This window comes from Alnus glutinosa, chromosome 2 (genome assembly GCF_958979055.1).
Source record: "Alnus glutinosa chromosome 2, dhAlnGlut1.1, whole genome shotgun sequence".
Taxonomy (NCBI): domain Eukaryota; kingdom Viridiplantae; phylum Streptophyta; class Magnoliopsida; order Fagales; family Betulaceae; genus Alnus; species Alnus glutinosa.
In genome coordinates this window covers 35,725,246-35,837,342 of record NC_084887.1, presented here as the reverse complement: position 1 = coordinate 35,837,342, position 112,097 = coordinate 35,725,246, and the positions used below count along the sequence as shown (strand labels likewise).

Genomic DNA, 112,097 nt, shown 5'->3' with positions numbered 1-112,097 from the left:
CGTTTGGGGGTGATATGCCGAACTGAAATTAAAACTCGTGCCCTGCAGATTAAAGAGTTCCTTCCAGAATTGACTTGTAAAAGTTGGGTCTCGATTGCACACAATAGACTTAGGCATGCCATGAAGTTTAAAAATATTGTCAAAAAACACTTGAGCTACACTGATTGCCGTGTATGGATGACTTATGGCCAAGAAGTGAGCATATTTTGACCATCTATCCACAATTACAAAAATGGTGGATTTACCTCGTGAGCTTGGCAATCCATCAATAAAGTCCATCGAGAGGTCTTCCCAAATCTGGACTGGTATGGGCAATGGATGTAGCAGTCCCTTAGGCGTGGTAACCTTAACTTTGTGACGTTGGCATACTTCACATTCTCTGATAAAAGTTTTGATTCGGCTCCTCATGCCTTTCCAGTAAAAATTTGCCTGTATACGCTAAAAAGTCTTATGGTACCCTTCATGAAAACCACCGTGGATTTGCTCCAAGATAGCAGAAATAAGGGATGAATTTTCTGAGAGATAAATTCGGTCCTTGTAGAACAGAACTCCCTCTTTGTGCTGCCATGGTTCCAATGCTTCTCCATCTTTGACCCTCTGAATCAGCTCCTTGAGGTCTTTATCATTATCAACCTCTTCTTTAATAACTTCCACCCAATTTGGAGTGGGGCTGGATAATGCCAACAATTCTGCAGATTTTTGTTCTTCTTTGCTCACCGTCTCATCTCTCCTTGATAAAGCATTAGCCACTATGTTCTCTCTTCCCATCTTGCATTCAATAGAAAAATCAAACCCCATGAGTTTGTACAACCATTTCTGCTGAGCCGTGGTTGATATTTTCTAAGACCATAAGTACTTCAAACTATGCTGGTCTGACCTTACCACAAAATGTCGCCCAAGAAAATAAGGACACCACTTCTGGACAGCAAGTACTAATGCCAAAATTTCTTTCTCATACGTTGATAGCAGCAATTGATTGCCTTGTAGTTCTTGGCTAAGAAATGCTATTGGCCTTCCTTGATGCAATACTGCCCCTATGCCTACCCCTGAGGCATCACACTCCACAACAAACTCCTTGAAAAAATCCGGTAGTGCTAGGACTGGTGCCTGTATCATTACTTGTTGGAGGTCTGTAAAGGCCTTCTCTCCAGCAATAGTCCACGTGAAGTTGTTCTTCTTTAACATCCGAGTAAGTGGTGCCGCAATCTTCCCATAGTCCTGAATAAAACGTCTGTAATATCCTGTGAGTCCCAAGAACCCTCTCATAGCTTTGAGAGTTCTCGGTTTAGGCCATTGTTTCATTGCTTCCACCTTTTCGGGGTCAACCCCCACTTCTTCTGCCGAGATGATATGCCCCAGGTATTGGACCTTTTGCTGTCCAAACTCACATTTGCTTTGCTTGATATAGAGCTGCTATGTATCCAATATATCCAACACTGTTTTGACGTGCTTACAATGTTGTGCCCATATTGTGCTATATATCAATATGTCATCAAAGAAAACTAGCACATATTTACGGAGAAAAGCACGAAATACCTCATTCATAAGAGCTTGGAATGTGGATGGGGCATTTGTCAATCCGAACGGCATGACAAGAAATTCGTAATGCCCATGATGTGTACAGATTGCAGTCTTTTCAATGTCACTTTCGGCTACTCGTACTTGGTGATATCCGGACCGTAAGTCGAGTTTGGTGAAGAATTTAGCTCCGTTCAATTCATCGAGGAGCTCGTCGATGACCGGTATTGGAAATTTATCCTTGACCGTGATTTTGTTTAATTCACGGTAGTCGACACACATTCGCCAAGTGTCATCTTTTTTCTTAACCTAAAGAACCGGGGAAGAATATGGGATGTTGGCGGTTTGAATGATGCCCCTTTCTAACATCTCTTCCACTTGCTTTTCGATCTCAGTTTTTTGATGAAAAGGATAGTGATAGGGGCGTACACTTACCGGTCCTGCTCCTGGTTGAAAAATGATCTTGTGATCTTGGCTTCTTTTGGGTGGCAGCTCGGTGGGTTTCACAAAGATGGCCTTATGTTGTTTTAGCAAGGTTGTCATGTCAACATCTTGATGTTCTTCTTGCTCTTCTATTTCTTCAATATGGACTCCCCTGTTTGTTGGTTGCAATGAACATACCTGTTTTGTTGATAGCCTTTTGTGTTGTACTCCATATAACAGGATTTTATTTGCTTACCACGTAAATTGCATCCTCAGCTTTTCAAAGTCCCACAGAATGGGGCCTAATCCTCAAAGTCACTGGGCTCCTAGCACCATTCCATACCCCTCCAAAGGAAGAATGTAGATATCCACATAAAAAATCCACCCTTGTAGCTCCACTGGTACTTGTAGGCATTTACCCGGGCTGCGGATACGATCTCCTGATGCTACTATCACCTCCATTCCTCCTTTATCTTTTGGTTGCAGCTTCAAGAGCTTGGCTAAAGCAAGACTCACAAAGTTGTGAGTGCTTCCCGAGTCGATCAAGACCAAGGATATCATGTTTCCAATCTGACCATACACCTTCATTGTCTTCGGTGCCTCCTTTCCCGTGATTGCATGCATCGATATTTCTAGCTGCTCTCCTTCTGGCCCCTCCTTACCCGTGATGGCATGCAACGATATTTTTGGTGGCTCTGTTGGGCCCGACTCTTCTTCGCCCATCACCTGTTCTCCATCTTCCTCTTCCTCTAGGTAAGCTTCAATCATGAACAACCGTTTGCATCGGTGTTCAGGGCCATATTTATCGTTGCATTTAAAACATAATCCCTTTGCTTGCCTTTCTTTCAACTATTCTGGCGTCAACCTTTTGATGGGCATGAAGGGCTAGGTTGCTAATTGCCTACTTCCCATAGCTGCTTTTCTTCCTTCTGATTGGTTGCTTCTTGTGATAGCACTATGTCGTGCTTCATAAAGTCTCGCCAATCCAATTGCAGACGTCAAAGTGGTGGGTTTTCCTGCAATAACATTAGCTCGGAGTACCTCTTTCAAGCCACTTATAAAACAACTCACCTGTCGAGTTTGGGACAACACCCCAATCTTTGAAACTAAAGATTCGAATTTTGCTTGGTAGTCTCGTACTATTCCTTCGTGTTGTAGCTTCGTCAATTCTCCAAAAGGGTCATAAAACTGATTGGGTCCAAAGCGGGTAAGTAAACCTGCTGTGAATTCTAGCCACCCGATTTCTCGTTCTTCCCTGATTAAAATTTGGAACCACATCTGGGCCTCTCCTTCTAGGTGGAATGAAGCCAGGGCTGTCTTCTTGCCCTCCAATGTTCCCTGAAACCGAAAGAATTGTTCAGCTCGGCAGATCCACATCGTGGGGTCTTTGTCTCGGTTAAATCGTGGGAAATCTAATTTCACATGTCGTGTGGTGATTGTTGGGTGACGTCCTCCCTGAAAGGAATTTTCTCCTTCGAATTCGTGATCTCTTCCACATGAATTCCCACCATGTGATTGTTTGGCAAGCATCTCGTAGATTTCTGTCATACAATCTTGCATGGTCTGTTGACTCTTACGGAATTCCTCATGCTTATCCGATAAGCTCTTCATTGATTGCTCCATGTTTCCCAGTCGTTGATCCATCTCTTCTTGTTGTCTCTCTTTTGTTATAGAACGTGTTGCTGGACGGGTTTGCAAGGAAAAATCCCGACTTGCCCAACTCTTGTTCTTTGATTTTTCTATGTTGTCTAATATCTGATTTCTTTTAAGGGAATCCGGTCCTCTTGGGTAAATAATTCTTGCTATTCAAGAGGAAAAACCTGCCTCTGATACCAATTGATGTGAACCAATTAATACAAAACACAGGAATTGATAGGTTGGCTGTTTCGAGTGAGCTATGAACTTCCAAAAACACAGTGAGACTGTATTTTACTTAACAAAATTCAACATACTTTTCATTCCATAATCCTTCCTTTAAATAACAAAACAAATAGCAGACTCTCCATAGGAGTATAACTCTATTCTAGATAGAGTTATCCCATAAATTAAGCTAGATAACATATCGCTATTTAAATAGAAACCTATAGCAATTAATACAAGATAACAATAAATAAAGACTACTACTCATCTTCTCCCACTATAGAGATAAGACTCTTATTTAACTCTACCACTTATAAATAGACCTACTTAGATAAAATAGATAGATATAATCCCGATAAGTTAGGATTATATCACGTTCAGACAGTAATGTATAGAAAGCTAGCTTCATGATTGGTATCCACCATTAACGAGTTAATTATTATCTCCGTGGCTTGGACCTCCCCCGGGGTTTGAAACTGAAAGTTCCCTTCTAGATGAGAATGGATGAGAATTGTTAGTGCTCCAAAGGCCAAGAACTTCAGTAATACAATAACCCGTCACTCCATGGCTTCCAGTGGGCTTCATAATGGCATGGTGGTCATGAGTTTGAGTATGTAAAGTGCGAGCTTGTATGATAGAAGATGGTAGAAAGAAGCCTACCAAAATAACAAGGACAAGGAAACGGCAAGCTTGGAGTTCTATAGCCATGAAGTAATGTATATAGCCGGAAGCTCTCTCTTTAGTTTGTAGAGAAATTGGGATGTGAAACTGGGTAGAAAAGTTGGGTATTTATAGTGATGAGAGATGGTGGTAAGCTTGTGGAAATGGTGGAAAATGCATGCCCTGTTCAAACACGCATGGAAATGGTGAGTATGTTACGAAACATGCAAGGAAACTCAAAGAGAGAGAGGTTGAACTGTTGGGGTGGAATCTTGGGCGACAAACTTCGAAGACTGAGATTTTTTAAGCTTATCTCAGAATGAGAAACCAAGGCCAGCTTAGTTGAAATTAGGATTCCGGTCGAAAATGTTTGACCAAATTATTCTCTATTGCTTTGGTTTATGGTTAGAATTTTTTAGTCCTCAAAGTGCTTCCCTACTGTGTTGGCTAATGTCAAGTCCAAGTATTTCAAGCTGCTCCTGCATAATGGTGATTGGTGGCCATCAAAGAATGGCTTTTGAAAGTAGTGTTTATTGGTGTTTGGTGCTTGAGATGAATCGATTGGGATTTCTTGGAATTCCCTGCCCGAAATCCCGATCCCCATACGATATGAATAGGTTTTGAAACTATTTGCAGACTTACATGTGTATTGAATAATTTGGCCACCCCCATGGAGGATGCTTGAAATGAAACTGCTCCCTTAGAGTGTGATTTTTGCCTTCATAGCAATAGATTAGAATTTGTCTTCCCATGACATAAGAAAGGATTGGAAAAGGGAGCTAAGCAAAGACTATATGCCAATTGACCATTCATTTTGGACAAGAAGTTTGTTTTAGGTAACCATATTTTCCCTTCAACTTAAGACTAGCAAACAAGTAAGATTTTTTGTAAAAGAATAATATTACTCTTCGCACTCATTTCATACCGGTTAATGCTGTTAGATAATATATTTCTCATATAATTGTGATTGGATATGGTAGGAGAATATATGAGATTGTATGATTTGATTGTAATCGATTATAATCAAATTAGAATTGAATACATTCAATTCTGATTTGATTTGATATTCTTTCATACTTTTTTGTATCCTCCTTACATCCTTATAAATATAGATCATTTGTATTGTAAATTCATCAAGAGAAATAAGAGTAAAATTTAGCTCTTTGGGCTTTATTCTATAGACGTAGGTCATAGACCAAACCACGTAAAATTCCTTGTTCTTATTTCCTTTATTCCGCTTTTCATTTTAGATTTCTGTAGCATTGTCTTTTCTTTCAAATGTGGTATGTTTTACGTGGCTTTCTATTTCAACATCTTAATAAAATCAAAAGTATCAGCCACTTAAAGCACGTCAAATCAATTAGTGTGAAATAAGTATGAAGAGTAACATTACTATTTAATAAAACATACGTTAGATTTTCCACAATTTCTTTGGTCAAGTGTAGATTTTGAACTTAGGAAATTGAAGTTTATGCAACCTAGGACCGAAGCTGGTCTTTTATGACCCGGCCGCTAACAGAGTCTAATTGAGTGGCAGACGTTCCTTTAGCATTGCTTACATTTGCTGTTTTGCAAATAATAACACTTAATTCCTCTTTTCTTATAATTTTCAAAACAAAAAAGAAGGAAAAATTGAAGAGAGAGAGAGAGAGAGAGAGACTTAAAATAGTCTTACTAGGAAGTTCTTTTAACGAAGAGAAACAAAAGCTAAAAAGTGTTCTAGCAATGAAGTTTTGCCATGGTGGAAAGAGGAGCTAAGAGCATTTTTAATGGTTTATGTATATCTTAATCTAGAATAGTTAATTAAAATTTATTTTATCTAGTTTAGTTAACGAGTTTTAAAATACACCATACATCTGATTATCTATTCTTAACTCTATATTATTTTTTTCATTATTTTTCATTAATTTTTTTCATTGTAGTATTTTTTTTCCACGTGGGTCCCACTTGATAACTCCACTACTTTACACACTTTCCCTTAGATCTCCATTATAAAGGAAGAAAAAAAAAAATGAAGAACATGGAGTCATGGAGGGAAAGGAAAAAAAAGAAGGAAAAATACACATAACTCCCTCAAACTACTACCTTATTGTCAATGTACCCCTCAAACTACCAATTGTGTCAATGTTCTCTCTTAAACTACCAAAAAATGTCAATGTCCCCCTAATGACAAAAATGCCCTTCATAAAATTATTAAAATAAAATAAAAACTAAAAAAAATTATTAAAAAAATAGAAAATAACAAAATTTTATTCCAAAAAAATAATAAAAAATTAAAACTGTTTTTTATTTATTTTAAAAAATAATAATAATTTTCAGTTTTTTTTTTTCGTTTTTTTCTTTTTAAAAAAATTGTTCTTTTTCGTTTTTTTAATTTAATAAAAACTGGTTTTTTTTTTCATTTGTTTTTTTTTTAAAAAAAAAAAAAAATTCAGTTATTTTTTGTTTTTTCGTTTTTTTTTTCTTTTAAAAAAAAATTGTTCTTTTTTATTTTTTAATTTAATAAAAAATGGTTTTTTTTTTTCATTTGTTTTATTTTATTATTTTTAAAAAATTCAGTTATTTTTTGTTTTTTCGTTTTTTTTTCTTTAAAAAAAAATTGTTCTTTTTTTTTTTTAATTTAATAAAAAATGGTTTTTCTTTTTTTCATTTGTTTTGTTTTTTAAAAAATAAAAAATAAATAAATTTCTGTTATTTTTTGTTTGCTTTTTTTTAAAGAATAAAAAATTTGTTCTTTTTTTTTTAAAATTTTTTTTTCGTTTTTTATTATTTTTTTTGGAAAGTTTTTTAGTTTTAGTTTTAATTTTTTGAATTTATGAGGACATTTTTGTCTTATTCAAAAAAAATTAGGGTCATTTTTGTTTTTTTGTTGGTCTTAGGGGGGATATTGATATTTTTTGGTAGTTTAGAGGGGTCCCATTAACACAATTGGTAGTTTAGGGGGTACATTGACAATTGAGTGGTAGTTTGAGGGAGTTATGTGTGCTTTTCTTAAAAAAAAAAAAAAAAATAGCAGAAAAGGTGGAGATAAAGAATAAAAAAAAAATAGATAAGTGAATAGTATAACTCTACTTGTAGAGTTGTACAATTTATAGAATTAAGAAAAATTTATTCTAGAGTTGTAATACATAAGCTGATGGAGTCTATTATAACTTAAAGTTGCAAATAGATAATCTATTGGGAGTACTCTAACAAAAATTTGGGAAACTATGATTATTTTCTCCAACTTATATCTAAATTGTAATTTTTTTCTTTTTTCTTTTTTACTAAATTTTAATAAGTTGCATTTGACCCCAAACCACCTTACCTTTTCATTTAGCCTCCCACGTATCATTAATTTTATGTTAACTTGGACGGCAAATGCATGCACTACATGACTCACACGTACGTAATGTAAAATATTCATTATATCCTTATTAAGTGTGAAAATACAATTATGTCCTTAGATTAAAAAAAAAAAAAAAAATCCCTCATGGTGGTTTTTTTTTTTTTTTTTTTTTTTTTTTTTTTTTTTTTTCAAAGATATGATTATTATTTTATCTAACATAGAAGTATTATTGTCATTTTGGGTCACTTGTATTTCACATGACCTATTTTTTGTCGGATTTAACATAAATCCTAACAAATGGGGTTAAGTAAAAGGACTAAATAGTTTGTGTAAATTTAGAGAATTAGTATATTTTTTCTTGTTTTGAAAATAAGAAAAAAGTGTTAACTCACAAAGAAATCTTTGCATCTATTGTAAGATTAAGTCATTAGGAATAAAATTGTTAATGATAATTAGGTTTTGTTTTTCGGCAAAAATATAAGAGTTTTGTTAGAATAGAAAAATCTAAGGATGTTTTGGTTTGGTTTTATTTATTTATAATGTGGTCAAACGGCAAAATAACACTATGTTGCTATAATAGAAAAATTTATAGGCGTTTAATTGGTTTTACAGTATTAAGTCTACCATTAGATGTGGGTCCCACAAATTCAGTGGGTGGATTTGAAAATAGAATGAGTAGGAGATGAATTTGTATCATTTTCCTTCTTCTTTTTTGTTGCATTTAACGATATATGTAATGCTATGTAGTGAATACGTTGTCACGTCATTTAAAAATTTGAAATAATATAATATTATATACAGAATTAGATATAATAAAATAAAGAAAAATGTTACATTTCTATCTTGTCCCATATATTCAATGATAGATTTATCCATTTCTTATATCGAGATAGACAAGATATAATATCCATTTTTTCCATGTTCTTTTATAGGTATTTTTAGTTTTTTATTTGAAAAAAATATTATGATGCAAGACAAATGTAAAAGTTTTGAGTGTTATTGTTTAATTTAGGTTATTTATTAATATTTTTGTTTCGAAAAGAAAAGACGAAAAGAAAAAGAGAAAGTGTTATCAAATAACCTTGAGTATATGAAGATGTCACTAGGAAATGATAAATTTTTAATTATTTAATTTATATTTTAAAGGGTTCGAATTCTTCTCCGACAAGTGGAATAGTTTATTGAAATATGAGTAAATTGATAGAATATTTAATTGAAATGGAGGGACTTCTTTTATAATACTTTGTTAGACTATCTCATATCTCCGAACCTTAAGCTAATATAAAATAGTAAATTAAATAATTTAATAACATCAACGATTCTCATGGAACGAACACATTAGTCAATTCAACAACAATATCCATTTAGCAAATGTAATTAAAAAGACTTTATTCAAGAGTCTAGGATTACATCACAAGGATACATAACATAATTTATTTCACCCGTATTAATTCATATTCTACAAGTAATTGAAATTTATAAGGCGTCTTGAGACACATTTTTTATGCTCTGTTTTTGGGTCCGGACAGTAATGTATGGAAAGCTAACTTCATGACTGGAATGCAACATTAACAAGTTAACAAATTAATGCTTATCCCCGGGGCTTGGACCTGCAAGATCCCTTCTGGGTAAGATTGGATCAGAATATTTATTAGTTTCCCAAATGCCAAGAACCTCAGTAATATAATAACCCGTCACTCCACGGTTTCCAGTGGGCTTCGTTATGGCATGGTGGGGATGAGTTTGAGCATGCAAAGTGCGAGCCTGTATGGTAGAAGATAGCAAAAAGAAACTTACCAAAATAAAAAGGACAAGGAAACGGTGAGCTTGGAGTTCTCTAGCCATGTAGCTAGTAATGTATATAGCAGGAAGCTCTCTCTTTAGTTTGTAGAGAAATTGGGATGTGAAACTGGGTAGTAAAGCTGGGTATTTATAGTGATGAGAGATGGTGGTAAGCTTGTGGAAATGGTGGAAAATGCATTCCCGGTTCAAACACGCATGGGAATGTTGAGTATGTTACGAAGCATGCAAGGAAACTCAGAGAGAGAGGCTGAACAATAGGGGTGGAATCTTGGGTGACAAACTTCGAAGACTGAGATTTTTGAGGCTAGCTTATCTCAGAATGAGAAACCAAGGCCAGCTTAGTTGAAATTAAGATTCCGGTTTGTTTGACCAAATTATTCTCTATTGCTATGGTTTAATATTGTTAGAATTTAAGTTTTTAAAGTGCTTCCCCCTACTGTGTTGGCTAATACCAAGTCCAAGCATTTCAAGCTGCTCCTGCATAACGGTGATCGGTGGCCATCAAAGAATGGCTTTTGAAAGTAGTGTTTATTTGTGTTTGGTGCTTGAGATGAATCGATCGGGATTTCTTGGAATTCCCTGACTGGAGCACCCAGACTCCGACCCCCTCTCTCATTCCGTGCTTTAATTTAGAATTCTAGGAGATTCCCATTTGAGATGAATATATTTTGAAACTATTTGCAGAACTACATGTATAGAGAATGTAACACCTCGGTCTCATATTGGAAAGAAAGAAATAGCTCACATAAATTGAGTGGTTTGTAAATATATTTATAGGTGCTAAGTCCCACATTACCTAGTTACTAAGTGAAACTGAGCGTTACAAGAGATTCTAGAAAAACTCTAAAATTAACTAGTTAACGCTTTTTTCTTGATTCGTTACGGAGGATGCTTGAGTGTGATATTTGCCTTCATGGCAACAGCCAACATATTAGAATTTGTCTTCCCACTATATAAGAAAGCATTGGCAAAGGGAGTTACGCAAAAACTACATATGCCAATTTGACTACTCATTTTGGACTACAAGTATGTTATTCCATTTAAAACTTAAGACCGGCATACAAGTAAGATTTTTGGTAAAGAGTAATGCTATTCTTCACACTCAATATTTTACACCGGTTAATATAACGTGTTTTAAGTAGCTAAACCCTAAAAAAAAAAAAAACATGTAACATCAACCGATGTGAAATGAATGTGATAAATAAGTATGAAAAATAACATTACTCTTTTGATAAAAACATCTTTAGATTTTCTACAACTTCTTTGGTCTAAGTGTAGATTTTGAACTTAAGAAATTAAAGTTTATGCAAATTAGGACCGAAGCTGGTCTTCTATGACCAGCCAACAGAGTCTAATTGAGTGGCAGGCGTTCTTTTAGCACTATTTACTTCTGCTTTTTGCAAATAAAAACACTTAATGCCTCTTTTCTTGTAATTTTCCAAAAATAAAAAATAAAAAATTGGAGAGATAGAGACTTAAAATATAGTCTTACAAGGAAGAGGAACAAAAGCAGAAGTGTTCTAACAATAAAGTTTTGCCGTGTGGAAACTTGAAAGAGGAGCTAAGAAGGCAAAAATGTGGAAAAACTATTTATTTTCTCAAACTTAATTGTAATGTTTTTCGAAATTTTATTAAGTTGTGATTGACTCTCAAACTATCTTACCTTTTTTTCATTTGGACTCTCGCCATTAAGATTTTATGTTAAATTGGACAGGAAAACATATTACATCACCTACACCGCTACACGTGATGTAAAATATCCATTATATATATCCTTATCATGTGTGAAAATACAATTATGCTCTTGAATATTATAAAAAAGAAAATAAAACAAAATTCTGACCATGGAGACCCACGGCCATGTCCCCTCTTGTGGTGTTTTTTTATTTTTATATAACATAGAGATATTAGTGTTGCTTTGGGTCATGTGTATCCTAACGAGGGGGGTTAGCGAAGGGCTAAGTAGTTTGAGGAGCTATTATGAGTTTTTAAAGTATGGAAAAATATTGCAAATTGAATGTACATTTGAAGGAATAAGAAATAAGCCTAGTTTCCCCCAAATTTTTGAAAGAGCACCTATTCCATAAAATATTTTCATTTTAAATGGACAATTAGGTCTCGTCTTCAACCATAGTTTGTATTTTTTTTAGTTCTCCAAAAATAAAAAAGAAGAAAGCCTTAAACCTTTAGAGGAGGACATGACCTATTTAGTATTGCTGCAAAAATGGAAGACCCTATTGGTATTCAAATTGTTCGTTCATATGGTAGATCATAAAAAATATTGGACAAAAATGTCTAGCTAGTAATGGCTTAGTTTGTTAATCTTTTACAATGTGCCTTTTGTTTTTTAGTTTGAAAAAGTGTTTTAATGTGACAATAATTTTGAATGTTTTTTGTTTTACTTTATTTGTTATGATTTTTGTATTAAAAAGAGAAAAGAAAAGTATTATTAAACAAAACCGCCTTTTAACATCAATAACTTGTACTTTCATTGTAGTTAAGAGAAATATTACATTAAATAATTCTTGGTAGGAATTTGCCTTTGTTCTATGGCACTAAGCCACTAACTTGGCTTATTTTATTTTATTTTTTTAATTTTTGGGATAGGCGATTGATAACATAGACACTAATTTGAATTGCCTCAACCCAAAAAGGTTTAGATAAAAAGGCCTAATCTAGAAGGTCTAAGCCCATTTAAACGACACGAGGGTGTTTACCCCTGGCCTCCATTACACCATTTTGTTTAAACCATGTTTATTGAGAAGGTGAGCAAAAACTTATCTCCTTGGAGTGTTTTACAAGTAAGACATTAGGACATATCAAATTGCTCATGATAAACACTATTGTAGAATGAGAAATGCTTGGTTGTACACTCTCATCCCACTCCTATCCCACCATTGTCTACGTAGACCAATAATGTTTTTAAAAAATTCAGGGTCCTACTACATTCTCTCTACTATCTCTCACATTATTGGTCTACGTAGACAATGGTGGGATAGGAGTAGGATGAGAGTGTACAACCAAACATTTTTCATTGTAGTAGAGAAATGCTTGGTTGTACACTCTCATCCCACTCCTATCCCACCATTGTCTACGTAGACCAATAATGTTTTTAAAAAATTCAGGGTCCTACTACATTCTCTCTACTATCTCTCACATTATTGGTCTACGTAGACAATGGTGGGATAGGAGTAGGATGAGAGTGTACAACCAAACATTTTTCATTGTAGTAGAGAAATACTTGATTGTACACTCTCATCCCACTCCTATCCCACCATTGTCTACGTAGACCAATAATGTTTTTAAAAAATTCACAACATCACATAATTAGGATGGCTTTTGAGATTGCGATTTCGTAAACAAAAAAATATAATTTTAAACCAAATCGCAGGCAATTGGGTTTTTTTTTTTTTTTAAAACGCAGAATTTTAAAGGCTAATATGTGATTTTAAAGGCCAAACTGCAATTTTACCAAACACTTAACTGCAGTTTTAAAAATTATTTTTTCAAATCGCAATCCCAAATACCATCCTAGTTATGTGATGGTATGAGTTGTTTGGCTGCTGTTGGACATCCTTATCTTGAACAATAGTGTTTATCTTGAGCAATTTGATAAGTCCTAATTGTCTTACTTATAAAAATGAGGAATATAATTATTTATTTATCTTCTAGTTTAAGTTAAACGAAGAAGTTGTAGAGAATTTTCAATAATACACGTGCAGACCTCCCAGTCAATACAGGGGAATAAACATCAGTTTAAGAACGTTAATAAGAAATAGTAAGTTTAATAATTTAATAACATCAACAATTCTCATGCCTCGAGCACATTACTCCATTCAATAACAATTTTTATGTAACAAATGTAATTACATAGACTTTATTCAAGAGATCTTGGATTAAATTACAAAAAACCAGAACATAATAATTTATTTCACATGCATTAATTCACACTCTACAATTAAGTAATTCAAATTTCTTCATGATTGGTATGCAACATCAACGAGTTAATTATTATCCCCGGGGCTTGGACCTGAAAGATCCCTTCTGGGTAAGATTGGATCAGAATTGTTAGTTCCCCAAAGGCCAAGAACTTCAGTAATATAATAACCCGTCACTCCACGGCTTCCGGTGGGCTTCATTATGGCATGGTGATGATGAGTTTGACAATGCAAAGTGCGAGCTTGTATGGCAGAAAATAGCAAAAAGAAGCTTACCAAAATAACAAGGACAAGGAAACGGCGTGCTTGGAGTTCTATAGCCATGAAGTAATGTATATAGCAGGAAGCTCTTTCTTTAGTTTGTAGAGAGATTGGGATGTGAAATTGGGTAGTAAAGTTGGGTATTTATAGTGATGAGAGATGGTGATAAGCTTGTGGATTGTGGAAATGGTGGAAAATGCATGCCCGGTTCAAACACGCATGGGAATGGTGAGTATGTTACGAAGCATGCGAGGAAACTCAAAGAGAGAGAGGTTGAACCGTTGGGGTGGAATCTTGGGTGACAAACTTTGAAGAGAGAAAATTTTGAGGCTTATCTCAGAGTGAGAAACCAAGACCAGCTTAGTTGAAATAGATTCCGGTTCAGAATGCTTCTTTGACCAAATTCTTCTCTATTGCTATGGTTTAATGTTAGACTTTTTGAGTTTTCTACTTAAGTGCTTCCCTATTGTGTAGGCTAATATTCTACACCAAGTATTTGAAGCTGCTCCTGCATAATGGTGGCCATCAAAGAAGGTTATGAAAATATGTTTATTGGCGTTTGGTTCTTGTCTTGAGATGAATGGATTGGGATTTTCTGGAATTAACTGCCCGGAGCACTAGGGCTCCGACCCCCTTCTCTCATTTCTCGCCCAAATTTAGAATTTTAAGATCCCATTTGAGATGAATACGTTTTGAAACTGTTTACTGAACTACATGTGTTGTTGAATAATTTTGACCACCCTTTTATGGAGAATGCTTGAAATGAAACTGATCCCCAATTTAGGGAGTGATTTTTGCCTTAATTCCCATGACATAAGAACAGTAACGCTACTCTTCACATTCATTTGTGATATGTTTTAAGTAAATTTTTTTAACGTGGCTTACATAAAAAGCTATTTAAAACACGATACATTAATCGGTGTAAAATTGATATGATAAATAAATGCGAAAAGTAGCATTACTCCCGTAAGAATATATGCACCGAAAATGGGAGTAAAGCAAAAACTACATATGCCAATTGACCACTCATTTTGGACTAAAAGTTTGTTTTAGATAACCTTATTTTCTCTTCAAAACTGAAGACTAGTATACAAGTAAGATTTTTGGTAAAACATCTTGAGATTTTCCACCACGTTTTTTGTCGATCAAGTGCAGATTTTGAACTTAAAATTTGAAGTTTGCGCAAATTCGGACCGAATTAGCTGGTCTTTTATGACCAGCCAAACAAAATTGGAGAGAGAGACTTCAAATAGTCTTACAAGGACGTTCCTAATTCTAACAATGAAGTTTTGTCGTGGTGGAAAGAGGAGCTAAAGAAGACAAAAATTGGGAAAAGTACATTTATTTTCTCAAAAAACTTAGATTCAAATTGTAATGTTTTTTTCTAAATTTTTTAAAGTTATAATTGACTTCTAAAATTACCTAGCTTGCCCTTTTACTTACCGGTTAAGATTTTATGTTAATTACTCGACGACAAACGCATAATGTGACTCATACTTGATGTAAAATATCTATTATATATGTGCTTTATCATGTGTGAAAATATAATTATGCACTTGATTCAAAAAGTGTATGGGAAGTCTTCGTGGTAAACAATAATTATGAATCACTCTCTTGACCAATTTTTCATTCACTAGATTAACAGATTCTGTTAGTCAGTCACGTCACACTCAATAAAAAGCCGATACGTGTCCATTAAAATAAAATAAAAAAATCTAATAATAAATTTAAAAATAAAATATAAATATTTGTTATAAAAAAATAAAAATAAAAAATACAAAGGGGTGGCTGCCCATCGGGTGGCCTGGCCACCCTCGGCCACTAAGGGTGGCCGCGTGTCACCCCCACAGGTGGCCAGGCGTGGCTGACGAAGGGCAGCCACCCCTTCGTATTTTTTTTTTTTTAATTTTTTTAAAACTGATTTTTTTATTTTTTATTTTATTAGATTTTATTTTATTTTTATTGTAATTGACACGTGTCGGCTTTCTATTGAATGTGATGTGGCTGACTAATGGAATGTATTAATTTTTGGATGAAAAATGTGTTCAGGGACTGATTTGTAATTATTATTTACCACGAGGACCTCCCATGAATTTTTTGATCCACATGGAGTGAAAAATAATTATGGCCAAACCCGAAAACCAACAGTGCAATTATATATCTTTGTCTAATTAAACATGTAGACCCATAATAGGTGTGCTCCCATGTTTTTTTTTTAAATATCGTTTATTTAGTGCAAGGGTATTACTGCCATTTTAGATAACGTGTATAACACATGACCTATTTTTCATCGAATTTAACCAAAAATTCCTAATTGAGGGGGTTAATTAAGTCAAAGAGCTAAGTAATTTGAGGAAATCTTGTAAGTTTTTAAAATTTAGAGAAACATTGTTAATTGAGTATAAATTTCAGGGAATAAATGTTGTTTTCCAAAATTTGAAAGATCATCTTTTTCATAAAAAGATTGTCGTTTTAAATGTACAATTAGAGCATTTCTAATGGATTAGCTTTTTTTTTTTTTTTTTAATTTACCTTTAGGTTAGAATAGCTAAGTAAAAGGTTAAAAACACCACTCCATTGGTTTATCTTCTTAAAATGCAAAGTAGAGTTTCCTTATATCGGTGAGCAATGCAACACCACATATATCATTTTTTTAATGTTTGTCTCGGACAATACGACCTTTGAATAATTTTTTTTAGAAAAATGCTAGGCATACACACAACTCCCCACACCCAAATGCTTAAACCTTGACGTGGCATTCCCACGTCAGATTTTTTCTTTTTGTTTTCTTCCTCGTCTACAGCCCCATGAAACATCTACAGCCTCTCTCTCTCTCTCTCTCTCTCTCTCTCTCTCTCTCTCTCTCTCTCGCCGGAAGTCCTTGCGTCGTCGTCGCTACCGGTGAACATTCCGAGATGGTCGAGACTTTGGTATCTCTTTTCAACTTGAAGAAGTCCTCGGATCTTGGGATCTGGACGGTTGGCCAACTGGAGCTCGGGATCTGGGCTCGTCCCAACTTGTGCATTCCCTCGGGTTCAATGGGTTGGAAAAACAAATCTGAGATCACTAGAGGTTGGGCGACGTGGTCACTGGTGCTCGGAGGTTGGGTTTTAAAGGTCGCCGGTGGGTGGCTTTTAGCCGAATGTGGGAGGGAGAGGGAAGATGGAGGAGCGCGGGAGAGACACGGGAAACTGGGTTGGAAAAATAAAAAGAAACGGTAGTGGAATTATGATGTGGCTCTTCCCACGTCAGGGTTTAGAAAGTTGAGAGTGAAAAATGGGTGTAAGTGTAGCAGTCCTCTTTTTTTTTTTTTTATTGTTTGTCTCGGGCAATACGACCTCTGAACGCAAATGTATTTACAGTATTTTATTTGTTTCTCTCTCCTCTCGTTTTCTAATTTTTTCACACAGTTTGTCTCTCTCCCTCTCTTGTTCCAGAACCACCGCAAGACCCAAGAACATAAACAAAAGGAAGGAAATCTTTGAAGGCCAGCAGGCATCCTAAGAATCTGGCTGGCCTCACCGCCTCAGCGCTGGCAATCACCTAGAAGACAAAGATTTATTCATTTTGTTGAAACATGCAAGTCTATGGCCCCGTTTAGTAATCCCCTCCCCTTCCCTTTGTGAGAATTTTTTTGTTGTGTGAAAATAGAAAGTGATTGATGTGATATAAAGTAGAAAGAATTTATATGGAAAAGTGGAAAAAATTTGTATTGTAGTGAATTTTTTTAATTAAATAATAATAAAAAATTATTGATGTGATATAAAAAGTAAAAAAGAAAAGAATGTTTTGAATTTGATGTTTTTTGAGAAAGGTAAAAGTAAGGGGAGGGAAAGGAAGGATAAGGGGAGGGAGTTAGTAAACGGGGCCTATATCTTTTATTCACATCTGATATTTCCGTGAAATGAAACGAAGAATGAGATCTTAAACTCATCCATGATACATCCATGGACCATGTCTAATATCCCATAAAAATAGAATAAAGAGATATATATATATATATATATATATTTTGCTGCAGTCCTGGTTTTGATGTGTTTTGACTTGTTTTAAAGGGTTCGAATTCTTCTCCAACAAGTCGAATAGTTTATTGAAATATGGGTAAACTAGCTAGTGGAATATTTACCTGAAATTGAGGGACTTCTTCTCTAATACTATGTTAAATTATCTCTTATCTCTGAACTTTAAACTAATAGAAAATAGTAAATTTAATAATCAAATAACATCAACAATTCTCATGGAACGAAGCATATCATTCAATTCAACAACAATTTCTATTTAGTAAATGCAATTAAAAAGACTTTATATATTCAAAGAGTCTTGGATTACATTACAATGATACAGAACATAATAATTTATTTCAACAGTATCAATTCATATTCTACAAGTAATTGAAATTTCCAAGGCATCTTGAGACACATTTTTTATGCTCTGTTTTTGGGTCCGGACGGTAATGTATGGAAATTAAGCTAGCTCGATGATTGGAATGCGCCATTAACAAGTTAATGACGATGGTTGTCCCCGGGGCTTGGACCTGAAAGATCCCTTCTAGGCAAGATAGGATCAGAATTGTTAGTTTCCCAAAGGTCAAAAACTCTAGTAATATAATAACCCGTCACTCCATGGCTTCTGGTGGGCTTCATTATGGCATGGCGGTGATGAGTTTTAACATGTAAAGTGCGAGCTCGTATGGTAGAAAATAACAAAAAGAAGCTTACCAAAATAACAAGGACAAGGAAACGGCGAGCTTGGAGTTCTCTAGCCATGAAGTATTAATGTAGCAGGAATCTCTCTTTAGTTTGCATAGAAATTGGGATGTGAAATTGGGTAGTAAAGTTGGGTATTTATAGTGATGAGAGATGGTGGTAAACTTGTGGCAATGGTGGAAAATGCATGCCCGTTTCAAACACGGGTGGGAATATTGGTGATCGAGTATGTTACGAAGCATGCAAGGAAACTTAAAAGAGAGAGAGAGGTTGAACTGTTGGGGTGGAATCTTGGGCGACAAACTTCGAAGACTAAGATTTTTTAGGCTCATCTCAGAATGAGAAACCAAGGGCAGATTTGTTGCTATTAAGATTCCAGTCCAAAATGTTTGTTTGACCAAATTATTTAATTATTCTCTATTGCGTTGGTTTATTTTTAGAATTTTTAAGATTTCAAAGTGCTTCCCTACTGTGTCGGCTAATTTCAAGTCCAAGTATTTCAAGCTGCTCCTGCATAATGGTGATCGGTGGCCATCAAAGAATAGGCTATGAAAGTACTGTTTATTGGTGTTTGGTGCTTGAGATGAATGGATCGGGATTTTCTGGAATTAACTGCCCGGAGCACTCGGGCTCCGACCCCCTTCTCTCATTTTCAGTTCAAATTTAAAATTTTAAGATTTCATTTGAGATGAATATGTTTTGAAACTGTTTGCTGAACTACATATGTTGTTGAATAATTTTGACTACCCTTTTATGAAGGATGCGGGAAATGAAACTAATCCTCAATTTAGAGAGTGATTTTTGCCTTAATTCCCATGACATAAGAACAGTAACGCTACTCTTTACATATATTTGTGATGTATTTTAAGTAATTTTTTTTTTGTATTTTTGTTAACGTAACTTACATAAAAAGTTATTTAAAACACGATACATCAGTCGGTGTAAAATTGATATGATAAATAAGTGCGAATAGTAGCATTACGCCATAAGAATGCACTGAAAAAGGGAATTAAGCAAAAACTACAAATGCCAATTGACCACTCATTTTGGACTACAAGTTTGTTTTGGATAACCTTATTTTCTCTTCAAAACTAAGACTTTGAACTTAAAACATCTTGAGGAAAACCTTATTTTCTCTTCAAAACTGAAGACTTTGAACTTAAAACATCTTGAGATTTTCCACAACGTTTTTGGTCAAAGTTCAGATTTTGGACTTAAATTTTGAAGTTTGCGCTAATTCTGACCTAAATGACCAGCCAAAAGAAAAATGGAAAATTGCATCGTTGGTCCCTGTGGTATGCCATAATTATTTTTCACTCCCTATGGTTTAAAAAGTTCGTGAGAGATCCCTGTGGTGTGCAATAATTACAAATCGATCCCTGGCGTCAAATTCTGTTAAAATTTTTAACAAATTCAGTCAAATGCCACGTTAGCGCCAAGTGTCGTCATCTTATTGGTGACACATGGCGCTGACATGTCCAATCTTAATAAATAAATAAAAATACTTATTTTTTAAAAAAAATTAAAATTCAAAAAAAAAAAAAATGGGAAAGGGGGTGGTGCGCGGCCACCCCCAATGCCCTGGGGGTGGCCGCGCGCCACCCCCTTTGCCATTTTTGTTTTTTCTTTTTGTTTTTTTGAATTTTAATTTTTTAAAAAAAATAAGTAATTTTATTTTTTTTATTAAGATGAACACGTGTTGCCAATAAGATGGCGACACGTGTCGCTGACGTGTAGGGCTAACCGATTCTGTCAAAATTGTAGACGGAAAATCGACCCAGGGATTAAAACGTAATTATTGCATACCACAGGGATCTCTCATGAACTTTTTAAACCATAGGGAGTGAAAAATAATTATGGCATATCACAGGGACTAACGGTGCAATTTTTCCAAAGAAAAAATTGGAGAGAAAGACTTCAAATAGTATTCTTTCAAGGAAGCTCCTTCTGTCAATGAAGTTTTGTCATGGTGGAAAGAGGAGCTAAGAAGACAAAAATTGGAAAAATTACATTTATTTTTCTCAAAAAACTTAGATTCAAATTGTAATGTTTTTTTTCTAAATTTTTAAAAAGTTATAATTGACTTCTAAAAATTACCTTGCCCTTTTACTTAGGAAATATGATCTTTTTGCCACCCCAAGACACAATTCTTGACCACCTTGCCCGTGTGGCAAGGTAGTCCCTTAGCTAGTTTTATAGTTTTTTTTTTTTTCTAAAAAAATAAAAGTAAAAGTTACCACGTGGACAAAGATGGCTAGGAGTTGTGTCTTAGGGTGACAATATATCATATCTCTTTACTTAGTCGGTTAGAATTTTATGTTAATTTCGACGACAAGCTCATAATGTGACTCATGCTGCTTGTAAAATATCTATTATGCTCTTATCATGTATGAAAATATAGTTATGCACTTCAGTTAAAAAAAAAAAAATAAATCTCCTTGTCTAAACATGGAGACCCACGGGCCGTAGCTCGGTGTCCTCAGTCCTCCCATGTTTTTTTTAAATAAATAAATAAATAATCTTTTATCTAGTGCAAGGGTATTATTGCCATTTTAGATAATGTATGTCGCACATGACCTATTTTTCATCGGATTTAACAAAAAAATCCCAATGAAGGAGGTTAAGTGAAAGAATTAAATAGTTTGAGGAAACCTTATAAGTTTTTAAAATTTAGAAAAACACTATGAATTGAGTATAAATTTAAAAGAATAAGTGTAGTTTAATTTCCTAAAAATTTGAAAGAGAGTCTTTTTCATAAAAAAGATTGTCGTTTTAAATGGACAATTAGGACCCTTCAACCCAATGCATCAAACGGAGCCATTCTCCCATGTAATTAACCTTAAATTAAAATATAGGGAAAAAAAAAAAAAAAAAAACACACTTATATTAAAAAATGTGATTAGCCAACAAGTACCGACTATTAGATTCGCTGGATCTTCCAAAGCATGGATCCCACCACAATGGTCCGAATCTGATCAAATGCAACTACTTTACTACCATTGGCTCCGTTCCAACGGCATTCCCCACGCAATGTGATAAGAGGTAGTTTTGTCATCTAAAGCTTTGAAGGTGATATCAGGTTCACCTGCGTGAGAGTCACGAGAGTGTAAAGAGTTCATGACCACACCGGATCTTTACTTCCAGTTTCGACCGTTAAACAGTTGTGATGACAATAACGAAGGGAAACGTGCTACCAATTATGACAGATGGATTAACAACTACTCGATCTTAAGTCTTAATAGTTATTTCTGTGAAAACGAAGAGAATTTTCCTTCAATTATTTCAATGAAAATTATTAATACCATTATAATTAATATTAAATAACTTAATCCTAATCTTTCATTGCATTTGAAATTTGATTATTTAGCTTAGCCATGTCCCTGTCTCCCTCTCACTCACACCATTTAAATTTTAGATTAAAAGTTACAAAAGGTCAAATGTGATAATCTTGATTATGAATATTAAGTTAAATGTTTGGAGTATGGACTAAGGCTTTTATTACAAAATATTGATGTGACTGTTTATAATTGATGAAATGCTTAAGAATATATGATTGATAACTCAATTACCAATTGATTAACATGACCAACTCTTCCACTAAGTGACTTAGGCGGTCGCTTAAGGCCCAGTGAAAGAAAGCTCCCAAAAATAGTATTGATGCTCTATAAATATAAAAAAATAAAAAAATAAATAAAAAGGCCCAATCATAGAGTGCAAAACGATTTTGCTAAAGAAATGGAAAAAAAAAAAAATACAATAGTTCTCCTTTGAGAGACTTTTTTTTTTTGTAAGTTCTTTGAGAGACTTTAAATCCCCTGAAAATGTCAACATTAAGGCCCAAAAACACGGACAACCATCCTCTCCAGTTCCAGTTCAAATGAACTGGAGAGCATCCATTCAGTTTTATTTAGAGGGTAATAAAAACACTTGATACCTCTTTTCTTGTAATTTTTCAAAAATAAAAAATAAATAAATAAGGAGCTAAGAAGGCAAAAATGTGGGAAAACTATTTATTTTCTCAAACTTAATTGTAATGTTTTTCTAAATTTTAATATGTTATGATTGACTCTCAAACTACCTTAGAGCATCTCCAGCAATTCTAGTTAAAATAGCTACAGAAAAAGTATCAATATCTACTTTAACTACTCACTTTCTTAAAAACACTCCAACAATACTCTTTATCCTACTCTTCATTTTATTTAAATATTATTTTTCAATCTTTTTTTATTGTTTTATTTTCTTTGTCTCTCTCTTTCGTTCCCTTCCGCATCCACCAGCAACGTCGTTATTCCCTGGAAGGAGTACACCTACACTGTTGGAGGTTGGGAGAGCAACTCCGACCCACCACCACCAAGGCCCAGGATGCCCTACCCGAGGATCGATGGCCTCCATGTCTGCACCTACCGGGTCTTTCTTAAATCCCTCAACTTCTACCTCCACTTGCCCACCCACACCCAAGACCCAAAACTGGTGCGATCGATGGTGGCTTCTTGAGCAGCAAGTGCTACTTCTTTTAGGTGATGAGAATGGCCCAGCGTATGTGGAGGCTAGTGGGCAGGGGCATGTAGACAGCATCGACATCTAGGTCATCAAGGACGGTCTTGTTCGGTGCCGAAGCTTTGGGTCCTTGGTCGGACCTCGGTGTCGGCGCAGAGAGAGGAGACCGGTGCCTATTCAGAGGAGCAGCGTCAGCGCAGAGAGAGAGGCGTCGACGTCGGACCTCGTCTTCTCCAGTGGGCGAGAGAGAGGAGTGAGAGAAAGAGGGAAGGAAAAAAAAAAAAAGTAAAAAAAAAAAATAGTAGATATGTGAACAGTAAATGGCCAATAGCGCCTATTCACTATTCATGAAGTTACGAAAAAAGTTAGAATAGCTACTCTGCTGGAAAAAGAACAAGAGACAAAAATAGCTAAATTTAACTTTCTAGTTAAAATAGCACTCCTGCTGGAGATGCTCTTACCTTTTTTCATTTGGACCCTCCCCATTAAGATTTTATGTTAAACTGGACAGGAAAACACATTACATGACCTACACCACTACACGTGACGTAAAATATCCATTATATATATTCTTATCATGTGTGAAAGTACAACTATGCTCTTGAATATTAAAAAAAAAAAAAAAAAAAAAAAAAATCTGACCATGGAGACCTACGGTCATGTCCCCTCTCGTGGTGTTTTCTATTTTATTTTTATATAACATAGAGGTATTATTGTCATTTTCAGTCATGTATACCCTAACGAAGGGGGTTAGTGAAGGGCTAAGTAGTTTGAGGAGATGTTATAAGCTTTTAAAGCTTTGGAGAAATATTTCAAATTGAATGTAAATTTGAAAGAATAAGGAATAAGCGTAGTTTTCCCCCAAAATTTTGGAAGAGCACCTACTCCGTAAAATATTATCGTTTTAAATGGGCAATCAGGTCTCGTCAGCCCAATGCATCAAATAGAGCCAATCAGGAAGAAGATAGCTTCAACCATAGTTTTTATTTTTTTTAGTTCTCCAAAAATAAAAAAGAAGAAAGCCTTAAACCTTTAGAGGAGGACATGACCTATTTAGTATTGCTGCAAAAATGGAAGACCCTATTGGTATTCAAATTGTTCGTTCATATGGTAGATCATAAAAAATATTGGACAAACATGTCTAGCTAGTAATGGCTTAGTTTGTTAATCTTTTACAATGTGCCTTTTGTTTTTTAGTTTGAAAAATTGTTTTAATGAGACAATAATTTTGAATGTTTTTTTGTTTTACCCTGTTTGTTATGATTTTTGTATTAAAAAGAGAAAACAAAAGAAAAAAAGAAAAGTATTATTAAACAAAACCGCCTTTTAACATCAATAACTTGTACTTTCATTGTAGTTAGAGAAATATTACATTAAATAATTCTTGGTAGGAATTTGCCTTTGTTCTATGGCACTAAGCCACTAACTTGGCTTATTTTATTTTATTTTTTTAATTTTTGGGATAGGCGATTGATAACATAGACACTAATTTGAATTGCCTCAACCCAAAAAGGTTTAGATAAAAAGGCCTAATCTAGAAGGTCTAAGCCCATTTAAACGACACGAGGGTGTTTACCCCTGGCCTCCATTACACCATTTTCTTTAAACCATGTTTATTGAGAAGGTGAGCAAAAACTTATCTCCTTGGAGTGTTTTACAAGTTAGACATTAGGACATATCAAATTGCTCAAGATAAACACTATTGTTCAAGATAAGGATTTCCAACAGCAGCCAAACAACTAACAACATCACATAATTAGGATGGCATTTGAGATTGCGATTTTGTAGACAAAAAATATAATTTTAAACCAAATCGCAGGCAATATGGTGTTTTTTGAAAACACTTAATTTTAAAGGCTAATATGTGATTTTAGAGGTCAAACTACAATTTTGCCAAACGTTTAATTGCATTTTTAAAAATCACTTTTTCAAATCGCAATTCCAAACGCTATTCTAATTATATGATGTTGTGAGTTGTTCGGTTGTTGTTGTGAGTTGTTCGGTTGTTGTTGCTCGTTGGACATGCTTATCTTGAACAATAGTGCTTATCTTGAGCAAATTGATATGTCATAATTGTCTTATTTGTAAAAATGATGAATTTAATTATTTAATTATCATTTTCTCTTTTATGCGGGAGAGAAGTAGAAATCGTGTAAACAGTAGAAGATAGAGTTTTATGTGAGTTAAATATCTTCTAGTTTTTAAGTTAATTAAACCTAGAAGTTGCAGTAGAGAATTTTCAATAAATACACGTGCAGACCTCCCAGTCAATACAATTAAGGGAATAAACATCAATTTAAGAAAGTTAATAAGAAATAGTAAGTTTAATAATTTAATAACGTCAACAATTCTCAAGGCACGAGCTGACACTACTCCATTCAATAACAATTTTTATGTAACAAATGTAATGACAAAGACCTTAATATTCAAGAGATCTTGGATTAAATTACAAAGAACCAAAACATAATAATTTATTTCACCTGCAACAATTCATACTCTACAATTAAGTAATTCAAATTTCTTCATGATTGGTATGCACTAATAACGAGTTAATTATTATCCCCGGGGCTTGGACCTGAAAGATCCCTTCTGGGTAAGATTGGATCAGAATTGTTAGTTTCCCAAAGGCCAAAAACTTCAGTAATATAGTATCCCGTCACTCCACGGCTTCCGGTGGGCTTCATTATGGCATGATGATGATGAGTTTGAGCTTGCAAAGTGCGAGCTTGTATGGTAGAAGATAGCAAAAAGAAGCTTACTAAAATAACAAGGACAAGGAAAGGGCGAGCTTGGAGTTCTCTAGCCATGAAGTAATGTAGCAGGAAGCTCGAACTCTCTTTAGTTTGTTGAGAAATTGGGATGTGAAACTGGGTAGTGAAGTTGGATATTTATAGTGATGAGAGATGGTCATGATAAGCTGGTGGAAATGGTGGAAAATGCATGCCCGGTTCAAACACGCGTGGGAATGGTGAGTATTACGAAGCATGCAAGGAAACTCAGAGAGAGAGGTTGAACAGTTGGGGTGGAATCTTTGGTGACAAACTTTGAAGAGTTAAAATTTTGAGGCTTATCTCAGAGTGAGAGACCAAGACCAGCTTAGTTGAAAAAGATTCCGGTTCAGAATGCTTCTTTGACCAATCTCTTCTCTATTGCTATGGTTTAATGTTAGACTTTTTGAGTTTTCTAATTAAGTGCTTCCCTAATGTGTTGGCTAATATTCTAGTCCAGGCTAGTATTTGAAGCTGCTCCTGCATAATGGTGGGCATCAAAGAATAGGTTATGAAAGTACTGTTTATTGGTGTTTGGTGCTTGAGATGAATGGATCGGGATTTTTTGGAATTAACTGTCCGGAGCACCCGGGATCTGGCCCCCTTCTCTCATTTTCTGTCCGAATTCAAAATTCTAGGATCCGACTCGAGATGAATATGTTTTGAAACTGTTTGCTGAACTAGATATGTAGTTGAATAATTTTGACCACCCTTTTATGGAGGATACTTGAAATGAAATTGATCCCCAATTTAGAGAGTGATTTTTATCTTAATTCCCATCACATAAGAACAGTAACGTTACTCTTCAATCCATTTATGATGTTTTGAAGTTTTTTTTTTTTTGTATTTTTTTTTTAACATAACTTACATAAAAAGCTATTTAAAACACAATACATCAATCGGTGTAAAATTGATATGATAAATAAATGCGAAGAGTAGCATTACTCCGTAAGAATGCACTAAAAATGGGAGTTAACCAAAAACTACATATGCCAATTGACCACTCATTTTGGACTAAAAGTTTGTTTTAGATAACCTTATTTTCTCTTCAAAACTGAAGACTAGTATACAAGTAAGATTTTTGGTCAAACATCTTGAGATTTTCCACCACGTTTTTGGTCAAATGCAGATTTTGAACTTAAAATTTGAAGTTTGCGCAAATTCGGACCGCATTAGCTGTTATTTTATGACCAGCCAAAACAAATTGGAGAGAGAGACTTCAAATAGTCTTACAAGGAAGTTCCTTCTAACAATGAAGGTTTGTCGCGGTGGAAAGGGGAGCTAAGAATACAAAAATTGGAAAAAGTACATTTACTTTATTCTCCAAAAAACTTAGATTCAATTTGTAATTCTTTTTCTAAATTTTTAAAAAGTTATAATTGACTTCTAAAATTACCTTGCCCTTTTACTTAGTCGGTTAGGATTTTATATTAATTTCAACGACAAACACATAATGTGACTCACACTTCATGTAAAATATCTATTATATATGCTCTTATTATCTGTGAAAATATAAGGGATAACTTCAAGAAATTGTATTGAATTGTACACCGTTTTGAGATAAGGATATTGAACTAGCAAACGTCTCAAATTAGAATATCCATGTTTCTTAACGTCTCACTTAAAGGTATTACATTAAGATTTGTTATTAAATCCTAATGAAGTACCCAAAATACCCATCTATTTTTTAGGAAAAAAAAAAATACTACAATTTAGGTATTGGTCAGAATTTACAGAATTTGTAAAAAATACCCATGCCTGAATCTTTGAAATTTATTCAAATTTTGTTTCAAAAAAAAAAAACACATGGGTATTTTTGAAAATTTTGGCAGGATTTAACAGTAAATCCTAACGAAGTATCCTTAAGTGAAACATTTAAAAACGTAGATACTTCAGTTTGAGATGTTCGCTAGTTCAGTATCCTTATCTCAAAACAACATATAATTCGATACTATTTTCTAAAATTATTCCAAAATATAATCATGCACTTAAATTAAAATAAATAAATAAATAAAAATCTCCTTGTCTAAACATGGAGACCCACGGGCCACAGCTCGGTGTCCTTAGTCCTTCCATGGTTTTTTTTTTTTTTTTATATAAAAAAAAATATATATTTTTTATCTAGTGCAAGGGTATTACTGCCATTTTAGATAATGTATATCGCACATGACTTATTTTTCATCGGATTTAACAGAAAAATCCTAATGAAGGGGATTAAGTGAAAGAATTAAGTAGTTTGAGGAAATTGAAACCTTATATGTTTTTAAAATTTAAAGAAACATTGTAAATTGAGTATAAATTTGAAGGAATAAGTGTAGTTTTCGTAAAAATTTGAAAGAGTGTCTTTTTCATAAAAAGATTGTCGTTTTAAATGGACAATTAGGACCCTTCAACCCAATGCATCAAACGGAGCCATTCTTCCATGTAATTAACCTTAAATTAAAATTAGGAAGAAAAAAAAACACTTATATTAAAAAATGTGATTAGCCAACACGTACCGACTATTAGATTCGCTGGATCTTCCAAAGCATGATCCCACCACAATGGTCCGAACCTGATCAAATGCAACTACTTTACTACCATTGGCTCCGTTCCAACGGCATTCCCCACGCAATGTGATAAGAGGTAGTTTTGTCATCTAAAGCTTTGAAGGTGATATCAGGTTCACCTGCGTGAGAGTCACGAGAGTGTAAAGAGTTCATGACCACACCGGATCTTTACTTCCAGTTTCGACCGTTAAACAGTTGTGATGACAATAACGAAGAGAGAAACGTGCTACCAATTTTGACAGATGGATTAACAACTACTCGATCTTAAGTCTTAATAGTTATTTCTGTGAAAAAGAAGAGAATTTTCCTTCAATTATTTCAATGAAAATTATTAATACCATTATAATTAATATTAAATAACTTAATCTTAATCTTTCATTGCATTTGAAATTTGATTATTTAGTTTAGCCATGTCCCTGTCTCCCTCTCACTCACACCATTTAAATTTTAGATTAAAAGTTAAAAAAGGTCAAATGTGATAATCTTGATTATGAATATTAAGTTAAATGTTTGGAGTATGGACTAAGGCTTTTATTACAAAATATTGATGTGACTGTTTATAATTGATGAAATGCTTAAGAATATATGATTGATAACTCAACTACCAATTGATTAACAAGCCGACTCTTCTACTAAGACCACTCCCAGCAGATCATCTAAATTTCAATCTATTCTACATAACCAAAACCCACTTTTGGCTAGTATAGCTAACCACCTTTAAAACTACTCTCCAACAGATTATCTAAATTTATATATATTTTATTAAAATAATCATTTTTAATATTTTTTTTATTATTTTTGTTAAAACCTCATTCCCACTCTTCAACACAAACCCACCGGAAATGGCTTTTTAAGCACTGTTCCACGATCCTGAAGTCCGTCACCTCAACCATAATTCACCGCACCATAATCAACCCACCGGATCAAAATCAAAATCAAAATCAAACCCACCGGAAATCAAAATCAACCCACGGTGAATCTTCTCTGTCGGCGGCCCATGGTTTCACCGAAATACCAGAAACTTCCCATGGTTTCCACAAACCCCTACCCTCCATGAGTTCGTACTCAAACGTCCATTTGGGAATTGAAGGCCATGCCCTTACTGGGTCGTACGGTCGCCACCATCGGACGGTGGATACGAGCTCCTACAGGTACTATTCGGACCCGATGTCACCGAATTGGGGCGTCAAGGAAAATTTCCGGCCATACGGGATGCCGGCGGAACTGGTTGGCTATGGAGCTAAGTAAATTCTTTTATAAATCCCAATTTTCATGCTACCCTCCGTTTGATGGATCCGGCAAAAGTTGCTTCAACGAAGATGATGGAGAGGTAGAGGCCGGCGTCGGTAGGGAAAGGAAAAGGAAAAAAAGAAAAAGGAGAAAGAAGAGAATCAGAGAATGAGAGAGAGACGGGTAGAATTTTAAGCATAAAATATTCATACATTTGTGAACAGTGCAACGCCACAAGTGGAGTTGCACTGTTCACAGATGCAACCTAAATCTATTTTGGAGTTGCTTTAGAGAATCTGATGGAGCAACATTTTAAGGGTTTTGTTATCTATTCTAGCTAAGAGTGAGTTTTACATCACCTGCTGGGAATGCTCTAAGAGCAGTCCCAGCAGTTTATCTAAACTTTTATCTATAATAGCTAACGAAAACTCACTTCTACTATATTAGCTAACCACTTTTTAACACCTTCCTTCATCAGCTTATCTAAACTTCTCTTTATTTTATTAAAATAAACATTTTTATTCTTTATTCTTTATTTCTTATTTTTGTTTTGTTTAAAACCTATCTCTAAGCTGCCACGCAGCCACGCGCCTACACCTCCACGCGTCTACACTCATCTCCACATGACCCATGGCCATGAAATTTTAACCAGAAAAATCCCATTCTCTGGTACGGAATTGGCCATCAAGGTGCCGGTGGAAGCCATAGCCAAGGACCTCTGGAGCCCTGATGAGCGATACAAACGAAGTCCTTGCCCGGGACGCGAGACAAGCAGGCACCGCAGCTGGAAATCGAACGAACGGTGAGCGACACAGCCCTGGCTCGGTGGTTAGCGACGGCGAGAGGCTCCGGAAGAAGAATCGAGTCCATGTCCTTGTGATTGACGAACCCTGGACTTGGAGCTCCGAGCGCAGGATCCACCTCCGAGCAGTTCTCGCTCGGCCTCGTTGCTGAGGACTTGTAGAATGACGACACAGAGAGAGAGAGAGATGCAGGGACAAACGAGAGAGAAGAAGAAAGGGGAGAGAAAGAAAGATAAAATACTGATAGATCCGTGAACAGTGCAACTCCACCTGTGACGTTGCAATGTTCATGAATGCAGCAAAACGCTATTGTAGCGTTGGTGTGCATAATTTGTTGGAGGAGTAGTTTTAAGGTTTCTATTAGCTATTTTGGCCAAAAGTGGGTTATACATGATCTGTTGGGACTGCTCTAAGTGATTTAGGTGGTCGCTTAAAGTCCCGCTGAAAAAAAGCTCTCAAAAATAGTATTGATGCTCTATAGATAAAAATAAAAATAAAAAAAATAAAAAAAAATAAAGATAAGTTTGTTAAAAAAGAAAAAAAGGCTCAATCATAATTGACAACGATTTTGCTAAAGAAAGGGGAAAAAAAAATGCATTAACTCTTTGAGAGACTCTAAATCCCATGAAAATGTCAACCGTAAGGGTCAAAAATATGGACAAGCATCCTCTTCGGTTCGAACCGGAGATTATCCATTCAGTTTTATTTATAAGGTAATATTGCCTTTTTTTTACATTTTTGTGAACAATTTTACCCTCTAGTTAAAATTAACTGGATACTCTCCGGTCCAGATGAACCGGAGTTGATCCAAATGCCAGAAACACAAGATTTCATCAAAGAAAGATAGATTAAAGAATTCCCACATAGATAGAAAAACCAACCATCAAACGCCTAGGAACACACAAATTTTGTGAAAAAAAATAAATAAATAAGCAAAAATAAAAATAAGACGTTGCATTATCTCTCCATTTGAGACTCTATAACTCCAGCATAGAAAAATCAAAGAAGTAAATAGCACTTTTTCTTTGTTTTGAAAAAAGAAAATACAAAACAATCTCTTAGCAAATTATCAAAATTACTCTCTAAAATGCACTGCAATTTCCTCTGGTAGCCAAAAAGTACGTAGGAGCATAGGCCGGAGGCGGTCAAGCGCAGGACCACTGCTACAAACTCGCCCACTTGATCGACCACCAGCTAACTCTAACCACCGCGTCTCTCCTCCACTCCATTCGGCAATCTCTCGCACCCGGTTAAAATCGGCAATCTCTCCTCCACTCCACTCGAGCTCTAAAGAGTATAGCCTTCCATTTGTTTTCCTGTGCAGAGCTTGATGCTCTACTTTTTTTATGGCCATTAAATGGCCGGCAATAGTCATTTCTAGAGATGAAGATGAAAAGGTGTGGCTGTGATCTTTTCTTTGTTTTTCCCTCGGTAACTTTTTTTTTCTTTCTAAACAGTAAGGAAAATGAGTTACATCACTTATAAAATAGTATTACATTTTTTTTTTCAACAAAAACTTATATTAATAAACTAATATTAGGCATATGGAACTATGAAAGGATGCAGTTTGTTATTTTGTCTGTATAAATTAGTTACTAATTATTAAAGAAAAATGTCTCATGCAGATTAAAAGTGTTACATGATTTTATTATATAGTGAAGCGTCTTTGATAAATATCTATAAATAAAAAAATAAAAAAATAAAAAGAAAGAAAGAAGCGTCTTTGATAAACCAAGTTCTATTATATTATTCTTTTGTCACCTTTTTATTTATAATATTTTTAATTATAAAGTATGCTAGAAATATGCATTAGTTATGAAAAGCTTTAAACATAGAAGAGTAAAAAAAATATAATTGAATCTAAAAAAAAATCTGCAGACAAATTTATTACTTGCAATAAAATGTTAAATCTTAAAGGCAAGGAAAATAATTATTAAATAATATATATATATATATATATATATATATATATATATATATATATATATATATATATATATATATATATATATATATATATATATATATATATATATATATATATATAATTAAATATAAAAAAAGGCCGTCTAAAATTATTGCCTTAGGCCCTGCAATATATCGAGCCGGCCTTGTTGATAAGTTGAGAAGTCAAATTTTTTTGCTAATAATTTCATCATATGTCGCTATATTAATTTGTAATTAACTTTGTAATAAAAATTATAATACCCATAATAACACTCTTAGGCCTCATTTGGTTTACGAAATGGCTATTCCATTAGAAAAAGGGATAGCTATTCTTTGGAATAGAAGGTAGCGGGATAGAATGGTTATTCCTAATCTTTAGTTTGGTAAAAACTCATACATTTTAATTGGAATTCAATCAAAATTACTAAAAAAAACCCTTATTTTTTTTAAAAAAAAAAATTGAAAAAAAAAATCAAATTATTAAAAAAACAAAAAAAGAAAGAAAGAGAAAACCCATGGGTGGCCGACCACCCATTGGGGTGGTTGGCCGCCCACCAAGAGCCGGGGGTGGCCACAACCACCCCCAGAGTGGTCTCTGAGGGTGGTTGCAGCCACCCCCGAAGCCAATCCGAGGTGGCCGCGGCCACCCCCGAAGCCGACCCGGGGTGGCCGCAATGAGAATCGGGGGTGGCACGGGCCACCCCCAAAAGCACCGGGGGTGGTCGCACCTCCCCCGGAACGTCTCGGGGGTCCATCGCGAGGTGTTCCGGGGGTGGTGCGACCACCCCCGGCTCCAAATATGGCCTAGGCGGCCACCCCAATGGGTGGTCTGCCAACCAGTGAAGGGTTTGATTTTTTTTAAAAAAATAAAATATAAAATAAATGATTTTTTCTGGATAATATTACTTTTACCTCAAGAAATAGCTATTCCTCTTATTTTTTAAAAGAATATGTATTCCTCTTCGTAAAGGAATAAATATTCCAATGGGAATAACTATTGTAAGGAATAGACCCCTACCAAACAAAAAAATGAATTCCTATGGAATAACCATTTCATTTCAGTGGTCTATTCCGCGAACCAAACGAGGCCTTAATAAATTGTAAAGGCGTGTATAGGTCAAGTACCATATTTGATTATATACACGAAATGAAACAAAAAATAAAAAAAGTGTATATATAATATATATATCAAATGAACTCTAAAAAAATCTCCAATATTTTTATTTATTTTATTTATTTTCTTTTTTAAGATACGGGTATTTCAGTTCATCTAAAGTAGGGCTTATCTTGAAATGGCTGGCCCACACACAGTGGTAGGCTGGTAGCGTAGTCAAGTATAGCGGCCCCAGCCAAGATCCCCAAGCTAATCCCGTGCCCAATGTCCAACGCCACTTCAAGCATTAGGCATTAAATAGTGGACCATGCCCAAGTGGCTAATCCCAAGAGGTTATTTGCATCTAGCTGAGTCTCGAATTCGTGTCCTCAAGAAATGATATCCCTAGAAGTAGGGTTGGCAATTTTTGACACGACCCGCGAACCCGACACGAACATGACACGAAAAAATCGGGTTTGGGTTTGTTATAATCGGGTTCGGGTCATAATCGGGTCGACCCGATTATAACCCGATTACGCGGGTTGACCCGCCAACACGATTATAACCCGATTAAAAAAAAAAACCGGCAATCGAAGACATGAAGCCATTGGTGGTTTTTTTTTTGTCAGTTGTCTCTGATGTGCTTGTTTTCTGTATGCCGTATGTGCTTGATAAACTAGGGAAGTCTGTGTAAACTAGGGCTTGGAACTACCTTCCATGGGATGAAGCTTCTATTTTGCATGCGGTGTGGCTTCTGTATTTAGAGGTATCAGTTCTAATATATAATTATGGAATGAAGGACCCCCCTTTAGAACCCTTTTCTGTTATCAATTAGAAAAAAGAATAATAAAATAAAATTACGGAATGATGAAAAAACGCTGCCAACTTCAAACCTCATTTAGGTGAAAATAAATTTCAAAGGTATTACCACAACTAGGAATGTAGAGTAAGAGAAGCCCAAGCTTCAAATAATGCTCTTAGCTTAGTATGGAACCTAGTTTTCCCATTTGCTCAACAATTCAACCTTGTATCACTTCTTTGACTATGTAAATAATCTGACCCTTCTTTCCCAAAATTTCAAGCATATTATGAAAAAAAATTGATAACTGAATAATTTTTGATGTCTACTGTTTTGATGTACGAGAAAAATTGTTAAGAAAATTGTTAAGATTTTGATGTCAACTAGACTCAACATCAAGCACCGGTTACTTTATATTTGAAGTAATATACTTATAATTAACCCAAAAAATATTTTTTTTTCCATGAAAAAACATGCATATTATAAAATTGGTGTCGTGTCGGGTAAACGGGTGACACGTTTATTAGTCGTGTTTGTTGGGTCGCGTGTCACAACCCGATTAATAATCGGGTCGGGTTCGTGTCGGACCCGTTTATGTAATCGGGCTGGTCGGGTTGACACGAACCCGACCCGTGAACCCGAATTGCCCACCCTACCTAGAAGTCCCGAGCCTTAACCACTAGGCCAACCCCTTAGCGTTTTAAAAAAAAGAAAAAAAAAAACCTATTTTTGTCGTATATCTTTCTCCGATTTAAAATTATTTTCTCCTTGGTCACGTCATCCAATCAAGTTATATATATATATCAACGAACAAATCATGATCCAAAGGAAAAGGACGGAAATGAGCTGTTGCAAACTTGCATTAGTACATACAACTTAATAATAAAAACCCTTATTAGAGAGAACCAAAAGAAAAAAAAAGAATATACAACTCCTATAAATGTCCTCCCTCAATTCCCGGCAATGGTAACCACTCACAGCCAGAGAGGCTTCCATTACGCCTCCTTTATTTCTCCCCCTAAGAGCCAGCAAGAAAGCGAGAGGGAGAGAGAGAGAGAGAAATAGGGTTAGGGTTCCTGGAAACTCTCTCTCTCTCATTTCTCTTTCTCCATCGCAAAATGTCGTCGGGCCAAACACCTGAAATCTCCCCACGCGAAAACGACGACGCGCAGGAGCTCTTCTTCGCGAACAGAGGCTGCTGCCTATGTATCCCGTGCTTGGGCTCCGGGCGAGGCTCCAACGTCGGATCGGTCTGGTGGGAGAGGATTCGGACGGCGGAGAACGACGAGCGGTGGTGGACCCGGGGGTGGAAGAGGCTCCGTGACTGGTCGGAGCTGGTGGCAGGTCCGAAATGGAAGACGTTCATCCGCCGGTTCAACAAGAACAATAACAACAACAGGCAGGTGAAATTCCACTACGACCCTCTGAGTTACGCCTTGAACTTCGACGAGGGCCTGGGGCAGAACGATCATTTGGACGAGGACTATCTAGGCCGAGACTTCTCGTGCCGGTATGCGGCGATCCCGGCCTCGGCGAAGTCGTCGATGGACTTGGGGAGAGACGGGCCGGCTTTCACGTGACGCTCACATGACGTCAGAGAACGAGCGGGCGGTTTTTTCGAAAAGATCGGCTTTTTGGTTCGCTTCGCCGCGCAGGCTAACGTGCCGATTTTAGTGGAGAAACTCGTGGTGGTTGATTGGTTGACTTTTTTTTTTCCTAATTTATGGGACTATGTGTCGGTGACACGTGGCGTGCGCTAAATTTTTTTGTTTTTGTTTTTGTTTTGTATTACGAAATGTAATAATTTGTTTACTTTTTTTTTTTTTTTTAATTTATTATTCTTCATATTACTGTTTGGTAAAGAAAATTGAAAAGGAGTCGCGGTTGTATATGGTAACGTGAACAGTAAAATTAATCTAAGAGTTTTTTTTTTTTTTTTTTGTAAGAATTATATTTTTGGAAGAATTTATTTATAACCATTGATCTTTTACCATTCTTGAAATAAGGTAAATAAACTTTAAAAAGTGTCAATTTAAGGTATTTATTTTTTAATTTCTTTCAATTTAGGATATTCATATTTCTGTTAAATTCTATCAAAATTTTCAAAGTACCACTTATTTTTTTATGGAAAAAAAAAAAAGTTGTAAGGATTTAGTTGTTGGTCAGAATTTAACAGAATTTGCAAAAATACTCATGTCTGAATTTTTGAAAAAAAATTATATTTTTTTAAAGAACAAAACATAGGGGTATTTTAAAAATTTTGATAAAATTTAATGAAAAATTCTAACGGAGTGTTGAAATTAAAAAAAATTAAAAGATTGATACTCTAAATTGATGCTTTTTAAAGTTTGGATACCTTATTTCGAAACTGATGAAAGATCGAGAGTTATAAGTGAGGTTTTCTCTACCTTTCTTATGAGTGGTTGAAGCAATTTTAAGGATTAGAATACTCTCAATTACTTATCAAAAAAAAAAAAAGAATACTCTCAAATTATTTGTTTGAATTTGAAAGAATTTAGACGGATGATTATGAAAGACTACTTATAAGATTCACGACCAAATAAAAATTATAGGGTTAAACACCTTTTTAGTCCCTGAGTTTTGACAACTTTATTTTTTAGTCCCTGAGTTTCAATTCGCATCACTGATGATACATCAATTTTGGGAAATGACCAAATTAGTACCTCGGTTAACTTCTCCGTCCAAAAACTAACGGTCCGCCACGTGTCAACCTCAGAAGTTGACACATGACACTATATAAAAAAATAAAAAAATCTTTAAAAGTCAATTAAAAAATTTAAAAAAAAATTGAAAAAACTAAAAAAAAAAAGGGGGGTGGCTCTCAGCCACCCCCTTGGCCACCATGGGGGTGGTTGGCCACCCCCATTTTGGCTAGGGAGGTAGCTGGCCGGTCTGGGGTGGCCGAACCACCCCCATGCGGTGGTTCGGGCACCCCCTGGACAGAAAGAAAAAAAATAATAATAATAATAATCGGGTTTTCCGTTTTGCCTTTGGGGGTGGCCGAACCACCCCCAAGGGCAAAAAAAAAAAAAAAAAAACCCTAAAAAGAATTTTTCCGTTTTGCCCTTGGGGTGGCCAAACCACCCCCAAGGGCAAAACGGAAAAATTCTTTTTAGGGTTTTTTTTTATTTTTTATTTTTTACTTTCTGTCCAGGGGGTGGTCGAACCACCGCATGGCCACCCCAGACAGGCCGGCCACCGCCACCCCTTTTTTTTTTTAGTTTTTTCAATTTTTTTTAATTTTTTAATTGATTTTTAAAGATTTTTAATTTTTAATTTTTTTATATAGTGCCACGTGTCAACCTCAGAAGTTGACACGTGGCGGACTGTTAGTTTTTGGACGGAGAAGTTAATCGAGGTATTAATTTGGTCATTTCTCAAAATTGATGTATCATCTGTGATGCGAATTGAAACTTAGGGACTAAAAAATAAAGTTGTCAAAACTCAAAGACTAAAAAGATGTTTGACCCAAAATTATATTACTTAACTACTAATCAAATAGATTGTATAAGTAGTCACAATCACATTGTCTTAAATTTTAACAAATAATTTGAGATGTTCCGAGTGGAATAATTATTCCACTCGGGTTTTTTCTAAAACCCACCCACCCGCATAAAACCCGAATTTTGACCCGAGTTTTGAGAAAATTCAATGCTGTTTTTCAGATTAATGGTGGGACCCACGCGCAGGAAAAGTTGACTAAAAAAACGCATGGGTCCCACATTTAAATAATAAAATATTAATAATTTAAATAAAAAAAAAAAAACAGAGGGGTGGCTGCCAGCCGAGGCCGCGCGGCCTCCCCCGACCACTGCGCGGCCACTCCGACCTCCATGGGGGTGGCCGGGCCACCCCCGGTTGGCAGCCACCCCTTCCTTCATTTTTTTTTTTTTTTTTTAATTTTTAATTTTGATTTCAATTATTTTTTTAAAAAAATATTATTTATTTATTTTAATTAAATAATCAATATATAATAAATTATTATTATTTAAATTATTATTTCACACAACTTTTTAAAATACCAATCATTATACACAACTTTTTAAACTTCCAATCATTTCTTATTATTAAAATATAATATTTTTCAATCTCAAAATTCAACATCCAAACACAATTTTTTACCTCGATATTTGTAAATAAAATTTTAAAAATTTAATACCCAAACGCACCATTAATCTCAATTTTAAGGAGACATTAATTGTCCAGCACATCAGCCTATTTCTCTACCTTCTTCTTTTTTTCTCTTTCTTTTTAGATAAAGTGGCTTATTTGGAGCCATTTATTATTAAAAGTTGTAAACCCCTACAATTCCTAGGAAGTAGGATGTGAATCCCTATGACAAGTAATACTTGGGTCACCTCACGCTTATTTTCATGGTCTACAAGTGATTTGATAATTCTCCAAAGTGTGTGGTGGGGGTGAACGTATCGAAGGAGTGGTCGGGATAAAAACCTTGTCATTTAAAAAAAAAAAAAAAAAAAAAGGTGATATTTGGACGCTAATCAGTCTAATTGTGGTGTAGATGAATTGTTGTAATGAGGATCTTGGTATTTTTTTTTTATTTAAAAAAAAAAAAGCAATCTCCTATCATAGTAATGAATTAGGAGTTGCAAACTAATAAAATTTGTGTTTGAAACGCATGAAATATAACGCATAGAATACAAATTAAGGTATTACATTAGTAATTAAGAACACGTGACACTTTCAGCTTATGTTCTTTGTTTACGGGAATAGGACACGCACCAAATCCAATTAGTTGATATTCCATTACAGATGCAGATCCCAATTCCCACATTCTTACCTTCTCCAGCTTGAGTGGTCTTGGCACTAACAAACGTGCAGTACTGCTGCTCCTTGTATCATGCAAAATTCAACGCAACTTTTGCTGTGAAAGGCCTCTTTTTGAGCTTCACAACCACTCGGCTGTGGCTGTGGCTGTGGCTGTGGATGGACTACTTCTGGGCCTTTCTCCCTTGTCATCATTTTCTTTCATTCTCAACTTTTGGCAGGGCATTCATGACCACTCTTCCATTTCCTTCACAGTTCATCCCCCCCAAAACAGCCCTTCACGTATTTATCGATAATGTTGGAGGAGATGGAGATAAGCAAGCTAAACAATTTGGTCCCACGATAGTTCAATGGATTGTGAAATATGTTGAACTTGTGGCAATGCAGCAGCTATGTCATGTGATCATCTTCATTCTTCCCAATAATTCACGAACACAACATGAATCTAAAGAATGTTGAAAGACAGAGGCATGTGCGCATGGCTGCACAAAAAGATACCAACTAGCTCTTGCTTTAAGGCACGTTTGGTACACTATAATGATAATTACTTGAAAAAATGAATGAGTATTACTAGCAATACAAGAAGTTGGAATGGAATGATCATTCTTATTCATTCGTTTGGTAACAATACATAAATGACCAAATTTTCTAAGCGGGCTTTGTTGGCCTTCAACTTAATCCAATATGCCCAAGAAGTAAGTCCCACAATTCCTTCTCTTAAACTGTCTAAATTTATATAAAATTCAAACAATCTAATAGCATAAAATCCCAAAATGAAAAATCTTACACAGCAAAATTGTGGAGCCTCCACAGTGTAGTTTTAAGTAATGCTGGTTGGTGAGGGTTTAATTAGTGTAGTTTAATTAAACAGGAGGAATGCAGGGCCCCTTGGTAGAGTTTAATCAATATTGGTTGGTGAGCGTGCTGCATTTTCTATTGGAGGATGAAAAAGACAAATAATATCATTCCCACGAGATTGTACTTGGCACTCCATTGGTGCGTTTGGTAATATGATATCTATTATCTACATATTGCACGGACCACACACTCCAAAATAAGAACTTGGTATTATTTCAGAAAACCATGAAAGAAAACAAGAAAGAGAAATATTATAGCAACCACAATGGCCAAAGGGAGCGTCAGAATCCCAACCCTTTTCTTAATCTCATCTTTTGTTTTTATCTTTTGGTACAGCTTTCTCTTTTTCTGTCTGTTCTTTTTGCCCTTTTTCAAATCTCATTTGACTGTTTCTTATATTAATCCACTGAAGAGACACTTTCCCAGGTTGCTAAACTTGAGACCCATTGATAATCAGCACATTTGAAATCAAATGAGGAATACATGGAAAATTTATTTCAACAAGGCCACATGGGAAGAGCAAAGTAGGACCCCACAGCAATGCCAGTCCAGCCAATTTCTGAATCAAAGGTCTCATATAACAAGAATGAAAGATTCTGTCACACAGCTTTCATGGATCCCACCACCACTGTCCAACTGCCGATTTTCAGAGATCCCTCAGCGCAAAAGATTATGTACACATCATCCCAAAAGGGTTAATGAAAAATAAAAGGAGATTAAAAAAAAAAACCCAATGCCTCAAAAGGCAAGAAAGCAAGAGCACTTGTCCCCTTTAAACTTGCTCAACAAATTTTCTCTTTATTTATTTATTTTTATTTTAATGAGAAATGTTAGGGGTACCAAATTTTTTATCAAGAGATAAATACCAAAGATGATATAAAACTTATTCATTGGAATGATCAAAACAATCAATAAAAAGAAATATTACGAGTACCAATGCATAAGTTCCACATCATTTTGATAATCTCTTCGTAAAAAATTTGATACCTCTAGTATATTTTACGTTTGGTAAACTATAGTATTGATGAGGCAGCTCACCAATTTTTGGTTTAAAATAGCTAGTCGGATGCACCAACATTTTCGCCCAAATTTGCCTCACGGCTAGCCAAAATAACCTTTAGCTAGCCGAGTGTGAATACTTCTGGTAGCTTGAGAGAGATAGAGAATTCATAGGCTGAGCACACAAATGTTTGATAGCTAGACAATAAATTTGAATGGAGAACACAGAGGAGTGTCTAGTGAAAGGTTGGGAATTTAAGTCCTCTTAAGAAAATTTTATGCTTCAAAGTAGCGTCACAATATGTTATGTGATCTTGTGAAGCAAGGTTGAGATGTAAAATGAAACTATTTAGATGGTAAAATTGATAAGAAATTATGAAGAAAAAAAAAACATGTTAAGATGAAGTTCCTTTATTAGCCAATAGGCATTCCAAGCCAGCTACGAAATGGAGTTTTATTCAACAAATCGGGTGCCTACGCTTCTACACCCATATTCATGGATGATATAACCATTGAACTAGCAAATGATTCAGATTTCTCCCACTAAGACGGGTTCCACAAGGTTGGCTCTTGAATCATTTTTACAAAGGCAAACAAAAAAATCATATAAATATTCTCTATTATAAGACACGAGACATCATGTGTTCATCAAAGCCTCATCCCAACTGGGGGTCATCTAAACACATCCTCTACTGTCACATTCCAAAATAAGAAAAAAGCCCCATGAAACAAGAGATGTAATTTTCGGGTTTCAAAACAAAAAAGATGCTGTAGAATCAGAGTATGCCACAACCATTTAGGATAATTGGTGAATTAGCATCTTGAAAACTTTTCAGTAAGACTAGCTCAAGCATAACAAGTTTTAATCGATGGATGAAATATAGATCAAGAAAACAATCATACAAATACCTTCATGTCCCTTGTGGTTTATTCATCCATGGCAATTCCATATTAAGAGAAGGTGGCATGCCCATCTGGACATCTGAAGAGCTTGAAAATTTGCCTTTCTTTGACCACTGCCAGATCTTGGAAACAGAATAGCTCTCACCTTTAGTCACAGTACCAATCTTCTTCCCTTCCACATCTCCATCAACCGAGGAATTCCCATTATGTTCTATCCCTTTTGCGAGCTTTATGTCGTGCCCTTGTTCATCATGGTACAAGGCAACCCGGAGTTCTGAGTTGCCAAGTACGTACTGATATGATCCCATAGAGAAACATCTTCTTGCATCTAAATTACTGCTACTGGTCTCTCCCCCTTCAAACTCCCCTGCTTCAACATTTGGCTTTCTGAATTTACCAAGTCTCACTGGGAAACCCCCCTTCTCAATTACAATTTCTTCCATTTCGACTGTTTTCTGACTAGAAGTGAACCGATTTTGCCCATCACCAGTACAACCATCTTCTTCTCTTAAATCATCAAAATCAAAAATTGGGTTTTCAATGGAAAATCCGGGAGTGAAGAGGGTCCCTCTGCAAAGAGGACATGTTGAATTTGATAAGAGCCAAGTGTCTATACAATTGATATGGAAAGCATGGCTACACATGGGAAGCAATCTGAGCTTGTCCTTTTCAGAAAATTCACACAGACAAACGGCACAGTCAAATGGCTCCTTGAGACCCACTATCTCTTTATACTGGAAAACAGGAAGAGCATCTATAAAAGCTTGATCTAGACCAGAGTCATGGAGATGGAAGAGTTGTTGCAGCTGTCTCTGGAGAGTATCAGAGCTAGAAATTTCTGGGTATCTGTTAGATCGACTAGATGCAGAGGAAGATGGGTGCTTTACGAGAAATCTAACAAGAAGGTGGAGTAGACCAGAGATGAAAAATAGTACAGCCAGAATTACTATAATGAAAAGAAGAGCTGGGCTTATTTTAGTACCAGATGATGAAGGGGTTGATTCTTTATGAAAAGTACTAGTATATGGAGATGAGGATGAAGGAGAAACAGGAGGTGGGTAGCTCAAATAACCATCTTTTAGCTGTAGTTGATGCTGAATCGAAGACATCTTCAAATGAGTATGCTTCAAAAACCACTTCTGCTCTTTGTACTCCGACATCCCACAGATCATATGGGCACACTCAGAGAACATGTAAAGGCAAATCCTAACTCTTTCTATTCAAACACAGACCAAACTCATTGCGAAACTACCAAAGCTAAAATCAAACGCTGCTTCCTTGTCATTGATGCAACGCCCCTTTAAAGACTACAGCTTTTGCGCTCAGATTTAAGATAGTTGAAGGTAGTAGCTACTGGTTGTGCAGCGCTTTCAGATGCTTTTTTTTTTCTTTCTTTCTTTCTTTAAAAGAAAGAAAAAAAATTATACATGATTCGCAATGAAAGTGAAGTCACTGATTGAACAATAATAAGATAGAAGCTGGCATAGAATATATGATAAAAATCTGGAGCTTACCAAACTTGATTCTGGGGAGTCCACCATTTATGTATTATCAAAAAGCTCTAGAGAATAATGATCCTCTTCCAGCAGAAAACCCTAAAGACACAGGCTTTTTTGAGTCACTTATATAGCACAAAGAAGAGGAAAGTGAAATGGGTCGCTCTCTGACCCAAAAAGAAAAAAAATTCTCCCTCCCTCTCTCTCTCTCTCTCTCTCTAAGTTTCTGGTAGAACACAACCAAAGGAAGCCAGAATGGTGGCAGCGGCATAGTTACCAAAGAGAGATGTAAAGGATGCCAAAAAGAGACGCTAGATTTTTGCTCCACGTGCCGCGAAGAGCGCGTGAGAGTGTTACGGTCAACCATAAGCAACAAAGCGCCAATCTCAAATCTCAACTCTCAAATGAGGGGTTCAAGGTGGGCCTGGGCTCATTTCAAAAGCAACTTCCACTCCTCTTCTGGTTCTGGGCTGCAAGAGAAAGTGTTTCAGTGGATTAGGGTGCAGGGTAGAGAATTAGATGGCTCATCTTTATACTTTAGAACGTAATCAAGTGCTGAAAAATCATGAACACGAACTCCACATTATATGTACGTACTATGAAAAATGTTTGTGGGGTATATCCTCTTTACACACATTTATTATACTGTTGATGTAGCTTGTCTTAACTAATTTTCATGTCAACCACTTAAAAAAATCTTAAAAGAAAAATCGTTTAAAACAAGCAATCTAATGTAAAATAGTTGTGAAGAGTAGTATTATTTGTACATTTTTTTTTTCCGTGAATTCGACATCAGTGATCTACAACCATCCTTTCTTCTTTCCAACATCCTTTTGATTTGATGATACAGGATAATGAGGCATTTTGATTCGGACAAAGAATTTTTCTAAATTGAGTTGGAGAAATTTTTTTCAAATTCAGTCTATTAAGCATCTGTTCTTAAAACATGTGATTACTAGATGCATTTAATTCGGTCAATATATACTTTGTGTGCTCTACTCGGAAATTTGGATTGGAATTGCTAGATTTCTAATAATTTGATGTCTAAATTGCTTGAACAATTGAGTTCTGCATCAGGATATTTTATAATTATTTGTTCGAATTTGAACAAATTTGAGTAGGTGATTGTGAGAGACTACTTTTGAAATCCACCTAATCAAATAAGTGATTAAACAATCTAATTTTTATTTGGTCAAATAAATTTTATATGAATTCTTTGGCAAACATGCTTAAATTGTTATTAATCTAATCAACAAATTAGTGGAACCCCTGTCCTGGAAATTGTCAGACTTTCTTTGGCGAGTGGAAGAAAAAAGCAAGAATACAAAAAAGTAGGAGAACAGAAGCCGTTATGTCAGTCTCAATCAACTGAAAGCTCCAATTGTGCAGAAGACTTGCAATGGGAACCAATTCTAATTCAAACAAGTATTTATTAATCTTCTGCTTTGTCTTATCTTTTGCGGTTCTGGTTGCTTCCAAATCAAACTCTTCTTTTTCACATTTAAATTTAATTTGTTGAGTGCATTGGGGCCGATTCATAGTTCATTTGAGATTTAAAAATAACGATTTTTAAAATATATAATTTAAAAGTGTAATTTTTAAAAATATAGTCAAGCGTTTGATAAAATTATAATTTAACTTTTAAAATCGTAGTTTAGTCTTTAAAATTATGCGAAAAACATAATAAATTATTTACTTTTTAAATCGTAATTTTTTAGAATATAATTCTAAACGATTGATGTTATGTGATTTAATTTAAAATTGTACTTTTTATTTAAGATATATATTACTTGTATTTGTGGGATATTTGGCCGTGACTTCAAAGGATGAACATCTAAATGCCTCTTTTTGTCTTGAGTCTAAAGTCAATTAGGTGAAGACTTTTAAGGATGACAATTACATATTAGTTGCAAGTTTAAGGAAGATAATTAGCAAGGAAGAGGACAGGTGGCCATTGATTAGGTAGGGTCGATGACAACTGCTTCCGTAGTTAACCCTCCACAAGGGCAGATTTGTTTCTCATCTTAATCATTTCTATTGTTAATTAAGATAATTACCATTAAATTGATGGTGATTTGCCATGCCTGACTAATTCTAAAAGATTACCTTCTATATTTCTTGCTGGTGCATGCAGCTCTTAATAATTAAAGTGTGGCACACATGGATGATGCATGTTGCATATGGTTTAATTAGACATGAATTAAAGTGTTCAGTATTTTATTATAAATAATAAATTATTTGTTTTTGACTTTTTATTGCTGGTTTTTTAATTCGCTTGAGCAAATATGACAAAAGGTAGATGCTCAAAAATTATTTTCTCCCCTCCATTTTTTCTTTTTTTGTTAAAAAAAAAAAAAAAAAAAAAAGTTTGGCACCCCACACAAAAATTCCTGACTTCACGTCTGGCTTAAGGTAACTTTAAAACTTTGTCGCTGCACATTTTGTACATTAATTATTTTTATGTGCTTATAACATTGTCTTGATACTTCATGTGGGATGGTTATTAGGTTAGACATCCACAAAAGGTAAAGGAAACAAAAAGTTTGAACTAGCGGCCAAGTTCTTATGGGAAGGATGATGTAATGAAATGCCATAGAGGATCAATGTCGAACGTTAAAATGTTGTCAGATTTCAACGTTGTATGTATGTCGTGAATAAAATCTCGTCGGATTATGATCGTTTACAATTATATGTTTGAATTTAAGAGAATTCAGATAAATGATTGTGAGAGACCCACATGGTTGGATAAGTGATTAAACAACCCAATTTTTATGTGATAAAATGAATCTCATAAGTAGTCTCTCACAATCACCTGTCCAAATTCTTTTAAATTCGAATAAATAATTATAAACGATCATAATCCCATCCTAAAGATCAATTTAAGCCATATTAATTAAGAGAAATGATTGTTGTACAATTTTTATACAACTTTAATAATTTTTTTTTTTTTTTTATGATCAATTATTATACCTGTTTTTTTACGTGTAGACCATAATTCTTTTTTTTTTTTTTTTTTTTAATTTTTTTACATCAATAATATCTCAATTTGTTGTCATTATCAACGTGTGTGCATCGAAGAGTTTTTCAATCACTTCCACTACGTCACTGATCTGGCTCTATCAAGTCTTTTCCACTACTATCCTTATCTCTGATTGCAGGTGGATGTTGGGAAGATGTACGGAAGTATTTAAGGTTGTTCCTTCAATTTTTTCCCACGTTGTTCCTACAACTCGTTAATTTCTTAATTTCCTAGTTTAATATATATCTTTCCTGATTACCGAAAGAGAAAAGCTAATTAGTCATTGCCTCTTCCACCTGCATCGACCGATCGATCGATCGCTAACAAATAGCTCGATCGATGTAGCTAGCTGCATGAAGGTCATTATCATGGAGATCGAGAATTAATGGTGATTTTATTACTAGTTTGATTTCTGGCTAGTTTTCATCATTACAAGGTTACAAGACATACAGTGAGTGTAATGATTCTAGTCATAGACAAACTAAACAAGTTGGCTCCATAAGCTATAATCACCACAATTCATGGTGTTCATTCCTAGCTAATTGATGCCACCCTCCTACCACTTTCAGACCCCATATATTCACACTTTAGTTGGAGACCAATAAGGAAACTCTTCTCATTTGGTCGATCACTACCACTCTAATTAATCTCTTTGGTGGCTTTTGATTCAGGCCATATTTTAAAGATTTTTGTCAATCTTGAGAATTTTTCAATGTTTTCTTTTGCAAATAGTTAAGAAAATCTAGGTACGGGCTCATATTAAATGTGTACATTACTAGCGACAACAATCGTAATACCCTGTAACAATATTTTATTGGTGGAAGATAAAAGTGACAACCCTTTGTGATCACATAGTCGTCATTGACAATATAATATTAGCGACGAGATGCCAATTTACGTGCATAATGTACTTTAAGCAGCAACATGTAATATTAATTATTAGCTGATTAGTGTCCTTGGTGCGATAATTGCGACAATATTTGTTGTCACTTTAGTGACAACTTACTATATAGGAACGATATTTGGCAAACGAGTGTCACGTAATATTAATTAATTAGTTTCACGTAACATGCTGTTAAGTAATTATAATTGATAGAAAAGCTTATTTATAATTAGAAAAAAAAATTATGAACTTAATTATCAAAATTAAAAACTTTAAAACTAAATTGAAATAGCTAAAAATCCAAGTACTAAGGCCGTGTTTGGCAAGTGACTTGCCATGCCAGAATAGTGTTTTTCTACTATTCATATATATTTTTTTTCACATTTTTACATTTTTCAATAACAATCAACATCAAAACATTCACATTTTTTTTTTCATTTTTTATATTATATCAATAATTTTTTTATTATAATTTAAATAAAAAATTCACTAAAATACTAAATTTTTTCACTTTTCTGTACAAAATTTTTTTACTTTATATCACATCTAATATTTTTTACCAATTTTAAAAAATAACAACCTACCATTCTGACAAGTGGCTTCCAAATCAAAGCCTAAAAGTTCTCATTCAAAAGTTTCACCACACAAATTTACTTGTTCTTATCAATCATTCTTTCTACCATTGACAAATGGCAATAGCTTACTAGGTTGTACTTAGACTAGTGGCAGCTACTGCACGTCCGCACATCTCAAATTTATTATCTTTTTTTTTTTATTAAGTTTGAATTTTTTACTATTTTTAAATATATTATCAATTAAACAACTTAAAATATAAAATGCATATTTATTCCCAGCATTCCGGGCATCTCCTTAAACAAGACAATAGTAAAACCGATGCCCACCAATGCTACCATTTCAAAAAGAAGAAAGCATGACGACTGTAAATATTAGATGTTGAAAATGTTGCCAATAGCGTCAGCAAGATAAGAACATGTCCTTCTTCCAAACTGAAAAAACAAAGGCCTGCCGGCTCTAATGAGCCTCATCCTCCCAAAGATGCTCGGCTTCTCTATTGTGTCCTAAAAAAAAATTCCAATAATGTTCTTCATTTCTCTCATTCTGCAACTTAATCAAGCATAGAATTTTAAGCACTCCTTAATCCTTTGAAATTGCTTCATATTTTTTGATCCATGCTCATGCTTGGTGTCATTTACAAAACCAAGAACCTCAAACATTTTCAAATGTTTCTGAAAATTCCTGTTGACTTGAGTTCTTTTCCAAGTTATGGTAACATGGTTTTTTGTTTAATGATTATGGAAATTTTAATTTATCCAAAAATCATACTTCCTCATTAAATGTTATTGAAAGGATGCTTTAATGCTTTAATTAGTAAAGGTAATAAATATTGAATTAGCATAAGAAAGGACCTAAGATTTCAATACTCTTAAGCTGCAAAAGTTTGAACATGCAATTTTCGAGGAGCATATTTCGTAAATGACTTTCACACTGGTTTGTAAATAACTTTGTAATAAAAGTTGTAATACTTCGAGCATTTTCCTAGTGGAATATGATAAAAGAGATTTTACAACATTATTCTTAAGATATAAGAAATTGCAGGCATTAATAAAAGGGATCAAAATGTGATCTTTCAATTATTGGTTGAAAAGAACAAAATATTGCTTCTTCTGGCAAGTTTCTTCTAATGCTTTATAACTTGGGCCGCAAGAGATTACTCCCGTCATTGTTCAAAAGACATGGATCTATCTTCTTCATCTTTTAGTGTGTTAATCATGGTAGCAACTTGGTTTATGCTTGGCCTTGCGTCAGGCGGATTGTTAACACATTTAATGGCCACCTGCAGCAAGTTTAGCAGCCTCTCCTCACTTGCGCCTTCTGAAATTAGGGACTTGTCAAAGACTTCAGCAGTCCACTCCTCTCGAACAACTGAGAGAACCCAATCTGCCAGGCCAACTCCATTGTTCTGCGCCATCTTTCCAGTAAGTAGCTCGAGAAGAATGACACCAAGTCCATAAATGTCCCCTTTGAAGGCTCTAGGTGCTCTGCTCCCAGTAAGAGATGAGCCATATTGACTGTCCACAGACATAAGACCATATTCACTAATGAAAGGCTCCATATTCTTATTCATCAAGATGTTGCTGGATTTCAAGTTACCATGAGCAATCCCATCGTCTTTTAGTTCCTGATGCATGAAGGCTAATGCCTCAGAAATGCTTGCTGCAACACCAATTCTGCTTGTCCAATCAAATGCTTGGCTCATGGTGGTTCCTGAAATATAACATGTAGTACCTCAGAAGCCTTCAACACAAAATGTATAGTACTATAAAGGTGTTATTCTGCAATCTGATATCAAAAGGACACTGACCCCCCTTCTTCTGTATTACTAAAAGGGCCTTTTTTTTTTCTTTTTCTTTTTTTTTTTTTTTAATAACGTGGAAACTCTCTAAAGCAGGGCCTTTTGGACCCACATCTACAGAGTAAACCCTGGATACCTGCAATTGCCCGCAAACCACAAGTATCGCTTAAGTTCGGACTCGAACACAAGACCTCGAGGTATAGAAGGGTGTTTTTACTTGTTTATGTTCCATGAAATTGTCTGAAGGAAGAATATGTTCTATAAAAGTTGTGGTACATTACAGCAGCAGCATTCTGTATTAATTAGGTAGTTAACATAAATAAAAAGACACAGCAAGATATTGCGAGTGTGATATTTACCGTGGAGAAGCCCGAATAGACTTCCATTGGGCTGATATTCATAGACCAAAAGCTTCTCATCCGTGGAACAATAAAAGGCAAGAGCTGGCAGAACATTTGGATGCTTCACTTGGCCCATCCTCTGCATCCTCTGCTTAAACTCAGTGCTTGAGATTGCCCAATCCTTAATCCTTTTGACGACCAGGATTATCCCATTCTCAAACATGACCTTATAAAGGGTACCATGCTTTCCTCTTCCAAGCAACTCTGCTGGAGCACTGAGCAAGTCCTCAAATTTCAGTCCATTGACCACAGGGCTCTCAAGGACAATCAGCGAGGTGGAAACCATCTGACTTTCAGCTGAAATTTCCATATATTCTGACCTGCTCACACCTGATTTGTACTCACTTGATGCAGTCATATGCTTGCTGATACTCATACTATCATCATCAATTGCTGCCACCTTCTTTGCCGCCTCAACCCTCTCTTCTCTCTTTTTTCTTTTGTACAGCTTGAAAATAATGAACATGAGAAAAATCAAGGCCAATGCACCATAGCCTGAGTACATAAGAATCTGATCTTTTGAGACACCCTTTGACTCGTTACCCACTGTCACTGGGAGAGATGAACATTTATTTGGCAATGGATCTCCACATAGTCCAGGATTTCCCAAGAAGCTGCTTGCAGGGAAACTGCTGCCACCGTCTGGAATAAGGCCGCTGAAGTTGTTGTTGGAAACGTTGAATTGGTCAAGATTGGAGAAGTCAAACTTGGGTATCTCCCCGCTCAGCTGGTTGTTTTGAGCGAGGAACATTGTCAGACCTGAAATCCTGGACAACTCTGGCAAGTTACCAGAGAACTTGTTGTTTGAAATATCAAGTCTTTTCAGATTACCTAACATGGCAAGCGAGCTGGGAAGGTTTCCATAGAATTGGTTTCCGCTTACTTCTATGAAAGCGAGTTGCTTGCATTTTGAAATCTCAGCTGGGATTTCTCCACCAATGTTGTTGCCACCAAGAAAAAGAGCAGTAAGAGATGCAGCAAGCCGCCCGCCACAAAGAGAAGTGGCATCAAGAGTTCCACTGAGATTTAGCCTGTCAAGAACTAACTTTGTCACAGAAATATTAAAACGATTGCAGCGAACACCATGCCAGTTGTCCTTGCAAGGATCAAGGCTTGAGTTCCAGCCTAAAATGAGATCAGGTTGGCCATTATAGTTAGAGAGTTTTGTAAGAAAGCTTATAAGTGAGTTTCTGACCACCTCCTCTACAGAATTTGTCTTGTGGAGGAGGAGAAACAAGGAAATGAAGATCACCCAGATGGAAACTCGATTCATTGTGTCTAGAGAATGGCCTTGTTTGGAAAACTTGGAGCTGTAAATATGGTCATGGTTGAAATGGTTGGGATTGTGGAACAAGGAGAAAATTCCAATGTCCCAGGTCATTGCCGGAATTAGTTAACAAGCTAATTGGCTGATTCTACAATGAAAATTTAATATTTTAATGGAGCCAATAATGGGGCATTTGACTTGAACTAAAATTTGAAATGCAGAGCCGGCAGCTACAAAAGGTTGAAACTACAATGTCGTTTCTTTTACAATGGTAGCTGTCATTTCTGAAACAGTAGGCTAACAATGAGAGGTCTCCCTAGCACCAACTAGCTGCTTTAAGTTACTATCATCCAGGCAAGATATGATCAGGCATGATCCAACTGATAAAATCCAGACTGAAGAGAAGGACAATGTGGAATGTACAAAACAAATGTTATTCTTTGTAATTTTTCTATCTGCAGTTTAAACAGTTTAAGTAATGATTGGGTCTCCTATGGCTTTCAAAACCCTTAAGCTGTCATTACCTACAGATCAAAGAGGCCATCACAACGACTTCACAACCCTGGCTTTAAGGAAGAATGAGTTCAGAAAAATTCAAAGCATCTCATGGGCTACAAGTGAGACCAGCATATATCCCTAAAGTAGATTCTTATCCTTGTCTCCACATGCTTTTCATTCCTGAACTAGTCTAGAGCAAATAATCCATACATTTACTATTGGAACTCTGAATTAAATACTGCAGCAAGAGAAATATATTAGCGATACATAAAAGTTCAAAATTTCCATGACCCAAAAATTATGCATCATCTCCTGACAGAGCTTTGCTGCTTTCTATCACCCTTCTGAAACAAGTTTTGTCTGGTCCAAAATTTGATTGGCACTAGAGTCTTGAAGTACAGTTGTGGTGAGTGCATCTCCCTAATTTTTTTTTTTTTTTTTTGGGTTAATTAACTTTTCCCTTCCTAAACTACCACATTTACATATTGCCATATGAACCGTCACCTATCATGCTCAACCGCCTTAAACTATCATTTTTTGGCGCAACAAATAAATAAATAAATAAAAAAAAACCTTATCTTAGTCAAGGTCATTAAATCAAACGAAATTTACGTTTTTTAGACAAAAATACCCTAAAATAATTGTTTTTTTTGTCCTTTTGGTGGCTTTATTTTATTTTATTTTTCTAGTTTTTAAACTTTAAGTAAATTTAGTTTCTATATTTAGATATTTTTCATCATTTTAACGGTTTTGACTAACGCGGAATTTATTTATTTTTAAGAAAACAGTAATTTAAGGAGGGTTGAGTATGACAAGTGGTAGGTAGTGTATGGGACAATGTGTAAATGAGTGATAGTTTAGGAAAAAAAGATAATTAACCCTTCTTTTTTGGGCTTTCCACGATTTCTTTTGTTCTAAATGATTTTTTTTTGAATATACTATCTAATTATTTTATAACTTGTTGACATGTGTTGGAGAACGTTAAAAAAAAAAAAAAAAAAAATTAGTGTCTAATGTGGCTTCAATTACGTACTGATATATGCCAATTACAAGACTTATAACAAGTTGTAAAAGATTTTAAGGTGTAACATTAATCAATTTAGCTATGTAACAGTTTCAATGGAAATCGAGCTTTTAGTGTAGGATTCCGTACGAGATCGTGAATTTAAACGAATAATTATGGATTGAAAGTACGATTTAATTGTGCTAGAAAATGTGAAATCATGTCTTAAAAAATTTCATACACTATTAGAAATTTTTATTTCCAATAAGTTCTTAAAATAGTTTTTTTTTCCTAACAAAACCGCTTTTGATTGCGGTGCAGTCAATATGTGTTCCTACGACGTCGTTTTTACGATCGTCGTCTTCTAACAAGTCTTGGCGGCAATGCAATAACTGAAAAATCAGAAAGCGTCGTAGGCGTGAGCAGGAGGATTCCAAAATGGGAGTGCACGGTCTGTGGGAGCTACTGGCTCCCGTCGGCCGCCGCGTGTCCGTCGAAACCCTGGCCGGAAAAAAGCTCGCCATCGGTACTACCACTCTAATCCCTAACCCTAATCCTAACCCGAACCCCTCATTTCTCAACCAAAACTCCAAATTCTCTTTGCAGATGCGAGCATTTGGATGGTGCAGTTCATGAAGGCGATGCGGGACGAGAAGGGCGAGATGGTACGGAACGCGCACTTGCTCGGCTTCTTCCGCCGGATCTGCAAGCTCTTGTTCCTCAGGACCAAGCCCGTCTTCGTCTTCGACGGCGCCACCCCCGCCCTTAAGCGCCGCACTGTCATCGCCCGCCGCCGACAGCGCGACAACGCTCAGGCCAAGGTCCGCAAGACTGCCGAGAAGTTGCTTCTCAATCAGGTCTGTGAGTGCTTGTAGTAAAGAAATCTTGTAGGTTTTGGATGTTGAAGTTGACTTTTGCGTTTTGCAATGGGCATTATGTGGTCGAGTGTTTTGTTTAGGAGAATTAGGGAAACGAAACTGAACTTGGTTTTATGGTCTAATTTTTATGTTGTTCTGGTTTTTTGAAAAATAAAATATTGACTGAGCCTGAGAGTTTCATTTTTAGAATCTGGGTTGATTAAACAGAGGAAAACTCTAGTTAGTTTTGAATGAGTTACAATTTGACGGTGTATTTCATATGATATATATTGGCTATTGGCGTGAGTGTATAGTGTTAGTTTTAATTCTTGTTAACAGCTTAAGGCAATGAAGCTGAAAGAACTGGCAAAGGATATTGAGAAGCAGAAGCAAAAGAGTACTGATGCCAAGATTTTGTCAGATCAAACCAACATGGTGGGGAATCGGTTAGAAGGGGAGGATATGATTTTAAAGAGTTCCAATCAGGAGAAACTAGATGAAATGTAAGCTGCACACTCCATTTGTGGTTATGAGGCTATCTTTCAACTATGTGGTCTGATAGGTTTCATCGACTGTTTGAATGAGTTAATTCAGGTTGGCAGCATCTATTCAGGCAGAGGAAGATGGGAGGTTCACTAACAAGGCATCAACATCTTCTGCTGTTGCTATACCTTCTGAGGAGGAGGATGACAACGAAGAGGAAGAGATGATACTGGTAATTTTATCTTTATGGTCAATGTAGATATTGCCTATATTGCCTATGATGGTTGAATGGTTTGTTATACGAGTTCATCATGGGAAATTAATTAGGAATAGTTGGTTTTTATGATGTCAGGGGGGCTAACTTAACACCCAAAATTGGGAAAGACCATATTTCTTTGGGTTGTGAGCTGTTAAGTCTTGGTGTTAATTAATGCTCATGTTCACTTCTTGACCTATGTTCTAAATAATTAGGGGTTATTGCATTCAATTTATTTTGCAGCCTGCAGAGCATGGCGAAGTTGATCCAGCTGTATTAGCTGCTTTGCCTGAGTCGATGCAGCGCAATCTTCTTGCTCAGGTTAGTGCCCTTATATACAGAGTGATGGGTACTTATCAGGTCAATTTCTGTAGCTTTTTCTTCATTATGATGTAGTTTTCCTAGGATTTTAGGTCACCCTATATATTGTTTTGATAAATTATACAGAATAATGGATTTTTTTTTCCATCAACCTAGCCAGTGTCTCTGTTTTAATGTACAGTCTTTTTGTTTGATTCAATTCTGTTGTGTAACAGCTCAAGGGAAAGAAGTTGGCGGCGGATGTTGAGAACCAGAGACAGTTGCAGGATGATGATGCTAAGGGTAAAAAGAATTTGTCAGATGAAACTGACATGTTTGGTTGTAGTTCAAATGGTGATGATCTGGTATCAAGGAGTGACATTCAGGAAAAACTAGATGAAATGTAAGCTGCTTACAAAGTTGTAGTTTACAATGGTATTTCAACTACATGGTTAAAAAAAGAAGAAAAGAATTATGATTGATTCTGATGAGTAAGTTTAGGTTGGCAGCTTCTATTTTGGCAGAGGAAAATGGGAGGTTAGCTAACAGTGCATCTAAATCTGTTGCTCATTTATCTTCTGAGGAGGAGGTTGGCGAAGAATATGAAGATGAAGATGAAGATGAAGAGATGATGCTGGTAAGTTTGTGCTATGTAGAGATTTGGAGTCATTATCTTTTGTCATTATAGTTGGCGACATACTATGTACTTATCAAAAAATTGATGACATACTAAGTATGTTTAAGGGGGTTGTTAGTGATAAAGTCCATTGAGCCTTACTCTTCCACAAAAGGCACCTTAAGAGAAGAGGTTTGTTCAAGGCTTATAAAGCCCACAACCCATGCATATCTTGGCAATGTGAAACTTTTAACACGCCCCCTTACGTTTGGCACTATATGTTGTCCAAACACGTGTACAACGGGAGGGAAGGCCCAACATTGTCCAAAGCCCTGAAGTTCTAATACCATGATAAAGTTCATTGAGCATTACTCTTCCACAAAAGGCACCTTAAGGGAAGAAGTTTGCTCAAGGCTTATAAAGCTCACAACCCAGGCATACCTTGGTAATGTGGGACTCTTAACAGTTAGGTTGAACTAGTTTAACATGCTTATTAGATTCTATAAGCCTGTAAAAAACGGTGTTATGGTAAAAAATAGCCTCATGGATGACTCGAAATAAGTTTGAAGCTGTTTAAAATGCTAAGGATATCTGTATTGACGGTTTCGTTTTACTGGTTCAATCTTGAAAAATAAGACTGCATTTGATTGCCAGGAAAGGTGGAATGGGATTGGGCTCCCTGTTCCCTCAGTGTCATTTCAAGTTCTTCACTCTAGATACTGTGTTTAGAAAGTAAGTATCCAAAATGGGAAGATCCATGTGATTTCCATATGCATCTTTGGTTGAACCAAGTAATGGGAATGGGATTCGCAATAAATACTCCTCTCACTGTAATCTCTTATGGTGATGGAAGTGAACAAAGTATTAGTATTTTCCTGATTTTTAGCTTGAAAAATGGCTGTTAGATGATTTTTGTATGGTCATCAGTGCTGCTTCACCACGTAAGTAGGGTTTTAGGAGGGATTAAGTTGCTAGCCTTCAGCATTTTAATCATGAACAATAGCTACAGAGAAAAGTGATGAGAGTTAATGATGGATGCAGCAAGGTGGCTTTGTGACTGTTGTATTGATTGTGTTTCTGATGGTTTGAATTTAGTTTCTTTTTCTCCTTCATGAATGGGGAGCGAATGGGAATGAGATTATCATACCTCCTTGGTGGGTATTGGTTTTGACCCCATTTTGGAGGTATTGGATACACTAGTCAATAGGTGTGGGCATGAATTTTGTACGAACCAAACATTGGGAGGGACTGTATAGTAATATGATACAATCATGCTATTAGCGTACCTGTTACACAAACATGGCCCAAGTGCTAATATGGTTGGTTTGGGAAATAAAGGCTCTCTTTGGGGTTGAGGTTTAGACCTCAGTGTTACTTTTTTCTATTGAAACACTGAATTATTGGTCTGTGTTAAATATATGTTGGTTATAGCATCTAATCAATTTTGCAGCCTGCAATGAATGGTGAATTTGATCCAAACGTATTGGCTGCTTTGCCTCCATCAATGCAACTTGATCTTCTTGTTCATGTAAGTGCCCACATATATTGCTTATGGATTTTTCTCAGCTTGGGCATTTTGGCTATTCCTCCTTAACATCCATTTTATTCTGATGTTTGTTATTGATGTCCTTCGTAGATGAGAGAAAGATTAATTGCGGAAAACAGACAAAAGTATCAGAAAGTCAAGAAGGTTGGTTCTGGAATGCCTTAACGTGTATTACCAATTGATGTTAATGTGAAGTAAATGCCAGGTTGCAAATATGGCTTGCGTATCACTAACTAAAAGATGTTATCTGCTGTTAAAAACTGAGAGAATGTTATTCAGGTAAGAAATGATGATGACATGGAATTGCTGGGATGACCTGATACTTAAGTACTGGAGTGGTGTCATCGATGTATGAAGTTAAGGATAAAACTGTATGTGGAAAGAAGTAATGCTCCTACTGGAATACACCAAATGACTTCTTGTGCTATGTTTCTTGGTTTAGCTGTTTGCTTCTTTAGACAGGAAATGAGATTCTAGGTGGTGAAAGATGTCGATAGTTCTCAGTGTTCTGCTTTTGGTATTAAAAAAAGAAAGAGAAAAAAGAACAGATCCAGAATGCCATGCTTCTAGTGGGATACTCCTAATGACTTTATTCTTCTTCTTCTTCTTTTTTTGATAATAAAAATAAAAGAAAGTAATTAGACGGTAATGAGATTCTAGTGGTTAAAGTTGTTGATAATGCTCAGCATTCTGATTTTACTATTGAAAAAAAGAAAAGAAAAAAAGAACAGATTTAGAATGCTATATGAGTGATCCATTTGGGAAAGAGTTGTAAGTTCAGAAGCATTCCATGAATACTTATATATCTAATTAGCCATGTAATAATTGGTGTTTTCATTACCAGAACTCTTCATTTACATAACACACGCGATGGTGATAATCGTTTTTTTTTTCTTTTCAGAATTATGGAATCAAAGCATGTGGGTCATTGGTTTACATGTAGGGTTGACTGTACACTGCTCACTTCATTATTTAGCATATATGGCAATTTATGCTATAGAATTTTTCTATATGGAATGTTTTCCAGGATTTGGGTAATTATTTAGCATTCTCTCCCTATAATCTCAAGGGATCTATCATTATCGCTGGCATATCCCTATCAATGAGGTTCCTTAGTTTCAATTTTGCACTTTTGTTTGAACCCTATGGATTCCATGTTTTTACTGGCTCTTTTCATGCACATATAGGATCCTACAAAGTTCTCTGAGCTGCAAATACAAGCTTATCTTAAAACTGTTGCTTTCCGTCGAGAGATAGATGAAGTGCAGAAATCTGCTTCAGGGAGGGGGGTAGGAGGTATACAGACTTCTCGGATTGCCTCCGAAGCGAACAGAGAATTTATTTTCTCATCATCATTTACTGGTGATAAGCAGTGAGTGATTCTATTTTCAATGTTTAGTATGTTAGTTATGCATGACAAACAGCCCATGCCTACTTACAATTGAACTAATATTTACTGTTTGTTTTTTAGTAAGGCGGCTTTTTCATTTTTTTTAAAAGCTTCCCCGGTGCAGGAGGGGGAAAGGATTCTTTTTCATTTAATAGGTTAATAATTTTCGTTAACATTCTCAAAATGTCAGGGCACTTACATCTACCAAAGCACAGAGAAATGGAGATAAGTCACAAGAGACACACAGAGAGATGCCTTCTCAAGAATCTATCAATGGTGTTGCATCTACTAGTAAGTCCAATACCATGACTGGTTCGGACCTGGATGAATCTAGAACGGTTTTTGATGACAATATCGAGACATATTTGGATGAGAGGGGGCGTGTTCGAGTCAGTAGAGTGAGAGCAATGGGGATCCGTATGACTCGTGATATACAAAGAAATTTGGATTTGATGAAAGAGACTGAGCAGGAGAGCGCAAGTGCAAAAAACATTGCAAATACTCAAACCATGCTCGACAGAAATGAAATTAGTGTCCCAAGAAGTTTTCCTAGTAAAAACCAGTCTGTACAAGCTTCACACGATGATAATAGTGAATCTGTTAACTTGAATGAGAAAAATGAGGAGTCCATGTTAAAAAATGACACTTCCATGGAGATATCCTTTGAAGATGATGAGAAGAACAAGTGTTTTGATGGTGATGACGATCTATTTGCTCATTTAGTTGCAGGGAATCCAGTAAAAATCTCTTCTACTGACAATGCCTCATCAAGGAAGCAACCTTCTGATCTTCACTGTGACTGGGTGGAAGGAATCATCAAAGAGAAAGGTAATAGTCTCTATAGTGATGTAGGAGCTGAAACTAAGCCCTCTCTTGAGGAAGGCAACGTGAGTGATGAGAGTGATGTGGAATGGGAGGAAGAAGTTTGTGACTTCCATAAAAGCACCTCCTTGTGCCAAGCAGAATCAGGGAGAGCAGTTTCTAAAGGTCATATGGAAGAAGAGGCTGATTTGGAGGAAGCAATAAGGAGAAGCCTCGAGTATGTAGGGGATAAGGAATCTAATATTGAAATAGCTCAAGATGAGAAGAATTATGGAGAAAAGGTTCATAAAGAAATTGGAATCTTTGATCAGAAAAATAATATGGGTGGGGAACTTTTGCCAGGGCAGAATGGTACTCAAGAAAATGAGTCATTTTGTGAAATTGTGGATGGAGTTGAAAAGCCAGATAGTGTGGCTGGAGTAACTGTGTTACAAACTGTTGATTCTTCTGGGCAGCAGTTGATGTCATCTGTGGCATGTAATTCTGATAACACGCGGGTGCTGATAAATAAGCCACATGAAAAATACCCTTATTCATGTTCTGGGCAATCAATGCAAGATGCAAGAGAAAGTGGGAGTTTGGACAGAGAAATGCCATGTGCTGAATCTGTAATTCCTTTGGAAAAGGAGGAGGTCCATGTGATTACAGAACATCTATTGGATACCTTTAGAGTTGGTTCTGGCTTATCTAACTCTCCTAACTATGGTTCTGAGGGTAATTCTCATATTTCTGATACCATATCTGGTGTGAATACCAATGACTTTCAGATTGGTGATAAGATCAATGATACTAAAGCTGCATCTGTCCATCGTTTTACTGACATGATTAACCCTAACTTTCCTCTAAGGAAGTTATCCACAAAAGACTCAACAGATGACCTTGATTTTCAGCAGAATTTGGCTGCTGAAAAAAAAATTGACAATAATATTGAGGAAAGGAAGCACAACAAGGACAATTCTCCCTTTGAGGGAAATGAAAATCTGCAGGTCGAAGTCACAGAGGGTAATTTGGATGAGGAAATGCTAATTGGTAATTTGAATGAGGAAATGCTAATTCTCGATCAAGAATATTTGAATCTAGGAGATGAACAGAGAAAGCTTGAGCGTAATGCAGAATCTGTCAGCAGTGAGATGTTTTCAGAATGCCAGGTGCGTGGCTTAGATTTTGTCATGCTTGAATAATATATATGGTTATGATTAACTGATTGGTTGGACTGGCTTGATTTGCTATCTTTTGCAGTGCCTTTCATTTTTTGTGCTTTTACCCGCATTATCACTCTGTCAAAATCTGCTATTCACTGATCTCTTTATAAAATCCAGTAGTGAAAAAACTTCATTGCCAGCATACAGCTCATAAAAGGCTTTGTATACATTTTTTGTATCTTGAAGTATAAGTTCACTTTCCATATACGTGTTGGTGGACTGTCAGGAGCGCTCGAAGTGCTGTTGTGTGGAAGATGGTGCCTTCATGCCTTTTGTGGTGTCTATAGAAGGAAATGAATGACATAGGTTTTGAGGAGTGTGTGGACTTTGGAAGAGCTTAAGTCGTTATTTTTCTGTACTTTGTATCTATGGAAAGAAATGATACCTATTATGTCTATTCTATAATGTGTATTGATTCTTTAATGTGGTTGAATTGAAGAAGGTGGATTTTGTTGCACTTGATGCATCTATTTGATTTTTGACTTCTTGAAATGAATTGGAAAGCTATAAATTATGACATTTTCTTTCCATCACTTGTGAATATTGTATGAGTTACTTGTCAAATGAATACTTTGTCATGCAGTTGATTTTGAGTGTTTTGTTTTCGCTTTCTGTATGTTCTCTTTTTCAGTGAGTTATGGTCTTTCCTGGAGAAAGATAAATCTGTTATAATTTTGATGAATGTACAGGAATTACTTCAAATGTTTGGATTGCCGTATATTATTGCACCAATGGAAGCAGAAGCTCAATGCGCTTATATGGAACTTGCAAACCTTGTTGATGGTGTTGTGACTGATGACTCTGATGTGTTTTTGTTTGGGGCCAGAAGTGTTTACAAGAATATATTTGATGACCGAAAATATGTTGAGACATATCTCATGAAGGTATGAATTTGGTCAAGCTGCATGGCTCTTCTTCCTGTTCTATTTATTGTCCCAAATATATTTATTATTTTGAAAAGTTTATAAATTATTATTTTTTTTTTCGAACTTTAAAAATTTGTAATCTTAACTTATCCTTTTTTTTTGTCCTTTCTCCAGTTTTCTTTGTGAGGTTTTGTTAGACAAGAGTTAAAGAAAACCTAAATAAATTTACCATCTCCTTATATGTTTTTTTTTTTTTAAATGTTTTTGTTTCATTTGGCTTTTCGAGAAGCATATATCAAGTATCTTTTGAGTATCTTTTTCTTCAACTGGAGCGCACAACATCTTTGATATTAACTTGGGGTTCTTTATTTCTTGTTCCCACTTTCCCTTCCCAATGGTCCATTCGGTTACTCAGGGTCCTTGTATTTTCCATTCCCCCACCCACCTTTTTTTTCTTCACTTTTTTTAGAATAATTAAATTATGCAGTGAAATTTGCTTGTATCTATTGCTTATGCATTTTAATATCAGGACATTGAGAAGGAGCTTGGCCTGACAAGAGAAAAATTAATTCGGATGGCATTGCTTCTTGGAAGTGATTATACTGAAGGTGTCAGGTAACTAAGAGTTGCAGGCCTGATTACCTCAGCTATTAGGAACTTTTGCTAGTGATTGCACCTCTAAAGTCAGGTCTTGCCACAGATATGTCTGATTTTTCTTTGCTGCATATAAATTTGTTTTGTGAATTAACTCATTATTGTGATCTTGTGCTATCGTTTCTTGTCATTTATGATAGTGGAAATTAAATTACTTATTTGCATTCAAAAGGTTGCTGAATTTGGTTGCTAACTTAAGACATTAATGGTTGTATTTTGGATGTAGTGGGATTGGCATTGTCAATGCTATTGAGGTTGTAAATGCATTTCCCGAGGAAGACGGCCTCTGCAAATTCCGAGAGTGGATTGAGTCTCCAGATCCCACCATCCTTAAAAAGTTTGATGCAGAAACAGGATCGAGTGCCAAAAAAAGGGGACCAAAAGTTGGTGACAACGGTTTGAATTGCTCAAAAAGTAGCACAGAAGAAGTCTCTGCATCTGACCTAAACATCTCCCAAGCTCAAGAACAGAAGCAGTCTGCAATTTACATGCACGACATAAAGCAGATTTTTATGCATAAGCATGTAAGTATCATGTTCACTGTACTTATCAAAAAAAGTATCATGTTCACTGTCTTCTTATTATTATTATATATGGAAGAATCACTTTGTGATTGCTCTGTCATTTTGAATGTTATTATCTCTTTTCTCCGTTTAACAGAGAAATGTGAGCAAGAACTGGCATATCCCTTCTTCTTTTCCAAGTGAAGTGGTTATCTCTGCTTACTTTTCTCCACAAGTTGACAAGTCGACTGAGACATTTACATGGGGAAAGCCAGATCATTTTGTTCTTCGCAAGTGAGTTATATCTTGAAATTTACTTCTAGGTTGTATGAATTCCAGCTTTTATTGAGATGATGATCATTCTCACTTTCGAGTACAGAAAAAATATGCGAACTTGACCATGATTTTAGAGGTTTCCATCTAGGGTCACCGTTCACATCTATCTGTTCTCATGAATTGAAGATGTCTGTCTTCCTGTTAAAGTTTTCTGCTAATATACTAGTCTGAAGGGGAAATCATATTTAAAAATCATATATAGTCTGTGGAAGTGGTCAAAATTTGTAGACAGGCTTTAACATATTCCTGGTGAAACTTGGAGTTATCTTTCTGGTGTTGGACTGGTTTCCTATCGGAGTATGTTCAGTTTTCTTTTTTTATACAGATTGTGTTGGGAAAAGTTTGGGTGGGCTACCCAGAAGGCGGATGGGTTGCTAGTACCTGTTCTGAAGGAGTATGACAAACACGAGGTCAGGCGCTTGCACTTCCTCTCTTCCCTCACCCCTTCACATGCATGCACACACACACAGGCAGTCTCGGCTCTACCATCACCTGAAATCAAAATTATTTGGTGCATATAATCTGAGCAAGCTTTATTTAGTTGGCTATCAAACATCCTGGGTTGTGATTTTAATCATTTTTCTTATCTTGAAAAATAATGCTGATAACATCTGTTACGTGTTTGATGAAGACTCAATTGCGGTTGGAAGCATTTTACACTTTCAATGAACGATTTGCAAAAATTCGTAGTAAGAGAATTAATAAAGCCGTTAAAGGAATCGCTGGAAACCAAACCTCGGATTTGATGGATGATCCCTTGCAAGAGGTTTCCAAAAGTAGAAAGAAAAGAAGAGTAAGCCAGGTTGATAACAATTCAGAGAAACCTTCAAAGAAACTAGATGAGAATGATGTTAGGAACCAAAGTAACTATATGGACAAATCAACACCTAAGCATTCAAGGAAAAGGAGGAATGCTGGAGAGCCTGTTCCATCTATAGAGAAGAGTACAGAACCACCTATGGAGGCACAAGGCAGGCGAAGTCACAACAGAGCATCGCGTGGGACTGGAAGAAGCAGAGGAAGAGGGAGAGGCAGGGGAATAGGAAGAGGAAGGGGAAAAAGTTCTGGTTTTGAACCATGTGAAAGCACTAGTGGTGACAGTGATGATGATGAGCAAGAAGTTCTTGCGAAGAAGTTAGAAGGGCCAGACGAAATGCGAAGGGTAAGCTACAATCTTTTCTCTGCTCTTTTAATAATACAAGGACGTATTATCATCATGGAATTATGTGGCAACAAGCCTTCTTTCGATTACACATCGTGGTTTACCATTCAATTTAGATTGATATCTGAGATATGTATGTGATTGAAGAGAATAATTTGTTTGCCTTTTCTTTCTCACCCTTACCCGACTTCAATGATTCATCTTTCTGTTTATTGTCCTGCTTCTATCTTTCAGTCAACGCGAGTTCGGAAGCCTGTAAATTATACTGTGAATCACTTTGAAGTTGACGATGTGGACAAATCATCAGACAAAAGCGATAAAGAATTCGCGGATGAAGCGGCAGTAGAGCAAGATATATCTTTGGCCCAGGTTGTATGCGGAGATGCAGCTGCTGTTCATAATGAAAAGAAACAGCATAATGCAGGACATCCTGCTCTTGAGGAGTGCTTGCATAGTGACTATCTTGAAATGGGAGGTGGCTTTTGCACTGACAAATGTGAAATTGGTCAACCAGATGTGAGCCAGTGTGGCGATCCTTCTTTTGGGACCGAGTTTTCTAAGGATTACCTCAACATGGGAGGTGGGTTTTGCTTGGATGAAGGTGAGCCAGAGGATGACCAAGATGGAGCTTATGGCCCAGCTTCAGCTACTGCCTCAGGAAATGCTGACCTATCCCATCGCTCTGGTTTCTTGGATGAAGCTGATATTGATGATGGTTCAGTTCATTCTAACTTGGTCCCTAAAGGTGGCTTGAATGGACTTCAAGATAGAGGGAAGATGGACGCTTATGATACCACGTTGAATGTGGACCATCTAAATACTTCAAGTAATGATGGTAATTCAAAGGGGTCTCTGCAGGAGAATACTAAAGATGATACTGGAACGACCTCTGTAGGAGGTCTAAGTGCTATGCCTTTTCTGAGAAGAAAGCGGAGGAAGAGCTGAAACCTGTATATTCTGGATGCCATATCATTATTTTCTTTCTTTTTTGGTGTATACAGGTTACCATCTCCCTCTCTCTCTCTCTCTCTCTCTCTCTCTCTCTCTCCTTTTTGTCTTTTTAGTGTTTTAATTTAAGAACTTATCAGAAATGCAGTTATAGTGAGGGGCCTTCCTGTGGATCTGGTTATCATTTGTGCAATACAGTAAGTCGAGAAGGAGCAAATGATCAAAACATTAAAACACACATCTCTATCCATTTGATTTGTATATCTGCAATTCTCGCCAGCAATCTTCAATTTTTTTCAGAGTTTGTTATCTCTCCAGGACTGAAACTTTGGCTCATGGCTCCACAGTTCAAAGTTCAACGTTTTGCCAAAGCATAAAATGTCAAGGACAAGTTTTCTCTAAATTGAGTTAAATTTTGAGCACACACAACACTTGTTCTTAGATCACACATGATTCTCACCTGCATTTGTGAATAGATATCAATTTAATAGATTTGATTTGTAAGAAATATATGTCAATTTAATACATTGGGTTGTTCTTTAAATCCAATTTAAAAGAAAATTTTGTTCAAGCAATCAAAATCCAAATAAATTATTCATGATTAATGGTCATATTTTAAACATTTGAGCACTGAAGTCTTAATTAAGAAAGAAATCTAACTAAAATGAGGCCGACCGGTGACCAACCTGTTCTTGGTAGTTAGAATGCAGCCTCACCAAATTTTACTCACCGAAATAGTTAAAAATCACTTTTCTCTATTCTGATGAGCTGCATTTTTAAAATTTTACTAGCAATCTCATTATTTTAACTATTAATCTACTAAAAATTTGAGGAATAAGCAATAGGAATAGAAATTTTTAATTAGATCTGGAAATAATTCATGAGAAAACGTAGAACCAGTATAGAAATACAATCGAGAACGAGTGGACCAAATGAATTCGACGCATGAGGATGGTGAATGTCATAGAAAATCTAAATTCATTGAGGAAATCAGAACCGAAAACCCTAGATTTGTATTAGATTAGAGATTAGGATCAAAGATCTTAACCCAATCGAAAAACCAAACTGCTATTAAAATTGCAAGAGGAGCTAAATGGACAAAGAGAGGAAGTCTTTGTCTCGCTTCGTGGAAGAGGGAGATGAGGCGAAGATTAAGGAAATGGAGAAATACGAAGGGAAAGAAAGAAGGTTTTGCAAGGTCCGGAAAGGTGGTGACCTTTTTTTTTTTTTTTTAAGAAAAAAGTATGATGTGATTTTTTTTTTTTTAAAGGAAAAAAGTGTGCTGCGATCTGTGAGTGAAAAATGAAAAATAAAATTGGGGGTGAGTTAGCCCGTGAATACTGCTTATCATAATTGGTGAATATTTTTACTTTTTAAATTTTTTTGGTTAAAATGATGAGACTGTTAAGAGTGATTTTTTAATGTTTTCTTTAAATTGACTCAATAAACTAGCTTTTCAGGAAATTAGTAGGAATGCTCTTACCATTATTTGTTTTTTTTAAAAAGCGAATGAAAAAAAAAGGGTTAAAAAAAAAAAGAAAAAAAAGAAAAGAAAAAGGCAAAACGAGGTGGACCCCAATAACAGACTCAAACGAAAATACCGTGATGCAAATAAAAACAAAAAAGAAACGGGCAAAAAGTGGACAGTCCTCTCGTGCTAAGAAACAAGCCCACAAAGCAGTGTCTGAGAGAGGCCGAGCCTGAAAGCTACTGTGACAGCAACCAACTGGATGTCGTTAAAGGAGGAGCACTGCTAACTTCCAACCAAGATCCGTCGAAGAAGAGGAGGTTCAAACCTCGGTTGAAAAAGTCTCCCCAGCAAGAGAAATTAAACCATCAAGAAACAAGGAGACTATGACAAACAATATAGAAATAAAAAATAAAGAAAAAAAGTAGCTTCAGCAAAGAGGAGTGGCAATGAGGTGGCGCGTGAGCTCCACGTGCGGGTAGAGAGGAAAGTGCGGAGCAACGGTGAGGTCAGAGATGTCTGGGTGGTGGCGCGTTGGAGGAAGAGGCTGGCGGTGGAAGACAGATATGGGTTGAAAAAACAAAGATCTGTTCTCCATGGCTTGCTTGTGGCCGTGGGGAACCCACCAGATGGGAACAGGATAATGGCCAAGAGCAGAGACCAGAGGTTGAGGAGGCAAGCTGATCTTGTGGTGGGAGAGGGGAAGAGAGAGGATCCCTCCCCGAAGCACACGCCGTGGGCAGTGGAAATGTGGAAGACCACAGAAAAATACTGGGGCTTGTTTGGTAAGTAATTGTATTGTAGAATATTTGTGTGTTGTGTAGTAAGAAGTGATTGATGTGATATAAAATTTGAGAATGTTTTATAGAAAAGTGAAAAAATTTTATTTTGTAGTGAGTTTTTTTATTTGAATAATAATAAAAAATGATTGATGTGATATAAAAAGTGTAAAAAAATTAGAATGTTTTTTTTTTGGAGAAGTAAAAAAAAATAAAGAGAGAATTTGAGTGGTTTGCCAAATTAACCCAAGTCCAGTCAATTTGAGTCCTTTCTTTTATCAAAATTAAAAAGACAATGGGGGTGTTTGGTTTGACTTAAGATAAATATTTGAAATTTTTTTTAAGAAGTTTGTTAAAAGTAATAGGTAAAATAATAAAAATAAATTTTTTTAGTTAAAATTTAGAAAAAATTTGATTAAGAATGCTTTTAAAATTATACTACAATCATTTCTTCTTTAAGTTACTTTTTTTTTTTTTTTTAAACGAAAATAAAAGAAGGAAATGGAGTGTCTGGTCCTACAATGACGTGCCTTACAGAGATATTTTTTATATTATAAAAAACCATTGAGCGACTGTTTTTAATTACATAAACTAAGAAGCAAGTTACTGAAGCTGCAAAGGTGTACTAGAAACTATTGAGAGAGAGAGAGAGAGAGAGATGTTACGGAACCACTGCTACAAGGATGTTCTGCCATTTTCAGCCATGGTTGCTGTGGAGTGCACAAATGTGCTCGTAAACATCTTGTTCAAAGCAGCCACTTTGAAAGGGATGAGTAACTACGTTTTCAATGCTTACTCTTATGCCGTGTCCACTCTTATTCTTCTCCCCTTGGCCTTCATCTTTAGCCGGTCTGTCTCTTAACAGTTAACCCTATTCATTCTTTATATAAAGATCGATTCTTCATAAACCCAATGAAAAGCACATGGTCTGGTCTGACATCTTTTCATTTTTTTTTTTTTTTTGCAGAAGGACTGGGCTTCCTCCATTGAAGCTGTCTCTCCTCTACAGAATTTTTCTCCTCGGAGTGCTTGGGTAAGAAAATAAATACCCAACAAGCTATTCCAGTATATTTTGTGGTTTGGTGAAGCAATGTTGATTATCTGTGGGAGGGCAGGTCTGTAGGTCAGATATGTGGCTACAGAGGTATAGAATACAGCTCGGCCACTCTTGCTTCAGCCATGAGCAACCTCACACCGGCTTTTATTTTCATACTTGCCGTCATTTTCAGGTTTCCTTCATTCTCTCTAAATGTTCCTTGGAGTTCTGTTTTTACATCTGTTTATTTTATTGTTGCTCGTCTTTTATGCAATGTGTCTCTTGTTAGAAATCTCATAATAATTGAATTAATTAGAGTGTGACCCTCATTGCACATACGGTTTAATTAGACACAAATTGAAGTGTTCGGTAATTTATTTTAAATAAAGATATTTGTGGGAATAATTAAGATAAAATTTTAATTGAGATTCTTGGGTATAGGTTAGAAGACACCTCTTTACACAATTCTTGTCAGGTTTCTGTTGCTGAAGTTCTTTGATTTGCTTGAGCAAATATGGCTGAAGGTAATGTCTATATTTTCCACTGTGTTATTCTGGTATATTATTTTAAGTACTAATGTGGCATCAAAGCTGCTTCTATGCTATTTTGCTCAGCATTAGTTTTTTGGCTCTTGATTCAAAAATTTTGGCCTTGTGAACCGTGTGCGTGCATGCGTCAGTTCCGTGTGGGTGTTCAGTGTTCCACGATGTGGGTGCCTGTAACACCCAAAAATAAAACGTACATGATTAAATATTAAAAGCTTAAGGAAAAATGGATAAAAATATGCACAGAAAGCTGTGATGGGATAAGTATGGAAGGGTCCGGGAGAGATAGGACAAAACGGTACAAAAAACGAAGTCGAAAACACAGAGATTAGGATTTTCTGCACAAGCTCGATCAACCAAGTTAGGGCACACATGTCAAAAATCAGATTTTGGCAAGAAAATCAATGGCCCAGATGAGGCTCGATTGACCGAGTTATGTGAAATGGCTTATTTGACCTAGATTTGACTCGCATTTATTGCGAGTGATGATGTCTCGGTCGACTGAGATCCAGCCTCGATTGACCAAACACATGTTAACAAGTTGGTGGCATAACCTGATTGACCAAACCTTAAGCTTGATCGACCGAGATTCGTCTACACTGACCTAACATCCTATTTAAAGGTTTGAAACAATGTTAAAATCTACATATTTCATTTCCTTCGTTCTGAAACAATTGAGGGTCGTGTGAGAAGGTGAAACTTAGTGATTTTGGTGTAGAAGTGAGGTTCTAATGAGAAAGTAAGGAGGTACTCAGAGAGAAGCTCGAGGAAGGTATACACCTCACCCTCTCTTTGTTTATGAAGTTATGCTAGTTGACTAGTTGTAATGCTGTTATAGTTTTTGGAGATAGTAGAGTTAGTTGTGTTGTGGTGCCCCGATGAGATACAATAGCCAATTACCACTAGTTGTTCGATCGGATCTGACTTCGGGTGATCCACACAACTAGTGATGCCACAAGGCATGACCACCTTCCACATATGGTTGCGCCAGTCACTTTAGCCTTCGGATCCAAGATAGAGAACATTAAAAATTAATGTGGGCTATAGGGTCAAGTCTGTATACTAGTGTGCTCATATTCCGGACTTTTCACTTCTCTTTCCAATGGTGGTACACCACACAATTTTATAAATTCTAGTTATGAGACATAGGTTATTTCATAAGTATCACAGTAAATATCAAGGGAAACATGTTACACAATAAATGCATAGTTTATAGGTGAAAATATTCATGCTTGATGATAATTTGTTTTGGCGTTCTTATGGGCGATTACTTACCTTGAACGCTAAATCCCCACACACAAGCTTCTTGCAAAGATTATAACTCTTTACTCTCCATTACACTCTAATATTAACCAAAATTCTAAGTAAAAACCCTAATCTACACTTAAAAACTTGATTTACACATTCTTCCTTGAAAACGTCTGAACATTCCATGAGGATCATTCGAACGGTCTGCACCGTTGGAATGATGCTTGACACCGTGCGAATGTTTCAATCCCAAAATGTGTTTTTCCTACTTTCACCCAACTAGCTTTTGATCTACCACTCCCCCTTGACTCCAAGAGGTTTCAAAACTTCTAAGATGCCCCCAAAGCATGAACTCTTGCTTGAAAATGACCAAGGCCAGAACTTACCCTAAACACCCTCAAGAACACAACTTTTATCCTATTTCTCGCATCCCCCTTGTTAGACAACCTGGAAAGTTCTAGATGTGTTGAGAGGTAAGGGTTTATGCACTGATTTAGGGTCAAAACGAAAGCTAGTTCCCAAAGTCCCAAACTTTCATGCAAGGGCCAAGTATTTCTACCTAAATGACCCAACTTTCTAACTTATATCTCTTTGTTTGAAAGCTATAACAAAGACATTGTACCCCAACCCCACTTTGTTTACACCAAACAAAGTTACAGGTGTTTGCAAGCAGGAATAACAATTTAAATCAATTATGACAGTTATAATTACCACAATTCAAGTAAGCATAAAACAAAAATGACACAAGGGATGAGGGGCCTTCAAGCTGTGGGGATTTCCTTTTAAGGGGAACGTGAAGGGTTTTTTGGATATCATGGCTCAAGTGGATGAGGGGCAGCGTCTTGAGGTCCCAGTTTCCACTCCTAAGATTAAAGGGAAAAGAGTACTAAAAAACCTTGAGTTTGATATCAATTTCGATGCTAGGAGTCTTGGTTCTAGCCGGGGCAAAAGCAAGAGGGCTCTTGCTGTGATGTAATGTTGCTTAGGGTTTGTGGGTTGGTTTTTGCTGGGGTGTTTTGGGTTTCTATTGTGGTTGGGTCTTTGTGGGTGTTTTTTCTTGGTTTTCTTGGTTTTCTTTGCTTTTTCTATTTGTGTCCTTTTGTATACTTCCTATATGCTCAGGGATGCCTACGCTTTTTATAAAATTTCTCTGTTTACTTATAAAGAATAAATAAATAAAATAAAATTGACACAAGGATTTTGGTAGCGAAGTGGAGACTTTTCAAAAGAAAATCCACTCCAAGGACAACCAATCCCAGGAAATTTCCACTATAGAAGAATTAATTGTTGCAATCGGTCTATACTTATAAAACCTTTGTATTCTAGACATAGGTTTGCTAACCTAATAAACGACATGTTTGTCTCCCACCACAACTCCAGAACTCTGGCATTCTTCTATAGAATTTTCTCCACGAATAAGCTCACTGCAACTCAGAACTTTGGTAGTAATCTACCAAATTTTTTTGTTGATAAGTAAGATAAATTTCATTAAAAGCACAAAAAGCGATCAAGTACACAGGTAGTATACAAGAACGGCAACTAAGAAGAAGAAGAAAACAGTACTAGAAAATCATTAAAGTTAATCACTAAAGGGGCAAGGTAATCTACCAAATTGGTGGAGGCTAAAAGTTTTCTATGGTTTGAAACTGACAGGGAGAGGTTTTGTATATCAGTTTAGGCTTCGGGAGTTTATAATTTTCTCCATGGTTAAAGAATAACCACCTCTCTCTCTCATAGAAAATTGTGCAAGCCATGGCTTATATAGGTAGGGTAAAATATGGGTCAAGTATGGAAAATTGTGCACGAAAAGAAACAATCTGCCGCAAACTTGCTCAAGCGAACTCTCAATTTGTGCATCACACTTGTTTGCTTCAGTGGGAGTCAAGCCTAAGTTGAGCGAAGAGCAAGGGTTGCAAGAGTCTTCATAATCGGGATTTTTTGAACCAAACTCAACCCTAACTTATACACTACAAATAACAACCCAAATATAAGACCTAACAATTTAGAATAGGATTTCAAACAGACACTTGTCAGCTTTTATTTCAACTTGACATCCAGGGAAAGGCACGTAATTTTTCATTATTCGATTTTGGACAATCTATAAGTCCATGTAGTCAATTTTGACAGATAATCAGAGACCAAAACCAGAGCATAAGATGTATTTTTTGTTTTTCGATTGCCGTTGATCATTGCACAATTATTATTTCAAACTGTCAGTCCATGTAGTCATTTCTTTAATCACCAAGTTTGCCAAATACGTTTTCTATTGGTTACTGTCTTCATAACTTTCTATTTTCTCTCCTTTTAACCTTATATATATGGCTGCTTCAAAAAGGATGGAAAATCTAGCTTTGAGAAGCTCAAGTACTCAGGCTAAAATCATGGGCACCATAGTGTCAATATCAGGTGCACTGGTAATTGTTCTCTATGAGGGCCCTAAAATCATATCGACCTCATCTCAAACACTATCCCTTTCACATCATTTTCCTCTGGGCTCATCACAAACGAATAGGGTCATAGGTGGCCTTCTACTTGCTGTTGAGAACCTTCTATTTGCAATGTGGTACATTGTTCAGGTACTTGGTGAATTCTCATTTCAAGTACTTACTTGATATGTGAAACATGGTACTATAAAGAATTCAAAGCTCTAATTTTGAATTTTGTGGCATTTCACAGGCTCAAGTTATGAAAATATATCCATCGGAGATAATTGTGGTCTTCTTGTACATTTTGTGTGGGACTGTTATATCTGCACCACTATGTTTAATTGCAGAAACAGACTTGAACGCTTGGAGACTAAAGCCTGATATAGCATTAGTTGCCATTGTATACTCGGTAAGAAACTAATGGACTACCGTGACAAGGCAGGCTATTGGTAATGTCTTACCGGACAAATTCTCTCTGGGCAGGGATTTGCTTCATCTTTTGGCACTGTTGCCCACACGTGGGGCCTGCATTTGAAGGGGCCTGTGTATATATCAATCTTCAGGCCATTGTCAATTGCTATAGCAGCTGCTATGGGTGTCATTTTCCTTGGTGATGCTCTATATCTTGGGGGGTATAGTATTCTCTCTCTCTCTCTCTCTCTCTCTCTCTCTCTCTCTCTCTCTCTCTCTCTCATTCTTGAGAGTTGAGCATTTCAATCAATTCAAAGAAGCAACTGCTATTTGCTATAACTTGTGGATATCTCTTCGTAGTTCACCTGCTTCTTCTTTTTCTTCCTGATTTTGCAGTGTTGTTGGAGCAGTAATAATATCAGTTGGGTTTTATGTTGCTATATGGGGAATAGCAAAAGATGAAGAAGAAGAAATGAGTGAGGATTGTGGCTTTGGTAGCTTGGAACCCTCATCAAATGATAAGACCCCTTTGTTGCAAAGATGTAAAGTTGAAGGTATGTAGAATAGATGTATGGATATGAATGCTAGCTGATGAAACATTGTGCGGCACCAACTTGCAATTCTAATGATACCTCTAGGGTAATTTTAACTATAGAACAAAGCATAAGTTCAGAGCAAGGCACACATTTTTGTTAGATATCTGTGTGTCTATGGCCAAGGCTTGCCAACAATCAATCATTCTTTTGCTGTCTTCTGAAAGCATAAAATTAATAAGTATGAGCCAAATAAGCATTTATTGAGCCAATATTTTAGGATATATTTAGTGGCCAACTTGGACAAGGAATGGCACTAAACAAAGCAAAGAGTGCCTTCGTTCCCTTGTCATCATCACTTGCTGACCTGACTTGAAGTTCTTGCCAGGGGTTATACCAGCACCTGAAAGATTTCTAGATTTGAACAAAAATTGCTTTAATCCAACTTACCACAGAGCATAAATGGTTATTGATTATTGCCTCCCTGCTTGCGGACCTAAAGGTTGAGATTCTGATATTTTATCTACAATTATTTATGATAGATCTAAGCATGTAGGTTGATGAAGGAAATGTGCCAGCAAATCACCAATTTCTTATGAAGTTCCATACTCCTATGGAGCAAGAACATCTCTATCCCGAGTTAAAGCTTCTACTGTCATATGAAAAGCATTTGCCTTTGTCACTTACGAATATGGAAAGGCTGAGAGGGGAAATAGATTCAGCAGTTATGAGATGAATATCCCAGTTAATTTTCTCCACTATAATCTTTATTCGTGGCGTAAGATTATCAGAAATTGCAGAATGATGCAGTGAGTTTTAAGAATACAAGGAGTTGGTTCTTTGGCAGCCTTTCTTTGTAAGACCACTGTTTTGCAAAGCGATGAAAGGAACTCAAGTTCTCTCTCTCTCTCCTTAAATTATTTGCCAGCAATCCTTTAATTTTTTGTCAAGAGTTTCTTGTCCCCCACGGTCCCACCCCCAGGACTAAAAATTTTGGCTGATGGCTCCACAGTTCAAAGTTCAACGTTTTTCAAAGTAGAAATGTCAAGGGTAAGCTTTTCAATAAATTGGGTTGGGTTTTTTTAATTTAATCTATTAAACTAATACCTCTTTAGAGCAGGTAATTAAAATTACTTTTAATAGGATTAACCGTAACAACTTACCTCAAAACAATACAATATTGTTCATTTTTTACTTTTTTGAACTAGATTTTTCAGGAAATCACCCATCTCAGTATTACTCTCGCAGAAGTACGCTTAACTGCAGAGTTTTTCATGGTCATCACGGCTTTAAAATGTGTTAAGTCAAGAATGGTGCAAATATATATATAAGTACATACCATTTTCATATTCAAGCGATGTGAAACATTACATTAATAGAGCATGTAACATCTGTTATTAGAGCAGACATGATTTTTACATTTAATAAGCTTGATTGGAAGAAATGTATGTCAATTTAATAGATGAAGACACGAGGTTGTCCATCAAACTCAATTTAAAAGAAAAAATTGTTCAAGCAATCAAATTCCAAATAAGTTAATGGTTAGAGAATATCTTCTATTCGGTGGTGGCAAAAATCAAGGCATTTTTGCCCACCAATAATAGGTTGACATATCAACATGAAACAAAAAAAACACAAAAAAGGTAAATGTTGGCAAAACACCGGATCATCCCTCCTCCTTTCACCCTAAACAAAAACCAAAAATCCTCCTAGCCACATAGCCACGGCCACACCGGACACCCGAGATCGGCAACTCCACGGCCACGCCGGACACCTGAGATTGGCAACTCCACATCGGACACTCGAGATCGGCAACTCCACGGACGACGAGACGGAGCCGAACGAGGTGGGTGGTCCCGTCCGTTCTTCTTGGATCCAAAGTTGGCCGGAGGTGGCCGTGCAGCTACCCCCTGTCCATGGGGCGACCGCGCAGCCATCCCCGGGGTCTGGGGGTGGCCTTCGAGCTAACCCTAGATCCATCTAAGGTTGGCCCGATGGCCACCCCAGGCCCTGCGCGGCCACCCCCGGTCCATGGGGCAGCCGCGCGGCCATCCCCGGGGTCTGGGGGTGGCCTTCGGGCCAACCCTAGATCCATCTAGGGCTGGCCCGATGGCCACCCCAGGCCCTGCGTGGCCACCCCTGGCCAATGGGGGGTGGCTGTGCGACTACCCTCAGGGTCTGGGGTTGGCCCGAAGGAAGGCCACCCCTTTTGTCCGAGCGTCACTCACCGTCGGCCCAGGTTGACTCCGACTCCGCCGACCGGCCCATTGGTGGCGACTTCGGTTGCAGTGGCGGGTTGGGTTGGATAGGCGGTGATGGAGAATGGGGATGGGTTTCAGCGGGTTGGGTGTAAAAATTTGGTGTGATTAGGTGTTTTCACCCTATGGTGCTTTGGTGTACTAAACTGACGTGTTGAGTGTTTATTGGTAGGCAAAAAACTATTGTTTTCTGTTATGACCGTATAAAAGGGGCTCTATAATGGTTATACTTAAAAAATAATAATAATAATAATAATAATAATAATAATAATAATAATTAGAGCACTAAAGTCTTGAGTTACGTACCCACTTCCTTTTTGTCAGAAAAAAAAGTCAAACAATGACGTAACTTCAGAGATAATTTTGGTTTTTGATGAATTAATTATATTATAAAAGCCATTGAGCGACTCTTTTTTATTACATAAACTAAAAGGAGCAAGTTAATGGAGCTGCAAAAGTATAAAAGAAACTATTGAGAGAGAAAGAGAGAGAGAGAGAGAGATGTTAGTGTTACGGAACTACTGTTACAAGGATGTTCTGCCATTCTCGGCCATGGTTGCTGTGGAGTGCACAAATGTGGTCTTAAACGTCTTGTTCATAGCAGCCACTTTGAAAGGGACGAGCAACTACGTCTTCAATGCTTACTCTTATGCCGTGTCCACTCTTGTTCTTCTCCCCTTTGCCTTCATCTTTATCCGGTCTGTCTCTTAACCCGATTCTCTATATAAAGATCGATTCTTCATAAACCCAATGAAAAGCATATGCTCTGACATGACATCTTTTCTGATTGATTTTTGTTTTTTGCAGAACGACTGGGCTTCCTCCATTGAAGCTGTCTCTCCTCTACAGAATTTTTCTCCTCGGAGTGCTTGGGTAAGAAAATAAATACCCAACAAGCTATTCCAGTATGTTTTGTGGTTTGGAGAAGCTATGTTGATTATCTGTGGAAGGGCAGGTCTGTAGGTACGATATGTGGCTACAAAGGTATAGAATACAGCTCGGCCACTCTTGCTTCAGCCATGAGCAACCTCACACCGGCTTTTACTTTCATACTTGCCGTCATTTTCAGGTTTCCTTCATCCTTGTAGTTCTGTTTTGGTTTCTGTACATGATATTGTTGCTTGTGTTTTATGCAACCATGTGATTAATGGAGATGAATTGTTAAACAGCCGGTTATTTCAATGATTATTAAGGACGAAGTCTTGTGCTTATGAAAGTCATTAGGGAGGAGTACATTATTTGTTTTGTTATGCAGGCATTTTTCTATCCCGTATGTGAAGTTACTGTTGTTGCCAGGATTCATTTGATTGGTTGATTATAAAGATGCATTCCACTGAATGGTCTTTAGGCAATGTGATGGGCCCTCCATAATTCATGATTAGGTTTGTATCTCTGTGTTTTAAAGCTATAACAAAGACATTGTACCCCAACCCCACTGTGGATTTTATTTTTTGGAAGGGGGTGGGGGGGGGGGGGGGGGGGGGGGTGGGGGGTGGTTAGCTATTTGTAAGCAAAAATAACAATTTAAAAAATTAATTACCATAGTTATAATCACCACAATCCAAGTAAGCATAAAATAGAAACGACACAAATATTTTAGTGACGAAGTGAAAACTTTTGAAGAACTCTTAAAAAAAAAAATCACTTTGAGGACAGCCAACCCCAAAAAATTTCCACCATAGAAGTATTAATTGTTACAGTCAATCTATACTTACAAAACAATTGTAGTCTAAACATAGACTTGCAAATCCAATAAACGACCCATTTGTCTCCCACTGCAATAGCTCTAAAACTTTGACCTTTTTCTATAAAATTTCCTCCATGAACTAACTCACTCACTATATGTCAAAACTTCGATGGTAATCTACCAAATTGGCAGAAGTTAAAAGTTTTCTGTAGTTTGAAACTAACAGGGGAGGTTTTGTATTTCAGTTTAGGCTCAGAAAGTTTAGAATTCTCTCAATAGTCAAAAAAACAACTGCCTCTCTCTCTCATAGAAAATTGTGCAAAGCATGGCTTATATAGGTAGGGTTAAACATGGGCTAAGTATGGATTGTAGTTGATCATTGCACAATTATTATTTCAAACTGTAAGTCCATGTAGCCATTTCTTTAATCACCAAGTTTGTTAAATACGTTTCTTACTGGTTACTGTCACCAGAACTTTGTATTTTCTCTCCTTTAAACCTTATATATATATATATGGGTGCTTCAAAAAGGATGGAAAAGCTAGATTTGAGAAGCTCAAGTACTCGGGCTAAAATCATGGGCACCATAGTGTCAATATCAGGTGCACTGGTAATTGTTCTCTATGAGGGCCCCAAAATCATATCGACCTCATCTCAACCACCATCCCTTTCACATCATTTACATCTGGGCTTATCACAAACGAATAGGGTCATAGGTGGCCTTCTACTTGCTGTTGAGTACCTTCTATTTTCAATGTGGTACATTGTTCAGGTACTTTCCTAGGTGAATTCTCATTTCAACTACTTACTCGATATGTGAAACATTGTACTACTCTAAAGAGTTCAAATCACTAATTTTGAATTTTGTGGCATTTTACAGACTCAAGTTATGAAAATATATCCATCGGAGATAGTTGTGGTCTTATTGTGCCTGTTGTGTGGGACTGTTATCTGTGCACCACTATGTTTAATTGCAGAAACAGACTTGAGCGCTTGGAGACTAAAGCCTGATATAGCATTAGTTGCCATTGTATACTCGGTAAGAAACTAGTGGACTACCGTGACAAGCCAGGCTTTTGGTAATGTCTTACCGGACAAATTCTCTCTGAGCAGGGATTTGCTTCATCTTTCAGCAGTGTTGTCCACACTTGGGGACTGCACTTGAAGGGGCCTGTGTATATATCACTCTTCAAGCCATTGTCAATTGCCATTGCAGCTGCTATGGGTGTCATATTCCTTGGTGATGCTCTCTATCTTGGGAGGTATAGAATTCTCTCTCTCTCTCTCTCTCTCTCTCTCTCTCACACACACACACATTCTTGGGAGTTGAGCATTTCAATCAATTCAAAGAAGCATTTTTGCCTTCCTGATTTTGCAGTGTTGTTGGAGCATTAATTATATCAATTGGGTTTTATGCTGCTATATGGGGAATAGCAAAAGAAGAAGAAGAAGAGGAAGAAATGAGTGAGGATTGTGGCTTTGGTAGCTTGGAACCCTCATCAATTGATAAGACCCCTTTGTTGCAAAGATGTAAAGTTGAAGGTATGTAGAATAGATGTATGGAGATGAATGCTAGCTGGTGAAACATTGTTCAGCACCTACTTGCAATTCTAAGAATACCTCAAGTGTAATTTTAACTACAGAGCAAGGCACACGTTTTTGTTAGATAGATATCTCTGTGTCTGTGGCCAAGGCTTGCCACCAATCATTCATTCTTTTGCTTTCTTCTGAAAGTATAAAATTAATTTAAAGTTAGGACAATCACCAAATAATAAGGAGTTGCGTCTTTGGCAGCCTTTCTTTGTAAGACCACTGTTTGCAAAGCGATGAAAGGAACTCAAGTTAGCTAGAGAGAGAGAGAGAGAGAGAGAGATGAATTGAGAAGAGCAATGCTACATACAACAGAATATGAGAACTGAATGAAAAACAAATTGGGAGTGTTCAATTGGTTGGAGATTGGAAAACCATCCAATGTGCAGCAGTGAAAATGAAGAGATTGATTGGTATTGAAAGAACAGAGGATATCCTCCCGAGTAGTGACAATATCCCAAAGAGCAGAGTCACATGGATTGTCCAAAGCATCTATGAGAATCAGAATCTAATTCTTTCTCAGGACTAAAATTTGCTTTGGCTTGTACAGTTCTATTGCTCCCACTTTTGATGAAACCACAATCAGATACTGGCTTCATTCATTATCCATTAATGTAGTCCTAATGTAAGGCTATTCCACGTTTTGACTAATTGGTGAGGCTATTCCACGTTTTGATGCGTTCACTGTTTAATAATAATAAATCATCAAATATACACAAGTAGCATTCATTAACTATATTTGATATCGGTTTATATCCGTAATAAAATATTGAAAAATAATAGAAATCATCTTTGTGCACCGATTTGCAAATTTAATGATGAATTTGCAAAAAAGATGGACTACTGATGTACAACGGAATGATGTCTAACAGCTCTCTAAAATATCTGACAAATTAAAATATCTTTTGGATGAATGCCTTTTGTGGGAGAACGGTCCAATTTTGATTATATTCAATGGTCGAAGTGGACATTAGTTATGCACGTGGATTGTCTTTGTAGCCATTTATAATTGAAATGTTCTTGAGCTATCAACGTTATTCTCAATTAGAAATACAAGAACATTGCCCCCTGATCTAGAACCATACCTTTTTCAATGACATTTTCTTCATCCTAGACATGAGAATTGAATTTCCTAAATCCTTGTCGGACTAGAGAGTAGGCAGAAAATTGTTGAAAGTTTGAAACTAAAGACAAATGGTCCATCAACCACCAGCTCTGTTGACTTTTTCGAACAATCCAACACAAAATAAAATTAAGATACAGTCTCAGGTATTAAAAATAATTTTATTAGAAAAAACAAGGACACAAGCAACAAAACAATAGTATTCAAAGTAACATCTGAAGCACAATTGGACCAAACAAAGAAAAACATGTGAAGCACGAGGCTGAACATAAGCAGATATATTGTGCAGAAAAATCTATGGGAAGTAAGAGCTCAGATTTTGGGTAAGGGGGGATTTCTAAAGACAGCAGAAAATAGATGTGTTTGTGAGGCATACTGTAATAAAAAAGTATAGTTTTAGTAGGTATGGGAATATTGTGTAGAGTTTTGAGACTTTTGTAGTGTCAAGTGATTCAGCTGTCTTGGCTGAAGAGTCTATAAAATGAATGTTTGTTGAATAAATTTTCTTATTCATAAATGAAAAGGGTGAACACCTAAGCCTCACTTACTGGTATATGAGCAATTCTTCTTGTTGCTTTTACATAACTTTCTTCTTGTATCATAAACCTGTCGCCCATTAATACAACACCAACATTATTTGATTCTCAATTCAAGGTAATACCTATTGTACCCTCTTCAAATTATGCTAACACAGTGGCTGCATTGAGTCCTCCTGCCTCTGATACAGGCCTTGGTGGCTCATCCTCCCCTTAAAGTTTCACGAATTCACGCCAGTAATCTGTTATTGACGGAAAGATTTGTTTTCTAGGTTTATTAGGGGAGGGGGCGCATGGCGTAAGTAGGCCATTGGATGAGTTGGCGGGGTCTTTCATCAGCTGCTAGAGGTGGCTTGTTGAACTGTTTAGGCTGCAAGCTTATGAGCTCGTCAGGCTTCAATTGATGGTTGCCGGCCCTTTAGGCCTTTCGGTCATAGGCCGCCAACTCGATCTCGTAGTGATTTTTGGCTGGTGGCGTTTTTGGCAGACTTGTTGGTTGTTGAACCTTTCAAGAGTTTCTCAATTCATTTGAATAACTTAGGCCGGTAGTTATTCATATGAATTTGTGTTGTGGACCTGTCACCCGTTGGTCGTTAAGGAGTCCCTCAATTCTTTTGAATAGCTTGGACTTTAGTCATTCATAGAAATTTATCTTGTGAGCCCATCGACAGAACCTCCCACCCCCCTCCCCCACCCCCAAATGTTTTGCTAAAGAACAATCAAATTTCAAAGAGGAACGGTAGATATCCTGATGTGTCACAATCCTACGAGATTGTGGCATCCACCCCAGACCACGCACCACCCGAGTTCCGGGTCGGATCCGTGCGTGGAGAAGAACCATCCGTCCCCGACCCTCCGCGCCGCCTGAACCCGGCCGTCTTTCCACGTGGACCCTCCGCGCCTCTGGACACGGCCGATCTCATCACCAGAGTCGTCGGAAACTTCAGCTCGAACCGTGAGACTCCCGGATCGGAAACACGCCCACCGAGGCAGATGCAACCGGAACGACGCGATCAGAACACGCCGGCGCAGCCGAGACGACGAGATCCAGACCCGAACGTCGCCGGTTCTGACGGTGACAGTGACGGAGATGCCGGAGAAAACGAAAAAAAAAGTAACCCACCGATCTGCTTTCAAAGAAGAACACGGAAAAAAAAAAAAAATAAATTGTGATGTAGGTGTTGCCACGTCAGGATGTAAAAAGTAAAATGTGTGGCATTTTCCGAATGGAGGATATTATATTAGTTTCTGAGGATGCTAGCTGCACATAAGCAACAGAAAACATTAAGAGAGAGAGAGAGAGAGAGAGAGAGTATGGCACAGAGCTACTTTTACAAGGATGTTCTGCCATTTTCAGCCATGGTAGCAGTAGAGTGCTTAGGCATGGGCTTATACACCTTATTCAAAGCAGCCACTTTGAAAGGTTTGAGCTACTACGTCTTTGTTGCCTATTCCTACGCCATTGCTACATTTGTCCTTCTCCCTTTGCCGTTCATCTTTCGCCGGTATGTCTCTCAACTTTCTTCCCTACATCATGTATAGCTTCCCTGTAAGGCTACTTGGTACATGCAGAACCGCAGGGCTTCCTCCATTCAAGTTGTCTCTCCTCTACAAAATTTTCCTTCTTGGAGTGCTTGGGTACGAAAATACGACACACATTGGACACAATAAGCTTTCGAAGTTTGATTTTGTCATTTGGGGAGATAAATAAGAACAGGATTTATTTATCTTATGTTTATGTTCCTTATGTTTGGGAGAGCAGGATTTCAGGTCAGTTATGTGGCTACAAAGGTATAGACTACAGTTCACCAACTCTTGCTTCAGCCATCGGCAACCTGTCACCGGCTTTCACCTTCATACTTGCCGTCATTTTCAGGTTTTTCCATCTTCTATTTCATTTTTATCATTGACTTTAAATATTAGAATATTAATTAAATAATGGAGATAAATGATTATTCAATATGATGATATAAAAATAAAAGTGCATGTCCATTCACTCCCATTTAGATTAAACATTATGTCATAAAAGATCATACCTCCGCCGTTCGATCTCTTTGCAAGTAGCCCAGTCATTCATGAATAAGAATGGTTAACATCGGTTGTTCCGCAATGATTGTAAAAGACAAATATCATCTGCTAATCAAAGTCATTAGTACTATAATGTGTTTGGGTTTATTAATTCATACAATAATATTTGTTTTTCTTCTGTTTGTAATGTGATCTTTGTACGTCACGAGGAACTCATTTGATTGGTTAGTTATCAATGAGTATTCCATAAAAGACTATTTAGCTAGGCAATGTCATGGCAGTACTACTGGCTAGTGGATGATTAAATATCTGATATGGGGTATCAAAATTACCCAAGGGAGGTGGTTTTATAAAGATAAAGCAAGAAGCCATACTTTTCATGGTCCTTCAATTCTTGGTGTACGTATTATTGAGACTTTATTTATATGTTTTCAGCTTTTTGATAAAGTTTAGGAAAAATATATATTTAAGCTTCCTAAACTACCGCATGTTATTAATTAACTTGGCCCTATGAACTGCAAAGTGTATTTCAGTAAATAAATAAATAAAGGGTATTTCAGTAAGAAAGACAGCACGAGGAAGAGCACTTGGGCTTGAAACCTATTGAAAGTTCAGAGGGTAGTGGCTACCCATCTAATAAAGTTTCAGATCAGTATTAAAAAATTAAATTTACTCTGGGGGCAGCCAACTCTTAACAACAATTTAGTTTTCACAATAGAAAAAACAAATTACACTCAGTATTATATACTTAAAACACCTTTTTTTTTTTTTTTTTGACATGTCCACATAAGAGGGGGAGGGAAATTCGAACTAGTGACCTCCGCTTCATAAGGCGTAGTTTCCAGCCGATTGAGTTACCCCTTGGGGACTAATTGTAGAATAGACACCTACCTCTACCAAATTAACAAATAGCTCATTAATTTGTCTTCTATTGCACAGTGGTTCAGAACTCTTGCCTTAGTTTTTTTTTTTTTTTTTTTTTAAATTTATTTTATTATTATTATTATAGAATTTCCTCTGTAACCCGGAGCTTCTGTGGCTAAAGATTTTTATGTGGTTTAATGAGGACAATAGAGAAGTTTGTGTTTTAGTTTAAGCTTAGGAAGGTTTGGTAACTGATCTCCATGAACAAAGAATGATAGCCTCCACACCTTACGAAAATCTTGGCTTATAAGACTTATATAGGTATGGAGAAATTTGAGGTTTAAAAGTTTGGTTAAAAATTAGGGTTAAACACTTTTCTAGTATATATGGTTTAATGCGAAATCAAATAGACCCCTTGGTTTCTCGCAAATGGTACCTATAGACATTCAATAACGCAAATCATAGATTCATACTTCTGTCCAATATTTTAACGGTGTGTCATGTCAAACCAATTACAATCTGACAAATGTCTCACATGCCTCATTAATATTATTTATTTATTTTTCTAAAAAAAAAAACAAATATGTAAGTGGCTCAACCACCCCCTCCATCCGACCTAGGGGTGGCCAAAACCACCCACACATCACCTGTGGGGGTGGTTTCGACACCGAACGAGGGTGACCTAGCCACCACCAAATGGCTAAGGGGTGGTTTTGGCCACCCCTCAAGCTGATCATAGAGGATGGTGGAGTCACCCCATGGCCTTGGGGTGGTTCAACCATTCCCCATTTGTCTAAAGCGAGTGGTTCGGCTCGAGTCATTCCTAGAATTTTATTTTTCTTTTTTTTTTTTTTTTTTTATTTTAATTTTAAAATAATATTAATAAGGCATATGGGACGTGATAGTTTTTTTATTAGTTTGACATAACACACCATTAAAAAATTGGACAGATAATGGACGAAAGTACTATATGTGTTTATTGGAGGTCTACAGGTATCATCTGCAATACTTTTTTAAATCGATGGGTCTATTTGATTTTGCGTTAAACCAGATGTACTAAAAGTGTTTAACCCAAAAAATTAAAACAGGCTACAGCTTCTTCAATCAATTGAAGGTCAAGTTTGATTGATCGAACTTTAGGGTTTCTAAGGATAGCATCAATTCGATCAACCGAACCACGGTCGAATTTGCAATTGATTCACACGAGTTTTAAGTATGTTACATGATGCACATCTTCGATTGAACAAAATGCAATCTAACTTGCGATTGAACCTCTCTGAAATTTGAATGTGAACTGTTGCACCACTTTTATCAAACGAATTGCAATCAAACCTTACGGAGTTTTGAACGTACTAGACTAATCGCACTTGCTCGATGGATTAGCTAGATTGTGTTCAAAGTCTTCAAATCTCCAATCCCAGCCTTTTCTTGACGCACATTTTATACCGACTCAACCCTAGACCAAAATCTACAACTAAACTTGTTTTGACCCTAAATTTACCAACATCAAAAGAAAAAAAAAGACATGATGGTAGCTAGCTAGTGCCTATTTCATTGCTCGTTGATTGTGTTGAAGACAACTATATATAGTTGATACTTAATTAATACCTCAACGAATTTTCTTATTTTCTCTCCTTTTGACCTTTATGTGGTGCTTAAAAAAGGATGGAAAAACTAGCTTTGAGAAGCTCAATCACTCAGGCTAAAATCATGGGCACCATAGTATCAATATCAGGTGCATTGGTGGTGGTTCTCTACAAGGGACCGACGCTCATATCGGCATCATCTCAATCACCATCCCTTTCAGTTCATTCTCCTCTGGGCTCATCACAAACGAATTGGATCATAGGTGGCCTTTTAATTGCTGCCGAGTACCTTCTAATATCTATCTGGTACATTGTTCAGGTATTTTTAAGGGAATTCTTTGAATATCCGGATTTGGCAAACTTAATGAGATGAAATTGAAAAGGCTAAATGTGGTTTAATTAATTAATTCTGTGGCATATGTATTACAGACCCAGGTAATGAAAATATATCCAGCAGAACTAATTGTGGTGTTCTTGTACAACTTGTGTGCGACAATTATATCTGCACCAGTGTGTTTACTAGCAGAAGCAAACCCAAGTGCATGGAGACTAAGGCCTGATATAACCCTGGTCGCCATTATATACTCGGTACGTGCGTAAGAAACGTGTGGAGTTCTAGCTAGGAAATGACAGGACAGGCCATTGATAATGACTAACGTTAATTCTCTCCGACCAGGGATTCACTGGTTCATGCCTCAGCGCTGTTGTTCACACATGGGGCTTGCACTTGAAGGGGCCTGTGTATATATCAATCTTCAGGCCATTGTCAATTGCCATTGCTGCTGCTATGGGTGTCATATTCCTTGGTGATGCTCTGTATCTTGGGAGGTATATAACTATATATATATATATATAATAAGGGATAGTTGCGGATAGTATATACACCCCTAATACAGGCCGGGGAACTAACAAAAGTAGTTGCTGATTCTTTCTGTGAGAGAGAGAGAGAGAGAGAGAGAGAGAGAGAGAGAAAATTGTATATATATATATATATATATATATATATATACAATTTTCTCTCTCTCTCTCTCTCTCTCTCTCTCTCTCACAGAAAGAATCAGCAACTACTTTTGTTAGTTCCCCGGCCTGTATTAGGGGTGTATATACTATCCGCAACTATCCCTTATTCACTATCCGCTATTTGCATCCGCATACTTTTTGTAGGTAATATATAAATATTTTATGTAGGGAAAACTTTAATTACCACATTTGATATTTCATTACTTTTACAATTATATTCATAAACTTTAAAAAGTGTCAATTTAGCATATTCATCTTTCAATTTTTTTTTTAATTTCGTCACTCCGTTAGAATTTTTCATTAAATCCTAACGGAGTAGTGTTAAAATTCCTAAAATACCCTTTTTTTTATGAAAATAAAAAAGTTTCAAGGATTTAGGTGTTGATTAAGATTTAACGAAATTTGCAAAAATACTCGTGCCTGAATCTTTGAAAAAAATTATATATTTTTTTTAAAAAAAATAAAATAAAAAAAATGGTATTTTGATAATTTTAACCGGATTTTACGAAAAACCCTAACAGATGAGTGAAATTGAAAAAAATTAAAAGATAGATATTCTAAATTGACAATTTTTAAAGTTTAAGAGTATGATAACAAAAATGATAAAAAATCAAGGGTGGCAAGAGAAGTTTTCTCTTCTATTTAATAAATTCATCAAAACGAAGTCATTTTGGATTAAGTATAGGTTATATTTACATTGATCTGGTTGGCTGTGTTCCTTTCGCGTGTAAAATTTAGGCAAAAAGGTAAAAATAATGAAATCAATATATTTTTAAAAGATTAAACTAGAAAAAATTAAAACAAGCCAAAAATACTAAAAATCGGCCTAAATTATTTTCAAAATCGTTTAAAATAGGTCATAATAAAGACCAAAAGAATGCTCATTACATAATAACATATTTTACGAATGCGACTGCAAATATTACAAATAACTGCATTCGCATGTACACCCTTAACCTGTGTATAACTTTTTTGTGATTCATCTCCCTTCTTTTCTTCCTCTATGTTGCAGTGTTGTTGGAGCAATAATACTATCAATTGGGTTTTATGCTGTGATATGGGCAAAAGCAAAAGAAGAACAATCGAGCGAGGACTTTTGCTTTGGTAACTTGGAATCTTCATCTGATGGAAAGACCCCTCTTTTGAAAAGCAACAAAGTCGAACGTATGTAGTATTCGTGCATATATGCAGGTGAATGCTATTTTCAGCACCTGCTTGCAATCTAAATCTAAATACCTAAATGGTATTTTCTAAGTTCAGATCTATCATAGAACAAGTCAGAATGGTAAAAGAGAAATGATTCATGCACAATAGTTGTACACATGTTGTGCATGAGTGTAGACATATAGGGTCTTACCCACATGAATCTCATTCCATATATCTACGATTGTTGTGCAAGGATCGGTGCTCGAAAGTAAAAATGTTCATCGGGAATCTCTGGGTATTGTCAACAATTAGAATCTATACAGACCAAAGTTGTCTTGGTTCTTTTGTTGTCATAATTACTGTTCAGAAGCTTTTCTGTCTAACAAAATAATTGTTATTTAATTAATATTTTAAACGATGGTATCATTTTGTAATCCGATCCACACATGCTAAAAGTTTATGGTAGTCTCGTAAGATGGCCAAAAGGGTGAAATGTTTTTTAAAAATTTTAAATTTATCCTTAATTTCAAATAAATAAAAAACAAAGAATGATGGTATTTTTGTCGTTTTCAAGGATGCCGTTAGGATTTAACTTTAAACCCTAATGGAGGGGGGACATTGCATAAAATTAGAAGTTTGAGGGGTGAAATTGAAAGTTTTTGAACTTTAAGGGGGTCATTTCAAATCGAGTAAAAGTTTAGAGGGAGTTTTGTGAAGTTGCCCTTTCTTTTTCTTTTTTTAATTGAAGTGGTATCTCAACATTTATAAGGAAAATGTTTCGGTAGCACATACATTTTTTACTATAATTTCATAAAAAATAATGTAGCAGTCCATGTGACATTTACCAATTTTTTGCCAAGTAATAGAGTGTGCCGTAGAAAGAGAGAGAGTGAGAGAGAGAAAATAATAATTGGGTGGCTACTTCTCCAAAGGAGAGAAAAGTGAGCTAGGTTTTCGTCATATTCTTATTTATTTAGGTAATAGAGATAACAAAGAAAGAGAGAAAATGAGCGGTACCGCTATAGCGAGGTAGGAGGCTAGGGTTTTGTTTCATTCTCATCTTTTACTTATAGAGTTTAGATACAATGATGTGTATTTTTTATATACTGAAAATAAAATAATAACGGTGGATAAAATACCATAAATGGCATAAATAAATTTTTTTTATTTAAAACAAATATTCTCTTTACAAATTTGGGGAAAAATAAATTTAATTGTGAGATCGTATTGAAATTTCGTAAATGCAGCTTATTGAATTTTTCTTTGTCATTTAATTATTCATTGACCAATATTTTGAAAAAAAATTAATGTGAATTTAACTTTTGTTATCTTTTAAACAAAAAAATTAATTCTCCATGACTACCAAAATTATGTAAATCTCCTTAGAGGAATACCAGGATTGTTGCAGGTGTAGTATTTAGCATTATTCATATGAGTAATATAAATTTCATGATAATGATTACATGATTAAGATATCTTCTTCAAAGTTCAAAGAAAATTAAAGTTACAAATTCTTATTAAGGTTTAATTTTAGGGTTAAATGCTCTTATTGTCCCTGAATTTTGACAACTTTATTTTTTTCGTTTCTGAGTTTCAATTTGAAAAGACTGAATTGATACCTTGGTTAAGTTTTCCGTAAAAAAACTAACAGCTCCCCACGTGCCAACCTCAGAGGTTGACACGTAGCACTATATAGAAAATTAAAAATTAAAAATCTAGAAAAATTAATTAAAAATTAAAAAAATAAATATATATTAAAAATTAAAAAAAAAAAAAAGCCACACACCTTGGCCACCCCCATTTTGGCCAAAGGGGTGGCTCAACCACTTCCTTGGCCGGTCTGAGGTGGCCGAACCACCTCATGGGGAGTGGTTCGGCCACCCCTTGACAAAAAAAAAGGATCAATTTTGGTCATTGGGGCTGGCCGGAACACCCCCAAGGGCCACGGGGATAGTTCGGCCACCACCAGGGCGGCTGGTCTGGGGATGGTCGAACTACCCTCGAGGGCCTTGGGGGTGGTTCGGCCACCCCCAAGAGCCAAACCCTCCAAAATTTGTTTTTTCCGTTTTGTCCTTGGGGTGACCGAACTACCCCCAAGGGCCTTGGGAGTGGTTCGGCAACCCCAGACCGACCAACCAGCCACCCCCTTCTTCTTCTTTTTTTAATTAATTTTTAAAGATTTTTAATTTTTTTTATATAGTGCCACATGTCAACCTCAGAAGTTGACACGTAGCAGACAATTAGTTTTTGGAAGAAAAACCTAACCAAGGTATCAATTTGGTCTTTTTCTAAAATTGAGATACTATCTGTGATGTAATTTGAAACTAAAGAACTAAAAAATAAAATTATGAAAATTCATGGATTAAAAAGGTGTTTAACCATAATTTTATGATGACTTTTATTAATTCTGTAAACTATAAATTCAAAATAAAATAATAGCACTTACAAACTATTAATCCTTCTAATTACTGTAAATGTCTAACCAAGACTCTTAATAAAAGCAAATAATATCCAATAGACGGACATCTAATGTGATTAGACGAGAGGAAACATATGCAATTTGAAGTTGGAAGCTCACATAAACATATTATCCAGACAACTAAAAAGAGTTTTTCTAGGCTTATTTTTCATTTTTGTAGAGATTCTTATTTCTCAAAAAATCAAAAAATAATTTTTTATTCAGCTTTTTTACAAAAAAAAAAAAAAAAAATCTGATAAAAATATATTCAATTCTCATCTATAATATGTCAAATTTTTAATAAGCAGACGTTTTTCAAATGTTTTAATGCCTTAAAAAAGGCCAACATTCCGAAATTTAAAAATCTAGATCTTGATTCTTGATCCCCGACAATTAAAGCCAAAGGTGGTATCTTCTATCACTTTACCAGTTCAACGGTCAACATGCCTTTAATTGTTTGGAGAAAATACAACCGTTGGATCTCAATCTTTGCAAGGAAACCACAGAGTCACTGAACTCACTCTGCTCGAGACTCTCTTTTTGACCGGTTCGATGACAACTCCTCCGCTACAAAGTACAAACACACGAAAAGCTTAATATAAATACTAATTAAGTATTAGTAATTCATTAATCAGGACCCCATGTTTGATTCCTTCACAAGCTAAGCTTCCAGAATCGTTGACTGTGATGACCATCAGCTTAGCTTTTTGACTCAAACTTTGAAACTTTAGTTATTCCTTCAATCAAACTGCATTGATTAATGATTTCTGAATAAACGAATGAAAAAAAAATCTCTTATTTCTTAGTGTCTATCTTTTATGAATCATATCAAAATAAAATATTTTTTTTTGTGTAATTATTTGTCCTTACTCTCACTCAAGATTAAAATATTGTATCAAGTAAATTTCAATAATAATTGATTTTTTTTTAATTTTTTTTTTTAAAGATTTTAAAACTTCCACGATCCCTTCTTGAACCAAACATGAATCTTTCCATTTATTTATAATGAATAATCACGATTTAAGAATTTGGAGTCACTGCAATATCCTTCTCCCAAACAGGCAAAACCCACCATCCCTCTCCCATACAGTATATGCAAAAGACTTAAGAAATTGTGGGATGGTGTCCCACATGCTTTTGTCTTTGCTTGAGAGATAGCGTGTGTGTGGCACATTCCCTAAAATATGGGGTCCCCCCTCCCAACATTTCATGTTCTATTCCTTTTAATACTCTCTAGTGAATCCAAGGTAAAAGAATGCTCTAAAATTATATGCGAGACTTGAGTCAGGTTGGATTTGTGCTTTTTTGGCTGAAGGTGGTGCTCAATTATTGAGATGGATATCATGATCTGACCAGGAAGCGACACGCAACTGTTGTGTAGTGATGCACTAATTATCCTTTGCTACCTATTATTTAATTAATTTAACTTAAGACTTTGATAATGTCACGAAAAGAAACTCTATGTGCAAAACTATTATATGGAAGATCCGTTTCACACTTCAGTTACCCACTTACCCACAAGAAAAGAGATTAAAAAAAAAAAAAAAGTCATTCTCAAACTACTCAAAAATATGTTAACATCTTAAGCACCTCACTTGACTTTAGTGCAATATTAATTATATGTGCATAAGTTTTTTCACGCTCTCTCTTTGAAAACTGGTTTTTAAAATTGAGTTTTACTTAAAAGTCGGTACCATAATATTAAAGAAAAAAAAAATCCCCCAAAAAAGAAGAATATATACATATAAAAGGCTTATCTTTCTCTCTCTTTAATTTTCCTTTATTTCAAAGGGACAAAACAAGCAATCCAACATTTTTCCCCTTCATTGTCAATCAGCACTGACCAATAAATAGCTCCCTTCCACACCCCTTGCATTGTCAAGATAGCACCAACCGAAGCTGCTGTCTTTGTCTCTCTGCATCCTTTCTCTGTTTGTGTGGGTTTGCGTGAGGAAGACATGGCTAGGGGCAATTGTTACAGGGATGTGCTGCCATTCACGGCCTTGGTGACCATGGAGTGCACCAACGTGGGCTTAAACACACTCTTCAAGGCGGCCACTTCGAAAGGGATGAGCTACCATGTCTTTGTTGTCTACGCTTATGCCATTGCTGCTATTGTCCTCCTTCCCGCACCCTTTCTCTCTCTAAGGTCTCTCTCTCTCTCTCTCTCTCTCTCTCTCTCTCTCTCTCTCTCTCTCTCTCTCTCTCTCTACTATTATTATTACAAATTTCAAGTAATTAAACAACTAAATTAGTTGTTCATATATGCCTTTGCAGATCAAGAGTGCTTCCTCCACTTAGTTTTTCCATACTGTCCAAAATTGGTCTGCTTGGGCTCATAGGGTACAGTTTATTTTAACTCATGCAGCTCTGATGGTATACAAAACAAACCCATGATTTTTGTAGGATCAGTCAAGCTTTAATCTTCGTTATATATGTCAGCGTAAAAGCCCAAGAATTTTCTCATTCTTGTTTGTTTCTTTTATGGTTTCTATTTTCAATCTGAATTGTTTTGTTGGGTCGGGAGCAGGAGTTCATCTCAGATCATGGGGTATACAGGCATCAATTTCAGCTCTCCAACACTTGCTTCAGCCATCAGCAACCTGGTGCCAGCTTTCACCTTCATACTGGCCATCCTTTTCAGGTTCTCTTCCCACTCTCTCAAGTAGTTACCAAAAATACCCTCATATGTTAAACGATCAAATAGCCTATATAGGCCAATATTAAAATTTAAAATACCCCGTTTGCCTTTGATAAAGTTGAAGGGAGTTGCTTTTAGCGTCTCCAATTTCAGGGAAGAATGAGAGAGGTGACCTCGGTTCCGAGGTATTCGGACAAGTAAGCTCTGCATCTTAGCTGCATGGACATCTTAAGACTCGAGTTTCTTTTTTCATTCTTTGCCTGAATTTAATTTCAGGAATTCCGATGTCCCAAATAAATATTATGTACTTACGTAAGATTCCACGATAGAAATAGTTTAAGGATAATGACTACTAAACCACTTTGGGTGAAAAAGTAATACTATTCATGTGTAGTCTTATCAGTTAGTTTTTGTATTAAATGTTATCAAGAGGGAAGGGGACCCCTAACTACTTTTATTATTCACTTCTTTTCTTTTCTTTTTCTTTCCCTTTTCTGTTTTTGGCATGAAAACATTGAAAAGGATGGAAAAGATAGATTTGAGAGGCACGAGCAGTTTGGCTAAAATCTTGGGCACCATAGTTTCAATAGCAGGTGCATTTGTAGTGACCCTCTACAGAGGCCCGCCGATCGTCATCGCTCAACCATTATCCGTTTCACTTCATCAACCTCTAAACTCGTTAAAATCAGATTGGGTAATTGGTGGCCTTCTACTCACAGCTGAATATATTTTGCTTCCACTATGGTATATTGTCCAGGTGAATTTCTTGCCCATCGCCTAAACCCCAATTTCCAAATATTGTAGAAATTAATCTTGAAGCTTATACTATACTGTATTTTGCAGACACAAATCATGAAGGAGTACCCGAATGAACTGACAGTGATATTCTTTTACAATCTATTTGTGAGCCTCACTGCCGCAGTCGTAGGTTTAATTACAGAGAGAAATTCTAGTGCTTGGAGATTGGGGCCGAACATTGGCTTGGTCTCGGTTGTGTGCTCGGTAAGAAACTAACACTATTGTTGGTGTAGAATTAGGGTTCGAATTCAGAACATTTGCTATGATGAAAGCTTAACCCTATCACCCTTCTCTAATGTCTTTTCTCTATCTAGGGCCTCCTCGGGTCATGCCTGAACAATACAGTTCATGCATGGGCGTTGCATTTGAAGGGGCCTGTCTATGTAGGGATGTTCAAGCCCTTGTCGATTGCCATTGCTGTTGCCATGGGTGTTATGTTCCTTGGTGATAGTCTCCATCTTGGCAGGTATGGAATAAAGATACCCACCTTCCATCCAATTATACTAGATGAAACTATGCTTTAGCTCGTCCACTGCTTCTTGTTCTTAATTCAATTTCGCTACTTTTTCTGAATTTTACAGTCTTGTTGGAGCAACAATAATATCTATCGGCTTCTACACTGTGATGTGGGGTAAAGCAAAAGAAGAGATAGGTGAAGACTATGGAGTCGATAGCCTGGAATCACCATCTACGACCCAAAAGGTCCCTCTATTGCAGAGCTTCAAAACTGAAAGTGATAAAGGGCAAATGTAGGCGATTGTATAAAAGCATGTTACAAATTGTTACATTGAATCGAATCATATGAACAGTACTTGTGGTTAGAATATCACTTTCTCTCTGCCAAAATTTCAGTCTCAATCACATCCACGTGAAGATCACTTTTGTTTGGATCTAATCTCCACATATAAGCGCGTGTCATGCACACGCCCACGAGAACTTGTATGTGTGTGAACGAGAGGCTCTAGAGTGGAAAAGGGCAAAAGGTTCAGATATTATCCATCTTGTAATTAAAGGTATCAAAATGAAGTAATGATACTCTTCCTAAAACCACTTAAAACACGCCACATTAAATAAATGGGTATGAAGAAGGACATTAATCTAAAATGAACCGTCTCCACCATGAGGGTGTATAGCACACTAATCACCATCATATAAATCTAAAAAAGCGTTTACTAGCGATAAAAAGTAAATGAAAGATATCCCTGGTAAGCTCCTACCCAATATAAAAAATAAAAAACTGAAAATCGCGAAATTTTCTTGATCTAGGAAAATTTTCACCCCCCCTCCCCACTTTGTTCTACCCATTAAAACAAAATTTATGAATATAAGTAAAATGAAAAATCTCAACACCCATTAATTCAGATCCAAACGTTTACAAAGATTAATGAGACCCAGCACCATGGAGATGGGGGGCCAAGCAAATGATGAACTGCAAGGATAATTAATGGAGGAGTAATCTTCTGTACCTTCCCCAAAATCTTCACTCAAGTCTTGAGGTCATCAGACATTGCAGAAGGTATGCAATGTGTTGTCAGAATATCTAAAGTTGCTGCCTTGGCAGTCTTGGTCTCCAGGACCACTATCTGCACAATGTTTAAAACTTGTCAAAGTTAAGAGAATGCTTGTGTGTGTGTGTGTGTGAGAGAGAGAGAGAGAGAGAGCAGGTGGAACCTGTTGATACTCGAGATCAAACTTCAGATATTCATCCTCACAGCTTTCTACCATGCTGGCCAAACTCTTAAGATTCTTCACAGGTTTACCATTGAAAGCAAGAACCTATGAATACATAAGATAGATGTCAAGTTAACAAAGTCTGCTTCAAGTTATTTCAGCAATGTTACACATATTTCCTGACCTGAGTATTAACGATTTCCTCGTATCCAATATTAATGTCAGCCACAAGAACCTAGCTCACATTTTGAGGACAAAAGTGATGAGTTCAAGATGAGAGAAATCCGGCACTAATATGATGAAATGAAATGTCAAGAGAAAGATGATGAGAGAGGCAACAAGAGAAACCTGAGAAACAACAATAAGCTGCTCGTCTACCGATTCTGCCATTGCATGTAGATGCTTGTCCAACAGTTTCACTGGAGCATCAAATTCATAATCCTTTCCATACTGGACATAAGTGAAAAACCCGGGAGTTAAGAAACATAGAAATCGCTCTTATAGACCCAAGCATAAAGTTTACTTATCTTACGATCCCACATTCGCAATAGGAAATCATAAATAGGTTCCGCACCCTTAAATATTATATATAGCTCATTACTAAATGTCACTTCATCCCTTTTTTGTTCCTTTATTCTATCTGTATAAATGATTCAACAATCATAGCATACATGATTCGCACAACATGCAATACATAACAAAGAGAAAATAAGCCTCAGCTTATTTAGTGTCTCTGCATCCCTTCCACATTTATTATGTTAATTTGGAATGTGACACAGAGCTTCTAATATTTCTTTCATGAATAACTTTCTTGGGGCACACTGGTTATTGAAACCGCATAAGCAAACAAAGGACCCCTTGGGCATCGCAGGGCCACCAGCTCTGGTCAGCTCAACATTGCACCTGATATGACTAAGCAAACAAATAAAACCTAATGACATCAGGTTGAGTTTCTGCAGTTCACTGGATACTTTAGGAACAGAGTTAACAGCCACATAGGGATGCAACTCTTACTGAACAGCGGAAAAACAAACAGTTTCTGAGATCCTAGAATAGTCCCTAATTAACAGATGATAAGTTAAATGGGCAAAAAAGCAGATGGAGGGATAAAAAAACACCAACTAATTGAAATAAAACTGGGGTAACAATGAGGGCAACGAGGACAATGTAATGCATTGTGACCATTTATACAGTTGATACTATATACTACAAACAAAATTGAATCTCATTCTAAATCCTAGCAGCACATACTTCTCAGTCAATTTAATCTATGAATATGAGAGCCATCAAGCTGAAAGTATCAGAAAGAACAAACAAACAAATCAAAAAGAGAGATAGAAGCATGCAGATGCATAAATAAACGATTTCATCCAGTTCTTTGATAAAGAACATAGACATTAACAGATACAAAAGAAACACAGAAAAAAGAAGAGAAAGAGACAGAGATAGAGACAGAGCAAGTGAAGTTGACTTAAACACGTACCTCAGAACGCAGATAGGGTACGGATACAGCAGTAAAAACAAAACCAGCAATAATGTAATAAGAAGGAGGTCTGCCCTTGATGTGTGCTGGGATGAGCCGCTTGTGTGTTTCAAGTCTTATGTTGAATTCAAGTATCTCTGAATCACGGAGAACTTTTACTAAAGCATTGTCCCCCGTGTATTTTTGAGATACAAGATAACTGAAACCAATGCGCTCTCCATGCCGGAATGGAACTAAAAAGGAATTAAAAAAAAAAAAAAAAAAGAGCAAGATTTAATGGGTATTCCCAAGAGACGATGTGAAATTCAAAACAAAATCTGAAATGCTATATAGAAGTTCTTGGTTTGCTAAAAAGTTTTGGGCCACACCAAAGACAGTGACCTGTCCTCCATAAGGTGGGTTTCATGTGAAAGTGAAGCGGAACAAGGATACAGGACGGGGAAAGAATAGTACACTGACAGTTATCAACATAGGAGTGGCCAGACCACCTGTAGATGACAACTTATACAAGAGGGCATGAGGTGCGGAACCTAAGTACTTCAGACAAGCTTCAATATTATTATCATCTGCACTTAGACAAATGTTTAGGGATCAAGAAGAGGACTTCCTTTACAGAATAGGAATTGTTACTCTCTCTGACTAGTGACTCAGATGCACTTTCTTTTTAGCAGCCAAGACACAATAGTGGTTTGGTCAGTTGTCCCAGTTTAGCCAATGGCTGAAGCTAACTTCCTGCAAATGTTCAGCTTCCATTACTTCATCTCTAACTCTTGCATACACCCAGCAACCCTCATTTTTAAAATTTACTTTCCATAGTTGTCCAACATTCAACCACTTAATCGCACGTGCTTCCTATTTTACCTATTATTTGATGAACGATCTCAAACTGACAAAGAAAATTGAGATATGGCTAGCATCTAAAATTTTGTAGGTGTCGCACTATTGCAAACCAGAGGTATCCAAATGATCATAAAATGAACCTTAAAAAGCATAAAAAAAAAAAATATTTAAAGAAAAAATTGCCAACTAATTAAGTTCTATGGCATTACTAGAGAAGATTATCATAGGCAATCATTCTTCATGGTAACTATTTCTTAAGACCAGAACACGTAGTTGTAGAAACGAGTATGCATGAAAATGATACACAACACAGCACTAGCAACAAATTCTGATCTTAAATTATCATTTTAATTTTCTTTTAGCCAGGGCGGAGGGGAGGGGTATACCTGTTCCATCATTAGCAATATTAACCCCATCAAAACTCAAGATAACATCAGATGGCTTCAGAACTTGAGACTCAGGAGCGGTAGGTTCGATTCTTCTGATACGGACACCTTTTTGATCAGGTCCCATCCCCATTGCCATGCGTAGATCAGGATTTTCTATCTTCTGCCACTCAACTCCAAGAATTGGGAACCCTAACACATCGCAAATGAACAGAAGATTTGAAGAAATGAGGATCAGCTCAAAAGTCTCAATAAACAAACAATAGCCTCAAAGTTCAGCATTGTCCCTGTTCTATAGTTGCTTAATCAGATGTGCAGGGACGGAACAATATACAGATAACTTTACAGTTACAATAGCTAAAAATTTCTGCATTGAGTTTATTTGTTATAATATTATTTTTGGGTTTCTTTTCAGGGGAAGGGGGGTTGAACAAAGTAAAACTACACCCTGAGATACCTGTATATGCTCCATTCTTCTCATAATCTTTAATGAAGTGCATAATAACTGGTGTTGGTATGACATAACCTATGTTCTCCACATCTTCATGTTTAAGAGACTGAAATGCAATACCCACACACTTTCCCTTATCATTAAAGGCAGGCCCACCAGAATTTCCAGAGTTTATTGCAGCATCTATCTGGGGAAAAGAATGTCATAACAAGGGGCAGCAAGAGACTGTCAACAAAAAGGTATATATGATATCAACAGTATGCCTAACAGAAGGTGAAGCCAAAACACTATAACCTGCAGTCCGAGAAGTTCTGTTGACCCATGAACATAAGAAAGTATCTCTATGCGTGAGACAACACCACTTGTCACAGAGATTGTGTCACCTCCAATTGGGTAGCCCACAACAGTTACTGCGTCTTGGAGTGCAGGCAAATCTCCAAATTCCACAGGTGAAACTCCTTCCCAGAACTCATCATCACTCACCGTCAGCATCGCTGAAGCATCACGAAAAGGGAAAAAAGTACCCTCTTAGTTACATTACATACGAATTCAAACTAAAATCTTTAGATGAGTTACTATACCATCTCTAAATATTAATTCAATTAAACCAGACATAGGGTCAGCATAAGCATCGTGGTAGCTTAACTGGATGAACCATTAACATGTCCTTTTTTATCCATTTCAACACACACCAGCCTCTTTCATAAATTCATTCCAGAAACGCACAAATTAGGACTTCCACACCATTTTTATAGAATTTAAACCAAATAAAAACTTCAAGTAAATGTCTATACCTACAACAAACCTATTATATAAGTAACATTAATCGGATAGAACCATAGTCATTACTTTTCTTCTTTTTTCTTTGTTTGATGAATTACTAGTAGATCTTCATTCGCATTATTGCAATAACAAAAGTGAACCTTACTCTCACCCTATAGTCCACATATTTATCGTCAAGTTATTCTCTCCCTTGCCATTCCAATTCAACAAAATCCCATCAATTATGTTCCTCAACAAACGCAACTTTAGCCCGCATTTTCATCAAACACAAACGAAATCAGCTCAAAACCAAATTAAAACAACCAAATTTTCCATTACCGATATCACACTCAGTCCCAATAGCTAACACCGTTGCCAAGTACTTGGTATCCGAACCCCGCTTCTTCAGCTTCACCTGGGTATGGTGCTCCACCGAATGCGCATTGGTCAAGACCCTCCTCCCCCCAATGACGAACCCACTACTGCTCGAGCTATACTGCCTCTTCCTCTGCCACATGAGCGAGAAATTGGGCTCCGTGTGAACGCAGAACACCTTTACCACCGCGTCCATGGAGGGCACCACCCTCACCACGTTCTCCCACCTCACCGGCTCCGAAACGATCGCAGTGGAGTTCATCGTCGTCGTTGCCGTTGCCATCGTCGTAGTTGCGTGGGTTAAGTCGCCGTTTTGCTCCGCCTGTCTGGAGCTCCGGCGCTCCGGTGAGGCCGCTATGTTGGCCCGCTGGTTCTCGTTCTTATTGAGCTTACGCGGACGGCCACGGCCGCTCCGGGAGGCCGATGGTTCGTTTGGGTCCGACGCGGGTTCGGCGGCCGGGATGGGGACAGAGACGACGTCGTTTCCCGCTGCGGTGGTGTATTGGAAGTCCTTGTTCTCTTGGGTTGGGGTTTTGGGTTTACGACCCCGTTTTCGCTTATTTTCCCCCATTTCTGTGTTTTTGACTCTTTGAGAGACGGAGAGAGAGAGAGACCAAGAGACCGAGAGAAAGTCAGCAAATGGGCTTTGGAGGGGGGCTTTGAGATTTAGGGGGTTTTGCACTTCTAAAGGGGTGTTGTTGGAAAAGAAACAGATATTCCAGAAATCAACCATTTCTTTCTTATAATAAGGAGCAGGAGCAATATGAATTTGGGCACAGCGAGTTGGGTTGGGCTGTTTGAGGCGGAGTTTGATGGTTTGGTTGTTGGGAAGGGCGGGATTAAGCCAGTTTGGGCTGAGCTACTCCCCCATCTCGGCCTGCTCAAGGCCCACACCCTAATCCAATGACGATCTCTTCTTTTGGTTGTAACGAGTGTCCTAGTCCTCAAGGCCGAGTTTTGCTTACACACATATCAGGCACAATAAAATTTCGGATTAAATAAATATTTGGTACAGGTAGTTTAAAAATTTTATTTTTTTTTAGTACTCTTGTGTTTATTTTTAAAAAAAAAAAAATTTAAAATTTTTCAAAGATTCAGGCATATGTATTTTTACAAATTCTATTAAATTCTAACCAACACCTAAATCCTATCAATTTTCTTTTTCTTTTTCTTTTTTTCCTAACAAAAAAAAATATGAGGGGTATTTTTAGTAATTTTGATAGGATTTAATTGAAAATCCTAATGGATAACTCCTAATTGAGACTTTTCGAAAAATGGATACTTTAAATTGCGACGTTTTGAAGTTCATGTATCTTCTTTAAAAAATGGTAAAAATTCAGTACCCTTAAGTGAATGAGATATGTTAGCTGCATAACAATTTTGCACAACAATGCTGATATGTCCAATATTTTCAAATTTAAAAAAATAAAATAAAAAAGAAGAAAAATAAAGAAAAGATGAACACCATTGTTGTGCAATTGTTGTTTAAAAGTTGTGTAAATAACATATCTCGAAGTAAAATTATCCCAAAATTCTATTATTCAAAAAGGAAAATGATAAATTTACAACAACACCACAACAACTGCACAACACCCCCTCACATGAGGGTGAGTCCCACACACTGAGCCCCATCCCCATGTGAGGGGGTGTTGTGATGTTGTTGTATAGGAATCCAGACCGTTCAAAAAAATGCTAAAATTATAATCCTATCCAAGAAAGCTGACATGAAACTTCCAAATATTCTTTGTATTGAGGACAGTTAATGTAGGATAAGCATCTTCCCCATTTCCTACCTTTTCTTATGGTGTTGAACAAAAAAAGTACAAATAAATCCGCTTGACTCCGATTACATTCATGATGCATAAAAATAGACTTTACTAAACCTAAGATGATAAGATCATAACAGATGAGTCTGGAAAGGCGGCCGGTGGGCTTGCAAAACACGTTATAGATCTGCTTCTTCATAATTTTCAAACACGTGTCTGTTGCAATTTTTTTTTATATATATGGCTAACCTACATATTAATTAAGCACCCAATAATATTCCTCCGGCCTGGCTATTACCTAATACTCGAAATTAGAAGCGGGTGGCAACCTGTGTTTACATGTTGAGTTTGAATTTTATTAAGATATAAGCATAAAATTATATAAATCGATTATAATCTGTCTCATTTAATTAAACAAAACATCCTTATCAAGGTTAATACTTTGATTTTGTGTCAATTATTGCCAAAAAAAAAAAAAAAAAAAAAAAACCTCATCCACATGTGTGGTACCGGACTAGATTGCATTAAAAGCATAAAAAGTACTTATAATACATAAAAAGTTGTAGAAAGCAAAAATAGGTTTGTTTACTAAAAAGCTTAAAAAGTATTTCTTTAACTTTTTTACTCTTGAAATAAAATAAAAGAAAAGAAAAAAAGAAAAAGATCAAAACACACTTCTGACAAAAACTTGAAAATGAAGCTTTTTCCAATATAAAATCTCTAATTCTTGAGTGGGCTCCCAATTAAAGATCCAAGCCACATGATTTTATTTTTTATTTTTTTATTTTATATATATTATAAGAATCTTTATTGAATAAACTTCAATCACCTGAGAGTAAAAGCTCTTTGGATATAATACCATATATACAATTTGAAACTTTTTTCAACCCAAACTCTATCTATGATACACGAAATAACCTATTTGACTATGGTATGAATTGTTTTATTCATATCCTACTTAACGTGTTCAATACTCTAAAATCGTAGCTATTGCAACTTTAATTTGATGTCATCCACAGTATGTTCAAAACTGCTCCAATTATTATTTGTCGCTTTAATCGCATTAACAAGCCATATGTTTGGTAATTGTATAGCGTGCATCAACCGTAGAAGAAACCCATTGTAATTTGTAGATTTCGAGGACCATCAAAATTCGCCAACCCCATTAGAGTATTAAACCCTCAATCAACCACAAAAAAGAAAGAAATTAAAGAAGAACATAGTACTCTAATAAACTCATCGGCATGTGGCACCAACGATAGCTGGCACTCACACACAACACACAGAGAGATGCATGCAAGGTGCTATAAAAAAACTATGACATAGGTATTGTACTTTTTTTCAATAATCAATATCTAATTTTAAGTATTTTATAAAATAAAAAAATTAAAAAAAATTTTAAAAAAATTAAATATTAACTATTAAAAAAACTACAGCACCTATGTTGTAATTTTTTTTTTAGCAATAAGGTAAGACTTGCATCGATCTAGTCGTACTCCAGTGTTCTTAATTAATTTCCAATTTAGTAATTGTATAGAGAAATTCTGCTTTGACGATATGATGGTACAATTCATGTATCTGTCTGAATATTGAACAAGAGTACTAGTTAATTAATATTTAATATTAATGCATGCTCGAGACATAAAGTGTACGTGTGTGAACGTTCTTTTAATTGAGTCAGTAGCTAGGTTGAAATTTTCTGTCGCTCAGGAGGCCGGTATCCAGGTAAAGTCAGATTAATTCAATTGGCTATAGCCTATAGTTTATGAGGATTGTTATTATCATATTTGTTTCCTTATGGTCCTGGTCTTTGACGACTTTGTTCTCTGATCTTAATTAGGTGTAATATGATTCTATTTTTAAGCAAACATAACAACGACAAAAAAAAACATTATGAATATAATAATTAATTGCATTCGATCATGTCTGTTGTATTATTATTTTATTGGATAATTATTTACAATAAACATAAGTGTCAAGTTGAATCACTTAAATTTTTGTGTTATTTTTTGTTTATTCTTCAGGTATTTTATTATTTATTTCTCATATTTGAACAGATATTTTTGAATAGTATGCCCACGGAATATTGATATCCCAAGCTGATCAGATACATAGTGATCAATTTGGCGACGACCTCCGATCCAGATCAGCCACATGTTGAAGAATAGTAAAACAGAACAGATTAGTCCAGTGAATATATATTATGCATCACATGTTGAACATCCATGCGGATAATGCATGTACGGTTAAGAACATAGGATCGAAAGCAAATTAGTACAAGTTTGATTTTCAAACCTTTGACCTATAAAAGTCACATCAACCCTAAGTTCCGCCGTCAGGTAAATTGTTCAAACAGGCCGGCGTGCTGTGACTGTCGATCCTTCGACGTTTTCTGCGTGAAGGGCTACAGGCCGGCGTCCCTGCTTTAATTTTGGTATATATATATAGAGAGAGAGCCGAGAGGGTTGTGATCTTAAAGAAAGAGTACTTGTACGTAAGCAAGAAACGACTATGTTGTCTGTTGTAATGACATCGCTGAGGGTTCTCCTAACTGCTCCTTTCCATCGATTCATCCATGAAGACTTCCATGAAGCTGTTGCTAAGATGACTCTCATAGACGCTTTCCTTTTCCTTGTACAATCCCACCCTTATCATGCTATCTCTCTCTCTCTATATATATATATCTACTGCCATGCATAATGTTCATAAGCTTGTACGTGCATATGTTATTATCTTTATTTTTTGTTTCTAAAAATGTCAAGACATGCTGATCTTTAATTAGCGTATATTTCCTTTTTTGAGAGGAAGAAAATTATGACGTTGTTATCTTTCATGTGTTTTCGTGCAGATTGTGCACTCCATTGATAAGCTGGGCATATGGCACCGGTTACCAGTGATCTTAGGTCTACTTTATCTCGGTATTCGCCGGCACCTTCACCAGGAATACAATTTAATCAACGTTGGTAGATCACCAGTCGGCGTTAGGTTTAACCCGGGGGACTATCCATACAGGACAGCTGATGGAGAACACAACGATCCCTTCAATGAAGGTGCAGGTAGTGAAGGAACTTTCTTTGGCAGAAACCTTCTCCCGGTTGATCAAAAGAACAAGGTATTTCACTCGTTGGGACGATATGACTCACACATCTACATCTCTCTCTCTCTCTCTCTCTCTCTCTCTCTCTATATATATATATATATATATACACATAAATAGAGTATCATTTAAAATAGAGTATCCTTTGGTAATTAAACTTGTTTGTTTGTTTGGACATAAAATATTTTCTAAAATATATTTTTGCATTTTTCGATGTTTGGTGCAACCGAAAAATGATGGTTAACAGAAATCATTTTTAGTTTGACTGTAAAAGCCTTTTTGATTTTTGAAAAACGATTTACGGTTTTAAAAACCGCAAATCGTTTTCTGAATTTAAATTATTTATTCTTGTAGGCACGTTTCTGAAAATCTACCACCGCCGAACATTAGAGTTTGTTGGTAGCATGAATTTATCGCCGGAGGTTCACGAATTTTGGTATCCAATTGGCGGATTCTGACCACCAAATTTCGCCTAAATTGGTTGGAATTCGGCAGAAATAGCCAAATTTCGGCCACCTTCGTTGAAATCTTGACGGTACAACCGGAATTCAGCATAAATGACCAGATTTCGGCCACCTTCGCAGGAATCTGGCGAAACTGGCCGGAATATGGTCAGTACAGCCAGAATCTGACCAGTTTCTCTGAAATCCGGCTGTACTAGGCCAGATTCCAGTCTTCATTACCGGAATCCTACCGACTAATGACAGAATTTCACCACCTGTGATTTTTTCATACGAGCCAAAAACCGAAAAATATTTTTAGAAAAATGATTTCGTTTATTTATTTTTTGTTGTAAAAGGTGAAAGTTTGTTTATGAGTGTATTTAGTGTGTTGAGTTGTACGTTTGTTAATATTTTTGTTTTATTGAAAGCAAAAATTGTCCTAAAAAATGTTGCCAGAACGAGCCCGTTATTTTTATAAAAATTAAAAATTAAAGAAAAAAAAAGATAATAAAAGATTAAAAAAAAATGGTTTGATCATGCCCATGCAACCATGACTCAGTTGAGATAGTTGAGTTCTCACCCCATGTAATATATATATATATATATATATAAGCATGAAAATTTTAAAAAAATTGGAATAATAAACTATTACTAATATATCTTTGCAAACTGACTTTATAATTAGTTAAATGAGTAAAAGTGTATGATTGACAAATCAACCACTAATTAATCAAATTGATAAATAAGAATTTTTATTTAAAATTTTTAATATAATTTGCTTTATGTGAAAGTACTCTACTACTAAAAGTTCTAAGAAATTTAAAAGAAGTTTCAATATTGTTTATGTTATGAATAATTAGTTTAATCATCTTTATAATTTTGATGTTGATAAAAGCTAGCCCGATCTTATGCAATTATATTAATTTGTAAGCACTACGAACAAACTCCATTTTTTTTTTTTTTATGACGTAAAATTTTAAAAGGCAAATTCATTTCATGTACCCATATATTCTTGTCGGACAGATTTTGAACTATTGCAAAGCACTCCTTTCATATGAATTGAGTAAAACTTTGGCATTGCCGGCAGGCGTAGCCCAGCCTAATGAATTGTTTGTTTCTAAGAGGATTCGAACATTAGACCTGATAAAGATGCTACGAAGACCAATATATTTACTACTTGAGCCAACGACCCCTTGGGGTTAATAACAAAAAAAACTCCATTTCGAGATTTTTTTTTTTTTTTTTTTTTTTATGAATTAAAAATTTTATAAAACCAAACACACCAGTACAACACTCTAGTAAAGACCGGAATCAAGAGAATCCATTTCTTATATATGCAAAGTGATTTCTCCCTAGCTAGGTTCGTTGTTCTGATCTTATCAATTCCAATAACATTTAATTTCGATGATATATATGCAGCTAAAGAAACCGGATCCGATGGTGGTGGCCACAAAACTTCTTGCGCGGAGAAAATTCACAGACACAGGGAAGCAATTCAACATGATAGCTACTTCTTGGATTCAGTTTATGATACATGATTGGACCGATCACTTGGAGGATACCAACCAGGTTTGCTGTATATACAAACACGTGTCAGTAATATATATATATATATTAATATGTGTGTGTGGGTGTTTATTTATTTATTTATTAATGTGTGTTTTTAAATTTGGACAAAATGAACGTAGATTGAGCTGACTGCACCTAGAGAAGTTGCAAACCAGTGCCCCCTCAAGTCTTTCAAGTTCTACAAAACAAAGGAGGTTCCAACTGGCTTTTACGAGATCAAGAATGGGACGCTGAACATTCGTACACCATGGTGGTAAGAAAGTACTAGCAGAAATCGATTTCATGTATATTAATATATAGCTTTCACTTTTCTCTTTTGTTTTGCATGTCTTTGACATGAATGATGGGAATATATATCAGGGATGGAAGTGCTATATATGGGAGCAATGCAGAGAGGTTGGGAAAAGTGAGAAGTTTCAGAGATGGGAAGCTCAAAATATCAGCAGATGGCCTTCTTCCCCATGACCAAGATGGCATTGCCGTGTCAGGTGATGTTCGTAATAGTTGGGCTGGCGTCTCAACATTGCAGGCCCTCTTCATTAAAGAACACAATGCTGTCTGTGATACCCTCAAGGTAATTGTGAATATTTATTTATTTATCAGTACGTACGTACGTACTTTTCATGCGACTGCTTCAGTTAATTGAGCTCAAAATAAACAGCCTCATTTTCATGATGTTTCAGAAGGAATATCCCGAGTTTGGTGATGAAGAACTATATCGTCATGCAAGGCTGGTGACATCGGCAGTGATTGCTAAGATCCATACAATAGATTGGACGGTGGAGCTCCTCAAAACTGATACATTGCTTGCAGGGATGCGCGGCAATTGGTATATATTCTTTTCTTTTCAACATAAATTTACTTAATTAATGGTTGTAAACGCAAAAGGATGATCCAAAATTCAACCTAGCTTAATTAATTGTTTCTGAATATATATCTATTTCAGGTACGGATTGTTGGGTAAGAAATTCAAGGACACATTTGGTCACGTTGGAGGAGCCATCTTGGGAGGTTTGGTGGGTCTAAAGAAACCCAATAATCATGGCGTTCCATACTCGTTGACTGAGGAGTTTGTTAGCGTTTATCGCATGCACTCGCTTCTACCCGATCAACTTCACCTCCGGGACATCTCGGCCGCTTCGGGACCGAACAAATCTCCACCGTTGATCGAAAAGTAGAATAACCCTCTTAATTTCACTAGGCATAAAAATTAGTCCAACCAATTTTCTTGGAAATTGTTTCGTCCTAATTATTATTATTGCATTTCAGGGTGCCGATGGCAAATTTGATAGGTATTAAGGGAGAAAAGGCCTTGGCAGAAATTGGGTTCAAAAAGCAACTGGTTTCAATGGGCCACCAAGCTAGCGGGGCCCTCGAGCTTTGGAACTATCCTACGTGGCTCAGGGACCTTATACCACAGGACGTGGCTGGCCATGATAGGCCCGATCATGTGGACCTACCAGCTCTTGAAGGTAGTATATACTAACTAATCTGGATCGTTAATTTAATTGATCATTCGCCGCCATATATACATATATACCATGTACGTGAATTAAGCTTATTTCTTAAGCTCCATGATGCAGTCTATAGGGACCGAGAGAGGAATGTCGCAAGGTACAACGACTTCCGCCGGGCCCTACTATTGATACCCATTTCCAAATGGGAAGATCTGACGGATGACAATGAAGCGATTCAAGCGCTTGAAGAAGTGTACGGTGGTGATGTTGAAGAGCTTGATTTGCTTGTGGGCCTCATGGCAGAGAAAAAGATCACAGGGTTCGCCATTAGTGAGACAGCTTTTGTAATATTCTTACTAATGGCATCAAGGTAATTATAAATGACTTTCTTTTTTTTTTTCTTTTTTTAATTAAAGATTTGGACATACAATAATTAAGATGATAATTAATTAAGTTAAGTTGGTTGGGCATGCATATATATGCGTACGTGCAGGAGGCTGGAAGCAGATAGGTTCTTCACAAGCAATTTTAACGAGGAGACGTACACAAAGAAAGGACTTGCATGGGTAAATACTACGGAGAGCCTGAGGGATGTAATAGACCGTCATCATCCAGAATTGACAAAGAAATGGATGAATTCTACAAGCGCTTTCTCGGTGTGGGATTCACCTCCAAATTCCCACAATCCAATCCCACTCTATCTACGCGTTCCTCAGTGATCGAACCCCAAATATCAAACCCTATTAATTATTATTTGGATTAATAATTTACCTTCTACCTGAAGGCCGTACAGTGTGGAACTACTTTAATAAACCATTAGCTTCAAGATGTCGTTAATTAGCATTAATGTCTTGTTCTAAATAAGTGGAATGACTCCTGGAATAAGAGGATATCTCCTCAGTAGCTATCAATATTTGTAGTAGAAACCTAATGTAATTCATCTACTTTGTTCTTATCAAGAGTACTAGTGTCACTATTTCAAGTATTTAGTTGTTTATTAATAAATATTATTTCAAGTGAGATATTATATATTACCGCCCCAAAATACTACTCATGACCACATTTATCGGCATGGCAACTTTTACTTTTTTTTAACAAAAAAAAAACGCTTAAAAAGCTAGTTAAGAGACCACTTTGCCGTCCCAAAACACTACTCATGACCACATTTATCGGCGTGGTAACTTTTACTTTTTTTTAACAAAAAAAAAAAGGCTTAAAAAATTAGTTAAGGGACCACTTTGCCATACGTGCAAGGTGTTCAAAAGTGATATATTGGGTGACAAAATATCATATCTCATTTTAAGTATCTACTAGGCAACTGGTATATATATATATATATATATTCTTTTGTTTCAACATAAATTTACTTGATGATCATCTTGAATGATGAATAGTACTAAAAGAAATATTCAAAATGATGGTTTTTAATTCATTTTCAATATCAATTTAAGGCAACTGAAAATGAAAGCTTTGTTCACAAACTGAAACCATTGCCATTTTCTTGTAAATTAAAGGTGCCTTTAAACCATTAGGCCAACTGCAGACGTATTGTGAGTTGTAACTACGACTCTATTATTTATATATATGTAATCGTCTGCAACTACATATTGAAAAGCTATAACTTTTCAATAAGTGCCATTTCAAAATCAATAAATAGGTATATTTCTTACGAATTTTAATAACTTAATTTTCTCATTAATTCTCTCAAGTCAATTACACAATTTTGTAAAGAAACTCCGAAGATCGAACAAATTAACTTTAGAATTGTTGTCTGCAGTTGGTGACTTTATTGTCTCTTGAAGGTGAATTGTTTGTAACCCGACAACAAACTCTTTGAAGTGGGGCAATTATTACCTTAAAGAAAATGTTCATACACACCTTAAAGTCGCATTGATTTTCTGATTATTGTTTATGCTCAATTTTCCTCAACAAATGCAACCTCTATAATTTCATTTGTTGCATTGCTAAACGGCTAAGTTTTTAGCTATGATGTTTTAAGTAGCATACAATACAAAGGATTATTCAAAGCTTAAGGTGTTCCGGAACATCTATTTCAGATATGAAATGTTGGTAAAGAAATTCAAGGTCACATTTGGTCACGTTGGAGGGGCCATATTGAGAGGTTTGGTGGGTCTAAAAAACCAAATAATCATGGGGTTCCTTACTCATTGACTGAGGAGATTGTTAGCATTTATCGATCGGATGCACTCGCTTCTACCTGATTGCCTTCACCTCCGGGACATTTCAGCCGCTCCGGGACCAAACAAATTAAATCTCCACCGTTGATCGGAAAGTATTACTCCCTTTTCATAAAATTAAAATTAGTCCATGCAATTTTCTTGGAAATTGTTTCGTTCTACTTATTTTTGCATTTTTTCAAGGTTCCTATGGCAAATTTGATAGGTGGCAAAGGAGAAAAGGCTCCGGCAGAAATTGGGTTCACAAAGCAACTGGTTTCAATGGGCCACCAAGCCAGCGGGGCCCTAAACCTTTGGAACTATCCTACGTTTCTCAGGGACCTTATAGTACAGCACAGGACAAAAATGCCCATGATAGGCCTGCTCGTCTGGACCTTCACCTACCAGCTCCACAAGGTAGTATTAGATAAGGCAGAAAAATTGAAAATTTTTTACACGACCGAATTCAATATAAATTAAAAAAAAAATGAATGAATTATGATTGAAGAGTATAATATGTTTAATTAAATGAGACAGATTATAGTTGATTTATATAATCTTATACATATACCTCGATATTTATGACAATTTTTTTTTTTTTAAAAAAAAAAGATATTTATATGCCTTTTGTTACACTTTTTTTTTAAGAAAAAAAATTTGTTCAACTATTTAACACCACTTAATACTTATCATATCTTAATAATATATTTATAAGCCTTTTGTGACACTATTTAACACCACTTTAATACTTATTATCCCTCTCTCTCTATTTAATGGTTTTTTTTTTCCCTTATTATAAAGAGTAACCTTTGGATTCCTACTAACTAATGTGTCTTTCATCCAAATAATTATATGAGGAAACTAGAGTTTTTATTTTTTATTTTTTATTTTTAAACAAAAGATTTGAGTATTTCGTTGATCGAAGATTACGAGCATAAAGCTTATTACAAGTTACATCACAAAGCATAAAGTTTTGCAAAATCATAACCGCATGCTATAATATTACATAGTCATAGATACAAACAAATTCTTACAATAAAGTGTTATTTATGACTTTCATCTTTCGATAACCCATATACAAAAAAAATTAAAGAGCAAGTTTGCTCCGAGCAGACTAGATCTAAGCCAATGGTAGCCAAATATCCTAAAAATTTAATTAAACCGGCCGTGAGAGTTATCCCTCGCATCGAACTATCTAGGTCGTGAGAGATAATCCCTCACACTTGACTAACCTTCATCTCATAGATCGCTCATGATGGCAAATCTAAAGAGAAGAAAATTCTTATTCAAATAAAAAACACAACCAGCAAACAGCAGCAGCAGCCAGGGAGGAGATGAACGGCATAACACAAAAGTAGATGGACGGATGCGTAACGGGGAGGCCAAAATTGTTGATCTGGTCAGAGAACACTTACAAATAAAGTATATGCTCCCTCCTCCTCTCAAATCTATTTTCTCATAGGAGGAAATTAACTAGAGCTATTGGACCATTATATACAGGAGTGGAGTCTCTATGATATTGTAAGAATATTAATTAAATAATTAAATATATTTTTTCTTATTCACGTAACTTTTTTGAATAGGTGATAAATTAATAAATAGGATAATCCGATAATATATACTAAATAAACATGATGGGGGCAAATTCTTTTTTAACCCTGAGATTAATAAAACATAAATTATCCCAATCCTATCTCAATTCAGATTGCCAAACAAAATAATGATTAAGCTAAACACCACCGGTAACACTACCAAGATCAAAGTAAGTAGAAAATAAATGAACACAAGATTTTGGTAACAAAGTATAAACTTTTGAAGAACTTATCAGAAGATAAACTACTTTGAGGTCATCCAATCCCAAATGTATCAACCGCAGAAGATTTTTGTTACAAATTGTTGGAAATAATTTTGAATGGTACACAAAATTCTTGTTGAAATAAATTAGTATCACTTAAAGGTTGATTCGTATCTTCCGGAGTATATAACTCGGTGTGATTGGATCCCTTGACACGCAACTTCCCAGGATTAGACTATAGCATCTATCTTCGTTACAGACATACTTCTAAGAACGAAAACCAAATAAAACAACCCTTTGATATTCATTTTGTGTAAATAATCTCATAATCTTTTTTGGAACAATATCATGTAAAATATATATATATATAAAGCCAATGACCATTTCCATTTGTTAAAGACAATTAAAAACAATATGAGAACAAGATTTCATAGAAAATCATTTGGTCATAAAAATATTAATGACCAAATGGTCATAACGTCAAAAACATTTGTTATTGGTCCAATGGTCAAATGCCATAAAATCTTGGGATAATTACACTATTGGTCCTTGGGGCTAGCCTAAATTACGAATCACTTCTTGTGGTACAAAAAGTTCATGGAGGGTCCTTGTGGTAAACTATAATTATGAATTACTCCCTAAACCCGTTTTTCGTCCACCAAGTTAATAAAATCCATTAGTTTGCCACGTCATATAAATAGTGAGACAACCTCTAAATATCATTTGTATTGTAATCTACTAACAGACTTTGTTTACTTGGTGGACAGGAAACGGGTTCGGGGAGTGAGTTGTAATTATATTACCACATGGAATAATTTGTAATTATATTACCACATGGAGTAATTCGTAATTTAGGCCAACCCCATGGACCATTGATGCAATTATCCTTAAAATCTCTGTTAAAACCCAATATTAAAACCATAAAAATTGATTTAAAGTTAATTTCTTTTTTCTTCTTTTTCTCATAAAAACTCATCAATGTCTTAATGTCAAACATCAAAATACTTTTG

The 112,097-nt window shown here is 36.1% G+C and overlaps 10 protein-coding genes across 15 annotated transcripts; 7 read left to right on the top strand and 3 right to left on the bottom strand.

Moving 5' to 3' along the window:
* The first annotated feature begins 35,125 nt into the window (after positions 1-35,125).
* LOC133859815 (uncharacterized) lies at positions 35,126-36,072 on the top strand. Its single transcript, XM_062295355.1, has one exon. The coding sequence runs from the start codon at positions 35,302-35,304 to the stop codon at positions 35,761-35,763; it is 462 nt and encodes a 153-aa protein (XP_062151339.1). The 5' UTR covers positions 35,126-35,301; the 3' UTR covers positions 35,764-36,072.
* A 3,216-nt stretch (positions 36,073-39,288) lies between these two features.
* LOC133859812 (RING-H2 finger protein ATL46) lies at positions 39,289-43,532 on the bottom strand. 2 transcript variants are annotated; one of them, XM_062295353.1, is made up of 2 exons: positions 41,759-43,532; positions 39,289-39,474 (listed from the first exon to the last, which is right to left on the bottom strand). In XM_062295353.1, the coding sequence occupies exon 1, from the start codon at positions 42,943-42,945 to the stop codon at positions 41,761-41,763; it is 1,185 nt and encodes a 394-aa protein (XP_062151337.1). In that variant the 5' UTR covers positions 42,946-43,532; the 3' UTR covers positions 39,289-39,474; positions 41,759-41,760. The 2 variants fall into 2 exon arrangements, with proteins under 2 accessions (XP_062151337.1, XP_062151336.1); XM_062295352.1 differs by lacking the exon at positions 39,289-39,474 and adding an exon at positions 40,045-40,486.
* Positions 43,533-48,718: 5,186 nt separating this feature from the next.
* LOC133859941 (probable inactive receptor kinase At2g26730) lies at positions 48,719-51,421 on the bottom strand. The gene is made up of 2 exons (XM_062295531.1): positions 49,884-51,421; positions 48,719-49,436 (listed from the first exon to the last, which is right to left on the bottom strand). Exons 1-2 carry the CDS (start codon positions 51,304-51,306, stop codon positions 48,889-48,891), a joined length of 1,971 nt encoding a protein of 656 aa, XP_062151515.1. The 5' UTR covers positions 51,307-51,421; the 3' UTR covers positions 48,719-48,888.
* Positions 51,422-53,034: 1,613 nt separating this feature from the next.
* LOC133859811 (DNA repair protein UVH3) lies at positions 53,035-64,960 on the top strand. Of its 2 annotated transcripts, XM_062295350.1 has the most exons (18): positions 53,035-53,219; positions 53,300-53,550; positions 53,890-54,053; positions 54,145-54,265; positions 54,533-54,610; positions 54,826-54,992; positions 55,091-55,226; positions 56,656-56,733; positions 56,842-56,895; positions 57,939-58,123; positions 58,332-60,111; positions 60,855-61,049; positions 61,561-61,646; positions 61,912-62,209; positions 62,346-62,482; positions 62,850-62,934; positions 63,156-63,686; positions 63,921-64,960. In XM_062295350.1, the coding sequence occupies exons 1-18, from the start codon at positions 53,132-53,134 to the stop codon at positions 64,629-64,631; spliced, it is 5,145 nt and encodes a 1,714-aa protein (XP_062151334.1). In that variant the 5' UTR covers positions 53,035-53,131; the 3' UTR covers positions 64,632-64,960. The 2 variants fall into 2 exon arrangements, with proteins under 2 accessions (XP_062151334.1, XP_062151335.1); XM_062295351.1 differs by lacking the exons at positions 53,035-53,219; positions 53,300-53,550; positions 53,890-54,053; positions 54,145-54,265; positions 54,533-54,610 and having other exon boundaries at positions 54,853-54,992; positions 55,099-55,226.
* Positions 64,961-67,461: 2,501 nt separating this feature from the next.
* On the top strand, positions 67,462-74,152 carry LOC133859810 (WAT1-related protein At5g40230-like). 3 transcript variants are annotated; one of them, XM_062295348.1, is made up of 8 exons: positions 67,462-67,730; positions 67,852-67,914; positions 67,997-68,110; positions 72,046-72,286; positions 72,387-72,545; positions 72,620-72,768; positions 72,944-73,101; positions 73,623-74,152. In XM_062295348.1, exons 1-8 carry the CDS (start codon positions 67,540-67,542, stop codon positions 73,634-73,636), a joined length of 1,089 nt encoding a protein of 362 aa, XP_062151332.1. In that variant the 5' UTR covers positions 67,462-67,539; the 3' UTR covers positions 73,637-74,152. The 3 variants fall into 3 exon arrangements, with proteins under 3 accessions (XP_062151332.1, XP_062151333.1, XP_062151331.1); XM_062295349.1 differs by having other exon boundaries at positions 67,849-67,914; positions 73,637-74,152; XM_062295347.1 differs by having other exon boundaries at positions 67,849-67,914.
* Positions 74,153-75,777: 1,625 nt separating this feature from the next.
* On the top strand, positions 75,778-78,665 carry LOC133859809 (WAT1-related protein At5g40230-like). Its single transcript, XM_062295346.1, has 7 exons — positions 75,778-76,036; positions 76,146-76,211; positions 76,294-76,407; positions 77,557-77,797; positions 77,906-78,064; positions 78,139-78,287; positions 78,404-78,665. Exons 1-7 carry the CDS (start codon positions 75,840-75,842, stop codon positions 78,573-78,575), a joined length of 1,098 nt encoding a protein of 365 aa, XP_062151330.1. The 5' UTR covers positions 75,778-75,839; the 3' UTR covers positions 78,576-78,665.
* A 2,595-nt stretch (positions 78,666-81,260) lies between these two features.
* LOC133859808 (WAT1-related protein At5g40240-like) lies at positions 81,261-87,255 on the top strand. 2 transcript variants are annotated; one of them, XM_062295344.1, is made up of 7 exons: positions 81,261-81,779; positions 81,847-81,912; positions 82,037-82,150; positions 84,831-85,071; positions 85,182-85,340; positions 85,429-85,580; positions 86,785-87,255. In XM_062295344.1, the coding sequence occupies exons 1-7, from the start codon at positions 81,529-81,531 to the stop codon at positions 86,942-86,944; spliced, it is 1,143 nt and encodes a 380-aa protein (XP_062151328.1). In that variant the 5' UTR covers positions 81,261-81,528; the 3' UTR covers positions 86,945-87,255. The 2 variants fall into 2 exon arrangements, with proteins under 2 accessions (XP_062151328.1, XP_062151329.1); XM_062295345.1 differs by lacking the exon at positions 81,847-81,912.
* Positions 87,256-91,200: 3,945 nt separating this feature from the next.
* Positions 91,201-93,661, top strand: LOC133859807 (WAT1-related protein At3g28050-like). The gene is made up of 7 exons (XM_062295343.1): positions 91,201-91,525; positions 91,654-91,719; positions 91,907-92,020; positions 92,540-92,774; positions 92,861-93,019; positions 93,130-93,281; positions 93,397-93,661. Exons 1-7 carry the CDS (start codon positions 91,335-91,337, stop codon positions 93,566-93,568), a joined length of 1,089 nt encoding a protein of 362 aa, XP_062151327.1. The 5' UTR covers positions 91,201-91,334; the 3' UTR covers positions 93,569-93,661.
* A 483-nt stretch (positions 93,662-94,144) lies between these two features.
* LOC133859806 (protease Do-like 9) lies at positions 94,145-99,449 on the bottom strand. The gene is made up of 9 exons (XM_062295342.1): positions 98,748-99,449; positions 97,941-98,140; positions 97,653-97,833; positions 97,196-97,387; positions 95,970-96,202; positions 94,835-94,936; positions 94,671-94,721; positions 94,487-94,591; positions 94,145-94,398 (listed from the first exon to the last, which is right to left on the bottom strand). Exons 1-9 carry the CDS (start codon positions 99,352-99,354, stop codon positions 94,300-94,302), a joined length of 1,770 nt encoding a protein of 589 aa, XP_062151326.1. The 5' UTR covers positions 99,355-99,449; the 3' UTR covers positions 94,145-94,299.
* A 3,444-nt stretch (positions 99,450-102,893) lies between these two features.
* LOC133859805 (alpha-dioxygenase PIOX) lies at positions 102,894-108,142 on the top strand. The gene is made up of 10 exons (XM_062295341.1): positions 102,894-103,183; positions 103,398-103,661; positions 105,509-105,658; positions 105,778-105,911; positions 106,019-106,232; positions 106,342-106,487; positions 106,605-106,832; positions 106,928-107,130; positions 107,242-107,485; positions 107,609-108,142. The coding sequence occupies exons 1-10, from the start codon at positions 103,061-103,063 to the stop codon at positions 107,832-107,834; spliced, it is 1,932 nt and encodes a 643-aa protein (XP_062151325.1). The 5' UTR covers positions 102,894-103,060; the 3' UTR covers positions 107,835-108,142.
* Positions 108,143-112,097: the final 3,955 nt, after the last annotated feature.

Bases quoted from the DNA above. Each gene is read 5' to 3' on its own strand.
- LOC133859811 (XM_062295350.1), top strand. From the start codon at position 53,132: ATGGGAGTGCACGGTCTGTGGGAGCTACTGGCTCCCGTCGGCCGCCGC. The intron at 55,227-56,655 runs GTAAGTTTGTGC...TCAATTTTGCAG, and splicing joins AAGATGAAGAGATGATGCTG to CCTGCAATGAATGGTGAATT. The intron at 58,124-58,331 runs GTGAGTGATTCT...TCAAAATGTCAG, and splicing joins TCATTTACTGGTGATAAGCA to GGCACTTACATCTACCAAAG.
- LOC133859808 (XM_062295344.1), top strand. From the start codon at position 81,529: ATGCTAGCTGCACATAAGCAACAGAAAACATTAAGAGAGAGAGAGAGA. The intron at 85,341-85,428 runs GTACGTGCGTAA...CTCTCCGACCAG, and splicing joins TGGTCGCCATTATATACTCG to GGATTCACTGGTTCATGCCT. The intron at 85,581-86,784 runs GTATATAACTAT...TCTATGTTGCAG, and splicing joins GATGCTCTGTATCTTGGGAG to TGTTGTTGGAGCAATAATAC.
- LOC133859805 (XM_062295341.1), top strand. From the start codon at position 103,061: ATGTTGTCTGTTGTAATGACATCGCTGAGGGTTCTCCTAACTGCTCCT. The intron at 106,233-106,341 runs GTAATTGTGAAT...ATGATGTTTCAG, and splicing joins CTGTCTGTGATACCCTCAAG to AAGGAATATCCCGAGTTTGG. The intron at 107,131-107,241 runs GTAGTATATACT...TCCATGATGCAG, and splicing joins GGACCTACCAGCTCTTGAAG to TCTATAGGGACCGAGAGAGG.
- LOC133859815 (XM_062295355.1), top strand. From the start codon at position 35,302: ATGTCGTCGGGCCAAACACCTGAAATCTCCCCACGCGAAAACGACGAC.
- LOC133859809 (XM_062295346.1), top strand. From the start codon at position 75,840: ATGTTAGTGTTACGGAACTACTGTTACAAGGATGTTCTGCCATTCTCG. The intron at 77,798-77,905 runs GTACTTTCCTAG...GGCATTTTACAG, and splicing joins CAATGTGGTACATTGTTCAG to ACTCAAGTTATGAAAATATA. The intron at 78,288-78,403 runs GTATAGAATTCT...CTGATTTTGCAG, and splicing joins GATGCTCTCTATCTTGGGAG to TGTTGTTGGAGCATTAATTA.
- LOC133859806 (XM_062295342.1), bottom strand. From the start codon at position 99,354: ATGGGGGAAAATAAGCGAAAACGGGGTCGTAAACCCAAAACCCCAACC. The intron at 94,937-95,969 runs GTACGTGTTTAA...ACTTATGTCCAG, and splicing joins TACCCTATCTGCGTTCTGAG to TATGGAAAGGATTATGAATT. The intron at 94,722-94,834 runs GTTTCTCTTGTT...AATGTGAGCTAG, and splicing joins AGCTTATTGTTGTTTCTCAG to GTTCTTGTGGCTGACATTAA.
- LOC133859941 (XM_062295531.1), bottom strand. From the start codon at position 51,306: ATGACCTGGGACATTGGAATTTTCTCCTTGTTCCACAATCCCAACCAT. The intron at 49,437-49,883 runs GTAAATATCACA...GTTATATTTCAG, and splicing joins TCTATTCGGGCTTCTCCACG to GAACCACCATGAGCCAAGCA.
- LOC133859807 (XM_062295343.1), top strand. From the start codon at position 91,335: ATGGCTAGGGGCAATTGTTACAGGGATGTGCTGCCATTCACGGCCTTG. The intron at 91,526-91,653 runs GTCTCTCTCTCT...ATGCCTTTGCAG, and splicing joins GCACCCTTTCTCTCTCTAAG to ATCAAGAGTGCTTCCTCCAC. The intron at 92,775-92,860 runs GTGAATTTCTTG...TGTATTTTGCAG, and splicing joins CACTATGGTATATTGTCCAG to ACACAAATCATGAAGGAGTA.
- LOC133859810 (XM_062295347.1), top strand. From the start codon at position 67,540: ATGTTACGGAACCACTGCTACAAGGATGTTCTGCCATTTTCAGCCATG. The intron at 67,915-67,996 runs GTAAGAAAATAA...GTGGGAGGGCAG, and splicing joins TTTCTCCTCGGAGTGCTTGG to GTCTGTAGGTCAGATATGTG. The intron at 72,546-72,619 runs GTAAGAAACTAA...CTCTCTGGGCAG, and splicing joins TAGTTGCCATTGTATACTCG to GGATTTGCTTCATCTTTTGG.
- LOC133859812 (XM_062295353.1), bottom strand. From the start codon at position 42,945: ATGTTCTCTGAGTGTGCCCATATGATCTGTGGGATGTCGGAGTACAAA.